The sequence below is a fragment of the Pinus tabuliformis genome, chromosome 2_1 (assembly GCF_031772625.1).
Source record: "Pinus tabuliformis cultivar Carrire ecotype Pingquan chromosome 2_1, CPIR1, whole genome shotgun sequence".
NCBI lineage: Eukaryota > Viridiplantae > Streptophyta > Pinopsida > Pinales > Pinaceae > Pinus > Pinus tabuliformis.
Genome location: NC_142299.1, coordinates 92,162,345 through 92,306,523, shown reverse-complemented (window position 1 = coordinate 92,306,523; position 144,179 = coordinate 92,162,345). Strand labels below are relative to the sequence as shown.

Sequence of the window (144,179 nt, the reverse complement as noted above, 5' to 3'; positions counted from 1 at the left end):
TAAGCTGCACAGTTCCTTTTCCTGGGAGGTGGATAGGGATGAATTGATTTTCAAGGTTCTTTTTGGGCCGAACTCTACATTTTTAACATGAAGAGAGGTCTAGTTGGCCACACAGAGATCAGTCAAGGGATTGTATTAGGTTTCTTTCACTAGATTCTCTAATAGCAAACTACTGGGGGGTGGATTCTGAATTAAACTTTCAATGATATCATCCTCATTTTGCAGTTCCCCCCCATGACAGTTTCTATTACGCATAGTGGTGCAGAATAGACTTCATCCTCATCCTCCTCCTCCAACTAGAGAGGTAGATCATGTTCTAGCAAGGGTTGGGTAGGAGGGTATAGGATTAGCTGCTTAGACATATGCCCATTCTTGATGGTCATGTTCCTAGCTTGACAGCTGATGTAGGCATTGGCAGTAGCCAACTGGGGTCTCCCCATGATGAGAGGGTACCCAGTGAGATTTTCCTTCGGCTGGAGAACTAAGAAATCAGCAGGGTACTCCTAGGAATCAATGGAGACCATCACATCTTCCACAATCCCTTCAGGGGTCACGGTGGAGTGATTTGTTAGCTACAGTACTGTCATGGTCTTCCTCAAGGAGCCTTGAAGGTTGAGTTTGAGCATGGTGTCCTTTGTCATCACATTAATAGCAGCTCCGAGATCAATCAAGGTATGTGGGATCATGGTGCCATTGATGTGGACATCAACTACTGGGCTTCCGGGGTCCAAATATTTTGGACAAATTACCTGCCCCAACATCAGGTCGAACAATTGTCCTATGACATTGATGGTTGGGGCATCTCTCTTGCACCTGCCTGGATGCCTAAAAAACTTCTCATTGATCATTCTATTGTGTATAGGCATATCCTTTATGGCTTGGAGAAGTGGTATCTTTACACATAACTGTTTCAATTCTCCCTGAAGTTAAGTTTCTTCTGGGGTGGGTTGTGTTGTCCCAGATAATCTCTCAGGAAAGGGTGGAATTTCTTTAGGTTCACTTTCCTCTTTTTATCCTCAACCTCTTGAGGGGGAGGCTGGCTATCTGGGAGAACCTTCCCAGATCACAAATTAATCTCCTGAATCTCCACAGCATAAGTTGGGCATGATATTTCCCCACTATATACTTTCTAGGCCTATCTGTTGTTCGGGTTCGGGTTCGACTGGGCAGGCATTTGGGGTTGCCTTGGTGGAGTAGGAGGCAATGGTTGTGGTTGAGTAGGTGGTGGAGGCAAAAGAGTGGGAGGAGAGCTTTACTAGGGCCTCCACCCCTGATGAGATGCATTCCATTAAGATTGTGGCTGAGCATAGGATTGAAATGAATGAGTGGTTGGTTGGGCATGATATTGAGATGGATAGGACCAAGGAGGAGGCATGGACTAGGAAGGATGAGCAGGGGGGCCCCAAGAAGGTATGGAAGTGGCTTGGTTGGGGTTGTAGTATGCCTGAGATGTCCCTTGCATCCCCTGTTGGTATGGTGTAGGTCCATGCGGTCTCCTTTGGTTCATGAAATAGAGTGGTTCAATGGCTCCTTCGTCCCCCTGGTATACAGCTTTAAGTTTGGGTAAGGAAGGGCACTTATCTGTAGAATGATCTTCTTCATAGATTGAACAAACATCTATAGAGTTCAATGGGAATTCATTCCTAGGATGCCTCCTGGTGCACCTAGGAAAAAAATGGCCAAAGCCCTTTTTGCTTCCTCTTGTTTCCTTTTGATATCCAAGGTATCCATTTGCATGGCAAGATTCTACAACATCTCACTCTTGAAGTCTTCCAGCATGCTTCCAAGTTCACCTTTGAGGGATGAACTAGATGAGGAGGCACTGGCTATGGGTTGACTCCCCCCTACCTCTTTTTCTGGTTGCTATAGAATGGTTTCTAAAAAAGGTCTTTATGTCTTCATAAGGTAGTTGGTAGATGTCTCCCCTAGCCAGTAGATGGAGGGTGTCTAGAAGGTCTTCCGAAATTCCCTTGAGCAGGACCAACTTCAGAGATTTGGGGTCAAGTGTGCACCTAGCCCTTTTATAACTGAGCTGGAACCTCTCTTGATCATCTTCCAAGGATTCATCACTTCCCATGGTCATTCATAAGATTTATTCCTTGGTGTCTTTTGAGCTACAATAGTCTCGATATTTTTTATTAAAGGCTTGCTGCATCTGAGCCCAAGTTGTGATGCTATTGCCAGGTAACCCCATGAACCAGCGCAATGTTTCTTCCTTGATAGTTGAAGGAAATAGTTTCAACTTTTGCTCATCTTCTTCATAGTCATAGGTTCGACAGATAATAGAAAAAGAAAACAAAAAGGTGTCAAGATCTTCTGTAGTCAATCCAAGGAAGTGAGGTAGGGCTGAAGGGCTTATGTTCTTCATTTTAGTGTCCCCATTGGTCTCTCGGATGGGAAAGGTACCCTCTACTCTTTCTCCATTCCCTCTATCATTTTTGTTTTCAGCCATTGTCTCAGGAGGGATGTTTTCTTCCTTTTCTTCCCCTATAGGTTCTTCAAATATCTCTGGTTGTTAACCTAGAGGTTCTTCTTGATCATTGCCACCGAAGAAGAGAGAAGGGTGGCTATGTGATGTGGTGGGGGTGTTGGGCAAGAATTTTCCTTAATTATCTTTGTTCCTACGAGGCATGAAAGTTAATATTTTTGGGTGGTTTTTGTTTTTTATGCTTGTACCTGCAAAACTAAAATTGATTGAACAAATGAATTACAAGTAACTGAAATGAACTTGCTGAAATGAAATTGAAAAACTAAAAAGTAAAGCAAATGAAATGCAGAAAGGAAAGCAACGAAATGACTAATCTACTTTTGCTGAAATGGAAATTGTAGAATTGAAAGGAAATCAAGGAAATGACTAATCTACTTTTGTTGAAATGGAAATTGTAGAATTTAAAGGAAAGCAAGGAAATGCATAAACTAAAAGAAAAAACTACTCCACTTTTTCTGAAATAAACTACTTAGCACAATGTTGCAGTAGAAAATAGAAGAAAGTAGTAATCACAAAATACTCTGACGCTTCCCTAGAAATGGCACCAAAAGGTGGTGGGCACCAATATTGCAGCAATAATGCTACAACTCCTGGGCTTCCTACTTTACTTTTATCAACCCGGTAGTTCGTAACAAACTTGGAAGTGACGGTGTTGTATGCACAAGTACTAGTTCTTACTGCACGATGTCACTTGGTCAGATGGTGCAAGATCACTAGGAGCTCAAGCCAACTTCTATGTATTTCAGAAGAAGCTTTATATGTGATGAAAGAAAGGAAAGCTTACTCTACAGAGGCTATTCTACTTGCAGAAAGAGAAAGAAGACTGAAACGTAAAGTAAACCTAGCAAACCCTACTTAACCAACTAATCCTAATTTTGCAGAAAGAGAGATGAAAAACCATGAAATGAATGTCATTACCTACTTAGGAAGTAAACAACATCTATTTAAGCTATTTCTAGAAGGAAATGAGAGAGAAACATCTTTTGGATTTTTATGTATTTTTAGGTGAAATTGTCATGCATGTAATTTATTTGTTTATGAATGTGGCAGCGATTAGGTGGAAATGGAGGGAAACTTTGGGATTTTCAGAGGTGTAGGAAGGTGTGGATGGGTCCTAGGAGGCCTTTGGTGGCCTTTTTGAGGCTTTCTCTGCAATCAAACTTCAAAAATTCACCTACAGGAAAATCTACAAGAGGCTGCAGAGGATCTATAGGAGGTCTACAGGAGGTCTATAGGAGGATGCCGAGAGAAGTTTTGGAGGTTTTGAAGGTGGGAAAGTGGGTGGAAAGGGTATTTAAAGGCTAGGATGAGTTGTTAAGGTGTCTAGGGTTCATCAAGAAAGATTATGAAAGAGAAAGATGGTTGGACTTGTTCAAGGAAAGAAAGGGAAGTTTATCAGAAAAGTGCAGAAAACTAAGTCAAATTTGTGAGGGACTTTGGGCGACCTATGGAACATAGATCCAAGAGAGATGGTGATGGCTAATTAGCTGACTTATTGTGAGAAGAGATTTGCTGCAAGAGAACTGAAACTCAAACAGTGAGATTAAGCAAGGAAACTAGCTACATCAAAAAACAAAACTTTGCATCAACCTAGTCTAAACTCTGATCTAGGAAAGTAAATGCTGGAAAACGCTACATGGAAAAAAAAGCATGGAAGGAAATTTACTACAGAGACAGAAATGAGCATGGTGAAAGAGATCTAAAGCAAAGCATTAACCTTTTAACAAACTACAACGCTAGAAATACTATGGAGAAGGAAAATCTGTGTTTTTGTGGCAGCAAGAGGATCTTGGCCTCAGTTCATGGTCCCAAGGGGAGGAAAGGAGGCCAAGGCTCTATTGATGGCCTTTTGTATCTTATTTCTATCACTATTCAACCTGCTGTAGAAAATCAAAATGGAAACAACCTTCTAAATCACCAAAAGCAACCTATTCTTAATCAAGAAAGAAATTTGTCTAACAACAACTAATTCATAAACTGAAATGAAACATAAAAGTACATGAAAAGAGGAGCTTGGCTGCTTGGATCAGGCTGTAACCCAAGAGCTTAAGCCCTCTGATAATACTCAGTGCTAGCTCAAAAAGGACCTCATCTTTATTATCAAAATAATAGTAGGATTACATGAAACTGTCAACAAAGTAAGCTCAAAGTTGAGCAAAGCAAAGCTGCAACAAAAGTTCAAAAATTTAACTAAATTCCAACAACTTAATGAGGCCCTAGGCCTCTCTACTTATAGAACTAAAGCTTCCAGCAGCTTCCTTAAAATCAGGGAGGCTTGGCTCCCAAAACTTGAGATAAACAGAAGTTATCCTTCACTTGCTCACTTGCCTCCTAGTGCATTGATTTGGTTGTTTGTGCTCCGAGCTTCCTGAAGGAGAATTCGAAGTGGGGAGTCATAAATGAGGAGGACATCTTCTTATAAATCCTCTCCCTTGTCTTCTTCGAATATTCGCTGCCAATTGTGCATTAAATCTTTGACTTTGTCTCCAAAATTCAACAACAATCTGCATTAAACACACATTAGACTCCATGCCATAATAACCAACCCAACTCACTTTAGAAGCATAAATATAGAAAAAACATGCAATAATCTAAGAGAATGGTGGATTAAGCTAAGTTAGGAGGCACAATGAGCCCATATAATTACCCATTTATGGGGCTCATCACTTTGGATTCTCTACAATGTAGAGCGAGTATTCTTCTTTGGAGAAGCAGGTGTCTATCACTGTAATGTTCCACTATTGGTGCTAGTGGTTGTCAATGGCATACGTATGGATGGAAATCTCACTTACAATATAATAATAACTGAGCCAACACACTTTCATGCACATGTTGTTATTCTAGTTGGATTATTATGGTTGCTTTAGCAATGTATGTTGTTTAACTTACACATTTTATTATGAACAACTTTGTATTCAATTGTATGAATCTTGTTGAATGTGTGTTGTTTAATTAACCCATCACGTTGATTTATGGACTATTCCACTTACATCTTGTGATGTTATTCTGCTCGTGTTTTCCTTCCAAGTTGGATACTATTACAAGATTCTAAGGGGCACACTTCCTATTCCCCTTCGTGTGTTAGAACCCCCATACATCTCACTTGACTCGTTGCAAGGTCACACACTTGCTTCCACCCAAAGTCATCATACTTATCTCTATGCATTATCGTGGTCAAGGCACTACATTACCACCCACTACTAGGAATCCTACTCCAAAGGGTCTTACAAGGGAGATCTACTTGAATGTTGGCAGGTCCAACACTATCAACGGAAAAAAAATTGTCTTTGCATCTAACAACATCCTTATTTATTTCTCAATAATTGGAAAGAGAATGGGATTAATTCTTTAGATTTTCTACTGAAATGGCTTAACTCCTGGTTTCAAAGGATTTTTACACTCAATAATAGTTGTATCATAAGTTACTAGTTATTCATATAACCATGAAAATACATCTTTATATTATTTGAAAAAATTGATAAATTTATCTTTGATATCCTGGGGCAAGATTGCTGAGATTTTAACATTTCTTACTTTTTTGGTGGTACCAATATTTCAATCCTCTAGGTTTTCTATTTATGCATTTGAAAAGGAAGATCTTTCTACATCATTTTGATCAATCAAGACGGACTAATCCTTTAGGAATATAATTGTTATGAAACTATTGTTGGAGATAATACTAAGGGTGGGGGGGTGAATCAGTATTAGAAAATCAGTAACTTTTCATTTCCATATTCAAATTCATATATGCTACTTCAGATAAGGGAACGAGCGTGTACATGCAACTGTGTTTAATGCAACTAGCATATATTCAGTAAACTTATGATTCAGTTAATTCATCTTATCAGAACTTCATTAACCATATAAACAGTAACTAGGTGCGGTAGAAATAGAACAGATCATCACACATAGACACCATGATATAAGGTGGAAACCCAATGCAGGACAAAAACCACCTACTGTTATTTTCTTTAAGATAAGAAAAACCTATTTACAATCTTGTACTGGCACAGACTCATACCAGTACGCAGGCACCCACCTACAGAAGGCTACAACCTTCTCTCGTTCTCCAGCTTCTACTGGAAGGGAGCTACAACCCCCTAGCTCTTGTACTAGCTGATATATTTACTAGTACATAGGTGCCAACCTACAGAAGGCTGCGACCTTCTCTTTTCTTCCAGGGACCATGTTTCATAAATTTTCAGACTGGATCCATCAATACAAAATCAATCACCACTGCAATATGACCATTAAATATATCTGCATCATCAATCTCTGAATCACCCAAATACTCAATCACTGAAACCTTGTTGTCAAAACACAGTTCCCAGAACACATAGCAGAACCGAGAACCCTAAAACAACCACTAGAACCAATAACAACCTCAAATAGTGAATCTCATAATGTATACACTACTTGGTTATGTCGAACCAACGTGTATGCACCCCTTCACCAAAGGGAACCAGCGTACAGATCTGAAAATAATTACTTATACCTTCGCTGCAATTTTCTACTTCAGATATACCCAGATCATCATATATAAAAGATAAGACATGCGTTAGTATTCAGATCTGAACTATTCATGATCATACCATATAATAATAATGCATTTTAGTCTTCATGATCCTGGTCCATCAACCTTCATTCGCCACATAGGTGCATCCTTATCAAAGAATCACATCCCCATAACTTGCATACTAGATCTCACACTTCATTAGATATTCATCACTTACACACTTGCACTTTGGCCTAATGATCTCCTTCTCCTTATATAGGTTTAGGCCTCTCTCAATACCATGGTCCAAAACCACGTAGGACCGATACCTTGGACCCAATACCTGGGGTCATTACCTCGGACCAAATACCATGGACCAATACCAAAATACCATGGACCAAAACTTAGTTTTCCAACATGTACATGCCTTTCCTTCTATGAAAGTGTGTGTGTACATTATATGCGCCTTTGTATATAGTGAAACTACGTGTATATGCGACTTGGTATGTAGTGAACCTGTGTACACCTTTTGGTATACGCGACTTGGTACACAGTGAACCTGCGTGTATACACGGCTTGGTATATAATGAACCTGCATATACCTTTATTTCTTCATTCTTATTATTTACCTGCTATACTGTGATCTTTCATCTGAGAGAGTTTCCATCAAGGACAATACTTGTGTCATACCTGTATCATAATGTCAACAACTATATAATGTCATGATCAACTATTTTCTATTTTAGATTTGTATCTAAATCAACAACATTTTATTTTATCACATCATTATTTTCTTCTTCAACACGTGAGAAAGAGAACTCCACAATGGTTTGCAAAAAATTATTCAAATTCTCATCATCCTCAAAAAATTTCTAGTGTTTTAAGTTATCATAAATAGAACGCATGTACTTAACTTGAATTTGATATTGTAGCTCTAAGGAATCTTGAATTTTGAAAGTGCTTGCAGGAAATTCCAAGGACATGCTACATGATGTTAATTCATTTATTATTGGAGAGTTGCCCCAAAATAATTAGAACAGATCTGAAAAGAATTCTTGAAGAACCATCCACCAGTCCAATGAATCACCAACATTAAAGACAAACAATAAAATCAAATTCCTATCAGATAAACTCAGCCTACTTCAACTAATTTTCGTTTGCCCTAGCCTCGAGAAAAATAAGAGAATTGCATAAGATTGGCATGTCAAGAATGATTCTTTTAGGGGAGATCTGAGCCCACTACTTGTAGTCAACGAAGGGGCACTAAATATGGGTTGACATGACCATAAACCTGAGGTGATCAGCCTATTATATCATTAATTAAAAACAATTCATTAATTTTGTTGACTGAGCCAACCTGTCCTTCAAACTAGAAAAAAATTCACAAATAAAATTCCCTTTTAGGGGCCAACTTGGTCCTTCATTTTAGACTGGTTTCATAACGAAAATCATCATATTTGGAGTGGCCGACTTGCACAGCTCAGAACCAATATAAATTATTCAAAATTCTCCTAGATTGGAAATAGTTGATTCAGAAATTTTGCCTTGTATTATGCAGTCACAAATCTCAGCAACACAGTTATAGAGTTGGCAAGACAAGAGTGGATGCCACTGTACAATGTACAGACATGTTTCAGGAATTACTCTTCTTCATATTCCGCCATTTATCCTTCAATTCAGTAGGTAAACGTGACTTGTCAAAAATCCCTTTCCCATGTTCCCATATGCGTTTCCACGGGATTCCATTGGTTTTGCCCATCGCAAATTTCTCCATACCTTCCTGTGTGAAAAAAAACTGCCCTCAAAATGAGCCAATGATCCACGAACATGCAATCAAAATGGTTACTAATAAAAACATGCAGAAAGAGAAAAGAAAAATTAAGTCTGCATGAAAGGAGGTCCACCTTCAAAGCCTCCTCTTCAGCCTTTGTCCAAACTAACTTATTCCTACGTGCACCAGGCAGACGACAGGTTCCTCTGCACATGACAACTAGTATAGTAAATTGTTCTAAAGCAAAAGATATTGAACGTTTTATCTTTTCATTCAATAAATCCTTAAATGATGGCTGCCAGGAATTTAGCTTCGAAACAAATCTTCAAATACAGAAAGTGGTGGATTAAAATTTAAATGCTGTGGAAGAATTCAAATTCCTTGTGTCCCAAGATTGTGTTCCTAAATACCTCATTGTGGATTTCCTATTACGTAAGTGGTATTTCCCATCATCAATATTACCATCTTCAAGATCTCCACCATGCATATCATCGTCAGCTTCATTCTGTTCACATGGTAGATCATTTTCAATTCCACCAGGTCTTTTATCTCCATGAACAGAAATTCCAGAACTTTTGCTAAACGCATGTTTTCTCTTGGAACCTGAACTAAAATCACTTGTATGACTAAAAATCTCTTCAGAAGTCTTCATTTTGTTGGCACATGCTTCCCCTCCTTTTTCACATTCCTTATGATTGTTGTTCCGTGCTCGCTGTTCTTTACCTTGGACTGACCTGATATTTAGGAATGCAAGTAATCTCTTTTTGGATTCTATAGCTAAGTTGCAGGAAACGCAGGGGTAGGGTCCGTTTCCGTACGGAAACGAAACGGAAACGCTTTCCGCGTACCGTACGGCCTAGAAACGCGTTTCCGGCCGTACGGGCACGTTTCCCGAAATGGAAACGTGCCCGTATGGCCGGAAACGCGTTTCCAGGCCGTACGGGCCCCGTTTCCTCCAAAAAATCACTTGTTTTTTTAATTTTTTAATTTTTTTTTTTTCTAATTAGTTTGTGAATTTTTTTAGGGTTTCTAAGCTGTTCTAGAAACCATTTAATCTTAATCTTAATGTTAAAATGTTTAAGTAAATGTATCATTAATGCTTTATGATTGCACATATATATATTAATAATTTTTAAATGTTTTTAATATATATATATATATATATATATATATTCGCGTTTCCCCGTTTCCAAAATTTGGGGAGGTCGCGTTTCGTTTCGCTTCCGCGTTTCGTTTCGCTTCCCCGTTTCCCCGTTTCGTGCAACTTAGTTCTATAGCGTCTTTCTTTGCTTTTTGGTAAGCTACAAGGGCTCTTTTGTAAGAACAGACAAGGCAATCAAAAGTTTCACCTGGAATAGTAGATGCATCTAATTGAAAACATTTTTCATGCACAGCAATAGAACACCCACTGCAACAAGACAATACTCCGCCTTCTCTACATTTGAAACAAGTCTGTTCCTGACCATCTTTAGATGGTATCAGTAAATCCAATTCTGGTAACTCCTCTGCCTCGAGTGAATTGCGTTCCCTAGTAGTTGTGGCTTCTGAATTGCTTTCCTCCTTGGGTTCATCTGTTTCTCCTTCCAAGCAACAAACCCCATCATCTCTCCTCTCACTACAATGTGAATGACCATTAGAAGTTGACTTGGTGCCACTTGATAACTGCTGTAATTTTTCATCTCCAGAAATGTGGATTTCTAGTTTAGATCCAATATCCCGCATACCATTTCCAGTAGTTGTTTGAGAATCTTTCTGAAAATTCTGTGTTGAAGTGCATAAAGAATTGTTCTGGCAACCATTTTCAGAAACACTATATGTTTTTTCAATAATGCATTCACTTCTCTTTTCAATATTAGACTGAGAGCTATCTTTTCCACCATGCTTTAACCTCTTTTCACCTTCTGAACATATAGATTTGTATGGCAAGTCTGCTTCTCTATACAATCGCTTCCGACCTCCACTATTGTTACATTCTTTTCCTGTTGGTGATGGATGTGTATAATGTAACAAAGAAGGAAAGTGTCGTCCCTTAGAGACATCATAAACCAGCTGTAAACCAATAAATTAGTATTGTAAGCCAGACTGACATGAATGTTTTACACACACAACCAGAAATATTATTCTCGAAATAATGTCAGTCATCCAATATCAAATTCATTCTGCACTTTACCTGATCAAGAACTGGTCTATTCAGAGAAGCTTTCTTCATACGAACAAATTGATGTAAATCATACTTCAATGTTTCAATAGGATACTTCTCTAGTGTAGAAAGACAAGCATTTTTATCCTGTGAATAACAACACAATTGCATGAAATTATAAAAATACCATACTCAGTACCTGCAAATTTCCTCAGAATGTTAGGAAACAAAATGAATCAAAGATAGAGCTCGCTGTAATTCATTTTTAGAATAACACGTTGAAAATGTAAAGCTGCTGATCACTTTTGGTAGTTATCACAATACCAAGGACAGACACTGATGAAATGCAAGCATACCAATGTGGGCTATGTTATCTATCTGTGGGTATCCCATTCCATCACTGTATGTTCCCTTGCAGAATGTCTCTGCCACTACTTTAAAGTTCAGACCACTGAACTACTCAACTGCTCTGTTTGCAGCTGGTACAAAAGACACAAGGTGAGCATATAATTGACTTTAGCAGAAGCAAGAATTTAATCTTGGGAGGAAAAATGGAGGTTGAGCAGGAGTATTGGAGAATTAGGGTTTTGCAGAACCTAAGGCCAGAAGAGGAGCAAGCCAATTCAAGTGCAGGATACCATGGAAGGTCCCCCCTATCTTCTCTAAAGAAGGTACCCAGCAGTGTCGGCAAGGTGGGGGTATTAAGGGATGTGTACTAGGCGAGAAAACCACATCAAAAACTTTGGCGAACAATGGATGGTCAGAGGTGTTTAGGCAAAATGACATTTCTGACAGAAGGACAGTATCAGAATGAAAAGCACTTTATGATGTTGTTGGTGACAAGACTAAGTGTCAAGTGGAAGCAGGTGTTTCTGTCCTGTGCTATGTCCTTGTACCAACAGAGCATTATTTGCATGGTTACAAGGAAGAAGTTGGATGGCCAGAAAGTATCCCCAAAGTTTTTACTGTTCATAATTTGGTAGAGGATGGCCAAGGCAACGAGGAGTTTATTTTGAAGGAGTGTATTCAAAAAACTGAACTTCTTTCAGATCCGAACTCTGATGAGGATATTTTGGGTGTCAATAAGGAATTTAGTCTGAAGGTGGGCACTTCAGAAGTAAGAGAGGAAAAAGGTGGTGGAGATAAGGATTTAAATGGTGCGGAGACGGTTGGTAGTAGACTTGTGGTTAATTCAGGTAAGAAAGGTGAGAATGCATAAAACTGCTAAAAACAAAGACAAAACTAGCCATAGCTGAAGATGTTACGATGAACCAGGTAGTCGAGACTCGAAATGTCAAATAAAACCTTGACAGGACAATTATATGGAAGGTATATATCTGAGAAGAACTTATCTCTCTGGCTGTAGAGGGTTTGGAAATCATCGCTAGGGTACATCCACACACTCATGAGGGATAGGTTGCCTTCCATTTCAGAATTAAAGCAAGCGCAGCAAATATTTTGATAACAAGAGGATTTTAGGGTTCCATGTCCTTAACCTTGAAGAAATGGTTTCCCTACTTTGATTCTAGGTCAAAGAGGTTTACATCACATCATTTTTGGGTTAAATTGTTAAGCTTGGCATTAGAGCTCTGGTCAGTCAAAGTTTTATGGCTATTAGAAATAACCAGTGTTGAAAAAGTCAGAATCAGCAAAAAATCAATGAGGGTCCTAAAAACATCATTTCAGAAAAATCAACAAAAAACTTGGAAAATTTTGGAAAACAGCAGCAAATATTAAAAAATGCAAAATATATTCATTTTTTTCAGATTTTTAAACATATAAAGCAACAACAGCATCAAATAAATACATTGGCACATAAATATGTAGAAAGCACTAATATATATGATGTAGTGGATGTCAAACAAATATGATACATCAAAGGCAATAGTAAATCCTGTTAATTCTTGATAATTGTCCAATCACGAACTCAAATGTGGAGAACCAATACAAAATAGCATCACATATATAAATGTATCTCATCATCATGAGTTATATGTACAATGGCAAAACAAAAAATCTAATAGCTAGCTATCTGATGTCAGTGTCCTCTCCCCCTTTTAGAAGAAAAGATGATGGGTTGTTTGCCAAACCTGCCCTTAGCAGTGGTGGGCCCTAGCCCTGCACCAAATGTCAAACAATGACTGATGGGTATGGAACTGTGCTCTCCTATATCTGTAGAAGCTGGTGTTGATGCTGCCATATTCTCCTCCTCCTCCTATTTGTCATGTCCCTTCTCAAACACATTTGTAACAGGGTGCTGCTACACAATTTTGCACAATTTTGGCTAAAGAAGAGAACCCATCATTTTCGACTTAGGGACTTAGAAGGCAATTTGACTTAATTTGGTTGCTAGTGGAATGTGGGGGCCACCCACATGGGAATTCGAATTGGCCCATTTGGATAGCTTGGAGGGAAAGTCGAATAGGTGGATGGAGGGGCCCATATGAGGCAAGGGAGGCCCAAGGAGTTATAAGGAAGGAGCAGCTCTCATTTTGGGATTCATTCATACATCTCGCAAACAAAATCACTTGATTGTTCACTCTGCTGTTTAGCTGAGTCAACCGGCTGTTTAGCCACGAATCTCTCAAGCAAGAGATTCAACCTCTACTTCGGGGGACCATCCGTGCCCGCTCTAGAGAAGCAATTCTACAAGGATTTCAGGAGTTTTGGGGCAATGACGTAGCACCACCAACTAGCGCAGAGCAGGAAGTGCATATTTCTGGGCAACTAGAGAATACGTAGAGGGATATAGAGGCCAGCAAAGATCAGGTTGTTTGCTGAAGAGTTAGAGAGCTGAGATAGCAGAAATAGACCAACATTCTTACTGAGTTTACAGCCAGCAGAGCCAGCATTCCAGCAGTTCGAATTGTTGGGCTAGGGGGCAGCGCAAAGGCCACTCAACAATTTTTCGTGGAGCTTAGGAGCAGGTGTCTTAGGCCAAGATCTCACCCAGGAAGTCAAGGATTGCATAGCAAGGGTCAGCCCAGCACTTTGGGGTCATTTCCAAGAGGATTTATAGGTAGCTTCCAACAGATCGAATTTTACAGTTGTAGCTGAGGTTGGGCTCCAAGGGGGTCGAATTTCAGAAGTCTAAACCAGCCAAAATCATTTATGGGTTTTTGACAAGGATCCTAAATATAAATTTTCATAATTTTCTTAGCAACGGACGTGGAGTTTTAAGCCGTATCTTTGCAGCAAACACTGTAGAATTATTGGGGATTGAATAGTGCCATTGGGTTTCGATTTTGGGAAGTTCAAATTGGGCCAAACCATTTCTGGGTTTTTGTGGGTTTTCGCCAAAGAGTTTGTGGTTGAAGTTTCATCATTTTCTACACCGGAGGAGGAGTTTCTTGCAGTCCCTTTCCAAGCAGTAGTGAAATTTTTTGGGCAGCGCAGAGCATTAGAGGAGCAACCATTTCCAGCATTTGAGATCATTGTATTATCACCTGGGTTTTGTCACGCTTGCCATTGAGGCAAGCCCAAGTGAATTCCTCCATACTACTGTACTTGCTCCATTGATTAATAAAATGGCTCAGATGGTTCTTAATTCAAGAGTTTTTATGAGCATTTGCCAATTGTTTAAAAATTTTGTGTTGTAAATCGTTTTTCCTTTGCATATCACTATTTATTTAAGTTTGGAACATTACAGTGGTATCAGAGCATGATCTTGGCCTAGCTATGGGAAATTAGCCAGAAGATCATGGAAGCTTTGGGTATGAGTGCACAGTGACGAGTGAAACTAGAGACAAACCCATGGCTCAAGGGAAATCCAATATGCAGAAATTCTGGGGTAGAATTCATTGGGACGATGAGAGGTTGGCTCAGTTGAGGAGGGTGACAGACCAAACCCATCCTCACCCTTACAACAAAAACGTTAGATGTGAGCAGGCCATGGAGGTGCAACCATCTACATCGTGTGGGGAAAGTCAACCAGATCAAGGCTCTCCTAAAAAGGAGTAGACAAGACAAAGACGGTTAGAGGGTGAGATCAGGGGGCGCTTTTGTTGGTGGAGACCTGTCTTTAGATATCAAGAGCCTAAAGAGGAGGTTGAGCATGATGCTGAGACCCCACAATTATTGAGGTATCTGGAGCCACGACAGTTCCATCAGTTTCAGGCCAACCTTTTAGCATTAAAAAGGAAGGTCGTGTTAATGCGAGAGGCAATTCTGTAGCAAAACGAGGAGTTGGAGGGTATGAGAGTGATTATTGACTCACGTTGGGGAGCAGTTGGATTCCCTGCTGGTGCAGCTAGAGTGCACATTGGAGCGTGAGAGCAACCCTCTTCGGGCATCCATAAACGGGGCTAGCAACACTGTTAGGTTACCTTGGCCCATTGGACAGAGGGAGATAGAGCTACCTAGTCAAATTGTATATATTGACCACGATAGCGAGATGAGAAGACCTGAGTTGCACAGGGTGCAACATCTGCATGTTGGGGTTGTTCTATGTGCAAGAGTTCATGCATTCGATCCCTCTCTTGGGGTTGGGTGGCGAGAGATTCTGAGTTGGTACCCGGTGGAGTGGACTATGGAGATGGTAGTGGACCTAAGTAGAGCTCAGCAGGAGTTTCCAGGGACTGGGGATGCTAGAAGCCCCCACTGGCATTGGGATCCAGGAGGGACTACCTATCACTTCCCATGTATGTCGGTTGACTACAACCGGGATGGTGCGGTTGACCTAGCAATTGAGCATGCACATTCGCTAGGGGAGTCTCGGTCAGCACCAGTGGTCGACCAGTTTATGGACAGACTCTTTTGGTTTTCTTGGTATGGCATTTTGACACGGGATCATTGGGTGATCAACATACTTTGGCATGAGTTTGTCAAAGGAGGTGGCATTGGCAGGCCACCAGACAGTCCCTTGCATGGAGCTGGTGGCTCTTCACTTTTGTGCGGGGCACAGAGAACACATAGGAGTGGAGCAGTGGTGGCATCATTGCTAATACATAGAGAGAATCGCTTCTCGGATCCCTCAGGGGGGATTTCGAGGGAAGATCCATTCATCAGTAGGGATAATGATGCAATGGTGGAGGTGATGATACTAATCGGATGTGGCCTAACACATAGAGACATAGCTCTAGGCCATCATATCCAAGGATGTGTGGGAGCATCTAGCGATGTGCAATGGTCTACAGGTGGGCATGGAGATGCATGGTGGTGTGTTGTAGTGTGTTGGACTGTGTTGCGGAGTGGGAGTGCCTCACATCGCAGTGAGTACATGCGGGGAGTGACAAGTGCAGTGACACAGGTAGGAAGTAGGACGGTATAGGATGGCATAACTGCTGCCGAGAGTATCCAGCAGTGTATAGGGGTAGGTCGCGATGTACAGTGGCATGTCCAGGAGTATTGGGTTGATCAGTGGTATGCAGGGGCGTATGGCGCTGCACAACGAGGTCTTGGAGTGTTGCCTCCAGGGACACACGGGGACGGAGATACCAAGCATACCTTTGGGTGTAGTTCACCCAGGATTGATGGGGACACAGATGAGTGATACTTGATGGTATCCACAAGGACTCACACTCCTGACCCTCTTCTACGTCACTTACAGGAATGGGCGATTTGGTTGTTGTCCTTTGACACTCTAGGCACGAGCAGTAGGGGACGCGAAGCTCACCCAAGATATTTATATGACACTTGGTGCGATAGAGGGGAGACTTCTTGTTGGGGGCATCGAGTCGGTGTGCAAGTTGACAACCACAGGTCGAGGGATGAGGTGATCACCGACAGGGATGGCATATCATTCATCATTGATCCTATGCCTAGGGAGCTGGTCATAGGGGAGACATGTTTCACTCTTTCCACAGGGCATGTCTGGACCATGCATGAGCAAAGGATACCGTGTGCGGCTGAGATAGTTGTCCAGTATGTATCTGAGTTCCCGACATTGTATCGACACATTCTCTAGGGGGAAGGTAGTCGAACCAGTGGCGATGGTTGGCAAGAGCAAGATGTATTCGCATACACTTAGTCAATTGCGCGTATCAGATACCCATCTATTGGTCACATTCAGGGGGTAGCTATTTGGCACACGTGGTTTCCAATGGTCATCAGTACTACACATTGGCAAGCACCGGACAATTTAGCATGCCTCGGATTAGTTCATGATGTATGAAGCATATATACGGGTGGCATGCATGGACTAGATAAGAGGGCCAAAGGGATTCCATCAGTTTTCAGGGCTATGCCACAACAGGGCTGCCTATGGGATGTCGGGATTCAGTTGATCGATAAATCACTCGTGGTGAGCGGAATTGTGGCAGAGAGTGATATAGTTCGCTCTTGGGATGACACATGGGGGTTCACAGAGGGTTTCGTCATATGGGGAGGCAGACATTCTTTATTGTTGCACAGGTTCAGAGTTAGATTTGGATGGGTAAGCCTTGGTGCCATGGAGATGCCCAGGCAAGATGTGTCTCACCTCTTTTAGTATTCCACCATTGAATTCCAAGAGAGGAGGATATTGTCTGTGCATGATGGGGAGTATGACATAGTCAGAGTAGCGCAACGTCAACATGGTGGCACCACTCTGGGACTAGCACGGAACTGGGGCGTCACAACTCTTCATAGCTCAATAACCTTTAGGGATGCACCGGCTACTGCATGGGGAGATCATACAGATCTTTCATCGGGATTTAGCAAGTCATTGATGGAGCAAGGGACTTTTGGTACTTGCACCGGGCAGGATAGTGAGTGGAGTGAGTGGAGCTTCATGTTGGACAGGATGGCTTGGCATCCTGGTATTAAAGGATTCTTTCATATCAGGACAGTGCTGAGGTCAGGGACGATTCAGTGGCACATCTTGGACCCTGGCATATGTTACAGTGACAGTGGGGAGCAACAGTTAGAGAGGATGCTCGTTCAGGCATTACTTGAGGACAAGAGATTTTTTGGAGCGTTGGAAGAACTTGCCGGATGAGGATGCCACGTGGGAGGGTGAGCACATATTGGAGCACCCAACTTTGAGGTTGCTTGAGGGAAAGCAACATTTGGGAGGGGAGGACTGTCATGTCCCTTTTCAAACACATTTGTAACAAGGTGTTGCTACACGGTTTTGCACGGTTTTGGCTAATGAAGAGAACCCATCATTTTCAACTTAGGGACTTAGGAGGCAATTCGACTTAATTTGGTTGCTAGTGGAATGTGGGGGCCACCCACATGGGAATTCGAATTGGCCCATTCAAATAGCTTGAAAGGAAAGTTGAATAAGTGGATGGAGGGGCCCACATGAGGCAAGGGAGGCCCAAGGAGTTATAAGGAGGGAGCAGCTCCCATTTTGGGATTCATTCATACATCTTGCAAACAAAATCACATGATTGTTCACTTTGTTGTTTAGCTGAGTCAACCGGTTGTTTAGCCACGAATCTCTCAAGCAAGAGATTCAGCCTCTACTTCGGGGGACCATCCGTGCCCACCCTAGAGAAGCAATTCTACAAGGATTTCAGGAGTTTTTGGGCAGTGACGTAGCACCACCAACCAACGCAGAGCAGGGAGTGTGTATTTATGGGCAGCTAGAGAATACAGATGGAGATAGAGGCCAACAGAGATCAGATTGTTTGTCGAAGAGTTAGAGAGCTGAGATAGCAGCAATAGACCAACATTCTTGTTGATTTTACAGCAAGCAGAGCCAACATTCCAGCAGTTTGAATTGATGGGCTAGGGGACAGTGCAGAGGCCACTCAACAGTTTTTCATGGAGCTTAGGAGCAGGTGTCTTAAGCCAAGAGCTCACCCGGGAAGTCAAGGATTGCATAGCAAGGGTCAACCCAACACTTGGGGGCATTTCCGAGAGGATTTACAGGCAGCTTCTAGCAGGTCAAATTTTGCAGTTGTAGTTGAGGTTAGGCTCCAAGGGGCTCAAATTTCAGAAGTCTAAACCAACCAAAATCATTTCTAGGTTTTTCTGGGTTTTTGACAAAGATCCTAAATATAATTTTCTGAGCAACAGAGGTGGGGTTTTAAGCCATATCTTTGCAGCAGACAGTGTATAATTGTTGGGGATTGAATAGTCCCTTTGGGGGTCGATTTTGGGAAGTCCGAATCGGGCCAAACCATTTTTGGGTTTTTGTGGGTTTTGGCCAAGGAGTTTGTGGCTGAAGTTTCATCATTTTCTAAGCACCAGAGGAGGAGTTTCTTGTAGCCCCTTTCCAGGCAGCAGTGAAATTTTTTGGGTAGTGCAGAGCATTAGAGAAGCAGCCATTTCCAGCATTTGAGATCATTGTATTATCACCTGGGTTCTGTCACGCTTGCCATTGAAGCAAGCCTAAGTGAATTCCTCCATACTATTGTACTTGCTCCATTGATTAATAAAATGGCTCAGCTAGTTCTTAATTCTAGAGTTTTTATGAGCATTTGTCGATTGTTTAAAATTTGTGTTGTAAATCGTTTTTGCTTTGCATATCACTATTTATTTAAGTTTGGAATATTACACTATTGCTCCTCCTCTGTGTCCTCTTGTTGCCCCCGTTGTCGTACTACTATTGGTCCCTCTTCTAACCATGCAAGTGACTCCTCCACGATGGGGAAGCTCAAACTCCACCATCCACTTAGACAATACATTAATATTGTCCAAGGAAATGGCATCCGCATCTAGTGTTTTCTCCATTTGCTTCACCCATAGTCGAAGATTGTAATCGACATACACCAAGTCATTAAGGCGTGAGGACTCCAACACGTAAGAGTGTCAAAACAAAAATTAATGAGTCCTGACTCTTGAGGGTCATAAATTACAATAAATGTAATTGCTCAGTTGAAATTCAAAGTTATAACATGTTGCACTTATTTGAGTGTATTTTCTCAAAGACACTCCAATTGCGCTCACACCTCGAACTGCTACAAGTCTTATTGAGGATTATGATGGTGAATTTCTGTAAATTTGGTACCCTTGAACCATAGCTTCAAAACCAAACATCTACGACAAAATAAAGAAAATTTAACATAATTAAACTTTCAAATAAAAAATAATTGAATTCAAAAAAATCTAGAATTCTAAATTAGTAAATTCTAAAGCCATGACTTGTCACTTACGTGGCATGAAGGTGGTCCTTTCACGAATCAATGTTTTAAAACTCTAACTCGGGTTCGGAAACGGCCGAGGGCCGGCTCCGATTCCGACTCTAACTCATTATCGACTTGGCCACTTTGATTTCAATGACTCGGTCGTTGTAAAACATACATCAAATATTAAATTTTTTTATGAAAAAACATAATTTTAAAGATTTTCATTCATGTTTCCAAACACAAAGCATTAGAATATCGAGAGAAGACAACATATGATCAAAGTAGGCTCATGAATATATCCATTCTATCAAAATGGTACCCAGTGCAATGTCTAATGCATACATGATATAGAGATCAAAACAAAAACACATAACCAAGGAGGCTCTAAATGGCCTCTACAACAAAAGTAAACAGTAAAACATCACTAGTCACCAATACTACTGGCTACTGCTAGAGAAGCTAACATCATCTAGCTCAGACTTTGAATCAGTGTTAGATAGGGAAACCCATGGCTCCTCCTCATCACCATCTCCAACTACAATTGTAGAAGTAGTAGCACTAGTAGGCGCAACAGCCGCACGCTGAGATAAACGAGATATGTGCTTCTGTCGTGGCTGAGTAGAGGAAGTGTTTGCAACTGGAGGACTTCGAATTATGCCTGGTACAAGTAGATCTGCATTCAACTAAACATTATGTTCAACAGCAACTTCAGCTAATGTCTTTGTCTATAAATCCAAATCAATACCAAAATCCTCATTAGAATCAAACTTTGTTGGATGACACTCCATTACCCAACCTGATGTTGGATCAATATCTTCCAACACAATGGGATCTGTATCAGGTCTTTTGTTCAGCAATTGGTTGTGTCTTAGTCGAAGATTGTATTGGACATAGACTAGATCATTTAACCGCTTTTGTTCCAAACGGTTTCTCTTCTTCATGTGAATCCTCTCAAAGATGGACCAATTGCACTCACACCCAGTAGCACTGCAAGTTTGACTCAAAATACAAATTGCAAACTTCTGCAATTGAGGACAATGTCTACCAAATGCCTCCCACCATTGTGCTACAAAAATCATAGTTGTGTAATGAGTTAGCTCAACAAATTATATCCAGCTTTCAAATTACAAACAATTTAACAAAATAAGGATTTGAAAATTGAAATTGCTTGTTTACTTGGCTCATCTGCTTCCCTTGCAATCCTTGCTAGGTTCTTGTCAAAGGTACCTATGGCTCTACTGAAACAAGTGATCTGTCGATGTATCTCCCGTTGATCACTCTCCTTAGCAATCATGCAATCAATACATTCAATCAAACCATCTCTAACCTCCCCAGTCAAAGCATCTGCCTCTAGAGCTTTATAATGATACCTTGGGTTCAGAAAAAACCCAGTTGCATGTATAGGGCGATGGAGTTGATTTTTCCATCTTTCATCAATGATTGCCCAAATGGGCCCATACTTAGCCACTCTATCATTGTTAAAATTGGCAACTAGGGCCAAACTCCATGTGGGTCATCTTATTAATGGCAGCTGATATTTTTCTTGGATCCCTCTCATCGAGAGGTGTAGGATTGATCTAAAGATCATCTGATTCCGATAAGTATTCATGGAGATATGAATTTATTTGTGTTATGGGACAATTCGTCAAGGTCGGCCAGCAACCAAATAAACCCCACTTGTGCTCAACGTTTTAGTATAAATAGAGGTGCCTTGAAAGTCATTTGGACACACATCCTCTTGGTGATCTCTTCCTCTCCACTTGTCTTTGGGTTTTGGTGGGAGGAGAGATCTAAAGAGGATACACTGCCCTAGAGGATGCCCTAGATCCTAACGCTATCATGGAGGAGATTTTAACGCAGTGAAGGAAGCCTACATAACGCAGCAAGGAGAGATCTAATTGCTGGTCTAAAAGAGAAGCCCTACGCTGCCCTATACACAGCTCTATTGGAGAGCCCTATGCTTCCCTATACACAGCTCTATTGGAGAGCCCTACGCTACCCTATACACAACTCTATGGAGAACCCTATGCTGCCTTATACATAGCTCTAGGAGAGCCCTATGCTACCCTATACAAAGCTCTAGTGGAGAGCCCTATGCTGCCCTATACACAGCGCTATTGGAGAGCCCTACGTTGCCCTATACACAGCTTTATGGAGAGCCCTACGGTGCCCTATACGTAGCTCTGTGAAGAGCCCTACGCTGCCCTATACACAGCCCTATGGAGAAGCTCTATGCTGCCCTAACTGTAGTCCTCCAGGTGATATAAACCAAGACTATTCAAGCATGCCCCAGTTACAGCCCTAGAGGAGAAGGTCTGAAAGAGGCTTGTATGACATGGAGAAGAGTGTTGAAGGATATACATTGAAGTCTGTCCAGCAACGCAGCAAATGTTAGGACTATGTTGATAATAGTACAATGACTTGGACGAAGAAAACAGTGATAATGCATTGAAGCAGCATGATGTTGCAAGTAGCAGATATATTGCAACAACATGTTGATGAATTTTGCAGCATGATGGGTACAGCGATGAAGTGTATCATAGCATAATGAGGTGCAGCACAATGGTGAGGTATAGCAATATGATATAGCAAGTTCATATTGCTGCTAGTATAACACATTGGGACAGTAACATGATACTCAGTGCAGCAAGTACAACTAGGATGCCAGGGATAGCAAGCATGCTAGGGACAACAAGCATGCTAGGGACAACAAGCATGCTAGGGACAACAAGCAAGCAAGGGACAGCAAGCTAGCTAGGTGCAGCAAACACATAGGTCAGTATGGCAACATGGTGCAGCAATGGCACATGACGCAGTACAGTGAGGGGTACTGTCATGATTGATGAAGCATGATGAGATGTAGCATTCTGATGATGGGTGCAACATGGTGCAGCACGGTGAGGCGCAGCATGATGATGAGATGCAACACGATGATAGGTGAAGGAGTCACCTTGGAGAATCAGTTGAAGCAGCATGTCTTCAATTGATCTCATGTATCATCTTCTTAGAGATGATCTATGTTCTCATCTAGATAAGTCAAAGTGTTGACTTCAGTTGTAAAGGTACTATCTCTCTCTCTTTCTCTCTCTCTCTCTCTCTCTCTCTGTTGAACTATTAAAGAACATATAAGTAGAAATGATCAAGGGTTTCCCCACATTGGGGTTTGTCCCTGGCTAGAGCCACATCTTGTGTCCTCGTCTTGGCTTGTCTTCTGCAATTTGTGTTTATGTTCTATCTGCAATTTATTTTAATGTTGATGCGATTGCTAATTTGAAAAAGATATTGAGCTAACTATGAAAATTGAAATAAATTGCTCTAAGCATAGAACATACCTAAACTTAACATGGTATCATAGCTAAGGTGAAGACAAAGCCCAAGCAAGAGTGAAAGAGCAATCTTCGAAGACAATTGGAAAAGGAAAAAAGGATCAGTGGATTCCTTATCCCTCTTCAAATTCACCAAGGGTGAAATCGAAGCAGAGAATATTATTAGAATAGCGCAGCGGAAGCTTCTGATGGCCTACCTAAAGATCACTTCAATGGGAAGTCTGAATCTAAGGGTGGAAGGAAAGGCGGATGCCTTGGTTGCAATAAGTTCAGCGATTATGCGAAGGAGTGTCCGAATGGAAAGGACACATCACTTGATGATGATAACAATCATTCCAGGGACATCTTCCATGATCAGAGGAATGACAGGTAATGCAGGTCATCAAGGAAACGGCCAACTCATCAGAGAAAGCAAGGAACCCCAGGTATGAGGAATCAAATGTTGTTTCTAATAAGATAAAGAAGCGTCATCTTGTATTGGCACTCTCCTTCAGATTCTTTGGGAATTTGGCTTATTGATTGTAGTGCTTCAAGGCACCTCATCTGATAGAAGGGTGCTCTCTCGAATTTGGTAGAGATGGAAACAACTGTGGGATTATACTTGGAGTCGATGCCACCTATCCCGAAAAGGGTGTAGGGAATGTTACCCCTCAATTGAATGTGGGTAACTCGATTCATTTACAAGAATCTCTTTTATGTACCTGATCGCAAGAAGAACTTGGTGTCCATTTCAGCAATGGAAGTCAAAAGGTTTCAAGGTGGCATTCATCGATGGAAAGGTATGTGTTTGGAAATAGAATTTTCAAAGATGCTTTTATCTTTGAGTTCAGGGTTGGCAGGAAGTCCATTGGGGACCATGTCAGTTGACACATAGCACCGGAGGTCTGTAAGTCAAATGATGACAGGGATGCCTGAATTCAAAAGGAGCATGAAGGTACATGTCTGAGATGTACCGAAGGGAAAATCTTACAAGGGGACCATTCCCCTCATGTAGCAGGTCCATAGGTTTGGAACAACCCGAGGGGTTTGAGATTCATGATCGGGAATCTCATGTGTGCCGATGGAAGAAATCCCTCTATGGCTTGAAGCAGATCACCCCGGGTTTGACATGAGAGGATTGATAACTGTCAGATGAAGCTGAGATTCACTAAGAGTGAAGTCGATCCAGACCATTGTTTGAAGGTTGTGGATGATAGACCTCTCATACCAACACCTTCTGAGGACGACCTATTTCAGACATGTGCAAACCCTCTCACTTGCAGAAGTAAGAGGGAGTTGGATTCCGAATGTGGAATGGTAAATTGCAAGCCCGTGACTACCTCGAAGATCTTAACTTTCAGAAGTTATATTGTGATGATGTTAAATAGAGAATCCATACAGGTGAGAATGGTTTTAGATAGAGGAGGAATGACCTGTTGTAGAGTTTTGTGAACCCAACGTTTCGGACTACGAAGTGAGTCCATCATCAGGGGATGCGGCAATAGATAATCTTTAAAATTAATGATGTATCACAGAGCTATGATCATTGATATATATAAGAGGCTTATTAAGGAATGAAGTGAGAAATTAGGTCGTCATTTGTTTATTATTCATTTTTATTATTATTATTATTATTATTATATATATATATCTATATATATATATATATTTGTTATTATTATTATTTTTATTATTTATTTTTTTATTATTATTATTATTATTATTAATTTTTACTTATTATTATTAATTGTGATGATGTCGGACCAGATTTGGGAAATGCCTCTAAGTTTCATAAACTCATTTGCATTGATGTTCTTAGTGAACTTCCGTCTGGACATATGTTTTGCAGTTAGCATGGTGAGCTCATATTTGGTTGAGCCTCACTGTATTGGTGCCAAGAATCTTCTGAGATATCTTCAGGGCACAATCTCTCATGGATTGAGATACACTGCCGGAAATATGAAGCTGCATGATTATTCAAATGCTGACTGGGCAAGCAGTGTGGAGGATCAATAGAGCACTTCTCAATGTTGGTTCTCTTTGGGTTATGCTTCAATATCGTGGATGAGCAGGAAGCAGAAGTCGGTTGCTATAAGCACCGCCAAGACCGAATACATAGCTACGAGTATGATCTCATATGAAGTTGCCTAGTTGTGGAAGCTCTTCAGTGAGTTGTTTGTACTTATGATGAATACCACCGTGATGCTCTGTGACAACCAGGGGGGATTCGATTGTTGAGGAATCTTGTATTCGATGATTGCTCCAATAGATAGACATCAAATACTACTTTATCTGGGATATGGTAAGTCGATGAGCGAGGAGGCTCCATTGCATTGAGACTGATGTACAGGTCGCAGACATTTTGTCAAAGCCCCGAGGAAAGGTCAAATTTGTGACTTTCCCGAACGACTTAGAGTCATTGAGAGACCTTCTTATAAGGGTCCTTCATGTTGCATGCATTGAGCTCTGGGACCTTTGGGGGGCTTGGGGTACTTACTGGAGCGACATACAACCACAGGGCCACTCACCCTCCCCTGGTGATGTGCTATGTACAGGGTGAAAGGTTCAACTGTCCCTTGTGATACCACGTGACGACTTTGGGACGGGATGATTAGTTCTCTTGTGGGCTAGGAAGATTAGTTCTCCTGTGGCGACTGTTTGACAGGATGATTCGTTCTCCTGTGGGGCAGGATGATTAGTTATCCTATCAAGGCATCCTACCCATGCAGTCTGGGACTCATGGGAAGTACCTCTCATCTTATCAATGAGCAAAGAAATGGGGTTAGGGACCATAGTAGTACTATCGATGGACTAATTGTTGTATCTATCGTACTACCTATGCTAGGATGACCTCCATTGATCTGGGATCAGTATGAGTGGTTTGAGACACTCTCATGTGATATTGATCTGGGACCAATAAAACTGACTTCAGGTCAGTAAGAGTGATATGACACACTCTCTTCAGATGAAACTAACTTCAGGTCAGTAGCGAATGGCATGAGACATTCTCGATCAATTCTTCTTCTTCATGGTTCAACAAAGCAGAGAAGAGCTCAGCAGAGTAGTGCAGGGCACTGATGGCAGAGATAGTACAGTCGGATATATTGATCAGCGAATGGAGTTCTCCCTAGTTGAGAGGGAGTGTTAAAATTGGCAACTAGGGCCAAACTCCATGTGGATCATCTTATTAATGGCAGCTGATATTTTTCTTGGATCCCTCTCATCGAGAGATGTAGGATTGATCTAAAGATCCTTCGATTCCGATAAGTATTGATGGAAATATGAATTTATTTTTGTTATGGGACAATTCATCAAGGTCGACCAGCGACCAAATAAACCCCACTTGTGCTCAACATTTTAGTATAAATAGAGGTGCCTTGAAAGTCATTTGCACACACATCCTCTTGGTGATCTCTTCCTCTCCACTCGTCTTTGGGTTTTGGTGGGAGGAGAGATCTAAAGAGGATACGCTACCCTAGAGGATGCCCTAGATCCTAACGCTATCATGGAAGAGATTTTAACGCAGTGAAGGAAGCCTACATAACGCAGCAAGGAGAGATCTAATTGCTGGTCTAAAAGAGAAGCCCTACACTGCCCTATACACAGCTCTATTGGAGAGCCCTATGCTGCCCTATACACAGTGCTATGGAGAACCCTACGCTGCCCTATACACAGCTCCAGGAGAGCCCTAGGTTGCCCGATACAAAGCTCTATTGGAGAGCCCTATGTTGCATTATACACAGCTCTATTGGAGAGCCCTACACTACCCTATACACATCTCTATGGAGAGCCCTATGTTGCCCTATATGCAACTCTGTGGAGAGCCCTACGCTGCCCTATACGTAGCCCTATGGAGAAGCTCTATGCTGCCCTAACTGCAGTCCTCCAGGTGATATAAAGGAAGACTATTCAAGCATGCCCCAATCACAGCCATGGAGGAGAAGGTCTGAAAGAGGCTTGTATGACATGGAGAAGAGTGTTGAAGGGTATACATTGAAGTCTGTCCAGCAACGCAGCGTATGTTAGGACTGCATTGATAATAGTACAGTCACTTGGATGAAGAAAACAGTGATGATACATTGAAGCAGCATGATGTTGCAAGCGGCAGATATATTGTAGCAGCATGTTCATGAATGTTGCAGCATAATGAGGGGCAACACAATGGTGAGGTACAAAAATATGATATAGCAAGTTCATAGTGCTGCTAGTATAACACATTGGGACAGCAGCATGATACTTAGTGCAGCAAGTAAAACTACCATGCTAGGGATAAGAAGCATGCTAGGGACAACAAGCATGCTCGGGACAACAAGCAAGCAAGGGATAGCAAGCTAGCTAGGTGCAGCAAACACATAGGTCAGTATGGCAACATGGTGCAGCAATGGCACATGATGCAGTACAGTGATGGGTACCATCATGATTGATGAAGCATGATGAGATGCAGCATTGTGATGATGGGTGCAACATGGTGCAGCACAGTGAGGCGCAGCATGATAACAAAATGCAGCACGATGATAGGTGAAGGAATCACCTTGGAGAATCAGTTGAAGCGGCATGTCTTCAACTAATCTCATGTATCATCTCCTTAGAGATGATCTATGCTCTCATCTAGATAAGTCAAAGTGTTGACTTCAGTTGTAAATGTACTATACCTCTCTCTCTCTGTTGAACTGTTGAAGAACATATATGAAGAAATGATCAAGGGTTTCCCCACATTGGGGTTTGTCCCTAGCTAGAGCCACATCTTGTGTCCTCTTGTCTTGACTTGTCTTCTACGATTTATGTTTATGTTCTATTTGCAGTTTACTTTAATGCTGATGTGATCGCTAATCTGGAAAAGTTATTGAGCTAACTATGAAAATTGAAATAAATTGCTCTAAGCATAGAACATACCTAAACTTAACAATCATTGTATGTTGTCTTTATTTGCTCCTTTGCTTGATCCACAACCTCATAAATGAAGCCCATAGCCAATCTTTCTGCATCCACAACCACAACACCTTAACCAGTGGCTCAGCGACCTTCACAATCTCTACTGCCTTTTTCCAAAATATTTCTTTATTAACTTTCTTTTTCACATATTTTCCATCATGTTTGCGAGACCATTGGCTTTCATTCCATTCATCACTAGAAAACAGCCTTTGCAAGTTTCTATGTTGGGAAAGCATAGATTGCAATGTCAGAAAATGAATTGCAAATCTAGCGATGGCAGGCCTAATAATATCCCAACTCTGACTGATAAATGGCAGTGACGAATCCTCCTCTGTAAATATGCGTTTTAAATCATCCTCAAAACCGTTCCAGTCCCTTTCTCCATTTTCATCAAGCTCTCTTACGTGCCCTAAAACGACCTAACTACACGGAATCCAAAATGGAATTAGAGCTCCTTCACTTTCTATCAAGTTACAGTCAACACAAGATCGCTAGCCACGTTAAGCAAATGCCAGATTCTTTTCGATTAATAAAGACATTTAGCCTAATCTTGGCAGATATTTTAGTTCAGAACGTGAAACCCTAAAAGCTTCATATCTGACACATTTCTAACCCAATTTACTTGATATTTAAATCTTGGAATGTCAGTTTCTGGAAAGCATCAGTTACCTCCGTGCAAACTCGGAGCAGCAAGCCCTGATCAGCGGCGGAACTTGAATTTGGTATAGATGAATTAACCAGAACCTTTACTAGAGGGATCGTGTGTGCTTCGACTCTGTCAAGTAAGAGAACTTCCTCCATATATCTTAGCGCAATTCTCTCTTGCAGATTACTGCAAGAAGAATTGTTGATGTCTGGAATGTGCATGAATACCATAGCTGTAAAAAGGAGCAAAGTCTCCTATATTAAATTTCTGCGTTAGAGAGCAAAGTCTCCTATATTGTACAAGCGATTTGCGGAGGTTGTAGAATTTAGGAGTACCTTTGAGCAGCTGTGTGCCGATGTCTTTATTGTCAACCAGCTTCTCGACGATCCATTCCCAGGGCAAGGCCGTTGAAGCTTTAGCCATGGCAGATTCCTCTATTCCGCCCATGAGCCGGTAATTTACACGACACACATGTATAGCATCGCAATTCGCGGTTCATTGACGGCAATCATCTCCTCAAATATGTTCGAAATGGAAAATGTACTTCGAGGGCCCATAAGGCAAAAATATCAACGTGATAGACCAAAAGCTTTTGAAACGTTAGAAAGAGATTGCTCCTTTGAACACTACCCAGTTAGAATATTTTCCCCTTATCTCCCCGCTTTTCCTCCACACTTGGCAGAGGACTAGTACGCAGTACGCACCAGCACTCAAGGGATACACTCAACCAGTCCAAGAGACAATGTTGCCACTTGACAGTGCTCTATGCATCGTCAATCTTTCCCTAGAGAATTTGTTGGGCTTCTTGGGATCTTCTCCCAAAACTCTATATTTGTAACCCATTTTCTCTTATTCTTAATTATGGAAGCTTGAGAGCTTGGGTAAACTCTGTTGTAATTTTGCTATATTATTGATAATACAAGAAGACTTTGGAGGTCAATGGTCCATTGCCTTGTGTGGTTTTTCATATGCTTAAGTTGAGGTAATATTATAGGTTTTTATGCTACTTGTTTCAAGTTGGTAATCTAAGCTTGATAGGGACATTGTTGTCCAAGGGAGAGAGTAGAAATTGCTTGTTATTCTTTTGAATTTTTGCATTCTAGATTTAACTATTATATGTATTTCAAGGTTGCATAACAAGCTTAGTTTATCACTATGCAAAATTTCACGTATGTTGTTAATCTTATGGGAAAGATCTTAATTGGTGTCTCAAGTACTTCAAGCTTGAAGTGGGGAAGTTCTTGGTTGAACCATCCACCTTCAAGCATCCTAAGGAGCATTAGTATCACTTGGACTAAGAACTCTCAAAGGGCTTCAAAAGGGCCTTCAAATAACCCTTCTCTGTCACTTCTTTCTCAAACAAAAAAAACTATATTATTATTCTTGGTTGTTATTTCATGATCTCCATTAAACATCTAGCAAACTAAGGGCTTTTGTTTGTTGTTGTTGTCCCAATAGTCATAAATCAATGAAGGAAAACTTATTGAAATCAACTCTTATTGGCTGCTCTAGAATAGGATTTCATTTATTTGATTTAGAATTTTCCTTATAATTTTTTTGATCAAGATTTTGTTTTAACATTGTAGATGTCCAAGGATTAGTTTTGGTATCTTTCACTTCACATGTTTGCTGATTTTGTTTGCTAGATCCATAAAAAGAGGATTGTTGGTGGATTGTGCCAAACTTTTTGAAGATTGGAGCACCAAAAAAACTACCATTGGATCATTGATTTTATAACCACCATTTGTGCCTTGTAACCCCCTTCAAAGGGGTTTTTTAACCCAAGGATCCTCCAAGGAAACCATTGTAATTTTGTAAAGAAGGTTATTTTTTGGGTTTTCCAAAAGGTCCATTGTAACTCCTCAAAATTTCTCTTAACTTGCAACATTTTTTGGGGGAAGAGCATTTGATCACTTTGAGGGAATCTTGTTGCAAGCTCTCTCCAAAACATATTTCAATCATTTTTCCACAGGGATCCATTGTAACTGCTACATAGTGACCCCCACAAAACCTACATGGAATTATGTTAGAAGTTTATTGGCCTCTACTTCATCAACACATCTAAGTATGAGACCTTCCCGATTCCTCTAACCTAATTCATCTTGAATGATGCAATACTTGGAAGCTATGAAACCGGATTCGTCCATTTTTGCGTAAGTGTTTGAATCCTACAAATCGGACACAATTCAAGGGAATTCGAATCCCAAATATGGGACACATCGTGTCCTAACAGGACATGAGCAAATCCCAGTCGTGTCCCATTAGGACACATCGTGTCCCGAATTTGGAATTCAAATCCCACAAAAGTGAAACTCGCGGGCTTTAAAATAGCGCATTCCTTTTTTTTAATACCATTTTCTCTCATTCCTTTTGCAAACAGTGAGTTGTGGGTTTGCTGTTAGAAGTTTGGAGCAATGAGCCAAGGGTTTGGAGCATTCGGCAAGGAGATTCAAGCACCAGGTAAGTTCATTTCATCTCTATTTTTTTGCATTTCTATTAGAGCAGTTTGTATATGCATTTCTTTTACAAATTTGTGCATATTTTGTTTATTTTTTTTATAGTATTCATGGCTCAATCAAGGACAGCAGGTAGGGGGAAAAAGAAAGGAAAGAATGTCCCCATTGGAGATGCCCCTCCTCCCCCAATATCATCAGAGTCTGCTACAAGTAATGCTGAGGGAAGACTTCCTCCTAAAGACAACATTGAAGCATATCCCTTGTGGAAATATGTCACAAGAGAGGATGGGCCAAGCACCAAGGGAAGGGAGGAGGCAATGTGCATTGGAGATGCAACTTTTGCACAATACTTTCACAAGCACATATTACCATGTGAAAGGCCATTTGTTCGCTTTACCAGGTTGTGGAGTTGGAGCTTGTAAAGTTGTTCCTTTGCAAAAGAGGAAAGAAATGGAAAAAGAGTTCACTGTTGGTATGGCAAATGTGGCTGCAAAATCAAGAAAAACCAAGAATGATGACCCCCTTCCATTTTTGAGGAAAGAGAAAAGGAACCACCAAATTTCCATTTGAGAGTTCTATTGGGGGACAAGCAGCAAAAAGAAAGGCAATTTCACTTGGTCCAATGGACAAGATTTTTCAAAAAAAGAAACGAAAAGAGCTTGATCTCACCATCGCCTCATTTTTCTATCAAAACTTCATATCCTTTAATGTTGCATGCTCACCTCTACTTATTGAGATGTGCCAAGCTCTAACTCACGGGTCTCCGTCATGGTATGTACCTCCTGGTTCAAAGAAGCTTAGAACCACATTGTTGACGAAGGCAAAAAAACAGGTGCAAAAAATGCTTGAGCCTATTGAAACATCATGGCTAACATCTGGGGTTAGCGTTGTTTCTAATGGATGGACAGATCCAGCACGACACCCACTCATCAACTTCATGGTGTCTTCCTTGAATGGTCCAGTTTTCTTGAAAGTGGTGGATACACTTGGAGAATACAAGGTTGCAGAATTTATGGGTGAGTTATTTATTAAAGTGATTAAAGATGTAGGTGTTTATGCTTGTGTGCAAATCATTACAGATAATGCACCTGTTTGCAAGGTTGCTGGCATGATTGTGGAAGCTAAATATCCACAAGTGTTTTGGACACCTTGCAATGTCCATTCATTGAACTTAGCACTGAAATCCATTGCTTCTGATGTGCTTTGGATTGGTAACATTATTGAGGATGCACGACATATCCGTAACTTTGTGCAAAATCATACAAATGCCCTCACTATCTACAAGGAGTACATCAATCTATCATTGTTGAAGATCGTTGATACACGGTTTGCCTCTTCATTCATCATGTTGAAGAGGTTGAGGGAGGTCAAGACCGCTCTTGGGGCCATGGTTATTTCTAAGTTTTGGTCTTTTTGGAGAAAGACATATCAAGTAGCCTCTAAAACACTGAAGGACACAATGCTAGATGATGTTTGGTGGGAGAGGGTAGATATAATTATTCAGATCATGAACCCTATCATTTCTTTGTTTCAATTCGCAGATACAGACAAACCCATCCTAGGAGAGGTTTATGAGGGATGGGATTCCATGATTAAGTCTGTGAGGAGCATTATTCTACAGAGTGAGCGCCCCGAGTATGAGACATCACCAGAGGCCTTTTGTGGTACTATACAAGATATTCTTGTCAACATATGGGACAAGAATTGCACACCTTTACATTGTTTGGCTCACTCATTGAACCCAAAATACTACAGCCATGAGTGGATGAATGGTGGACCTTCTTGCAGATTCCCTCCTCACATGGATGGTGAAATCTCACAGGGGAGGAAAGATGCATTCAAGCGGGTTTTTCAGGATAGAGCATTGCTTGATGAGGTGGAGGATGCCTTTGCAGAGTTTTCCACTAGCACTGGTCGATTTGCAAGATATGATGTGATTAGAGACAGGGGGCTAAGAAGCCCTATTCTTGCTGGGCAAATCATGGAGCAATAAGCCCTCCTCTTTAGTAGTTAGCCATGAGGCTCCTCTCTCAGGTGACTTCATCCTCTTGTTGCAAGAGGAATTGGAGCACATATAGGAATTTGTATAGTGTGAAGAAGAGCAGGCTTGAGCAGTACAGGGCAAAGACAATGGTGTATGTGCACACCAACTTTCGTCTTATTTACAGGCAGAGGGAAGAGTGGTTGAAGGGAAAGAAAAAGATGTGGGATGGATAGCAGTGTTGAGTTGGCATTGGCCAACATGGATCTCAATGATCCAGTGCTAGAGTCTGTTAGATTTGATGACAGTGATTGTAGAGGGGTCGTCCTCCACACCAGCAGATGCAGAGGCGACTATGGATATAGGGGAGGAGGAGGATGGAGAGGAGAGCAGTGGTGACCATGATGATGAGGACATTGATGCTGATTCTGATGATGTCTATGAAGATTGATGACTCATGAGTCATGGGCTACCTACTGCCTTGAGGCTTGTATATCTGTAGTTGTTTTATATTTTCTATTTCTATTTGCCATTGGCATTACACTACCTATGTAACACATTTTGATTTGATGACTTAATGAGAAAACTACAGTTGTTAGTGTCTTTATCTTACTATGTTGTCTTTCTCCTATTGGATCATTGATGAATTGAATATGTCTTATGATTTATCATTTATGAATTTAGAATTTATGATTCATTGATTTATCATTTATGATTTATGTGACAGTGACATGTATTTGAATTTTGTATGTACTATGCATGCTATAATGTTACTAACTTACTTTGAAAACAATAAAACTAACATCTAGATGAAAATCTATGTTTGAAATCAATGAATTTGTATAAATAACGAGAATGTGTCAGAGATATCTACTTTTTAATATATATATAACGAATCCTACATGTCCTATTACAGGGGGTCAACGTGTCTGAATCCGACACTCGAATCCCAGTATGCTACAAATCTCGAATCCCCGTGTCAAGTTACTGCTTGGAAGCATTTAACCTTAATGCCCTTCTTTTGTGCCCTTTAACTTCAATGTATCTAATTTCATTGTAGATGACTCATTATGATGAGATATATTCATTATACTTTTTGTTGATATTTTGAGGTCGAGTCTAGACTCGAGATTCAAGACGTGATTCAGAGTTGATGTGTGATGTAGCACTAACATCTTATACATCTTTTATTATTATATCAGTTTTGTTTACATATTTATGTGGAAAAGCATTTATTTGATGTTATTGTTACTTTAGATGTTAAAGAAATTGAAAAAATGAAGATTTTGTATTTTTTAATTTTGCCAATGTTTGTTAACATTTGCAAATATTTTCCCAATTTTTATGATTTATTGCTTTTCTAGACCCTTGCAAAAAAATTTCATGAACACTATGTTAGCAACAAGTCCAACATAACAATAACATTCCGCAATGCAACCTAAAGTCTAGGTTGTATTTCTCAAATATGTAACTCAACACCTCTCTCATTATTTAGAATTGGCACACTCTATTGTAGACTTGGACTCATGGAACCAATTGCCTTCTTTGCGACCAAAACAAATAGTATAGAAGATGAAATCGATTGATCCAATAAATACAAGAGATAATGTTACTTCACTCACTCGAATGCTTAATGATCTAAAAGCAAAACCAATCCCTCACTTCCAAGTTTCATATGTATAGGCTCAAGCTTCAACTCAGACATTTCAATGCAACTAGTACTCATAAATCTAATGCATTTCCCTAATGATTGGCATGCTAGATGCAAAGCGTTCACATACAAGTATTAAGTTGGGCATCTCTTTAATATTTCATTTGAGCCATCCTTTGGCAATCTTCAACCAAGGCAATCTAGGCATAGCCAAGCGAGAAAGATACCAGACCATTTCACAAGCAATGGACACCCCACACAAACCGTATGGCCTATGTATGGCTCTGAGATGCAAGCAAGCACCCATGAGTAGCATACTGCAAATGGTCCTCAAGGAAGCAAAAAAACACCCATATGGCTTGCATATGGGTTCAAGCAATAGCAAAAGACAACTTCTAACCTCTCTACAATGTCTTGGTAAGTGTAGTAGCTTAGCAAATAGCCACAGACTATAATTGATGAAGAAATAGTTTTAGCAAAATTAGTCCAACAAACTAATAGCCAGAAAAACAAATTAAAAACTACCTAAAGACTTGCAACAACTGTGTGGTCATAGCCTTAGATTTCTAATCTCAAAGAAGGAAATCCTCAAACTAGAGTTGGAAAAAATCTTTCAACCCATTAAAAAAACACATGCAACAATTTGAATAAAAAGAAGCTTCATTTTAAACTCAGAATAAAAATAACATGGAAAATAGAGAGAATCGTCCCAAAGGAACTTAGTGTTTACCATAAGAACCCAAATGGGAAAACCAACATTCAATGGTTGCTCAATTATCTAATTCAGCAATATTTGATAAAATGTAATTCATGACTTTGTGCACACTACCCTCTTTGGCCAAAAGGACCCTTTAAGAGTAAAGTCACAGACCATCTACGAGGGGTAGGGGGTATCGGAAAGGCCAAGAGACTGTCCTTTCAGTTCCTATTCCTCCCTCTCTTTTTCTCTCCTATTTTCATTTTTTTATCTTATTTAATTTGCTTTCCCTCTCTCTGGCTCATTCAAAAAAAATTTACACTTGCATTGTCCTTTATATTTTATATAACCTCATTAATTGCCAAATTGCACTTAGGTACTGAGTCTTACAACCGTTGACTTGCCCAAATCCATTTCAAATCTATTAATTCTCCAATCACTAGATTTTGTCCCCATCAATGAGACCAATTTGTTACCTCCAAAACTTACAATTCATTGCTTCGCGCACCTGAAACAAAGAACAGGCCTAGTGCAACTCAAGAATGTTGCTCAATGTCACCATATCAATATTGTTGGAAACACTGAAAGAAGGGGTGAATCAGTATGTCACTTAATTTTCATTTCTTCCACAACATTAAATATCATTACCACAAATCGAACAACACATCAGCAACACATCACATCACATCACATGAGCAATACACAAGAAATTTTTTAGGTGGAAACCCTTCCAAGATTCTCCAGCTATGACTGGAAGGAGGCTCCAACTCGTTGGTTTTACGAACTCCAACTAAAAGGATGCCCAAACACCTTGCTTTAACCAGCTCCAACTAGAAGGATGCTCTACCATCCTGCTTTTACCAGCTCCACCTAGAAAGATGCTCTAACACCCTACAAGTTCCACTTTGCCTTAGCACCACCCTGCCACCCTGAATATTGAAAAAGAAGATGAATGTGAGCTCCCATACCAGGGACAATGACCCACTTACAATTATATTCAATTAAAGCCTTATTGCTCTCTCTGCTAATATATGCCCAGATATACAACGGAATTCTTGCTAGACTATCAAGTTATTATCAAACTTCAAGATTGCTTCTTGGATTTATCAACACCTCCTCCAGTGTTCAATTCAAATACATACTTAACAGTTTACAAAAAAATTGTCTCATACCTGGAGAAAGATGCACCTTTTCTGCCACCAATTGCTTCAGACTTTGTCAAATATTTTGCCTTTGGCAATGCCCCTTAACAGCCCTTAACTTCTTGTAGTAGTACTTGTCAAGCTTATGCCTCTAAGAAGCCCTTCAATCTGTGTTAAGATTTTGTCTTGGACTTCCTTAGATCAGACCCTGACCAGGCTTCCTTGGCTGCCGTTAAATTCGGTCAGACTTTAGTTTGCAGATGAATCAACCCTTGAAACAGCCTCAGACATCAAATAAGCCTCTATTTAGTACTCAGGAGAGGGTTCAATATCATGCATGAAAGATCTACTTAAGGGTGGGTTGAAACAGAGCTTGAAACTACTTCAAATTCAGCCCTCCTCCAATATAACTGAAATTATGCCTCAAGGGGGACTGAAAACAATGCTCAAAATTGTCTCAATTCAAGCTTCATGAAGCCTCAGACAAGAGCTTCAGGAATGCCCGAAATTAGGCCTCACTAATAGGCCAAAACATGTGCCACAAATAGTCCGAAAGATGCCACAGAGATGGTTCAAATAGTGCCTCAGAATAGGTTCATATTATGCCTTAGAATAGACCTTCAAGTCTGTCACTGAACAGTCTCAAAAGGGGGTTGAATTAGGGCTTAGATAAGGCCTCGGACAGGCCAAATTGGAACCTCAAAGACTCTGCATCAAAAGGCCAAAAGGAGCCTCAAAACCAATTGCAAGAAGGGCACCATAGACAACCTCAAAACTTACACGAATTAAGCCACAGAACAGACCTAATTTTGCCCTAGATGAGGGCCAAATTATTGTGCAGAGTTGCCCCAAAATAATTAGAACAGATCTGAAAAGAATGCCTTGAAGAACCATCCACCAGTCCAATGAATCACCAACATTAAAGACAAACAATAAAATCAAATTCCTTCAGATAAACTCAGCCTACTTCAACTAATTTTCGTTCTGCCCTGGCCTCGAGAAAAATAAGAGAATTGCATAAGATTGGCATGTCAAGAATGATTCTTTTAGGGGAGATCTGAGCCCACTACTTGTAGTCAACGAAGGGGCACTAAAGATGGGTTGACATGACCATAAACCTGAGGTGATCAGCCTATTATATCATTAATTAAAAACAATTCATTAATTTTGTTGACTGAGCCAACCTGTCCTTCAAACTAGAAAAAAATTCACAAATAAAATTCCCTTTTAGGGGCCAACTTGGTCCTTCATTTTAGACTGGTTTCATAACGAAAATCATCATATTTGGAGGGGCCGACTTGCACAGCTCAGAACCAATATAAATTATTCAAAATTCTCCTAGATTGGAAATAGTTGATTCAGAAATTTTGCCTTGTATTATGCAGTCACAAATCTCAGCAACACAGTTATAGAGTTGGCAAGACAAGAGCGGATGCCACTGTACAATGTACAGACATGTTTCAGGAATTACTCTTCTTCATATTCCGCCATTTATCCTTCAAGTCAGTAGGTAAACGTGACTTGTCAAAAATCCCTTTCCCATGTTCCCATATGCGTTTCCACGGGATTCCATTGGTTTTGCCCATCGCAAATTTCTCCATACCTTCCTGTGTGAAAAAAAACTGCCCTCAAAATGAGCCAATGATCCACGAACATGCAATCAAAATGGTTACTAATAAAAACATGCAGAAAGAGAAAAGAAAAATTAAGTCTGCATGAAAGGAGGTCCACCTTCAAAGCCTCCTCTTCAGCCTTTGTCCAAACTAACTTATTCCTACGTGCACCAGGCAGACGACAGGTTCCTCTGCACATGACAACTAGTATAGTAAATTGTTCTAAAGCAAAAGATATTGAACGTTTTATCTTTTCATTCAATAAATCCTTAAATGATGGCTGCCAGGAATTTAGCTTCGAAACAAATCTTCAAATACAGAAAGTGATGGATTAAAATTTAAATGCTGTGGAAGAATTCAAATTCCTTGTGTCCCAAGATTGTGTTCCTAAATACCTCATTGTGGATTTCCTATTACGTAAGTGGTATTTCCCATCATCAATATTACCATCTTCAAGATCTCCACCATGCATATCATCGTCAGCTTCATTCTGTTCACATGGTAGATCATTTTCAATTCCACCAGGTCTTTTATCTCCATGAACAGAAATTCCAGAACTTTTGCTAAACGCATGTTTTCTCTTGGAACCTGAACTAAAATCACTTGTATGACTAAAAATCTCTTCAGAAGTCTTCATTTTGTTGGCACATGCTTCCCCTCCTTTTTCACATTCCTTATGATTGTTGTTCCGTGCTCGCTGTTCTTTACCTTGGACTGACCTGATATTTAGGAATGCAAGTAATCTTTTTGGATTCTATAGCGTCTTTCTTTGCTTTTTGGTAAGCTACAAGGGCTCTTTTGTAAGAACAGACAAGGCAATCAAAAGTTTCACCTGGAATAGTAGATGCATCTAATTGAAAACATTTTTCATGCACAGCAATAGAACACCCACTGCAACAAGACAATACTCCGCCTTCTCTACATTTGAAACAAGTCTGTTCCTGACCATCTTTAGATGGTATCAGTAAATCCAATTCTGGTAACTCCTCTGCCTCGAGTGAATTGCGTTCCCTAGTAGTTGTGGCTTCTGAATTGCTTTCCTCCTTGGGTTCATCTGTTTCTCCTTCCAAGCAACAAACCCCATCATCTCTCCTCTCACTACAATGTGAATGACCATTAGAAGTTGACTTGGTGCCACTTGATAACTGCTGTAATTTTTCATCTCCAGAAATGTGGATTTCTAGTTTAGATCCAATATCCCGCATACCATTTCCAGTAGTTGTTTGAGAATCTTTCTGAAAATTCTGTGTTGAAGTGCATAAAGAATTGTTCTGGCAACCATTTTCAGAAACACTATATGTTTTTTCAATAATGCATTCACTTCTCTTTTCAATATTAGACTGAGAGCTATCTTTTCCACCATGCTTTAACCTCTTTTCACCTTCTGAACATATAGATTTGTATGGCAAGTCTGCTTCTCTATACAATCGCTTCCGACCTCCACTATTGTTACATTCTTTTCCTGTTGGTGATGGATGTGTATAATGTAACAAAGAAGGAAAGTGTCGTCCCTTAGAGACATCATAAACCAGCTGTAAACCAATAAATTAGTATTGTAAGCCAGACTGACATGAATGTTTTACACACACAACCAGAAATATTATTCTCGAAATAATGTCAGTCATCCAATATCAAATTCATTCTGCACTTTACCTGATCAAGAACTGGTCTGTTCAGAGAAGCTTTCTTCATACGAACAAATTGATGTAAATCATACTTCAATGTTTCAATAGGATACTTCTCTAGTGTAGAAAGACAAGCGTTTTTATCCTGTGAATAACAACACAATTGCATGAAATTATAAAAAATACCATACTCAGTACCTGCAAATTTCCTCAGAATGTTAGGAAACAAAATGAATCAAAGATAGAGCTCGCTGTAATTCATTTTTAGAATAACACGTTGAAAATGTAAAGCTGCTGATCACTTTTGGTAGTTATCACAATACCAAGGACAGACACTGATGAAATGCAAGCATACCAATGTGGGCTATGTTATCTATCTGTGGGTATCCCATTCCATCACTGTATGTTCCCTTGCAGAATGTCTCTGCCACTACTTTAAAGTTCAGACCACTGAACTACTCAACTGCTCTGTTTGCAGCTGGTACAAAAGACACAAGGTGAGCATATAATTGACTTTAGCAGAAGCAAGAATTTAATCTTGGGAGGAAAAATGGAGGTTGAGCAGGAGTATTGGAGAATTAGGGTTTTGCAGAACCTAAGGCCAGAAGAGGAGCAAGCCAATTCAAGTGCAGGATCCCATGGAAGGTCCCCCCTATCTTCTCTAAAGAAGGTACCCAGCAGTGTCGGCAAGGTGGGGGTATTAAGGGATGTGTACTAGGCGAGAAAACCACATCAAAAACTTTGGCGAACAATGGATGGTCAGAGGTGTTTAGGCAAAATGACATTTCTGACAGAAGGACAGTATCAGAATGAAAAGCACTTTATGATGTTGCTGGTGACAAGACTAAGTGTCAAGTGGAAGCAGGTGTTTCTGTCCTGTGCTATGTCCTTGTACCAACAGAGCATTATTTGCATGGTTACAAGGAAGAAGTTGGATGGCCAGAAAGTATCCCCAAAGTTTTTACTGTTCATAATTTGGTAGAGGATGGCCAAGGCAACGAGGAGTTTATTTTGAAGGAGTGTATTCAAAAAACTGAACTTCTTTCAGATCCGAACTCTGATGAGGATATTTTGGGTGTCAATAAGGAATTTAGTCTGAAGGTGGGCACTTCAGAAGTAAGAGAGGAAAAAGGTGGTGGAGATAAGGATTTAAATGGTGCGGAGACGGTTGGTAGTAGACTTGTGGTTAATTCAGGTAAGAAAGGTGAGAATGCATAAAACTGCTAAAAACAAAGACAAAACTAGCCATAGCTGAAGATGTTACGATGAACCAGGTAGTCGAGACTCGAAATGTCCAATAAAACCTTGACAGGACAATTCTATGGAAGGTATATATCTGAGAAGAACTTATCTCTCTGGCTGTAGAGGGTTTGGAAATCATCGCTAGGGTACATCCACACACTCATGAGGGATAGGTTGCCTTCCATTTCAGAATTAAAGCAAGCGCAGCAAATATTTTGATAACAAGAGGATTTTAGGGTTCCATGTCCTTAACCTTGAAGAAATGGTTTCCCTACTTTGATTCTAGGTCAAAGAGGTTTACAGCACATCATTTTTGGGTTAAATTGTTAAGCTTGGCATTAGAGCTCTGGTCAGTCAAAGTTTTATGGCTATTAGAAATAACCAGTGTTGAAAAAGTCAGAATCAGCAAAAAATCAATGAGGGTCCTAAAAACATCATTTCAGAAAAATCAACAAAAAACTTGGAAAATTTTGGAAAACAGCAGCAAATATTAAAAAATGCAAAATATATTCATTTTTTTCAGATTTTTAAACATATAAAGCAACAACAGCATCAAATAAATACATTGGCACATAAATATGTAGAAAGCACTAATATATATGATGTAGTGGATGTCAAACAAATATGATACATCAAAGGCAATAGTAAATCCTGTTAATTCCTGATAATTGTCCAATCACGAACTCAAATGTGGAGAACCAATACAAAATAGCATCACATATATAAATGTATCTCATCATCATGAGTTATATGTACAATGGCAAAACAAAAAATCTAACAGCTAGCTATCTGATGTCAGTGTCCTCTCCCCCTTTTAGAAGAAAAGATGATGGGTTGTTTGCCAAGCCTGCCCTTAGCAGTGGTGGGCCCTAGCCCTGCACCAAATGTCAAACAATGACTGATGGGTATGGAACTGTGCTCTCCTATATCTGTAGAAGCTGGTGTTGATGCTGCCATATTCTCCTCCTCCTCCTATTTGTCATGTCCCTTCTCAAACACATTTGTAACAGGGTGCTGCTACACAATTTTGCACAATTTTGGCTAAAGAAGAGAACCCATCATTTTCGACTTAGGGACTTAGAAGGCAATTTGACTTAATTTGGTTGCTAGTGGAATGTGGGGGCCACCCACATGGGAATTCGAATTGGCCCATTTGGATAGCTTGGAGGGAAAGTCGAATAGGTGGATGGAGGGGCCCATATGAGGCAAGGGAGGCCCAAGGAGTTATAAGGAAGGAGCAGCTCTCATTTTGGGATTCATTCATACATCTCGCAAACAAAATCACTTGATTGTTCACTCTGCTGTTTAGCTGAGTCAACCGGCTGTTTAGCCACGAATCTCTCAAGCAAGAGATTCAACCTCTACTTCGGGGGACCATCCGTGCCCGCTCTAGAGAAGCAATTCTACAAGGATTTCAGGAGTTTTGGGGCAATGACGTAGCACCACCAACTAGCGCAGAGCAGGAAGTGCATATTTCTGGGCAGCTAGAGAATACGTAGAGGGATATAGAGGCCAGCAAAGATCAGGTTGTTTGCTGAAGAGTTAGAGAGCTGAGATAGCAGCAATAGACCAGCATTCTTACTGAGTTTACAGCCAGCAGAGCCAGCATTCCAGCAGTTCGAATTGTTGGGCTAGGGGGCAGCGCAAAGGCCACTCAACAATTTTTCGTGGAGCTTAGGAGCAGGTGTCTTAGGCCAAGAGCTCACCCAGGAAGTCAAGGATTGCATAGCAAGGGTCAGCCCAGCACTTTGGGGTCATTTCCAAGAGGATTTATAGGTAGCTTCCAACAGATCGAATTTTACAGTTGTAGCTGAGGTTGGGCTCCAAGGGGGTCGAATTTCAGAAGTCTAAACCAGCCAAAATCATTTATGGGTTTTTGACAAGGATCCTAAATATAAATTTTCATAATTTTCTTAGCAACGGACGTGGGGTTTTAAGCCGTATCTTTGCAGCAAACACTGTAGAATTATTGGGGATTGAATAGTGCCATTGGGTTTCGATTTTGGGAAGTTCAAATTGGGCCAAACCATTTCTGGGTTTTTGTGGGTTTTCGCCAAAGAGTTTGTGGTTGAAGTTTCATCATTTTCTACACCGGAGGAGGAGTTTCTTGCAGTCCCTTTCCAAGCAGTAGTGAAATTTTTTGGGCAGCGCAGAGCATTAGAGGAGCAACCATTTCCAGCATTTGAGATCATTGTATTATCACCTGGGTTTTGTCACGCTTGCCATTGAGGCAAGCCCAAGTGAATTCCTCCATACTACTGTACTTGCTCCATTGATTAATAAAATGGCTCAGCTGGTTCTTAATTCAAGAGTTTTTATGAGCATTTGCCAATTGTTTAAAAATTTTGTGTTGTAAATCGTTTTTCCTTTGCATATCACTATTTATTTAAGTTTGGAACATTACAGTGGTATCAGAGCATGATCTTGGCCTAGCTATGGGAAATTAGCCAGAAGATCATGGAAGCTTTGGGTATGAGTGCACAGTGACGAGTGAAACTAGAGACAAACCCATGGCTCAAGGGAAATCCAATATGCAGAAATTCTGGGGTAGAATTCATTGGGACGATGAGAGGTTGGCTCAGTTGAGGAGGGTGACAGACCAAACCCATCCTCACCCTTACAACAAAAACGTTAGATGTGAGCAGGCCATGGAGGTGCAACCATCTACATCGTGTGGGGAAAGTCAACCAGATCAAGGCTCTCCTAAAAAGGAGTAGACAAGACAAAGACGGTTAGAGGGTGAGACCAGGGGGCGCTTTTGTTGGTGGAGACCTGTCTTTAGATATCAAGAGCCTAAAGAGGAGGTTGAGCATGATGCTGAGACCCCACAATTATTGAGGTATCTGGAGCCACGACAGTTCCATCAGTTTCAGGCCAACCTTTTAGCATTAAAAAGGAAGGTCGTGTTAATGCGAGAGGCGATTCTGTAGCAAAACGAGGAGTTGGAGGGTATGAGAGTGATTATTGACTCACGTTGGGGAGCAGTTGGATTCCCTGCTGGTGCAGCTAGAGTGCACATTGGAGCGTGAGAGCAACCCTCTTCGGGCATCCATAAACGGGGCTAGCAACACTGTTAGGTTACCTTGGCCCATTGGACAGAGGGAGATAGAGCTACCTAGTCAAATTGTATATATTGACCACGATAGCGAGATGAGAAGACCTGAGTTGCACAGGGTGCAACATCTGCATGTTGGGGTTGTTCTATGTGCAAGAGTTCGTGCATTCGATCCCTCTCTTGGGGTTGGGTGGCGAGAGATTCTGAGTTGGTACCCGGTGGAGTGGACTATGGAGATGGTAGTGGACCTAAGTAGAGCTCAGCAGGAGTTTCCAGGGACTGGGGATGCTAGAAGCCCCCACTGGCATTGGGATCCAGGAGGGACTACCTATCACTTCCCATGTATGTCGGTTGACTACAACCGGGATGGTGCAGTTGACCTAGCAATTGAGCATGCACATTCGCTAGGGGAGTCTCGGTCAGCACCAGTGGTCGACCAGTTTATGGACAGACTCTTTTGGTTTTCTTGGTATGGCATTTTGACACGGGATCATTGGGTGATCAACATACTTTGGCATGAGTTTGTCAAAGGAGGTGGCATTGGCAGGCCACCAGACAGTCCCTTGCATGGAGCTGGTGGCTCTTCACTTTTGTGCGGGGCACAGAGAACGCATAGGAGTGGAGCAGTGGTGGCATCATTGCTAATACATAGAGAGAATCGCTTCTCGGATCCCTCAGGGGGGATTTGGAGGGAAGATCCATTCATCAGTAGGGATAATGATGCAATGGTGGAGGTGATGATACTAATCGGATGTGGCCTAACACGTAGAGACATAGCTCTAGGCCATCATATCCAAGGATGTGTGGGAGCATCTAGCGTTGCGCAATGGTCTACAGGTGGGCATGGAGATGCATGGTGGTGTGTTGTAGTGTGTTGGACTGTGTTGCGGAGTGGGAGTGCCTCACATCGCAGTGAGTACATGCGGGGAGTGACAAGTGCAGTGACACAGGTAGGAAGTAGGACGGTACAGGATGGCATAGCTGCTGCCGAGAGTATCCAGCAGTGTACAGGGGTAGGTCGCGATGTACAGTGGCATGTCCAGGAGTATTGGGTTGATCAGTGGTATGCAGGGGCGTATGGCGCTGCACAACGAGGTCTTGGAGTGTTGCCTCCAGGGACACACGGGGACGGAGATACCAAGCATACCTTTGGGTGTAGTTCACCCAGGATTGATGGGGACACAGATGAGTGATACTTGATGGTATCCACAAGGACTCACACTCCTGACCCTCTTCTACGTCACTTACAGGAATGGGCGATTTGGTTGTTGTCCTTTGACACTCTAGGCACGAGCAGTAGGGGACGCGAAGCTCACCCAAGATATTTATATGACACTTGGTGTGATAGAGGGGAGACTTCTTGTTGGGGGCATCGAGTCGGTGTGCAAGTTGACAGCCACAGGTCGAGGGATGAGGTGATCACCGACAGGGATGGCATATCATTCATCATTGATCCTATGCCTAGGGAGCTGGTCATAGGGGAGACATGTTTCACTCTTTCCACAGGGCATGTCTGGACCATGCATGAGCAAAGGATACCGTGTGCGGCTGAGATAGTTGTCCAGTATGTATCTGAGTTCCCGACATTGTATCGACACATTCTCTAGGGGGAAGGTAGTCGAACCAGTGGCGATGGTTGGCAAGAGCAAGATGTATTCGCATACACTGAGTCGATTGCGCGTATCAGATACCCATCTATTGGTCACATTCAGGGGGTAGCTATTTGGCACACGTGGTTTCCAATGGTCATCAGTACTACACATTGGCAAGCACCGGACAATTTAGCATGCCTCGGATTAGTTCATGATGTATGAAGCATATATACGGGTGGCATGCATGGACTAGATAAGAGGGCCAAAGGGATTCCATCAGTTGTCAGGGCTATGCCACAACAGGTCTGCCTATGGGATGTCGGGATTCAGTTGATCGATAAATCACTTGTGGTGAGCGGAATTGTGGCAGAGAGTGATATAGTTCGCTCTTGGGATGACACATGGGGGTTCACAGAGGGTTTCGTCATATGGGGAGGCAGACATTCTTTATTGTTGCACAGGTTCAGAGTTAGATTTGGATGGGTAAGCCTTGGTGCCATGGAGATGCCCAGGCAAGATGTGTCTCACCTCTTTTAGTATTCCACCATTGAATTCCAAGAGAGGAGGATATTGTCTGTGCATGATGGGGAGTATGACATAGTCAGAGTAGCGCAACGTCAACATGGTGGCACCACTCTGGGACTAGCACGGAACTGGGGCGTCACAACTCTTCATAGCTCAATAACCTTTAGGGATGCACCGGCTACTGCATGGGGAGATCATACAGATCTTTCATCGGGATTTAGCAAGTCATTGATGGAGCAAGGGACTTTTGGTACTTGCACCGGGCAGGATAGTGAGTGGAGTGAGTGGAGCTTCATGTTGGACAGGATGGCCTGGCATCCTGGTATTAAAGGATTCTTTCATATCAGGACAGTGCTGAGGTCAGGGACGATTCAGTGGCACATCTTGGACCCTGGCATATGTTACAGTGACAGTGGGGAGCAACAGTTAGAGAGGATGCTCGTTCAGGCATTACTTGAGGACAAGAGATTTTTTGGAGCGTTGGAAGAACTTGCCGGATGAGGATGCCACGTGGGAGGGTGAGCACATATTGGAGCACCCAACTTTGAGGTTGCTTGAGGGCAAGCAACATTTGGGAGGGGAGGACTGTCATGTCCCTTTTCAAACACATTTGTAACAAGGTGTTGCTACACGGTTTTGCACGGTTTTGGCTAATGAAGAGAACCCATCATTTTCAACTTAGGGACTTAGGAGGCAATTCGACTTAATTTGGTTGCTAGTGGAATGTGGGGGCCACCCACATGGGAATTCGAATTGGCCCATTCGAATAGCTTGAAAGGAAAGTCGAATAAGTGGATGGAGGGGCCCACATGAGGCAAGGGAGGCCCAAGGAGTTATAAGGAGGGAGCAGCTCCCATTTTGGGATTCATTCATACATCTTGCAAACAAAATCACATGATTGTTCACTTTGTTGTTTAGCTGAGTCAACCGGTTGTTTAGCCACGAATCTCTCAAGCAAGAGATTCAGCCTCTACTTCGGGGGACCATCCGTGCCCACCCTAGAGAAGCAGTTCTACAAGGATTTCAGGAGTTTTTGGGCAGTGACGTAGCACCACCAACCAACGCAGAGCAGGGAGTGTGTATTTATGGGCAGCTAGAGAATACAGAGGGAGATAGAGGCCAACAGAGATCAGATTGTTTGTCGAAGAGTTAGAGAGCTGAGATAGCAGCAATAGACCAACATTCTTGCTGAGTTTACAGCAAGCAGAGCCAACATTCCAGCAGTTTGAATTGATGGGCTAGGGGACAGTGCAGAGGCCACTCAACAGTTTTTCATGGAGCTTAGGAGCAGGTGTCTTAAGCCAAGAGCTCACCCGGGAAGTCAAGGATTGCATAGCAAGGGTCAACCCAACACTTGGGGGCATTTCCGAGAGGATTTACAGGCAGCTTCTAGCAGGTCAAATTTTGCAGTTGTAGTTGAGGTTAGGCTCCAAGGGGCTCAAATTTCAGAAGTCTAAACCAACCAAAATCATTTCTAGGTTTTTCTGGGTTTTTGACAAAGATCCTAAATATAAATTTTCTGAGCAACAGAGGTGGGGTTTTAAGCCATATCTTTGCAGCAGACAGTGTATAATTGTTGGGGATTGAATAGTCCCTTTGGGGGTCGATTTTGGGAAGTCCGAATCGGGCCAAACCATTTTTGGGTTTTTGTGGGTTTTGGCCAAGGAGTTTGTGGCTGAAGTTTCATCATTTTCTAAGCACCAGAGGAGGAGTTTCTTGCAGCCCCTTTCCAGGCAGCAGTGAAATTTTTTGGGTAGTGCAGAGCATTAGAGAAGCAGCCATTTCCAGCATTTGAGATCATTGTATTATCACCTGGGTTCTGTCACGCTTGCCATTGAAGCAAGCCTAAGTGAATTCCTCCATACTATTGTACTTGCTCCATTGATTAATAAAATGGCTCAGCTAGTTCTTAATTCTAGAGTTTTTATGAGCATTTGTCGATTGTTTAAAATTTGTGTTGTAAATCGTTTTTGCTTTGCATATCACTATTTATTTAAGTTTGGAATATTACACTATTGCTCCTCCTCCGTGTCCTCTTGTTGCCCCCGTTGTCGTACTACTATTGGTCCCTCTTCTAACCGTGCAAGTGACTCCTCCACGATGGGGAAGCTCAAACTCCACCATCCACTTAGACAATACATTAATATTGTCCAAGGAAATGGCATCCGCATCTAGTGTTTTCTCCATTTGCTTCACCCATAGTCGAAGATTGTAATCGACATACACCAAGTCATTAAGGCGTGAGGACTCCAACACGTAAGAGTGTCAAAACAAAAATTAATGAGTCCTGACTCTTGAGGGTCATAAATTACAATAAATGTAATTGCTCAGTTGAAATTCAAAGTTATAACATGTTGCACTTATTTGAGTGTATTTTCTCAAAGACACTCCAATTGCGCTCACACCTCGAACTGCTACAAGTCTTATTGAGGATTATGATGGTGAATTTCTGTAAATTTGGTACCCTTGAACCATAGCTTCAAAACCAAACATCTACGACAAAATAAAGAAAATTTAACATAATTAAACTTTCAAATAAAAAATAATTGAATTCAAAAAAATCTAGAATTCTAAATTAGTAAATTCTAAAGCCATGACTTGTCACTTACGTGGCATGAAGGTGGTCCTTTCACGAATCAATGTTTTAAAACTCCGACTCGGGTTCGGAAACGGCCGAGGGTCGGCTCCGATTCCGACTCTAACTCATTATCGACTTGGCCACTTTGATTTCAATGACTCGGTCGTTGTAAAACATACATCAAATATTAAATTTTTTTATGAAAAAACATAATTTTAAAGATTTTCATTCATGTTTCCAAACACAAAGCATTAGAATATCGAGAGAAGACAACATATGATCAAAGTAGGCTCATGAATATATCCATTCTATCAAAATGGTACCCAGTGCAATGTCTAATGCATACATGATATAGAGATCAAAACAAAAACACATAACCAAGGAGGCTCTAAATGGCCTCTACAACAAAAGTAAACAGTAAAACATCACTAGTCACCAATACTACTGGCTACTGCTAGAGAAGCTAACATCATCTAGCTCAGACTCTGAATCAGTGTTAGATAGGGAAACCCATGGCTCCTCCTCATCACCATCTCCAACTACAATTGTAGAAGTAGTAGCACTAGCAGGCGCAGCAGCTGCACGCTGAGATAAACGAGATATGTGCTTCTGTCGTGGCTGAGTAGAGGAAGTGTTTGCAACTGGAGGACTTCGAATTATGCCTGGTACAAGTAGATCTGCATTCAACTAAACATTATGTTCAACAGCAACTTCAGCTAATGTCTTTGTCTATAAATCCAAATCAATACCAAAATCCTCATCAGAATCAAACTTTGTTGGATGACACTCCATTACCCAATCTGATGTTGGATCAATATCTTCCAACACAATGGGATCTGTATCAGGTCTTTTGTTCAGCAATTGGTTGTGTCTTAGTCGAAGATTGTATTGGACATAGACTAGATCATTTAACCGCTTTTGTTCCAAACGGTTTCTCTTCTTCATGTGAATCCTCTCAAAGATGGACCAATTGCACTCACACCCAGTAGCACTGCAAGTTTGACTCAAAATACAGATTGCAAACTTCTGCAATTGAGGACAATGTCTACCAAATGCCTCCCACCATTGTGCTACAAAAATCATAGTTGTGTAATGAGTTAGCTCAACAAATTATATCCAACTTTCAAATTACAAACAATTTAACAAAATAAGGATTTGAAAATTGAAATTGTTTGTTTACTTGGCTCATCTGCTTCCCTTGCAATCCTTGCTAGGTTCTTGTCAAAGGTACCTATGGCTCTGCTGAAACAAGTGATCTGTTGATGTATCTCCCGTTGATCACTCTCCTTAGCAATCATGCAATCAATACATTCAATCAAACCATCTCTAACCTCCCCAGTCAAAGCATCTGCCTCTAGAGCTTTATAATGATACCTTGGGTTCAGAAAAAACCCAGTTGCATGTATAGGGCGATGGAGTTGATTTTTCCATCTTTCATCAATGATTGCCCAAATGGGCCCATACTTAGCCACTCTATCATTGTTAAAATTGGCAACTAGGGCCAAACTCCATGTGGGTCATCTTATTTATGGCAGCTGATATTTTTCTTGGATCCCTCTCATCGAGAGGTGTAGGATTGATCTAAAGATCATCTGATTCCGATAAGTATTCATGGAGATATGAATTTATTTGTGTTATGGGACAATTCGTCAAGGTCGGCCAGCGACCAAAAAAACCCCACTTGTGCTCAACGTTTTAGTATAAATAGAGGTGCCTTGAAAGTCATTTGGACACACATCCTCTTGGTGATCTCTTCCTCTCCACTTGTCTTTGGGTTTTGGTGGGAGGAGAGATCTAAAGAGGATACGCTGCCATAGAGGATGCCCTAGATCCTAACGCTATCATGGAGGAGATTTTAACGCAGTGAAGGAAGCCTACATAACGTAGCAAGGAGAGATCTAATTGCTGGTCTAAAAGAGAAACCATACGCTGCCCTATACACAGCTCTATTGGAGAGCCCTATGCTTCCCTGTACACAGCTCTATTGGAAAGCCCTACGCTGCCCTATACACAACTCTATGGAGAACCCTATGCTGCCTTATACATAGCTCTAGGAGAGCCCTACGCTGCCCTATACAAAGCTCTATTGGAGAGCCCTATGCTGCCCTATACACAGCGCTATTGGAGAGCCCTACGTTGCCCTATACACAGCTCTATGGAGAGCCCTACGGTGCCCTATACGTAGCTCTGTGAAGAGCCCTACGCTGCCCTATACGCAGCCCTATGGAGAAGCTCTATGCTGCCCTAATTGCAGTCCTCCAGGTGATATAAACCAAGACTATTCAAGCATGCCCCAGTTACAGCCCTAGAGGAGAAGGTCTGAAAGAGGCTTGTATGACATGGAGAAGAGTGTTGAAGGATATACATTGAAGTCTGTCCAGCAACGCAGCAAATGTTAGGACTATGTTGATAATAGTACAATGACTTGGACGAAGAAAACAGTGATAATGCATTGAAGCAGCATGATGTTGCAAGCAGCAGATATATTGCAACAACATGTTGATGAATTTTGCAGCATGATGGGTACAGCGATGAAGTGTATCATAGCATAATGAGGCGCAGCACAATGGTGAGGTATAGCAATATGATATAGCAAGTTCATATTGCTGCTAGTATAACACATTGGGACAGCAACATGATACTCAGTGCAGCAAGTACAACTAGGATGCCAGGGATAGCAAGCATGCTAGGGACAACAAGCATGCTAGGGACAACAAGCAAGCAAGGGACAGCAAGCTAGCTAGGTGCAGCAAACACATAGGTCAGTATGGCAACATGGTGCAGCAATGGCACATGACGCAGTACAGTGATGGGTACTGTCATGATTGATGAAGCATGATGAGATGTAGCATTCTGATGATGGGTGCAACATGGTGCAGCACGGTGAGGCGCAGCATGATGATGAGATGCAGCACGATGATAGGTGAAGGAGTCACCTTGGAGAATCAGTTGAAGCAGCATGTCTTCAATTGATCTCATGTATCATCTTCTTAGAGATGATCTATGTTCTCATCTAGATAAGTCAAAGTGTTGACTTCAGTTGTAAAGGTACTATCTCTCTCTCTCTCTCTCTCTCTCTGTTGAACTATTGAAGAACATATAAGTAGAAATGATCAAGGGTTTCCCCACATTGGGGTTTGTCCCTGGCTAGAGCCACATCTTGTGTCCTCGTCTTGGCTTGTCTTCTGCGATTTGTGTTTATGTTCTATCTGCAATTTATTTTAATGTTGATGCGATTGCTAATCTGAAAAAGATATTGAGCTAACTATGAAAATTGAAATAAATTGCTCTAAGCATAGAACATACCTAAACTTAACATGGTATCAGAGCTAAGGTGAAGACAAAGCCCAAGCAAGAGTGAAAGAGCAATCTTCGAAGACAATTGGAAAAGGAAAAAAGGATCAGTGGATTCCTTATCCCTCTTCAAATTCACCAAGGGTGAAATCGAAGCAGAGAATATTATTAGAATAGCGCAGCGGAAGCTTCTGATGGCCTACCTAAAGATCACTTCAATGGGAAGTCTGAATCTAAGGGTGGAAGGAAAGGCGGATGCCTTGGTTGCAATAAGTTCAGCGATTATGCGAAGGAGTGTCCGAATGGAAAGGACACATCACTTGATGATGATAACAATCATTCCAGGGACATCTTCCATGATCAGAGGAATGACAGGTAATGCAGGTCATCAAGGAAACGGCCAACTCATCAGAGAAAGCAAGGAACCCCAGGTATGAGGAATCAAATGTTGTTTCTAATAAGATAAAGAAGCGTCATCTTGTATTGGCACTCTCCTTCAGATTCTTTGGGAATTTGGCTTATTGATTGTAGTGCTTCAAGGCACCTCATCGGATAGAAGGGTGCTCTCTCGAATTTGGTAGAGATGGAAACAACTGTGGGATTATACTTGGAGTCGATGCCACCTATCCCGAAAAGGGTGTAGGGAATGTTACCCCTCAATTGAATGTGGGTAACTCGATTCATTTACAAGAATCTCTTTTATGTACCTGACCGCAAGAAGAACCTGGCGTCCATTTCAGCAATGGAAGTCAAAAGGTTTCAAGGTGGCATTCATCGATGGAAAGGTATGTGTTTGGAAATAGAATTTTCAAAGATGCTTTTATCTTTGAGTTCAGGGTTGGCAGAAAGTCCATAGGGGACCATGTCAATTGACACATAGCACCGGAGGTCTGTAAGTCAAATGATGACAGGGATGCCTGAATTCAAAAGGAGCATGAAGGTACATGTCTGAGATGTACCGAAGGGAAAATCTTACAAGGGGACCATTCCCCTCGTGTAGCAGGTCCATAGGTTTGGAACAACCCGAGGGGTTTGAGATTCATGATAGGGAATCTCATGTGTGCCGATGGAAGAAATCCCTCTATGGCTTGAAGCAGATCACCCCGGGTTTGACATGAGAGGATTGATAACTGTCAGATGAAGCTGAGATTCACTAAGAGTGAAGTCGATCCAAACCATTGTTTGAAGGTTGTGGATGATAGACCTCTCATACCAACACCTTCTGAGGACGACCTATTTCAGACATGTGCAAACCCTCTCACTTGCAGAAGTAAGAGGGAGTTGGATTCCGAATGTGGAATGGTAAATTGCAAGCCCGTGACTACCTCGAAGATCTTAACTTTCAGAAGTTATATTGTGATGATGTTAAATAGAGAATCCATACAGGTGAGAATGGTTTTAGATAGAGGAGGAATGACCTGTTGTAGAGTTTTGTGAACCCAACGTTTCGGACTACGAAGTGAGTCCATCATCAGGGGATGCGGCAATAGATAATCTTTAAAATTAATGATGTATCACAGAGCTATGATCATTGATATATATAAGAGGGTTATTAAGGAATGAAGTGAGAAATTAGGTCGTCATTTGTTTATTATTCATTTTTATTATTATTATATATATATATATATATTTTTGTTATTATTATTATTTTTATTATTTTTTTTATTATTATTATTATTATTATTATTATTATTATTAATTTTTACTTATTATTATTAATTGTGATGATGCCGGACCAGATTTGGGAAATGCCTCTAAGTTTCATAAACTCATTTGCATTGATGTTCTTAGTGAACTTCCGTCTGGACATATGTTTTGCAGTTAGCATGGTGAGCTCATATTTGGTTGAGCCTCACTGTATTGGTGCCAAGAATCTTCTGAGATATCTTCAGGGCACAATCTCTCATGGATTGAGATACACTGCCGGAAATATGAAGCTGCATGATTATTCAAATGCTGACTGGGCAAGCAGTGTGGAGGATCAATAGAGCACTTCTCAGTGTTGGTTCTCTTTGGGTTCTGCTTCAATATCATGGATGAGCAGGAAGCAGAAGTCGGTTGCTATAAGCACCGCCAAGACCGAATACATAGCTACGAGTATGATCTCGTATGAAGTTGCCTGGTTGTGGAAGCTCTTCAGTGAGTTGTTTGTACATATGATGAATACCACCGTGATGCTCTGTGACAACCAGGGGGGATTCGATTGTTGAGGAATCTTGTATTCGATGATTGCTCCAACAGATAGACATCAAATACTACCTTATCTGGGATATGGTAAGTCGATGAGCGAGGAGGCTCCATTGCATTGAGACTGATGTACAGGTCGCAGACATTTTGTCAAAGCCCCGAGGAAAGGTCAAATTTGTGACTTTCCCGAACGACTTGGAGTCGTTGAGAGACCTTCTTATAAGGGTCCTTCATGTTGCATGCATTGAGCTCTGGGAGCTTTGGGGGGCTTGGGGTACTTACTGGAGCGACATACGACCACAGGGCCACTCACCCTCCCCTGGTGATGTGCTATGTACAGGGTGAAAGGTTCAACTGTCCCTTGTGATACCACGTGACGACTTTGGGACGGGATGATTAGTTCTCTTGTGGGCTAGGAAGATTAGTTCTCCTGTGGCGACTGTTTGACAGGATGATTCGTTCTCCTGTGGGGCAGGATGATTAGTTCTCCTATCAAGGCATCCTACCCATGCAGTCTGGGACTCATGGGAAGTACCTCTCATCTTATCAATGAGCAAAGAAATGGGGTTAGGGACCATAGTAGTACTATCGATGGACTAATTGTTGTATCTATCGTACTACCTATGCTAGGATGACCTCCATTGATCTGGGATCAGTATGAGTGGTTTGAGACACTCTCATGTGATATTGATCTGGGACCAATAAAACTGACTTCAGGTCAGTAAGAGTGATATGACACACTCTCTTCAGATGAAACTAACTTCAGGTCAGTAGCGAATGGCATGAGACATTCTCGATCAATTCTTCTTCTTCATGGTTCAACAAAGCAGAGCAGAGCTCAGCAGAGTAGTGCAGGGCACTGATGGCAGAGATAGTACAGTCGGATATATTGATCAGCGAATGGAGTTCTCCCTAGTTGAGAGGGAGTGTTAAAATTGGCAACTAGGGCCAAACTCCATGTGGGTCATCTTATTAATGGCAGCTGATATTTTTCTTGGATCCCTCTCATCGAGAGATGTAGGATTGATCTAAAGATCCTTCGATTCCGATAAGTATTGATGGAAATATGAATTTATTTTTGTTATGGGACAATTCATCAAGGTCGACCAGCGACCAAATAAACCCCACTTGTGCTCAACATTTTAGTATAAATAGAGGTGCCTTGAAAGTCATTTGCACACACATCCTCTTGGTGATCTCTTCCTCTCCACTCGTCTTTGGGTTTTGGTGGGAGGAGAGATCTAAAGAGGATACGCTACCCTAGAGGATGCCCTAGATCCTAACGCTATCATGGAAGAGATTTTAACGCAGTGAAGGAAGCCTACATAACGCAGCAAGGAGAGATCTAATTGCTGGTCTAAAAGAGAAGCCCTACACTGCCCTATACACAGCTCTATTGGAGAGCCCTATGCTGCCCTATACACAGTGCTATGGAGAACCCTACGCTGCCCTATACACAGCTCCAGGAGAGCCCTAGGTTGCCCGATACAAAGCTCTATTGGAGAGCCCTATGTTGCACTATACGCAGCTCTATTGGAGAGCCCTACACTACCCTATACACATCTCTATGGAGAGCCCTAAGTTGCCCTATATGCAACTCTGTGGAGAGCCCTACGCTGCCCTATACGTAGCCCTATGGAGAAGCTCTATGCTGCCCTAACTGCAGTCCTCCAGGTGATATAAAGGAAGACTATTCAAGCATGCCCCAATCACAGCCATGGAGGAGAAGGTCTGAAAGAGGCTTGTATGACATGGAGAAGAGTGTTGAAGGGTATACATTGAAGTCTGTCCAGCAACGCAGCGTATGTTAGGACTGCGTTGATAATAGTACAGTCACTTGGATGAAGAAAACAGTGATGATACATTGAAGCAGCATGATGTTGCAAGCGGCAGATATATTGTAGCAGCATGTTCATGAATGTTGCAGCATAATGAGGGGCAACACAATGGTGAGGTACAACAATATGATATAGCAAGTTCATAGTGCTGCTAGTATAACACATTGGGACAGCAGCATGATACTTAGTGCAGCAAGTACAACTACCATGCTAGGGACAGGAAGCATGCTAGGGACAACAAGCATGCTCGGGACAACAAGCAAGCAAGGGACAGCAAGCTAGCTAGGTGCAGCAAACACATAGGTCAGTATGGCAACATGTGCAGCAATGGCACATGATGCAGTACAGTGATGGGTACCATCATGATTGATGAAGCATGATGAGATGCAGCATTGTGATGATGGGTGCAACATGGTGCAGCACAGTGAGGCGCAGCATGATAACAAAATGCAGCACGATGATAGGTGAAGGAATCACCTTGGAGAATCAGTTGAAGCGGCATGTCTTCAACTAATCTCATGTATCATCTCCTTAGAGATGATCTATGCTCTCATCTAGATAAGTCAAAGTGTTGACTTCAGTTGTAAATGTACTATACCTCTCTCTCTCTGTTGAACTGTTGAAGAACATATAAGAAGAAATGATCAAGGGTTTCCCCACATTGGGGTTTGTCCCTAGCTAGAGCCACATCTTGTGTCCTCTTGTCTTGGCTTGTCTTCTACGATTTATGTTTATGTTCTATCTGCAGTTTACTTTAATGCTGATGTGATCGCTAATCTGGAAAAGTTATTGAGCTAACTATGAAAATTGAAATAAATTGCTCTAAGCATAGAACATACCTAAACTTAACAATCATTGTATGTTGTCTTTATTTGCTCCTTTGCTTGATCCACAGCCTCATAAATGAAGCCCATAGCCAATCTTTCTGCATCCACAACCACAACACCTTAACCAGTGGCTCAGCGACCTTCACAATCTCTACTGCCTTTTTCCAAAATATTTCTTTATTAACTTTCTTTTTCACATATTTTCCATCATGTTTGCGAGACCATTGGCTTTCATTCCATTCATCACTAGAAAACAGCCTTTGCAAGTTTCTATGTTGGGAAAGCATAGATTGCAATGTCAGAAAATGAATTGCAAATCTAGCGATGGCAGGCCTAATAATATCCCTGCCCCCTATGTGTTTCCTCATTAAGCTCAAAATCCATGAGTGATTGTAGATATATTTTGTTATGCTTTTGGCATGCTCTACAGTGTTCTTGACCCAATCTATTTTTCTAATATCCTCAAGCATGAGGTCTATGCAATGTGCAGCACATGGGGTCCAAAAGATGGTTTTGTGTTTTTCCTCGAACATTTTACTAGCAAGAACATAGTTAGAGGCATTATCTGTGATGATTTGAACAACATTAGCCACCCCCACCTCTTCAACAACCTCATCCAAAAGCTGAAATAACAAGTGTGCATCTTTCACCCTATCAGATGCATTAACTGATTTTGGAAACATGTTTCCCTGTGGGCAAAAGATAAGAAAGTTTATGATGGTATGGTTCCTTTGATCCGTCCATCCATCTGACATGATGGTACATCATGTTTTTGCCCATGAGCTTTTGAAATATTTCAAATATTCATCAATGGAGGAAACTTCTTTTCGCAAAAGAGATCCCCTTAACTCATGCATAGTAAGGCTTGACGTTCAACTATCACCACGGGCCTGATCATCATGTTATAATGTAAACCCTTTCTGTATGTGTAAATTGTAAATAATCTCAGCAGATCCGTGTCGTGTATGTAATTGCCTAGGTAAACCTAATTTTCTGGTGACGATCTAAATTCCGAGAGGTTTTTTGTCTCACCAATCCATTCTCGGATGGTCAGCAGAGTTTTCCTTCAGCCTTACCCAAAGCCGAAGTGGATTTTGTCACTGGGATCTTAGGGGAGTCCTAGTGTTCTAGATCGAATCTATGTAAAAGTGATTTGGGAATAATCCTAACTATTTGGTTAGGTTACAAATTGCTTGGTCAGCTGAATTATATTTGTGTCGCAGAATTGGGTAGTCTGTGAAGGTCTTTTGCAAATGGGTTTTCCCCCTTGAGATGTAAAAAATGTGAAAATCATGATGTAAAGTGTCCTGAGGGTTGGAAAAATAATTTATCCCCTCATAGGTTAATTAATTAAATTTTCTGGCCAAAATTAATTAAACTCCTAAGCCAGAAATTTAATTAATTCTAGGTCCTAGGTAAATTTAAATTCCCTGAAGGCAAAATTCGTTGGTCCTTAAAAAATTAAATTTTAAGAGGTCCAGGGACTAAGGTAAATTAATTATTTTGCTAAATTTTAAGCCCTTGGTCCTTAGGGTTAAGTCCAAGTCAAAATTTTGAGGAAATTAATTCAAAACTTTAATTTTTAAATTAATTAAAACACATTTAATTGAAATTTTCGAATTTCCTCAATAATTTAAAATTTCGATGGATGAGATTAAAAGAAATTTTGATCCTCATCAACGGTCGAGATTGTTTTGACGTGGATCACTCAAACTAGCCATTGGAGGATTTATCTTTAAATAGAAGGTCATTTTGTCTGTCAGGATCATCCGATCTCTAGATCGTGTACTAAGCGAAAAGCTCTTTTGTAATCTTTTTATGAGCAATAAAGAAAGACTTTGGGGTTAATTTTTGTTGGTGTTACTCTTCGTGGAAACACTGTAAGATGTGTCATTTGCATGCATAGATTTCTTTTTAGCCATTGATGATAGTTTTCTGAAGAGTGATTTGAGTACAGGTATCTTGCTCAATCGTTGCGGTTTGAATGATAATTTAAGTTTTGAATATAATAACAGGTATCCCTATTAAATCTGAATTTTATTATCGTTTTTTCACTCTATGTTGATGGTTGAATTGAGTTTTGTACGAAAGTCTTGATTTTTAGATCATCGGGCATTCGAGGAAGTTCTCGGTTGAACCAGCCAACTTTCAATCCATGGTTTCTAAAGAGCCCAACTTAAATCTGATCCCGGGCTTATCATAAGATACTTTTTATGGGTGATGCATGAAGGGTTTTGAGCTCAGTACCTCCTTTAAAATTTGAAAATTTTAAATTTTTCTGTGCTAAATCGATAGATCGGGATGTTGAGAGTCTCAGATTATCAGATCTGGGAGCGGAGTTGGACTCACACTCCTTAGATCTAATAGATTTGCCATTCATGTATATAGATCTATAATTATTTTCAGTTTTCTAACTTGGGTTTTCGGAGTTTTAGTTTTTTGGGTCATTGTTTATATCGTTTGGGTGTTTCTTGTTGTCTTGTAGCTGTAGATCTGAAGCTGAAAGCTGTGCAGAGTCCAGATCTAGGCCCTGGAGGGTAAGATCTGGATCTTTAGGGGTCCATCAGCATCATTTTGGCAGGGATCATATCCAGATTTCACAGTCCAAGGGTTTGAATTTATTTATTTTCAGATCTGGAAATTTTCATGAAGGTTTCATTAAGAAATCTGAAGTAGAAGGATTTAAAATTTTAAATTAAGATTGTTGGAATTTTTTTGAGGTTCTGGTGATTTAAAGAATTTCTGGGCCACCATTTTGCAGATCGATTTGTTGCCTGGTCTCAGGGTTCACTGTGCAATTTCGAATTATTTTTTTACAGGACCCTTGCTGCCACCAAACCCTGTATTTTCTCATCCTCTGACATCAAATTTGTTGTTGCCATTCTGCCTGCAATCCCAGTTTTATTTCCCTCACCTGTTGTCCTCATCTGGCTCCCCATTGCTCTATCCTTCACGCAATCTTGTCCAGCCCTCACGCAAATCTCTCCTTACGCTGCCCGTCCAAGCATCCGTCCCACAAACACAAGATCAAAACCTGCATATTACCTCCTTTACGCAGCCTTATTCTCCATCTTGCTACCTAAACCGCAGTCACTCTTCCCTTCCCTCGCTGCACCTTCTCTGTGGCTACCTTCAGTTGCTCATTCACGCTGCCAGAGAAACCCGCAATTTTTCTCCTGTCCGTTGCTACCCATCGCTTCCCCTTCTTTTTGATCCGCAACATCTCCGCATTCCTATCCTCCTTCGTTGCTGACCTCTCTGTGTGCCTCTTCTTCCAACTTCGAACTCCTTCCGCCATCAGAACCTGCACACAACAGCTGCAAAACAATAAAACATTTAAAAAAATTTATTTCATGTATGTGTGTGTTAGTTTAATTTTTAGGTTTTATTTTCATTAGTTTCTTTTTCATTTAGTTTAGGTTTGTATATAGTTGCACCACTGTCATGCTGCATTATGTTGCACCATTCATCATCACTATGTTGCATCATGCTGCACTTTGATGCACCATTCATCATCATTATGCTGCACCACTGTCATGTTGCACTATGTCGCACCACTGTCATGCTGCACTATGCTGCACCATTCATCATCATTATGTTGCACCACAGTCATGCTACACTATGTTGCACCATTCAAGCCATTACTACAGTATCACTGAGGTCTTCATTGTTGCTTCTTTACCATGTCAACATGATCCATTGAGATCTTCACTATGATCTCTATGTTTTCATAGATGCACTAAGATCTCCTATTATGACAGTCATTTCATTATGTCAACGAAGTCTACATTGAAGTCTTCATCGTGATGACTATATATTATATCCTTATCATTACTAAGACAGTGATTACTATTGAATAGACCTAGTTACATTCCTTCATTATCAGATTGTTGGAACTTTGGTACTGCTTTTTCCTTATAGAAAAAGATGTGATCTATAGAACAGATGCATGACTGCTCATCCTCGTACCTAGTACTCTACAGGAATATCATCACTGCATACTTGTCATGCCTTATCCATGTAATGCGAAGACTGTCATACTAAGGGTTAGGTCTCCATGAAGTTTAGACGTTACTGCTGTAACCCCATCCGAAATCTATACTTGCTTGTCCATCCGAGCATTGATTCATAGGCAGTATATCGATCTGATCTGCGTCTTCATTATGCTTATGAGTTCTGGTCATGACTGCACCTAATACCCTAGCCGAGGTGCAGTCAGACCCTGCCTTTCCATGTGTGGTCTTGAATGTGTGCTCTCTGCCTTCTTGACTGTGGCTCCCTTATCCGAGTACTTGACTACCTGCAGTGGCATGTGATCATGTTGTCTACACCTAATACAAAGCCCTCCTTCCTATACGAAGCACTCCTTCCAGCACCCTATACTTGTCATCTCAAAAATGCGATTAGGGCTTGCTTCATTGACTGTAAATTAGGATAGTGTATATCCTAGGGCACTCCCTCTATGCTCTTCTTCATCAAACCCAAAACAGAATGAAGATAGATTACAAGTGTGTGTCAAAGTGACTTGAAGGCCACCTCTATTTATACTAAAACGTGGAGGACAAGTGGGGGTAATTTGGTTGTTGGCCGACCTTGACGAATTGTCACATAACACAAGTAAATTCATATCTCCATGAATACATGTAGGAATCGAATGATCTTTAGATCAATCCTACAGAGGAATCCAAGAAAAATATCAGCTGCCATAAATAAAAAGACCCTCATGGAGTTTGGCCCTAGTTTCCAATTTTAACACTCCCTCTCAACTAGGGAGAACTCCATCTGCTAATCCATCTGCCAGTCCGTACTATCTCAGGTATCAGTGCCCTGCACTGCTCTGTTCTGCTCTGCTTTGCTGAACTATGAAGAAGAAGAAGTGATCGATAATGTATCATACCATCCTCTATTGACCCGTAGTCAGTCCTATATAAAAGAGAGTGTCTCATACCACTCTTACTGATCTGAAGTCAGTTCCAAATAAAGAGAGTGTATCATACCACACTTACTGATCCAAAATCAATTCCAAATAAAGAGAGTGTATCATACCACTCTCACTAATTCGAAATCAATTCCAAAAGAGAGTGAGTTATATCATTCTTACTAATCTGAAATCAGTTCCAAATAAAGAGAGTGTCAAAACACTCTTACTGACCCGAAGTCAGTTCCAATTGACCCCAGATCAATATCATCCTAGCATAGGGAGTACAATAGTTACATGATGCATCAATCGGTACTACTATGGTCCCTATCCTCATTTCCCTACTCATTGGCCAGATGCGAGGTACTTCCCATGCGTCCCAAACTGCATGGGTAGGATGTCTCAGCAAGAGAAGGATGAACCACTCATCCTGCCTACATGTCGCCACGGGGTATCCCAGGGGAAGGTTGAACCACTCACTACACAAAAAATCACTAGGGGAAGGCTGAACCACTCACCCTATGATTGTATCTTGATGGGAGAAGGATGAGCCACTCATCCTGCCTACATAGCAGACCACTAGGGGAAGGCTGAACCACTCACCCTATGGTTGCTCATCACTCCAAGAAGTACCCCCAAGCCCCCGGAGCTCCCAGAGCTCAATGTCCATATCATATAGGACCTTCAGGAGAAAGTCTCTCCACGACTCCTCGTCGTTCTCAGAAAGTCAAGAATTTGACCTTTCCCAGGGGCTTTATCTAAATAACGGTGACCTGCACATCAGTCCCAGAGTGATGGAGCCTTCCTGCTCCTCGTTGTACCATATCCCAGATAAAGTGGTACCTGATGTTTGTATGCTTGGAGCGATTATAGAACACGAGATTCCTTAACAATCGAATCCCCCTCTGGTTGTCACAGAAGATCACGATGGTATCCAGCACGAGTCCAACCAACTCACAGAAGAGCTTCCACAACCAGACAGCTTCACAGGAGGCCATACTCACAGCTATGTATCCGACCTCATTGGTGCTCAAAACAACCGACTTCTGCGTCCTGCTCATCCAAGATCTTGAAGCATAACCCAAAGAGAATCAGCACCCAAAAGTGCTCTTGCGATCCTCCACACTGCCTACCCAGTCAGCAACAGAATAATCATGCAGCGTCATATTTCTGGCAGTGTATCTCAATCCATGAGAGATTGTGCCCTGAAGATATCTCAAATGATTCTGGGCACCAATCCAGTGAGGCTCAACCATATATGAGCTCAATATGCTAACTGCAAAACATATATCCAGGCGGGAGTTCACCAAGAACATCAATGCTAGTGTGAGTTTATGAAACTCAGAGGCATTTCCCAAATCAAGTCCAGCATCACTATCGCATAACTTCTTAAAGTTAGGCTTCATCGAGGTAGTCACGGGCTTGCAGTTCATCATTCCAAATCCGGAATCCAACTCCCTCTCACTTTTGCAAATGAGAGGGTCTACACCTGTCAAAAAGAGGTAGTCCTCATAAGGTGCCAGTATGAGAGGTCTATCATCCACAACCTTCAAGCAATGGTTTGGATTGGCGTCACTCCTAGTGAGTCTCAGCTTCATCAAATAGTTGTCTATCCTTTCATACCAGGCCCGGGGTGCTTGCTTCAAGCCATAGAGGGCTTTCTTCTACCTGCATACGTGAGATTTCCCGATCATGAATCTCAAACCCCTCTGGTTGTTCCACATCCATGGTCTTGCTATTACATGAGGGGAATGGTCCCCTTGTAAATTTTCCTTCGGTACATCTTGGACATGTACCTTCATGCTCTTCTTTGGATTCAGGCATCCCTATCACCATCTGTCTCACATCGGGTAGGGTCTTACGACGAAGATGAGCAGACCTCCGGTGTCATTGAAGAGATGTGTCACATGACATGGTCCCTAATGGACTTCCTGCAACTTGATACAAATTGCCAACCCTGAACCCATGAGTAAAAGCATCTTGAATATTCCATTTTCAAACACGTACCTTTCCATCGATCAATGCCACCTTGAAACCTTTGACTTCCACTGCCGAAATGGACACCAGGTTCTTCTTGAGATCAGGTACACAAAGAACTTCTTGTAAATGAATCGTGCTACTCTCATTCAATTGAAGGGTAGCATTCCCTACACCCTTTCCGAGATAGGTGGCATCCTCTCCAAGAATAATCTCCACGATTGTCTCCTTCTCTATCAAATCAGAGAGAGCTTCCTTGTATCCGATGAAGTGCCTTGATGCACCACTATCAATATACCACCTTTTCAAAGTGTCCAAAGGAGAGGTAGTGAAGAGAGCTGATCTCCTCTTGCTTATTTGAAACAACATTATATTCTTCATACCTGGAGATCCTTTCTTTCTTGAAGAGACGGCCATTTCCTTGATGACCTGCATTCCCTTTTCCTTTGCCATTGTACCTGTCATTCCTCTGATCATTGAAGATACCCATGGAATGATTGTTATCATCATCAAGTGATTTGTCCCTTCTATTTGGACACTTCCTTGCATAATGGCCAAACTTATTGCAAGCAAGGCATCTGCCTTTCCTTCCATTCTCAGATCCGGACTTCCCATTGAAGTGACCTATAGGAAGGCCACCAGATGCTTTCGCTGTGCCACTTTGATAATCTTCTTTGCTACGACTTCACCCTTGGTGAATTTGAAGTGGGATGAGGAACCCATTGAGTCTTTTGACCTTATCCAACTATCTTTGGTGATTACTCTTTCACTCTTGCTTGGGCTTTGTCTTCACCTTAGCTCTGAAACCATGTTAAATTTTAGGTATGTTTTATGCTGAGAGCAAATTTACTTCAATTTTCCATATTAGTTCAATATCAATTCCAGATTAGCAATCACATTAAGCATGATAGTAAAATGCAGATAGAAAATAAACATAAATCGCAAAAGACAAACCAAGACAAGAGGACACAAGATGTGGTGCCAGCCAAGGACAAACCCCAATGTGGGGAACCCTTGATCAATTCTTCTTATGTTCTTTAATAGTTCAGCAGAGAGAGAGAGATAGTACATATACATCAGAAGTCAACATTTTGACTTGTCATAATACGAGCAGAGATCTTCTCTAGGAAGATGACACATGAGGTAGCAGATCTGAACACAGGTGATTCCATCACCATATTGTACCCATCACTGTGTTGCACCCATCACTGTGTTGCACCATTCATGTCGCACTACGTTGTACCATTCATCATCATTATGTTGCACACATTGTCATGAGGCACTGTGTTGCACCATTCATCATCACTATGTTGCACCATGTTGCACTTTGTTGCACCATTCATCATCATTATGTTGCACCACTCTCATGTTGCACTATGTTGCACCATTCATCATCACTATGCTACACCATTCATCATCATTATGTTGCACCACTGTCATGTTGCACATTCAAGCCATTACTACAATATCACAGAGGTCTTCACTGTTGCTTCTTTACCATGTCAACCTGATCCATTCAGACCTTCACTGTGATCTCTATGTTTTCATAGATGCACTGAGATCTCTATTATGACAGTCATTTCATTATGTCAACGAAGTTACATTGAAGTCTTCATCATGATGACTGTATCTTATATCCTTATCATTACTGAGACAGTGATTACTATTGAATAGACCTAGTTACATTCCTTCATTATCAGATTGCTGGAGCTTTGGTACTGCTTTTTCCTTATAGACAGAGATGTGATCTATAAAACAAATCCATGATTGCTCATCCTCGTACCTAGTACTCTATAGGAATATCATGACTACATACATTTCATGCCTTATCCATGTAATGCAAAGACTGTCATACTAAGGGTTAGCTCTCCATGAAGTTTAGACCTTACTGCAATAACCCCATCCGAAATCTATACTTCCTTGTCCATTTGAGCATTGATTCATAGGCAGTATATCGATTTGATCTGCGTCTATATTATGCTTATGAGTTCTGGTCATGACTGCACCTAATACCCTAGCCGAGGTGCAATCAGACCCTGCCTTTCCATGCGTGGTCTTGAATGTGTGCTCTCTGCCTTCTTGACTGCAACTCCCTTACCCGAGTCCTTGACTGCTTGTGGGGCACGTGATCATGTTGTTTGCACCCAATACGAAGCCCTCCTTCCTATACGAAGCACTGCTTCCTGCACCCTATACTTGTCATCTCAGAAAATGCAATTAGGGCTTGCTTCATTGACTGTAAATTAGGATAGTGTACATCCTAGGGCACTCCCTCTATGCTCTTCTTCATCAAACCCAAAACAGAATGAAGAGAGATTACAAGAGTGTGTGTGTCAAAGTGACTTGAAGGCCACCTCTATTTATACTAAAACTTGGAGGACAAGTGGGGGTAATTTGGTTGCTGGCCGACCTTGACGAGTTGTCACATAACACAAATAAATTCATATCTCCATGAATACATGTCGGAATCGAATGATTTTTAGATCAATCCTACACCTCTCGACGAGAGGAATCCAAGAAAAATATCAGCGGCCATAAATAAGAAGACCCTCATGGAGTTTGGCCCTAGTTCCAATTTTAACAGAAAGGCTTGAAAGAGGAAGATTACAAGAAGGTTGTTGATCTCTCTTAGAAGGAGATCTATTTAAAAGGCTCATTGAAAGGCATCTTTGAAGAAAGCATCAAAGGATCTTGATATCATTCATCACTCTTGAAAGTTGTTGTTGAAGGAACCATATTTCAAGGATATCACTGAAGTCTCTTTGAAGATCTTGAAAGCATCAAGATAGTTGGAGACATTATCAAAGAAGAAGACTCTTGATTGACAAGTATCATATTATTTCTCTATGTCTGAATCTACGGGATCATATGGGTTCTTTCTGCAAGGAAAGCAATAAGCTCATTGGATCAACAAATTTCCTAGCATGGAAGAAAATGATTGACCTGGCACTTGTGGAACATGAAGTAATGGAATATGTTCTTGGTGAAGTTGTTGAACCCAGCAAAGATAAAACTCAAGAACTAGCAAAATAGTTCCCTTTGTTGTTGATTTAAAGACTTCTAAGGTTGTGTATGATAAGCTAGTAAAGTTGTACTCTATAAGCACATCAGGTCAAAAGATTTACTTGAGAAACCAACTATATTGTATAAGGAAATCAAAGGATGAAGACACAGCCTCCCATCTGATGAAGATTTCTAAAATAAGAGATCAATTGCATGGGCTTGGGGAGACAATTATTTACTGTGAGATGACCATTTGTGTATTGAATGCTTTGCCACCAGAATGGAGCAATTTTGCAACTAACATTTACTCTAAGAAAGATACAACTCCTTTTGATGAGTTGTGGACTCAATGCATCTTGGAAGAGAGTAGGATCAAGGCAAAGGATGACATTGAATCAAATGAACAATCTCAAGCCTTTATTGCAAGAACCAAGGATTTGAAGAAGGGAAAGTTTGGAAAGTCCAAGAAGAAGCCAGATATGTCGAGGGTTCAATGCTTTGGATGCAATGAATATGGACACTTTAAAAGGGATTGTCCAATCAAGTAGAACAACAAAAGAAAGGAAATAAGTGAAGCTCTCACAATTGAAGATAAGGGAGAACCAGAGAAGAAGCCAAAAATAGAGATGTCAAAGATCTCTACTATTGAAGAAGGCATCCTCTCTAACAGGTTCTTTATGAATTTAATCTTTCCTTCATTTAGAATAGCATGCATTGTTGTTTACTCTAGAAGGGTTTTGATTTTGTATGGCATCATAGGTAGATGCATGTGATAATAGAAGAATTGGAGTCTACTTAATTAAGTTGCTTCAATAAGAGTCATCTAGTTTATGAATTAGAAGATTAGGACCATTTTGCGTATTATTGTTCATCCAAGCATTATCTAACATTATGTCAGAGGTAGTCATTTTGCTAAGATGGATCATCAAGATCCTATAAGAACCATCATTTTGGAAGGTTAAGCATTATGACAAGGTTAGTATATATTCCATATAGTGTGGAAACAATACTCTTGAAGGATGAAAGAATCCAGTTGGTCAAATTGAAGGCTCATTTAAGGTCAAATAACTAGATGATTATATGGATGCATAGGGATGCATATTAGAAGTAACTCTTCTCTTGGGTAGGATTCATATGTACAGAATCCTGTAGAAAAAGTTGACCATAAAATATGCTTACTATGGTTATACGATGCTTAAAAGAAGAATTTGACTTACTCTAGAATGAATAAAGGATCAAGACTTTCTCACTAGATTATATAGAAAAGTGATCAACATCCAGTATAGTCTCCAAAAAAATTATAACTTGTAATCAAGTTCGATCCTTGGGCACTCTGATGCATGAAGGAAGATTCTTGTGGAGATGGACCATGAGGATGTCGATGTTTTGATGAGAAAGCCATCACAATGAGGTAAGTCTAATATTTTGTTATTGGTTATATGGTTAACATATTGCCTTGCTACCTAGAAAGATATTGCAAGAATATATGATGAATGTTAAGGCAAGCTCAACATATGATCTTGGTAATTATGAAGTCAAGATGTTTTCATCTTGGGATTAAAAGGTAGCAGTGCAAGAAGATAACCTGCAGTTCAAGCTCATATAAAGGAGATCACTGCCATGAGGAAGTTATGATTAGCTTGAAGTTTGGTAAGGCTCAATATAATGCCTTCATTAATGATGAAAAGATGAAAGTGATGTACAAGATTGATGACATGAACCCTGTAACAAGATTGAAGGAAGAAGATGGCTCCAAGATACCTAGAAAAGAAGAAAGCTCAACATAATGAGATACGAAGGAAAGAGGGAGCCATGCATCTATCTTCATAAAAAAACAGGTAGTTGATACTCTTATGAAGACAAGCTAGAAAGCTTGTGGCTGTGACCTTCTAATAATAAAAAGTTGTGAATCTCCTTTATGCTTTAGAGGGAGTATGAAGTCTACAAGATATTAGTGATGGAGCAAGAATCTATTCCAAGTAAGAATAGGGATCTCCTCTCTGGTTGAGAGGGAGTGATGATGAACATCACATGTGCATTCTCTTCTTCATGTGTCATGCACTTGACCGGGACTAACAGCCATAAGTCTAAGTGAAAGACATGGAGAGAGAATGGTGGAGGATTGGATAAGCATTTGTGGTTTCCTTAAGGATAGACAATCCAAGAAAGGAAAGGTATCAACACTCTTTGAGGATAAGACAAGTATCCAAGATAAGATTGGTCGAAGAGGACTGATATTATTTAAGGATTAAGGGATAAAAATCCAAGATAAGAATAGTCCTAAAAGGACATACCTTGTGAACATTAGGATGAGGTATGTGCCTTAGAGGTAATGTGATGTCTCATGTAAAGCCTCCCAACATAATGCTCTTAAATGAAATTGAGCTTGTCTAGTTAGGCCTCAAAGACAGTGCTGGTTATAATGTCGATGCTTGCAATTGCCTTATCAATCTGAATCTTCTTATGAGAACTCTTCAATTTGAGAATGATGTTGTACTCTTCAGGGAGTGTTGAAAATGTAACTAGTTTCGGTTTTCATAGTTGTTATTGTACTCATTTCAATATGTATATCTTAAGTAACAAACAAAAGAAAAAAGAAAATTGTTATTTTAAAGGCATGGGTTTCATGCTTCTTGTTGATGGTCTTCTAGGTAAAAGCATGTTCTTCATGCTTCTAGGGTTTGTTAGGTCACGGGATTTATTGTTATGAGTCAAGAGAGTCAACATCATGATTATAAGACCCTTCTGGGCAAAATGTACCTTGTAAAAGAATTGATTTTGTCTAGAAAGTCCTAGAAACCTCCAAAGTACAAGTTAGCCCTGGCAGCTACAAGTCAACCTAAAGGAGGGAATTCGACCCCCTAGAAAGGCTATAAATAGGAGCAATTTCGACCTCATTTGGCACATTCACACACACAAGTTCGATCTCTCAAGAAGAAGTTCGACTTGAAACTGGGAGAAGCAAAACAAGAAGAGTGAAGGTCTAGAAGACAATGAGAATCCAAAAAGAAAAAGAAAGGCTTGTTTTTGGGCTCCATCTTTCTCACACGTGCGAAATCTAGGGTTTCTATAGCTTCCAGGAAGGCTGAAACTGCAAGTCCGAATTGCAGGAGATCAAGTTGCAGGATCAAGCTGTTGGAAGGGCGAGTATTCTAATTTGACTTTATTGACCTTGGGAGACATTGTCTTGCTCAAAGAAGGATCTCTTGAAAGATTTCCATGTGCCTGAATTAGGGTTTCTACTGCCTTTACTATTCTGCTCTTGATAATTGTTTGATGAAGAAGATCTAATTAAAAAACCAAAAATATAAATAAAGTTCACAAGCAATTATTAAAGTTAAGGAAAATCTAAATTAATAACTGCCATATTGCATTTTCCAACACTCCTATGCCCTGAAAAACAGTTGGTGTATTCCCCTTAACATTGGGCTAACATAGAGCTAATGCTTTGTATGCATTTCGTAATGGTTAGAAACAACCTTTATTGTCACATAGAACATGAGTTTGACGTTTTTTAGGCTTTTCTTGCATTTTTGCTTTTAAATGAGCAAGAAAAATACAATAACAGGAAAGGCGTACATACTTCCAAGAGCCGGAGGAGCTCGCTTCTCCGATTGATAAATGGCAGTGACGAATCCTCCTCTGTAAATATGCGTTTTAAATCATCCTCAAAACCGTTCCAGTCCCTTTCTCCATTTTCATCAAGCTCTCTTACGTGCCCTAAAACGACCTAACTACACGGAATCCAAAATGGAATTAGAGCTCCTTCACTTTCTATCAAGTTATAGTCAACACAAGATCGCTAGCCACGTTAAGCAAATGCCAGATTCTTTTCGATTAATAAAGACATTTAGCCTAATCTTGGCAGATATTTTAGTTCAGAACGTGAAACCCTAAAAGCTTCATATCTGACACATTTCTAACCCAATTTACTTGATATTTAAATCTTGGAATGTCAGTTTCTGTAAAGCATCAGTTACCTCCGTGCAAACTCGGAGCAGCAAGCCCTGATCAGCGGCGGAACTTGAATTTGGTATAGATGAATTAACCAGAACCTTTACTAGAGGGATCGTGTGTGCTTCGACTCTGTCAAGTAAGAGAACTTCCTCCATATATCTTAGCGCAATTCTCTCTTGCAGATTACTGCAAGAAGAATTGTTGATGTCTGGAATGTGCATGAATACCATAGCTGTAAAAAGGAGCAAAGTCTCCTATATTAAATTTCTGCGTTAGAGAGCAAAGTCTCCTATATTGTACAAGCGATTTGCGGAGGTTGTAGAATTTAGGAGTACCTTTGAGCAGCTGTGTGCCGATGTCTTTATTGTCAACCAGCTTCTCGACGATCCATTCCCAGGGCAAGGCCGCTGAAGCTTTAGCCATGGGGGATTCCTCTATTCTGCCCATGAGCCGGTAATTTACACGACACGCATGTATAGCATCGCAATTCGCGGTTCATTGACGGCAATCATCTCCTCAAATATGTTCGAAATGGAAAATGTACTTCGAGGGCCCATAAGGCAAAAATATCAACGTGATAAACCAAAAGCTTTTGAAACGTTAGAAAGAGATTGCTCCTTTGAACACTACCCAGTATATTTTTGAAGTGGGTAAAGGGAAGGATAGAAGTGTTATTTAGTTTAATTATAGTTAAATTAGAGTAAACATATTGAATTCAAGCTAGTTTTAAGATTTAGAATTTAATTTTTGTTGTTTGGTAATTTGTACAATTTAAAAGTAAGGTGTTGATTTCAATGTTTGTGTGAATTTGTAGAATTTAAAAGCAGGGTTTTGATTTCAATGTTTGTGCAAATTTAGTTTTTAAAAACTATAATCTATTCATTCTAGTCAGGAGATTTTGTTTTGGTGTATTTGGGCAATTTCTACATATTTTCTGCACCTCATCATTGTTGAATTAACTCTGTTGGGTTGAACGAATGGTTGGAATCAAAGTAGCTAAAAAAGCTTGAACAGGTGCAAATCGTTGGATGGGATGATCACAGACTAATTAAAGTTGCAAAGGTTTTGAAATATTTGATAGGATGTTCTTCATCTCCCCTTAATTATATCTAAGTTATATTAACAAAATAGAGTTTATAATAATTGGTATATTTTTCAATTGGTGTTTATAATAATTGGTATTTTTTTAATTGAAAAATAGTAATTTAAAATAAATTTAAGATTAACAATGGAAATTGATATTAGCAACCCATGACCATATATCAACTAATTACCATATATTATAGGATGTTTGCAATGATTTCAAATTGCAACAGAGCTGTTGTTTCTCACTGTGATGCGTATTCTCTTACTCATACCTTACCATACTTTACCATGAAGTATTCGAAGGCTCTTCTCTCCAATATGTCCAAGCCTTTGATGCCATACATGGTCTTCTCTCAGAGACACTAGATTTTTGCTCCAATTTGAACACACTGTTGCACATCAACAACAGTGCTACCTTGTAACTTATAGATTCCAGTCCAAACTCTGTCAATACTAGTGCTCTGAAATCTTGCAATTATCCTTCTCGAACATTTTTACAATCATCCAATTGCTTATAGAAATCAGATTGGCTAATGTAGGATATGCAAAACACAGTGTTCTACTTAAATTGCAACTTAATTTCCGCAACCAACAATTTAGTCTTATCATATAAGAAGACATCAATCGTATTTCTCATATGCAGAAACTCTCTATGTGAAGTGAAAGGATGCACTTGAGTCAATCAACCATGCCTCATGATCTACATGTGTACTTGAAGAAGCCAAATACACATATCTTATAGTGTTTACCTCTGCAAAGGATTATCAGATCCTTTATTAGGAGCTTTAGATTTACAGTACCTTTTGTAGTGTTTGATTTTAGGTTACATGGAGATTTAGATTCCCACTCAATGACTTATTGGGTGTCCTCGTACAAGGATCACCATTCTCATATTTTTCTATCCTTAGCAAGGATTGAGACTATTCATCAAATGCAAGGCAGTTGCATTGCTTATTGCGATTGAATTGGTAGAGAACAACAAACTGATGCACTTTTCTTATTTGATTTTTATATCAAAGATGCTAATTGACTTACCAATATTAAATGCATTAGATGCTCTGTCACTGAATCTCCATCTTTCATTCAGGTTATACAACTTTTTTTGCAGGAAGTTTATTCACAGAGACTTAGATTGTACAATTTAACTTGTCAAAGCCTTCGTCGTAGCTTCCCTGATCATTCAGCAATATTAGACACACAATCGTATTGTGCTCTTTGCCTTCCGATCCAATTCCAGACCTTAGAACATTAGTAATGGACCTTTTAATTATTTTTGCAACCTCTCTTACCTTAAAAAAAATAATCTATCAAAAGCCATAATGGTTAGACACCGTGAGAGGACATTTATGATGGCCCATTTAATTATTCTTGTGGCTTCAGTCCTCCCTCCTGAACCTAATGCAATGAAATGACATATAATAGTTCTAGAATGAGAGGCCAAATGGAGTAGCATTTCAGTTTAGGTCGTGATGTATCAGTGACATACAATTCACAGTCCGGTAAGAAATATGGAAGGCAGTACCAAAATGGAAATGGTAGCATAAATATGGGAGAGATAAAACTAAGATTTAGTTAATGCAAATTTTAACAAGATTATCTCTGAAAAGCATTATTAGGTTTTATGTTATATACCTAGGGGGGATAATATGGGGTACAAAGGGAGGTACCCAAGGGAATAATGTAATAATGGGATGGGCCATAGTAATAAATAAGGTGGTTAACCCGTATCATGTAAGGGACCACAAGTAGTTAGTAATAATGTAATGGGCCCATGGTATTAGATAGATGGTATTGAGGGAACCATGGTAATGACCCATGGTATTGTATGTATGAGGCCTATATAGAGGCTAAAGACTCCACATTGAGAGATGTCCAAAATATAGTTTGCAGCACCAATATCTTTCATGTCGAATTTGGAGGACAATTGGGTCTTCAAATCCTGGATAATTTCTTTGTCATTTCCAATCAGCAACATATCATCCACATACAAGACCAGATAAATAACACGGTCACCAATTAATTTAAAATACACACAGTGATCTGCTTTGCTTCTAGTGAAGCCAAGTCCCCATATAAATGTATCAAATTTCTGATACCACATCCTTGGTGACTGTTTTAACCCATACAGAGACTTCTTTAACTTGCATACCAGTTCTTTCTTACCCTTCTCCTCCTTTCTTGGGAGCGATAACTGTCGGAACTGCGTAGGGGCTCAAACTCTCCCTTATCAGCCCTTTATCCAGCAATTCCTGCACCTTTTTTCTGATTTCCTCGTTATCTTTGGGGCTCATCCGGTATGTTGCTTTCTTCGGTAGACTTTCTCCAGGTATAAAGTCAATGTGATGACTAATACTTCTCTTAAGAGGCAATTTATCTGGTAAATCGTCCACTACGATATCGCTGAAGTCCTGCAGCATTTTTTGAATTTCTGCAGGTAAATCAGACATTTATGTGTGCAATAGCACTGTTTTTTCCCTTCTCACCACAACATAGTTCACTTCACTATCTTCAATCTGCTTCAAAAACTGTTTTCCACCCATTAGTAACACTTTCTTCCCGCTTGTTTCTATTGTCTCCTCCTCTTTGATGGGCACAAGTGTGTGCTTAATCCCATCTTTGACAAACTTGTAACATTTGTCTTCCCATCATGCACTACCTTCCAGTCATACTGCCATGGCCTTCCTAGCAATATATGACATATGTCCATTGGAATAATATCACAAACAACCTTGTCCTTATACCTGCTAATATGGAACTCAAATTCACAATGTTCGTCAACCAACAGTTGATGGCCTTTCTGCAACCACGATACCTTGTAGGGAGTGGGGTGCTTCAGCCACTTCAAACCCAACTTCTCTACCATCTCTATGGCAACCAAATTATTTGTTCTCCCATTTTCGATAATCAACTTGCAGCATTTTCCGTGCGACTTACAAACTGTCCGGAATAATGCCTTCCTTTGAGTTTGTTCAGTTGTCTCCTTGGCTGGTTTCAACAGCACTTTATTCAAAACTAAGGCTTCCCTTGTTTCTGGCACATTTTTTGCTTCTTGGGGTGGTGCCTCTGCTTCCTCTAGCTGTGCAACATACACTCCCCTTTGACTAGATTGTTCTGCTTCAAGACACTCAAAAGATCTGTGCCCCCCCTTGTGGCACCTGTAGCACTGATAGGCAACTCCTCTGCCTCAGCCATTTCCTCTTCCTCTCTGATATGGCCTTCTGCCTCTAGTGTTTTCTCCTTTTTATACTGTCCCTGAAGTTTTGGAACTGCTACCCTCTTCATTATTATTGGCAGTTCATCCTCTGCCATAGGACTGTCCTCTTCCTCTGCCAGTTCCTCATCCTCTCCTATCATTTTGTTTTCTGGTGATCTCCTCCTCTACCTTCATGGCACTATGGTAAGCTTCCTCTATATTTTTGGGGGAAAGAATGCTTATCTCATCTAATATTTCCAATCTTAGCCATTTACATACCTTGTTGTTTTTTCCGGGGTGTCCTCCGTGAAACCAGCTCTTAAATTTACCATGTAGAATTCTTCAGTATATTCTCTCACTGTCATCCCTTTTTGCCTCAGATTCTGCACTTGCCGATGCAATGCAATCTGGTAATCTTTGGGAAAAGATCTGCCCTTCAGCTTGGCCACCATTCTTGGCCATTTCTTTATTGGCAACTTGTTCATCTTTCTTCTTTCCACTTGGACACTGTCCCTCCACAGGGCTGCGTGTCCTTTCAGATTTGTTGCTGTGAAATTAACTCTCTGATCTTCACTGACCTCTTCACACTCGAAGTATTTGTCCAATTCGTTGATCCAGTCCAACATAACTTCTGTGGACAAGCTGCCATCGTAATTTGGAATCTCTAGCTTACGCTTGCTACTAGCCAATAGGACCGACCTCAACAATCTAATTTTTGGCCCTTCTTCGTCCGATCCATCTGTCGCAACTATGGCTTCTTCTTCAATGTCATCTCCTACCTCTAGATCCCTTCTCCTTCCTACTTCAACTGCCTCTAAACAGGCAGTAAGGATCCTAATTTCCTCCCGTAATCCTTCCTCTGCTACTCTCCAAGCACCCCTTCCACGACCTCGTCTTCCAACTTCCATTTCTCAGGAAAACTCCAAATCCTGCTTTGATACCACAATATGATGGGACCATCCCGTTAACTTATGGATTACAGTTAATTAAACAATGATTAATATATGGATCAGGTCAAACACGTATGATTAGTCTTAAGTAGTTGATTAACAAAGATATTTGTCTATTGGCATTGATTATGGAGTTATTGCTACTACGCTGGCTTTTGTACTCGCCTCGATTTTCTCATTCCGTCTCCTTGGTTATGCTAAACCCTCGTTTCACTTCAATTTGGCATTTTTCGTCTTCTCTCTGTCGCGGTGAGGGTTTGTGGTCTTTCGTTGGCTTGCTTGCGACTGTGTCAAGCTCGGCAGTAATGGTCTGTATGCACCCGGCTATGCGTTCCTCCACCTGGTGGTGAGGTAACTCCACCCACACTTGTTGTTTCGTTACCCAGTTGCCTGGGCACTGTATTGGAGGCTTCGTTGACTTCGTGAGAGGGTTTACTTCGTTCCTCTGTTGGCTCTTTAACCTTCTTCGTGGTTACTATTCCTTCCACTGTTCCCTTATATGGCTCTGCTTCAGTTTTCTGGTTAAGCTTTCGGTTACTGGTTCTCTGGTTGATGTATGAACTTTTTATGTTCTGGCAGGTCTCAGTCACAGTGGACTTCCTCGGCTTCGCTTGGTCCTGACAAGGTAAGCTTTCTTTTCCATGCTTTAGCTAGTCTTCATTGTTTTTCTTCGACACTAATGGTAGTCGCTCCTTCGTATGCAGGGTTTTCACTTGTGACTGTGACTTAGTTGGGGTTTCGTTCCTCCAACGCCATAACTCTTCAGGTAAGCCGACTCTTCTTGCTTTGCTTGTCAACTTTCACTTCCAGGGTTTTCTTGACATACATTTAACTGATATGGTTTTGTTGGTGTTCTGTGGTAGGTTGGGGTTTGTTCTAGGCTCAGTCTCCGAAACGATTACAACCCAATGACTCTGGTCATAATGGACCGCAATCAATGGTAGAAAGATGCATTTTAACATTCTCCAACATCTCGCACTGGCATAAATTATTGTAATTGACCACAGTCAACAAACCCGATCGGTACTCTTGTACAATTGCCTCAATGTATCCTCCATGGATTTTGAATGTGAGTCCCTCAAACCCATACATGATTGCAATTTGTCCTGAAAAAAATGGTTATTTAAGCAACATGAACAAGCAATGGATTCATAAAAAAGTAATTTATTTTGTACATTTTTCCCTAAAGTAGTGGCTTGAGGGTCAAACATTTCAAATGAGGTGGATCCTTCATATTTAATATAAAAATAGTAAAAACTTTTGAGGTACTCACCGTAAAATTTTCCAAACAAGTAATGGGCTTGTACGAAATAATACATTGTACTATTTTCTTAATTTTTAAAATTAAGATGCAAATTTTTCAAACAAGTAAATGATCCATGAACAAGTAATGTTTCATCACATTTTAATTCAAATAAGTAGTGAATCCATCAAACAAGTGGTTGACCAATCATATTTCTTTCAAAAATTGTGCTAATATTAATTTACATTTTAAATTATAATTTTTGAAACTCTGAAATGGATTGAAACTTATATTTTCAATCCATGTCCCAAAGATACATTTACAAAGCATAGTAACTAATTCTTTTAATATATAACAACCATGATCAGATAGTTTTACTATTTTTTTATTAAGCGGCAGGGGCAAGCTATCATGTAGTTACACTTGTTTTAAGAAGTGTTTAGTTTTAATTCCTTGTTTAAAATTGGTTGTGTTAAGAGGTGTTTTACAATTTAGTATAGGGAAATGTTCATGTTAAATCGTTAGATTTAAAATTAAACCATCATAGATCCATCCTAGCCCTAGATCTATCAAGTGTCGAGAGGGATCAAATCTCTTAAGGTGTAAACATTTCCTCAAGTTTTGCACTCAAAGAATAGGTTTGCACCTCAAGAGATTTGATCCCTCTCGACGCTTGCTAGGTCTGGGGTTAAGATGGATCTATGCCAATATAATCAATATGGTTTGAAATTTTAATAATGTTAGTTAAATTTTGATAATGTAGGTGATGTTCTGAGTGTAATTTTATTTTTATTTTGTTTATAAAAATTAGAATATTTTTTAAATAGATAAATGGGAATGTTGAAGTGATTGAAAAAAAAGAAGTGCAGGATAATAATAATGAAATATTATTATCAAATAATTAGTAAAGATAACAAACATATTATATTGATAATACAAATGCTATTTAACTACACATACTGTGGAATAAGTTTTAAATAAATATTAGGTGTAAGAAATATAAATATAGCTTTAACCAAATATTTAATGAAATGTTATTTGAATAAAGATCTTGTGCTAATGAGATTGTCTTTCAGATTAATCACATCAATAAGACTTGTTGATGTTTCGAACCATCTAATGTGGTTCATCTTTGGGGCAAAGGTAAAAAAATCAATCTATCCAAAAGTTTAAATAGCAAAGATGCATCTGGGTCTAGAGTTAGTTGTGTGGTAATTAGCCGTTAGGAATTAGTTGTTAGAAAATTTGAAATAATAAAAATTATAATTATTTTGGTATTAAATTAGATTAAATAAAATTAATATTTAATTATAAAATAAGAATTATCAGTTATGAAATAGTTGTTAGCCGTTAGGATTTAGTTGTTAGAAGAATTGAAATAATTATTTTTATTTTTATTTTAATATTAAATTATATTAATAAAATTGAATTAAATTAACATTTAATTATAGATTAAGAATTTATATATGTAGGGGGAGGTTGGAGCAGGGGGTAATTCTATGCCCCAATGAAAAATTCTAGGAAAAGTATGCATGGGGTTTGGGAGTATCCACAAACAATAGAGCGGAAGAACTTGGCTTATGGCAAGGATTGAAACAAGTTCTTGACGATGGCATCGCTCACTTAACTATTTTTGGTGACTCCCTTATAACTATTCAAAAATGTATCAAGTGGTCCAAACACCAAGAATTTGAGCGAAGTCCAACTATGCAAATAACAATTCTTATGTTGAACAAATTCAAATTTATTGAATTTTTCCATATAAAAATGGAGTTTAACAAAATGGCCGATGAACAATCCAATAAGGCTGCCACCCTTAAGTAAGCCAAATTGACGATAGATGAAGGTCCCACAATTATGTGTCAAGTTCCATGATACGAAATAAATGCATCTCCTCCATATGCAAGAGTGGCCTAGAGAAGGGTGAAACAAATGTCAGATGGAATAATTGTTGTTTTAAGTACCTAGTTCAGATAACATGCGGAAGAAGGAATGGAGAAAGGACTGATAAATCATCCCCCAGTTGGATAATTATGGTAATGATTGATAGGAGCCTAGACAGCTGGAAGGCAGGTGACCTTGATTTAATGCGAAGGGGATACGAAGGACATTAACATACGAAATTCGAGGAGGGTTGTTATCGGTCAATCGTGTGGGAATTTTTTTTTTGGAGAAGGAAGCAATGGAAAAGAATTTGTTTGCATGAAGAGCATTAACAAGAGGCATTGATTCTGAAGCAACCCTTGGGACCATCAAATTGGAGTTGATCTCAGCTATAAGGAGATGGATGACGAGGTCCTTTGCTTTATGGTTAGCTACTCATCCTATTAAAAACAAAGAAATGGCTTCCTCGTAAGGAAATGTTGCGAGAGATTCAACTAAGAATGCTTCGGGGGGCATTCAAGCATGAAATAGAACAAATGATATCACGCATAGGAGGGAAAATCATTTCTGAAGCTAGATCCCATTTCTGTATTGTAATGAGTCAAATAGAAAGTCTGAGTAAAGATATGAAAATTGCGTAGACCGGCTCGAATGTAATTATGACCAAAATCAAGAACCTAGATCGAGGGGTATAAAACTCAGAGGAAAAGGTGGAAACAACAGTCGTCTCCGTCTTGAAGGAGGAATTTGGGCGTGGGGAGGATGGTGATAATAAGCACAACAATGGTGCTTAGGACGCTCCTGCTCAGGAGAATACAGTTCACCTGGACATTCAACAATTGATTACGCAACTAGAAGCAGAGGATGTAGGAACGTCAACAGAATATAAGGCAACAGAGATGGACAAAGTAAGACAACCAGTTTCAGAAGATGTAGACTAGTAAGTTATCTCATTTTGTTTTTTAATGCAATGCAAGTATGTAATGTTTAATGGGAACTTTTGGCGACTATATAAGAATAATGTAGTAGAAGGAATAGGCAAGAAATCTTTGAATATATTTTGCCTATGGCCAGAGCAATTTTGCGGGGAGATGACCCTGATGTTGCTTATGCATGTACTGGTTCTGGCCAAAATCCAAAAAATTTATATATGTATACTAATTATAAAATAAGTTTAATATTACTCTACCATTACTTTTAAACATTATTATTTCATATTAAAATAGCGGGGAATAATTAATTAAGAAAGTTAAAAGGGACTTTAAGAAAAAAGAGGGGGCAATCAAGAAGAGAGGGCAAGAATCCAGCTCCTACTTAATTTCCAACCATCGTCCATGTTGAGATTGATTGCATGCTTCTCAATCTCAATGGCCTCTCTTCGCTTCCTATAATGGAAGTGATCAAACCTTGTGATGACCCAGGAATCCTCAATGCATACATGGTACCTAGATTTCTCTACATGTTCAGCTAAAGCTAGGAGCGGGAATGATTGTGCTTAATGTCTACTGCATGTTCTTGGATTCTTTGGTTAATGGAGCGACTAGTTTCCCCAATGTAGGGAATCCCACAAGAATAAGGGATTGAGTAAACCCTTGTTAAAATAAAACATGGAGAGACCATTCACTCTAAGTAGTTAATTAACTCTAGTTCATTTATGTAAGTTTAAGCCTTTTACATATCTCATTGGTGCAACTTGAGTAGTTACAAAGAAAATTGTTACCCTCATCCAAGTTCATATTACTCTTAATAAATTGACCATTGATAAATTATATATAGTATATTCACGAGTTAAGATTTCCCACGAGTATCCAACATTTTTTCCTCTTCTAAATAATATATAAATCATATAATTATATATTACTATTATATTGTGTATTAGTTAATATAAATACAATTCAAAGATCATTATATTTTTCTAGGGAAAAAAAACCATCCTTTTCTATTACCAGAAGAAAAAAGGAGTATAGTAGCATGAGATTTACACATATAAAAAACATCTCAGAGTATTACATGCCAGCATTTATTGCCAATGTTGAAAAAACATAAAAAAGAACAAGCATATACATCGTGAAGAAAAATATTCATACATCGTAAGAACATATAACTAAATAGTAAGAGACATTAGATATCTAAGGCAACTTCTATCCATACAAATACAAAAAAAAACTAAAATCAAAATACTGCAGTGCTCTCTGAAGATAAAAAAAAGTCACACAAACCCTTCAAAGTGCAACAAAAATGGAATAGAGGTAAAAGTACCAGAGTTATTCTAGCCAAACTAGGTGACCATCTGAGAGATTGGTTTTCCCTTGACAAAGCACCTGATCTCCCTATCTTTTCTCTAAAAATATGTGCCCCATTGCCACAGTGATACCCTTATTAGATCGCTGAAAGGCTTGATGGTTTCACCCTAAAAATGTGTTGAAAAACAAGAGGTGCTACAACAAATGATATCTATAAAACTATCGCAATTTCCAAAAGCATACCCCTCTTTGAAAATTTCATAGAACATTTCGTGTCAATTAAACTATCATTGAAACTTGTGTCTAGAGTTTCGTGCGGAAAGCTTTTGTTTTATGGAGAGCTTTGTGTGGACAATTTTCATTGTGAGGAGAGAATTTGAGTTGTCTCGCACTCCACACAATCATTAATCAATCAAATAGTTATAACGATAGGTAGAGACAGGACTATGCTACATGGAAGGTATTAATCTTTGTTTAATTTGTGTCAAATCTCTTTTTTGAGAAAAAATATATTTCCTTATTTTAAAAATTATCTTAAAAACCAAAAATCGAATAATTATGAGTAATATTATTTTTCATTTTTCATTAAAACATTATAGCATATTTTTCATTTTTTCAATAAACAATTAATATATTATATCATATATTATGTCATATATTATAGCATATTTTATCATAGTCCCTTTTTAGCAAATGTACATTAGTATGGATGAAAATGTGTATTAAAATATCTATGAAAATATAGTATTCAGTTTTTGGTCAAACCCATATTAGTTTGGGTTTGGCCAAAAAAAACTGAAAATTTGTTATAGTCTAACATTAGAGATTAGAATTTATTATTTTTAAATAATATTTTGAGCTATTTATCTTGAAATTGATTGGATAGACTCTTATTATACCTGTATCATACTCTGAAATACATATTATGCTCTGATGCAATATGTACCATGCTCTAAAATGATTACCATAACTTAATGGAGTTTGTATTATGGTAAATTGCGGATCCTGTCCGATTTTCAGAAAGAATACAGTTGCCGAGGCAAGGGTATATTTTACGACCCACAAATAATTTATTTTTTTGACATTATCGTCCGGTAGTTTCCAGTGGCGATCCTTGACATCATTTGTTTAATTATACCAGCGGCTCTTGTATTTTGATTTGCAGAATAAAGAAAATTAAATGATCAGTCAACTCGGAAATTATTATGGAATGTTGAAACTGTCTCCATCACAACCTGAGATCCATGGGTCCCTCAAATTATAATTACGCCTTATGAACATAAAACACTTTCCTTTTTGCCTACTTGCCATCTTTGTGCATCATTGGATTAAAATTTAGACGATTAGAAGAAGTTTAGCCATTTGATCGTCTTAAAATAGTTGGAAAAAATAGTTATTAAACCTAACCCCTTAGGCAGTACGGCTAATGGGTAACGACCCGCTTCCCTCGGAGGCAATGTTGGCTCAATTGCAACCTGTTCTCTTCGGTGCCAGCTCTGCTATTGCGATTTCGAAGATGACGGTATCAGTTATAGTTATTAAACCTAACCCCTTAGGCAGTACGGCTAATGGGTAACGACCCGCTTCCCTCGGAGGCAATGTTGGCTCAATTGCAACCTGTTCTCTTCGGTGCCAGCTCTGCTATTGCGATTTCGAAGATGACGGTAACAACTGATAGGAAGTTGCTAGAAATGGCCCTCCGCGGAGAGTATGTGTGGGAAGACGGTGGCCTTGGAGAAAACACTACGGCTAATCGCAGAAGAGTGCAATCTCAATAATTGCGAGCTCCTGGGTGGCCTTCGCCCTATTTTTGTTGGTGTCAGTGGCTTCAAGGCGGAGGGTGATAGTGAAATATATGTGTCCCCAGAGTGTTAAGTCTTTTCTCTGCAAGTCCAGAAATCTTCTTGAAAGTCTTGAAGATGTTTATGGGAGTCAATGCGTGATCTGGATAGTCAGTCTGTAACAGACTTATTCTGTTCTAATTACCCAAATTTGTAACATACAAAATTATGAAAATATGTTGAGAAATTAAAATTAAAATTATGAAAATATGTTGAGAAATTAAAATTTCAATTTCAATGTAATCCAACTTTAAATGATTGATTGTAGCATATCTTTTGATTATGTTTCTGCGTGCTGATTTTGAACATCTGAAACAAAGGCCAACATCTGAAACGAAGTCCACAAACGAAGATGCTCAACAGCATAATACAACGCCTCGCCTGGTCGTATGGTTACCCTAATTAGCACAAAAATTGTGGATCTTGACTTATCTCTGCATCTTTGAGGCATTCAAGTCTTATATTCTTTTATTGCAATTTGGAGCATTCTCACAAGTTTGTTTCCTTTATAAATTTTAGGTATCATTTCATTACCAGACTAGCCATGAAATTTGTGCGGTGCACTTAAACATATTTTTTGCTATGCTATGATATTATCAGTTTCTTCATAACCGTATTCTTTGACCTTTGTGCTATATTCGTAAGCCTATGTGACATCTGAATATGTGAGAGCACTTCATGTCACACACATAAATGTAGGGGCACCCTCGCATAGATTTATCTCAGCTTTTACCTTGGGCTTTTGTCGCATAGATTTATCTCAGCTTTTACCTTGGGCTTTTGGGCATCCTCCGATAGATTTATGAAAGCTTTGTGTCCATTTCAAATGCAAGTTTATTGCGTATATTCAAGATGCATACTTTTGAAAATTACATTTGTATGTTGGATTTCTTGGTATATTAAAATAATAAAAAAAATTGTTTTTATAAATTACTTTTATATATTAGATTAATTAATTTCTAAGGAAAAGAGAATTTACACATCATCATATCTAAATATTGAGTACAATGTTGCACTTAGAGGGTGCTAAGTATAAATTAAAAGGAATGTTATCAAGATAATTGATTGGAAAAATAAATTTGTGAATATAATAAAATTGAAATCTAAACAAAAAACAAAGAAAATATAACAAATTTATAGATTTTATAGTCATATATAAGAAATATCTCCTTAAGTTTCATCATGTTAGACACTATAACTAATTTTTAATAGAATCTATAACTAATTTGAAATATGAAAAAGTTTTAACATTATTGAAATTCATATACAAATTTATACTATACACTATACTTACCTAGAGTTACTGCCCACCATTAAGTCATTGAACCATATACTATAGTTATCGCCCACCATTATTTATGCAAGTCTTTGCACCTTAGTAAGCAATTATGCAAGTCTTTGCACCTTAGTAAGAAATTAACCATTAAGTCATTGAACCATATACTATAGTTATCGCCCACCATTATTTATGCAAGTCTTTGCACCTTAGTAAGCAATTATGCAAGTCTTTGCACCTTAGTAAGAAATTAACCATTAAGTCATTGAACCATATACTATAGTTATCGCCCACCATTATTTATGCAAGTCTTTGCACCTTAGTAAGCAATTATGCAAGTCTTTGCACCTTAGTAAGAAATTAATTTTTTCGCTGCTGCATATTGATTTGCACCCCAAAGCATAATTTGCACCTTGAGTGGAAAGGACTAAGCTGCCTTAATTATTAGAAATCTAAATGGTGAAATAAGCAAAGAAAATATGTTGAAAAATAATTAACTTATAAAATTTGGGAAAATTATATATAATGAGTTTTATGTAAACTTATTCATTATAATTTTTTTGCATGATTTATCTATTAATTTTATTCTATGATGATATTCATTGATTTGAATATACTCATTTTTGTTGTTAGAAAATGATTAAATAAATTACAATATAGAAAAAAGTCATAAAAATAAGTCCATTAGGGTAGCTAAATTGGCAACCACCATATTATGAAGTATTATGTAAATCATAAGATTCAAGGTTCAAATTTCTAGTAGGTCAAGTCGTGTGTGTGTGAATATTAAGCATTATATGTGAATTGACTTTGTTGAAACTAAGTAATTTCTAAAGAAAAGAGAATTTACACATCATCATATCCAAATATAGGGTACATTGTTTCACTTGGAAGGTGCTAAGTACAAAGTAGAAGGAATGTTATCAAGATAATTGATTGGAAAAATAAAATTGTGAATGATAATAAAAATGAAATCTAAATTAAAAAATAAAGAAAATATAATAAATTTATAGATCTTATAGTCATATATAAGGAATATCCCCTTAAGTTTCATCATCTTAGACACTATAACTAATTTGCAATAGAATTTATAACTAATTTAAAATATGAAACTTTTAACATCACAAAAATATGCTTCATGAGATAAGGGATAAGGGATGTAAAAGAACTATCATTGTTAGAGAAAGAAATAGAGTATCTCACTTCACTTGTAAATTCCTTCAAGAAAGTCGTAAGGGAACTCATACACAATGAAAGAAATGAATATCATGTTAGCTGAATAACAATTCTGTAATGCAGAATAAACACTTAAAAGAATTCTAAACTTGAATACCCAAGAAATCATACCTCCGGCCATTGATACTTGCTCACACTCTAAGACTGTTTATTCTTAGCTTCAACTCCGACTTAAAACAACAATTACAGAAGAAGATCGTTCCCAATGCTGAAGCAACCGAGTTCAAACTGAAGGAAATGAAATAAAGCCGCTTGGACTTGAACCAGAGACCTTCCTGATGCTGAAGCAACAGAGTTTCAAAGGTCGATCCTAGAGAAAACAGCACGGAAAGATCTGCAACAAGAACATAAATTGGAAAGATCTATCACTGTTTCTTTCACTCGTGGCACTTCCAAACTTTGCTTGCTCTGATCTGATGGTGTAAGGCTGAAGGGGATTGAGCAATGAGCTTGGGGACCAAACAACAGTCTTTATAGCCAAGCTTCCATCAAGCTTGTTGTGGCCACGTGTCAAGTTTTCCACAGAACATGGTAGAGAACCGTAGAAGTAGTAATGGACCACTCCGGGAGCTCCCAACAAGAAAAGGAATCCCGCAAGATGGTTTCCGTGAGAACTGGATACAGGGAGCTAACATTCTCCCACTTGGTCCATACTTCTAATCTAACGTCTCATCTTAAAACCCATTGATAATCTGTATTAAGTAATAGATACATGAATCATGGCGATGAGTCCTCTAGTGACGAGTATTATCTTCCATGTATTACTATGTATTTATTTCTATTATAATTTATGTGGCAACAATTTATTAATGAATAAACCTTATGTTTATTCTTGGTCCTACACAGATGAATTCTCTCAAATCAAATTAAGGTGCACATAAATATCAGGAAAACATCACAATAATTAAAAATTTCATAAAAATAACATTTTCCATACAATGAGAAACTACATAATGGAACCAAGTCCCATATTCATTACATGATCCTTGAATTTTAACGGTGGCATGCCCTTAGTCAAAAGATTAGCGATCATCAACTCAATGATGATGTGCTCAATGACCACTTTCTTTTCTTTAACACATTCCCTTATAGCTAAATACTTAATGTCGATGTGTTTACATCGACTCCCACTTTTGTTGTTTTTAGCCATAAAAACAGCAGCTGAATTGTCGCAATACATTCTCAATGGCTTAGAGATAGAATCCATAATTCTAAGCCCAAAAATGAAACTCTTAAGCCATACACCATGTAAAGTAGCCTCAAAACAGGAGACGAACTCGGCTTCCATAGTGGAAGTGGCAGTCAAGGTCTGCTTGGCACTGCTCCATGATACAGCTCCACTGGCCATCATAAAAATGTATCATGATGTTGATTTGCGTGAATCAACACATCCAGCAAAGTCAAAGTCTGAGTAGCCAATTACTTCCAAATTGTTCGTCCGTCTATACATAAGCATGTAGTCTTTGGTTCCTTGAAGGTACCTCATTATTTTCTTTGTATCTCTCCAGTGGTCTAAACCTAGATTACTCTGATATCATCCCAACATTCCCACAACAAGTGCAATGTCAAGTCTTGTGCAGACCTGAGCATACATTAGGCTTCCGAGAGCAGAAGCAGATGGAATGTTCTTCATTTGTTCCCTTTCAAAGTCGTTCTTCAGGCATTGGTTCAAATTGAACCTATCACCCTTCACAATGGGAGCTACACTTGGTGAACAATCCTTGATCCGAAATCTCTCTAAAATTTTATTAATATAGGTCTCCTGAGACAGACCCAAGATGCCTCGGAATCTGTCTCTATGGATCTTAATGCCAATGACATAAGATGCCTCACCCATATCCTTCATATCGAAATTTTTAGAGAGTAATTGTTTCACCTCATGTAGCAAACCCTTATCATTGGTTGCTAGCAAAATGTCATCCACATATTAAACAAGAAAACAAATTTTACTCCCACTGACTTTCAGGTATATACATTGATCCATAATGTTTTCTACAAAACCGAATGAAGAAATTACATTATGGAATTTCAAATACCATTGGCGGGATGCTTGTTTTAAACTGTATAAGGATTTCTTGAGCTTGCAAACCAATTGCTCACCATCACTAGAGGGGAATCCTTCAGGTTGTTTCATGTGAACCTCCTCCTCTAGATTTCCATTGATAAATGTCGTTTTCACATCCATTTTTTGCAACTCCAAGTCAAAATGGGCTGCTAATGCCGAAATAACGCGCAAGGAATCTTTCTTAGATACAGGAGAGAAAGTCTCTGTGTAATTGATTCCTTCTTTCTGAGTGAATCCCTTAGCAACGAGTCTTGCCTTATATCTCTCAATGTTGCCCAATGAGTATTTCTTTGTCTTAAAGACCCATTTACATCCAATGGCTTTTACACCATTAGGAAACTCAAAAAGATCTCAGACTCCATTACTCTTTATAGAATTCATCTCTTCCTTCATGGCATCGTACCATAATTCTGATTCTTTGCAACTTATGGCTTGTGAAAAGGACTCGGGATCATTTTCGGCTACAATGTTGTAGTCAGATTCTTGCAGATACACAACATAATCATTAGGAATTACTGATCTCTTTGGTCTAATAGATCTTCTTAATGTTGTACCATCATCTTCCTAAGAAGTATGTGGTTCAACTCATTGTTCAAAAGTTCTTGGCAACTCTTGAACTACCTGATCTACTGGAATGTTGTCAGTAGCTTGTGGAACTTCAACAATTGGTTGTTCAACACCAGTTTGTACTTGAGGGGTGCTGTGAACTATAACCAATATATCACTTGAGGTGGAAGGTTGAGATTCTGAAAGATCCTTCTCAGAAACTATGTTCCTAGTTTGATCGCTCCCACTGATCAAGTCATTTTCAAGAAACTTTTCATTTCTTGATTCCACAATCCTAGTGTTGTGAGATGGACAATAAAATCTGTAACCTTTAGACCTTTCAGCATACCCAATTAAATACCCCCTAATGGTCCTTGGGTCCAGCTTCTTCTCTTGTGGATTATATATTCTCACTTCAGACGGGCATCCCCAAACGCACATATGTCGCAAACTCGGTTTCCAACCTTCCCATAATTCAAATGGTGTTTTAGGAACAACCTTGGTTGGAACTCAGTTTAATATATACACTGTCGTCTTAAGTGCTTCAATCCATAAGGATTTAGGAAGATTGGAGCTGCTAAGCATACTCCGCACCATGTCCAATAATGTGCGGTTTCTTCTTTCTGCTACACCATTATGGTAGGTTGAACCATGCATGGTGTATTGGGCAACAATCCCATGCTCTTGAAGAAATTTTGCGAATGGCCCAGGTGCTTGTCCATCTTCTGTGTATCTACCATAATATTCTCCACCTCTATCTGATCTCATGATCTTAATTTACTTGTCGCATTGTTTCTCTACTTCTTCCTTAAAGATTTTAAAGGCATCTAATGCTTCGTTCTTTTTATGACACATGTAAAGATACATATATCGTGAGTAATCATCTATAAAAGAGATGAAGTATCTCTCACCATGTGAGTCCATGTTTGGACTACATATATCAGTATGTATGATCTCTAATATGTCAGAACTCCTATTTTCACCTTTGAACTTGTTGGTATGCTTTCCCTTTATGCAGTCCACACAAGTCTCAAAATCAGTAAAATCCAGAGTATTAAGTACCCCTTCATTTACTAATCTTTTAATTCTTTCTATGGAGATATGACCTAATCTCTGGTGCCATAATTTAGAGGAATCCTCATTAATAACACATATTTTAGTGCCAGTGTGAACATGCATTGAATCATAAGTGACATTGTTTTGTCAATTAATGCAGTAAAGACTATCAGATAAAGTACCATTCCCAACACAATCAAATTTATAAAACACACTGAAAGATGTTTCTGAAAAGTTAAAGGAATATCCAAAATGTACAAGCCTTGAAATTGAAATCAACTTTCTAGAAAAACTTGGAACATAAAAGGTCTTTTCTAATTCTAAAACAAAGCCACTACTTAAAGTTAAATAGCATGTTCCTATAGCTTCCACATGCAAGCCCATCTTGTTTCCTGATAATATGCTTTGCTCACTTCCCACTGGCTTCCTTAGGTTTTGCAAACCCTGCAAGGAATTTGAAATGTGAATTGTTGATCCAGAATTAATCCACCAGGTGTTAATATTGACATTAACCATATTAGATTCATAACAAACAAATGAGATTGCATTGCCTTTGTCCACAAGCCATTTCTGAAATTTGGCGCATTCCTTCTTCATGTGTCCCTTATTTTTATAGAAGAAGCACTTGGAATCCTTCTTGATATCGGCTTGTGGAGGTACTTTACCTTTCCCTTTCTGATTGGCTTGAGATTTTCCCTTTCCACGCGATGCCAGCATTGCACTTTGTCCCAGTTCCATCACCAGTCTCCCTTCCTCTTGAACACACATGGTCATGAGTTCATTAATTGACCATTTATCCTTATGTGTGTTGTATGAGATTTTGAAGGGTTCGTATTGGTGCGGAAGGGTGTTCAGGATGTAGTGCACCAGGAAGGACTCTGATATTTAAACCTTGAGTTTCTTCAATTGAGCCACAGTGTCCCTCATTTGCATGATGTGCTCACGTACACCTTTCACACTGGTGAGCCTTAGGGATGAGAACTTCATGATTAGGGTACTTGCTAGTGCCTTGTCTGAAGTGACGAATTGATCGTCAATGGCTTTCAGCAAGTCTCGGACCTTTTCATGCTGATCAACAGAACCACGAATACCAGCAGAAATTTTAGTCTTAATGAACATCATGCTTAGGTGATTAGATCACTCCCATCGTTCATAAAGCGTGATGTTCGTTGTAGTGTTGGTATCAGTGAGTTCCGGTGGTTCATCTTTCCTAATAGCATAGTCTATGTCCATCCACCCTAAATGAAGGAGAACTCTCTCCTTCCAGACCTTATAGTTATCGCCCTTAAGTTCAGGGATATCACAACGAATTTCAGAGAAATTTGCAGGTTGTACAACTGCATAAAATTAAAGATCACATGCTTATGTTAAATTTGAGGCCTAAATAAAATTTCATGCTTAAAATTGAATCTAATGACATAAAAATTGTCTGTGGACTAAATTTTCAATTCAAGCAGATTTAATTATTCTTTATGATAGAATTTACCAAATTATTCATTTAATTCATAATTCTAAAGGGTATATTATGATTATAATATGATATAAATTCTATCTTAGATTTGAACTTTATGATAAAACTATTAATTCATAATTCCTGTGGGTAAGTTATGAATAATTTGATATTTTATCCTAATTAATTATATAAATATAATAAAAATTCATGTGGGATAAAATTTATTATATTTAGTATAACTAATTACAATTAATGTCTAAATATTCTTTATGTGATCCTAATCAATCATAATATATAATATTATTTAATTAGAGATGTTGTGGCTATTCTCTAATCAATTAAAAACTATATGGATCACTAGACATTATTTCTTTTATGCATAAAAATTAACTTGATATGAGAATAATTATAAATTGCATAAGTAAAACTATAACATTCATGCATAACATTCAACGATGGGTCTCGTATACTCATCCAAAATAGCATGTATTAATTAGAGCAGAAATAATCAATTCATGCAAATTAAATATGAGCATAGTTATAAATTTGCACAACAATTATCCAAATTGCATATAATTAAACCAAATAAATATTATAAGCATAAAAATTGAGAAAAAATTAGACATATTTCCAAATAAATGCCTTAATTTAGAAAATTCTCAAAATATGGCATTGAGCCAAACCGATGGCTCAATGGCTTGCCTTCATATCCTGATCTTATGGGGCTTTCTTCTCTGGTTTGGGAAAGTAGAATACAATGGTGAACATGAGCTTATGGATGGCTGGATTCTTAGTTTCCCATTGGAAAAGTGTGTGGACTGCCAATATAATACTTTCACTATTGTTTTTACATGCTGGTGTTATTTCTCAGAATTCAGTCAACACTTGCTTTGAATTATTGAAAGTCTCTGGAGGTTTTATAGCACTTTCCTCTTCTGGTTTCTCTAAAGGATTTGGTTTTCTATAGCAATGCATCAACTACACACAGAAATCCATCAATCTTCTCTCTTTCTTAACATTACCAGGAGGAAAATGCAAGGGAAAGAAAGAGGGTTGGGCCGCATGCATAAAACCTCCGAAAATAGTTTCTACATGATTTCTAATTCAAAACTTAATGAAACAGAGCATAATAACTCGGAAACAAACAGAGACAAAACGTCGTTCATAAACACCAAGGCAAAGATAAAACTTGGCTCTGATACCAACTGTTAGCTGAATAACAATTCTGTAATGCGAAATAAACACTTAAATGAATCGTAAACTTGAATACCCAAGAAATCATACCTCCAACCATTGATACTTTCTCACACTCTGAGGCTGTTTATTCTTAGCTTCAACTCCAAATGAAAACAACAATTACAGAAGAAGATCGTTCCCAATGCTGAAGCAACAGAGTTTCAAACTGAAGGAAATGAAATAAAGCCACCTGGATTTGAACCGGAGACCTTCCCAACGCTGAATCAACAGAGTTTCAAAGGTCGATCCTGTAGAAAACGGCACGGAAAGATCTGCAACAACAACATAAATCGGAAAGATCTGTCACTATTTCTTTCACCCGTTTGGCACTTCCAAACTCTGCTCACTCTGATATGATGGTGTAAGGCTGAAGGGGATTAAGCGATGAGCTTGGGGACCAAACAACAGTCTTTATAGCCAAGCTTCCATTAAGCTTACTATGGCCACATGTCAAGTTTTCCACAGAACATGGTAGAGAATTGTAGGAGTAATGGACCACTCTGGGAGCTCCCAACAAGAAAAGGAATCCCACGAGACGATTTCCATGAGAACTGGATACAGGGAGCTAACATATCACATTACAGTTACACAATGAAAGAAATGAATATCACATACATTACAACGATGAAAGTGAATACAAAACATAGTAAATAGCAAAATTCTCGATTATCTTTTCTTAAATAAATTTGTATTTCTCTTGAACCTTATACATTCACAAAGAGAATTCTTACACACTTTGGTTCCCTCCTACTCACTATCATAAAAAATAACAAAAGAAATTTTATTGAGACCAATATCCACATTGTTTCTTTCTTGGATCTTTCATATATGTCCAATTGTTGTAGAAAATTTTTATTGTATATAAGAACTATTCTTTTATCTAATGAGATCAGAGACAAAGAGGATGATAGATCACTACACAAAATCCCTCTAGATCTATTGTAATCAATATAATTCCTTTCTATGAGAAGAGGAGCCATGGAACATAGCGTTTTCTTAAAGGTCATTCTCTAGAGATTTAATGCTCCTGCTCCTATCACTTGCTACCTACACACATGGAAAATAAATGTCATTCTTAACCTTTTCAAGCAAGTAGGAATGTTGATTACAACTAAATCTAACCTAATATATTGAAGAAAAATTAGATATAGTATATGGAATTGAATACAACATATGATGGAGGGAGAAATCATGTAGATCCACATTAATATCATGTGAATAGAATTATAAGAACCATATTATACCTTGAGCCTTGGTCGAAGACAATAATGTAGATCCATATTAATATAACGTGAATAGCATTATAAGAACCATATTATACCTTGAGCCTTGGTTGAAGACCCTCTTGTTCCTTTTCGCTTAAGACACATTCCTTAGCTAGTGACTTTATTGCAACAAAATTTCCACTCTTAAATTTTAGGTTTTCCTATCTTCCAATTTGACATCTTCTTGAAGGAATTTACAAGAGATTGAATATATGCTTCATGGGATGTGAATTAGGTGGATACAAGTCATGGCATGTGAACCAAGAAATCACAATTCATAGATATCTTCCATGCTCAATTATCATATTTTGTCTAAGTTGCAATGGATCTTTTCCCTATTATGATATTTTTGCTCACGTTCCACACTCAATTATCAACGAATGTTTTTTCAATTATGAGTTTTTCTAATTATGATTTTTTTTTAATTTCATATGAAATTCAATTATGAGTTTTTCTAATTATAATTTTCTTTTTTTTTTTAATTTCATAAGAAATTGTGACTGAATAATTACTCCATTCTAAAATAATTATGAGAAATTACTTAATTATCTAATTTTAGCCTCATGTAGTAAATTCCTTGCAATACCTATGGTGGAAAATATAATTATAACATATGTATGCTAATGTATAAGGTCATAAAAGGAACTGATGGCTAAAATATATTAAGAAATTTATAAATTCATGGTGAGTAGAGTGGCATATGTAAACGTTTATTAGATCAAAGACCCAGAAGTACCTACAACTAGTCATCAACCAATTAGATATATATAGATTAAGAAATTCATGGTGAGTAGAGTGGCATATGTAAACATTTATTGGATCAAAGACCTATAAGTGCCTACAACTAGTCATCAAATAATTAGATATATAAATCGTCTTTGAGGCAGGCATACCCATTCTCATTAAAAGAGAGAAAAATCCATGAAGACTCGCAAAATATGTTGTGGTTCCATGTAATAATATGGAATACCATGGCCATTAGAAAGTACATGGGGGATCCATGTCATAAAACAGATCATAGTGATGACCAGATATAATGTGGATCTATGTCATAGTATCTAGCACCAGATCTATGTCACAGTATCTAGCACCATTAACAGTGCCAAAATAGTATTCAAGGTTTTCAAACAGTAATGATATACCCCACCATAACATGGGAGAGGTAGAAAAAATGAGTAATTTCCTCCTAGGCCCAATGTCTCCAAACCTATCAATGATATGATTCTATAATTTATGAATCTGAGAGGTAATGTTAAGCATATAAGAAGCTACTTTAGTACCATTTAATGAGGAAAACTATTAATGGACACAATGGGACCCACCAATGATAAAAATGGACCTCAGAATACCTAGTATAATCTATTAAGTGTGAATAGATGAGATGAATTTGAACACTCCTAGAATCAAGTGATAAGGACCAATGTCAAACCCACTATTGATGATTAGCGTAAATGCTTAAGAGATTTCATCTTATACATGTCTTCATTAATACATTAATACATATGTTCATTTTTACACCAGACAAATACTCCATGGAGTTAAGTGCATCTCCATTTGAAAAAAAGGGTGCTTTGACATGGATGGAGACTTGCTTGCAAGGAATGCGGTTTAATTTGAGACAGTAAAAACATGACTTGAATTTCATATTCCATTCTCCATCAATACCCGATGAATCAAAAGCTTCATAAATAACCACATAATGTTGCCTCAAATTGGGGTAATCTCCGATGATGTCTTTCTCTTTAGGTACTGTTATCATCCCTTAAACATATTTGATTATTGTGTAGCCACAATTTATCTGCATTTATATATTGCAACTTTCCCATTGTCCATAACGTTGGAATATGTGCACAAACTACATGCAATGTTCATCTCATCGCTTTCAAGGAAAAACTCAATTTCTTATTGGTCATTGATCTTTTGGAATTCTTCATCATAATAAAAAACATTTGCATACTTGATCTTTCATATTTGCAAACTCAACACAAAACATATTAGAAGAATAAAAAATTTCCACACGCACCTTCTACAATGGTGCTTTATCTTCAATCCACTTTTCTAGAAAGTATCCCCTTCCTAATTTCTTCTAGCACGCACCCAACCACATGCCCTCTTTACTCATAATTGGCTTTCTCCACAACAATATGGGAATACTCTTTCTAGATATTATTACATGCATCCTGGTGGCTAAAGGTGGACATAATGGGACCCACCAATGATAAAAATGGACCTCATAATACCTAGTATAATCTATTAAGTGTGAATAGATGAGATGAATTTGAACACTCCTAGAATCAAGTGATAAGGGACCAATGACTTAAACCCACTATTGATGATTAGGATAAATGATTATGAGATTTCATCTTATACATGTCTTCGTTAATACATATGTTCATTTTTACACCGGACAAATACTCCATGGAGTTAAACGCATCTCCATTTGAAAAAAAAGGTGATTTGACAAGGATGGAGACTTGCTTGCAAGGAATGTGGTTTAATTTGAGACAGTAAAAACATGACTTGACTTTCATATTCCATTCTCCATCAATACTCGATGAATCAAAAGCCTCATAAATAACCACCCAATGTTGCCTCAAGTTGGGATACTCTCCTATGATATCTTTCTCTTTAGGTACTATTATCATCTCTTAAACATATTTGATTATTGCGTAGCCACAATTTATAACAACTTTCCCATTGTTCATAACGTTGGAATCTATGCACAAACTACATGCAATGTTCAGCTCATCGCTTTCAAGGAAAAACTCAATTTCTTATTGGTCACTGATCTTTTGGAATTCTTCCTCATAACAAAAAACATTTGCATACTTGATCTTTCATATTTGCAAACTCAACACAAAACATATTAGAAGAATAAAAATTTTCCACATGCACCTTCTACAATGGTGTTTTATCTTCAATCCACTTTTCTAGAAAGTAGCCCCTTCCTAATTTCTTCTAGCGTGCACCCAATCACATGCCCTCTCAGAATTGGATTTCTCCACAACAATATGGGAATACTCTTTCTAGATATTATTACATGCATCCTGGTGGCTAAAGGTGGAGACAAAGGATGATCTAGCAGGGATATTAACTACAATAATCTAGGTGGTAGGTGGCCAAAGTTGGAGGCAAAGGAAGATCTAGCAAGGATCTTAACTACAATAATATGGGTGGCATCAGGGGCAACATGTTGCTTTGAATTTTGGACAATACCCATATGGAGGGTATGTACCCAACAAACCCTATACTATGAGAAAGTTCATACCCAATGAAACATATCGAGAGTATAAAAGCTTTCTTTCAAATCTCAAATTTTCTTCCTATCGTCAATGCCAACTCAACTCCAAGCCACCAAAACCATGGTTGCCATGGACACTTTTTCAATGCATTCACCAAATGAAGAGTGCTTGGGAGAGAGAGATGAGACTAAATGGACTAATCATGGAATAGCACTAGATGTCTTTTAAAGGTTTTCTACAATTTTTTTCTCACAGAAATGTCGGTAGATAAAAAAGATTGCCTAATTTTTTTGCTTCTATCTTCTATGTTATTCTTTCCTATGCTCCCGCCTTACGGCATTTCCTTTGCAACATGTGGTGCAAATTCTAGTTTTATTTTAAATTGTAGTTAAATATGCATATAAAAATCGTTCAACACAAGAGGAATTCAGTGCTGAATTTCCTTGGGAGATTCCTTAATTCCCAATAGTTTTTTTAACGCATATCGTGTAATTTCTGTGAGGTTTTGGATTGTGATTCAACGAGAAGGGATATACAACTAGGGCAATTATACATACTATATACTATAATGTCATAGTTAAAATCTATTATTTCAAGTTATTATTTTTTAGGTATTAACTTATCAATAATAAGACTATTTGAAATCCTTTAGAAGTGACTAACATGACACCATATTCATTGATGAATAACTTTATTTTAAACATCAATTAAAATATAAATATGGTTACAGTAATACTTTTTGAATTATATTATTTAAAAATGAGTATATTAAATAATGTCTATGAATTATGATTTTCGGCAAATTGTTGATGTAATGATTTTTTTATGCATTATTGATAATGTATTTTGATTGATTTTTATAATGAATGATTTTGTTTTTGGTCCATGTTTTCCTAACTTCATGGTATTAAAGTTTTGATGCGTATAATTTATAGCTAGATTCTTATTGTTATTCAAGTTATATTATTTATTATTCCTGCCGCGGGCACGTAAGGTTTTTGGTCAAACCCATATTAGTTTGGGTTTGACCAAACTAATTTAGAGTACCACGCTTGTGCTTTGTCATGAATAATGACTATATATAAACATTCACACTTTGATTTGTCATCCAATCCATTATTTTATTTTATTATGAATGGAATTATCTCATTAAATATTAGATGCAACATTCTTTTATGTGAAAGGATGTGTGCCACTTTTGTTTTTCATTTAAGAGTTAGTAATGTGATAATGTAACCGATTATCATGCAATCTTACTAAATTGCTATTGAGTAGCCACTTAACATAAGTGCATAAATAGCACGATCGTAAGAGTAAAGGCACAAAAGTAAGAAGGTCTCACTCAATAGCAATAGTGGTAGTGGTACCTAAGGTAATAATATGTTGGCAAGTGCGTGTGTCGGACGCTGGTCAATGTATTAGTGGTAGTCCCCTAAGCCCTAGCCGCTGTGAGTTCCGTCCAAGAGAAGGTAGCCATCTATAGAGCTAGAGGGTGGAGGATTATAATATAAGACCTCCAAGTTACGGTACAACGATGAAGAAGGGCATTTTACAACGTTTCACACGGCTAGGAAGGATGACTGGTTACCTTGACTCGTGCTTCCCCACTTCAATTGTCATTTGCGTGCGTTTGATCACCACTTTTTCCCCCCTTTAAGGTGGGCGATGGTAGGCAATAGCACAAGAGAGCCTTCATTCACACACTAGTCAGTAAGTAAGCACGCAAGAGACACTGGATGGAATGACTGGCTTTACAATATACACTGGACTATAGAAACTGGATTTAAGCCAATACTAACTTCCAAAAGGTGTTGGCGGTTTGGGTCAAGGGCCTTCGATGGGTGATTCGATTTCGAAGGTCCCGGAGGGGCTTGCGCTTCCTAGTGCAAGGAAGCATGAAAGGTCTTGTCGGAGGGAAGGTTCAATCAGCAGTCAAGGGAGAGTCAGCCGTAAAGTGATTCGTCGGAGAGAAGCAGGAAGGCAGTCAATATAGAAGCATGAAAGTTCTAAGTGGGAAGGTGGTTCCTAAAATACCCTTATTCATCGCTGGAACGGGGAAGAGGTGGTAGCCCCTGACTCTCTGGGGTGCGGGATGCTTGGCTGAGCACTACTTACCTTGGATTCCAGCCAGACCATCTAAACCATAGCTCCGGTACTAGGTAGTTCGCGTACCCCTTACCTCGTTATACTCTTGGGTTGAGGAATACATATCCTGCTGCCAAGCTTGGTTAGCCAATAAATAGAGCTACTATACACATGCTTGCATAGAGAAAGTAGATAGACTGGATCAACTGGGTTAGCCAAAGACTATTACCGGTACTCGGTTTGCTTTCTGGTTCAATAGACTGGATCTATATGGATCAATCCGACAAAAAAGATTCGGATGTATATTCAGTCTTCACTATATCCCATGAAATTCTACCCGTATCCAGATATACTTCCAATTAAAAAAAAAAAAGGATAAGGAAGAGGTACTTTGATACTTTCTTCCAACCACGTGAAATGGAGCTATGAACGAATGAATCAAACCATTCTTAAATGTTAATCTCACTTAGAAACCAAGACCAGGATCTTTACTAATGAGAGGATCGGGATTAGGAACGGAACCTGAACCATCTTCTCAATCTGTAGTCGTTTGGTCTGAACCTCTATTATTGTCTGGTGGGTGAGGCTGTTATCGTCTGTCCGATGGGCCGCCCTACCCCAAACTATGTGATCTGTAGTCCGTCTCACGATGATGTTGGTACGTATCACCGACTGTCTAGTCGTACGTAGCACTGCTTTGTGGGTCATATCCCTTTCTTAGTAGCTAGTCAACCCCTCTTGTCTCTTGCCGACCGCGCTTCTCGCACCATTAGCTCCAAAGGAGTGGTAGTTAATTAAAATTTTAGAAAATTTGAGAAGTTGCTAAGTAATCTCTATATTATGGTTTAATATATAATTATAGGTAAGTTATGTAATTCTCAAATTTGGAACTCTGATTTTATCTAAAAGAATCTTATGTAATCAATCAACTACGTTATGATTATAAGTATGACTTATATGTGATCCACTTTTTAAAGTAGTGATGCTACTATTAATATATTAATATTGTTATTACATGACAATTTGAAATTTTTTATTGAGATTTTTTAAATAAATTTATTTAATAATTAATTTTAAAATAAAATAAATAAAATAAAATTTAATTTAATTATTAAAAAGTTTAATAAATTAATTAATTTAAAATTTGTAAATAATTTTATGGTTAATATGTAAGAATACATATATATATATAACATTGGATTTTGCAATTTTAATATTAAATTTAAATTTAGTAAATGTATTTTTGTAATTAAATATAATTAAATTAAATTTATGTGTTTTTATGTAAAAATGTTCAACAACAACTATTTTTTATATAATCTAATTTTCTAAGGGAAAAAAATGAATGTAGTTTTTTTTTTTTGGTTAATCATGGAGTTTTCTTCAAACTCAACGATCATCTTCCATAGTTACTAATAGTAACAATGTACAATCTAAATGAAAATTTTCTAACCATATGTAAATTAATAATTTATCAATGGATTACCTTATTAACTAGCTTTAGGAAAGCAAATGCCAAGACATGAGCTCCATAAACATAAATAAAATCAAACAAATACAAAATCAATGTCTTGAAGAAAAAGAATAATAAGTTGTTAAAGATGATAAAGTGATGAATGCATAATGACATGGATCATACAATTAGAGATAAATAAAAATTAATTTATGTTTTATTTTATATATATATATATAGAATTACACTATAGAATATACATGAAATTAAATTTCATAAAGACAAAATTATCATTTCACTCATGTATTATAACATGAATGCACATGCATATATCCACACACAACCTATAATATTATTAGAATACCACATGATTTATTTAGTCGTAGGGTTATTGAAATCACGACACAAACCAACAAATTTGAGTATTTCCAAAATCATATGTTTATATAAGATTATATCATAAGGAACTTATTAATTGAGAGAAAATTCAAAATCAAAATAGCTCAATATTATCCAAATACTTCCTCACTCAAATTTAAAAAAAAAAATAATAATAATATATATATATTATTATTATATAGCTAGCTATTAAAGTGAGTAAAATTGTTGCAGTCATTGTCAACAGGCCCTAAAAGTCTTCTTCAACTGGACCTGCCCTGCATCACAAAACTATTAGTTGCCTCGGAAATTTCAATACCTGTGGGGACCGGTTACAACAGGCTTGACCCCTCATCATGCTTGTTGTCTTCGTGCCCTTTTGGTCTTATCGAGGATGGAATCGAGGGTATAAATGTGAATGATGAAGCATAAGAATGGACTGTGTGTAATCCCCCTTCATTGTGTTTGATTCAACTTTCATGCAGAAAAGATGGAGGTTACGTTGGTTGTGTAGGTTGGATGTTAAGTAGTAGTTTCAAGGTACGTACAGTAGTAATGAGAACTTGATAGGTGGTTAAAACATGAATTGAGGAAGAGATGGGCTCTTGGTAATGGAGTTCCCACATAAAAAAAATTATGCTTGCTATCCTTGGCTTGTTCTATTCTTCCAATTAGGCATGGATTATATTCCTTGCTTGGTTACCTGTATTAATCCCTGTTTGGTTTAATATTTTTTTCAATCCTCTGTTATATACTGATTTCTGTCTTTATCAGTATCAATTGTGATAGGTTATTTTGGACCTGTCAATTTTATCTATTGAATTTCGTATGGATAAAGTACAATTAAGAGCATTACTTTTGAACCAACATTCAATTTGATTTCCCAACAACATGCAATAGCTTCTGCTATGATTTCTTTCTCCGGAGTAAATAAAAATAAACGACCATAAATGAAGACTGTTTCAGAGTAGCAAATTTATCAAATGAATTTATTATAGAGAAGGTATAATCAAGAACATTGCTTTTAGAGTAATATTCAACTTGATTTTCCAACACCATGCAATAGCTTTTGCTGTGATTCTTTCGTCTAAACTAAATAACAAAGAAACAAACATAAACGAAGACTGGGCAGTATCTGTCATGCAGCTAAAAGCATTCTACTTCCATTATTTGTGAATTCGTAAAAGAACAAAGTCCATGCGTTGGCTTGTTATCAGCCTCACTAAGTGTGTCCATTGCTTTCACGTTAGTGCCTTTTCCGTAGCGATGCCAACATATAAAGTAGCTAGTCATCTTAGTTGCTGACATGGATCCTTAACCACAAGACCAAAGTGGGGTCAGGTTAAGTATCCATTGAACCATGGAGGCCTGAAACTTAGAAGCCTATTAGCTTGCTGGTTTCCATTGTATTTGTAAAAATCTCTGCAATGGAAATTGCTATCTCAGATTTTAATGCAAAACAGAAATTTCACCTCTCTAAATAGAGGTTTCTTGGATCTTAAAACCTTCTACATTTTCAGCCTTAGCTGTGAAATAGTGTATAAAACGGCAGAGGAAGGAAAACAATATTTGACTTCCAAACAGTCCAAACTTCTAGGCAATCCAAGTAGAAAAGATACCAAACAACTTGGACAAACGCAATCCAATAGAAAAAATACCAAACAACTTGGACAAATTGCATCCTTCTAGGGCAACTTATTCTACATAAACCAGTTATAACAGCAGTACAACAGTAGGTATATCAGCAGAAAAACAGAAAAACAGCCCTTTTGATTCGTCAATGGCGATGTTGAGTGTCCTCTTACTTATGTCAAATAAACAAGACATATATAGCTGTAAATAAAAATACATGAGCATATATGGCTGAAAAACAAATCTGAACATGCACAAGTTTTGGACTGCTGAAAACTCCATTCACATGCTAATAACGAAGTGCACACACATATCATAGCCTTCTCTCAAAGATAGTACAAGTCCACTAGTAAAACCATACAACAAACTCAAACAAGAAAGAATAATTTCAACACATCCTCCAAGGCAACACATTCTCTTCTCTTCCTTTTATTTAACAAAAGTACCCTGTGATTTTATCACAACACGCTAATCTCTAATCTCCAAGGAATAAAGCCTAACCCTAGACGTCCAAGGTTCTCCAAAAAGACCAAGAAACCCTAGTGGCTCAAGAGAGGGGGAGAGAGAGTGGGCTAGTATGCACTTCTCTCTAGGTCACATCTCATCACAGCAATGAGTGAATGAACAATTAAGTGAGAACTCTCTCCTTCTTCTATTTATATGAGTTAAGGGAAACCAACAAAACAATGTGGGCCCTGTTACTTGCTAAGTTCCACCTAGTAGGATGTGACGACCCCATGGCCTAATGCACAAAGGCACTTGACAAATTTTCAGATGATCAGAAGTCTAGCAAGGCATTTTTGCCTCTTCTTCTCTCTCCTCTCTCTCTCTCTTCTCTCAAATTTCATACCCATGATAAATGAACACTAGCATGATAAACTTATATAATAGACTTAAGCAACTTGGGACCTAATTACTTAGTGAGTCCACTCTAGAGTTTTTTTTCACTTAACTAATTATTTTCACTCTTTAGTGACAAATAACTGGTCGAGTTTCTTCACTCGTATACCTTCAAAGCTGGAGTGTGGCTTAATAATTGGGCCTTGAGTGTATCCTAATGTCTAGGGCCAATTTATATTACCATGCTAGGTCACATTGAGAGTCTTACAGAATTTGACTAGGTCTTTCTAGGAGCTTTTAAATAATTAAAAAATTCATAGGATGAGATTTTTAATTTTAGATTTCATATTTCTGCGATATTAATATTGTTTCAAATGGTTTTCAAGATCCATTGCATAACTTTAGTTAGATCATCGACGTTTCAAACCCCCAATTGTGGTTCATTTTCAGGATAATATGAGATTTTTAATTAATTTTCTATGTAATAATGTAAAAAAATGGTGCTAGGAAATGTTGGTGGCATGTGGGTGCTCAAAATTCAAGCTCGAATCACCAACATTATCCTAGTACCCACTTTGGCGGTCCAAAAAATATTCTCTTCCCATGAAAACCCCCCACTTTTACTCATAAAAGTGGAGACAAGGACAAAAAAATTGCAAAAATTAATAAGTGGGGACACATTTAAGTCATGTTCCAAGTCAAACGAAGTTAAGAGGTGATTTGGCAAAGTAAAGTTGAGTTTGAGGCTAACTTGGAATGCCACCTAAGAGGATTGACCCCACTGCTAGCATGTTAGAGTGAAGATCAACAACTGATTAGGGGGACGAGTTGCCCAACTAGCAGGTCGAATTAGCAGTGGTAGTGGACCATGAGTTCACTGCAAAGTTGATTCAAATCTGTTTAAGAGTTGAGTGGGAGATAACTCCCCCTTAACACCTATCCCCTCTACTTGTTAGGCAGCTAGCAAAGGGGATGACATGTTGCCAACTACAAGACTTGCGTTAGCAATAGAGGAAAGTCTCCATGCAACAAGAAAATCACCATTTGTTTTGATGAAGTTTTTTGTAGGATTTGTTGTGAGTTAAGTGGGGAATATTTTCCCCTTATCTCCCCGCTTTTCCTCCACACTTGGCAGAGGACTAGTACGCAGTACGCACCAGCACTCAAGGGATACACTCAACCAGTCCAAGAGACAATGTTGCCACTTGACAGTGCTCTATGCATCGTCAATCTTTCCCTAGAGAATTTGTTGGGCTTCTTGGGATCTTCTCCCAAAACTCTACATTTGTAACCCATTTTCTCGTATTCTTAATTATGGAAGCTTGAGAGCTTGGGTAAACTCTGTTGTAATTTTGCTATATTATTGATAATACAAGAAGACTTTGGAGGTCAATGGTCCATTGCCTTGTGTGGTTTTTCATATGCTTAAGTTGAGGTAATCTTATAGGTTTTTATGCTACTTGTTTCAAGTTGGTAATCTAAGCTTGATAGGGACATTGTTGTCCAAGGGAGAGAGTAGAAATTGCTTGTTATTCTTTTGAATTTTTGCATTCTAGATTTAACTATTATATGTATTTCAAGGTTGCATAACAAGCTTAGTTTATCACTATGCAAAATTTCACGTATGTTGTTAATCTTATGGGAAAGATCTTAATTGGTGTCTCAAGTACTTCAAGCTTGAAGTGGGGAAGTTCTTGGTTGAACCATCCACCTTCAAGCATCCTAAGGAGCATTAGTATCACTTGGACTAAGAACTCTCAAAGGGCTTCAAAAGGGCCTTCAAATAGCCCTTCTCTGTCACTTCTTTCTCAAACAAAAAAAACTATATTATTATTCTTGGTTCTTATTTCATGATCTCCATTAAACATCTAGCAAACTAAGGGCTTTTGTTTGTTGTTGTTGTCCCAATAGTCATAAATCAACGAAGGAAAACTTATTGAAATCAACTCTTATTGGCTGCTCTAGAATAGGATTTCATTTATTTGATTTAGAATTTTCCTTATAATTTTTTTGATCAAGATTTTGTTTTAACATTGTAGATGTCCAAGGATTAGTTTTGGCATCTTTCACTTCACATGTTTGCTGATTTTGTTTGCTAGATCCATAAAAAGAGGATTGTTGGTGGATTGTGCCAAACTTTTTGAAGATTGGAGCACCAAAAAAACTACCATTGGATCATTGATTTTATAACCACCATTTGTGCCTTGTAACCCCCTTCAAAGGGGTTTTTTAACCCAAGGATCCTCCAAGGAAACCATTGTAATTTTGTAAAGAAGGTTATTTTTTGGGTTTTCCAAAAGGTCCATTGTAACTCCTCAAAATTTCTCTTAACTTGCAACATTTTTTGGGGGAAGAGCATTTGATCACTTTGAGGGAATCTTGTTGCAAGCTCTCTCCAAAACATATTTCAATCATTTTTCCACAGGGATCCATTGTAACTGCTACATAGTGACCCCCACAAAACCTACATGGAATTATGTTAGAAGTTTATTGGCCTCTACTTCATCAACACATCTAAGTATGAGACCTTCCCGATTCCTCTAACCTAATTCATCTTGAATGATGCAATACTTGGAAGCTATGAAACCGGATTCGTCCATTTTTGCGTAAGTGTTTGAATCCTACAAATCGGACACAATTCAAGGGAATTCGAATCCCAAATATGGGACACATCGTGTCCTAACAGGACATGAGCAAATCCCAGTCGTGTCCCGTTAGGACACATCGTGTCCCGAATTTGGAATTCAAATCCCACAAAAGTGAAACTCGCGGGCTTTAAAATAGCGCATTCCTTTTTTTTAATACCATTTTCTCTCATTCCTTTTGCAAACAGTGAGTTGTGGGTTTGCTGTTAGAAGTTTGGAGCAAGGAGCCAAGGGTTTGGAGCGTTCGGCAAGGAGATTCAAGCACCAGGTAAGTGCATTTCATCTCTATTTTTTTGCATTTCTATTAGAGCAGTTTGTATATGCATTTCTTTTACAAATTTGTGCATATTTTGTTTATTTTTTTTATAGTATTCATGGCTCAATCAAGGACAGCAGGTAATTCATTTTTAGAATAACACGTTGAAAATGTAAAGTTGCTGATCACTTTTGGTAGTTATCACAATACCAAGGACAGACACTGATGAAATGCAAGCATACCAATGTGGGCTATGTTATCTATCTGTGGGTATCCCATTCCATCACTGTATGTTCCCTTGCAGAATGTCTCTGCCACTACTTTAAAGTTCAGACCACTGAACTACTCAACTGCTCTGTTTGCAGCTGGTACAAAAGACACAAGGTGAGCATATAATTGACTTTAGCAGAAGCAAGAATTTAATCTTGGGAGGAAAAATGGAGGTTGAGCAGGAGTATTGGAGAATTAGGGTTTTGCAGAACCTAAGGCTAGAAGAGGAGCAAGCCAATTCAAGTGCAGGATCCCATGGAAGGTCCCCCCTATCTTCTCTAAAGAAGGTACCCAGCAGTGTCGGCAAGGTGGGGGTATTAAGGGATGTGTACTAGGCGAGAAAACCACATCAAAAACTTTGGCGAACAATGGATGGTCAGAGGTGTTTAGGCAAAATGACATTTCTGACAGAAGGACAGTATCAGAATGAAAAGCACTTTATGATGTTGCTGGTGACAAGACTAAGTGTCAAGTGGAAGCAGGTGTTTCTGTCCTGTGCTATGTCCTTGTACCAACAGAGCATTATTTGCATGGTTACAAGGAAGAAGTTGGATGGCCAGAAAGTATCCCCAAAGTTTTTACTGTTCATAATTTGGTAGAGGATGGCCAAGGCAACGAGGAGTTTATTTTGAAGGAGTGTATTCAAAAAACTGAACTTCTTTCAGATCCGAACTCTGATGAGGATATTTTGGGTGTCAATAAGGAATTTAGTCTGAAGGTGGGCACTTCAGAAGTAAGAGAGGAAAAAGGTGGTGGAGATAAGGATTTAAATGGTGCGGAGACGGTTGGTAGTAGACTTGTGGTTAATTCAGGTAAGAAAGGTGAGAATGCATAAAACTGCTAAAAACAAAGACAAAACTAGCCATAGCTGAAGATGTTACGATGAACCAGGTAGTCGAGACTCGAAATGTCCAATAAAACCTTGACAGGACAATTCTATGGAAGGTATATATCTGAGAAGAACTTATCTCTCTGGCTGTAGAGGGTTTGGAAATCATCGCTAGGGTACATCCACACACTCATGAGGGATAGGTTGCCTTCCATTTCAGAATTAAAGCAAGCGCAACAAATATTTTGATAACAAGAGGATTTTAGGGTTCCATGTCCTTAACCTTGAAGAAATGGTTTCCCTACTTTGATTCTAGGTCAAAGAGGTTTACAGCACATCATTTTTGGGTTAAATTGTTAAGCTTGGCATTAGAGCTCTGGTCAGTCAAAGTTTTATGGCTATTAGAAATAACCAGTGTTGAAAAAGTCAGAATCAGCAAAAAATCAATGAGGGTCCTAAAAACATCATTTCAGAAAAATCAACAAAAAACTTGGAAAATTTTGGAAAACAGCAGCAAATATTAAAAAATGCAAAATATATTCATTTTTTTTCAGATTTTTAAACATATAAAGCAACAACAGCATCAAATAAATACATTGGCACATAAATATGTAGAAAGCACTAATATATATGATGTAGTGGATGTCAAACAAATATGATACATCAAAGGCAATAATAAATCCTGTTAATTCCTGATAATTGTCCAATCACGAACTCAAATGTGGAGAACCAATACAAAATAGCATCACATATATAAATGTATCTCATCATCATGAGTTATATGTACAATGGCAAAACAAAAAATCTAACAGCTAGCTATCTGATGTCAGTGTCCTCTCCCCCTTTTAGAAGAAAAGATGATGGGTTGTTTTCCAAGCCTGCCCTTAGCAGTGGTGGGCCCTAGCCCTGCACCAAATGTCAAACAATGACTGATGGGTATGGAACTGTGCTCTCCTATATCTGTAGAAGCTGGTGTTGATGCTGCCATATTCTCCTCCTCCTCCTATTTGTCATGTCCCTTCTCAAACACATTTGTAACAGGGTGCTGCTACACAATTTTGCACAATTTTGGCTAAAGAAGAGAACCCATCATTTTCGACTTAGGGACTTAGAAGGCAATTTGACTTAATTTGGTTGCTAGTGGAATGTGGGGGCCACCCACATGGGAATTCGAATTGGCCCATTTGGATAGCTTGGAGGGAAAGTCGAATAGGTGGATGGAGGGGCCCATATGAGGCAAGGGAGGCCCAAGGAGTTATAAGGAAGGAGCAGCTCTCATTTTGGGATTCATTCATACATCTCGCAAACAAAATCACTTGATTGTTCACTCTGCTGTTTAGCTGAGTCAACCGGCTGTTTAGCCACGAATCTCTCAAGCAAGAGATTCAACCTCTACTTCGGGGGACCATCCGTGCCCGCTCTAGAGAAGCAATTCTACAAGGATTTCAGGAGTTTTGGGGCAATGACGTAGAACCACCAACTAGCGCAGAGCAGGAAGTGCATATTTCTGGGCAGCTAGAGAATACGTAGAGGGATATAGAGGCCAGCAAAGATCAGGTTGTTTGTTGAAGAGTTAGAGAGCTGAGATAGCAGAAATAGACCAACATTCTTACTGAGTTTACAGCCAGCAGAGCCAGCATTCCAGCAGTTCGAATTGTTGGGCTAGGGGGCAGCGCAAAGGCCACTCAACAATTTTTCGTGGAGCTTAGGAGCAGGTGTCTTAGGCCAAGAGCTCACCCAGGAAGTCAAGGATTGCATAGCAAGGGTCAGCCCAGCACTTTGGGGTCATTTCCAAGAGGATTTATAGGTAGCTTCCAACAGATCGAATTTTACAGTTGTAGCTGAAGTTGGGCTCCAAGGGGGTCGAATTTCAGAAGTCTAAACCAGCCAAAATCATTTATGGGTTTTTGACAAGGATCCTAAATATAAATTTTCATAATTTTCTTAGCAACGGACGTGGGGTTTTAAGCCGTATCTTTGCAGCAAACACTGTAGAATTATTGGGGATTGAATAGTGCCATTGGGTTTCGATTTTGGGAAGTTCAAATTGGGCCAAACCATTTCTGGGTTTTTGTGGGTTTTCGCCAAAGAGTTTGTGGTTGAAGTTTCATCATTTTCTACACCGGAGGAGGAGTTTCTTGCAGTCCCTTTCCAAGCAGTAGTGAAATTTTTTGGGCAGCGCAGAGCATTAGAGGAGCAACCATTTCCAGCATTTGAGATCATTGTATTATCACCTGGGTTTTGTCACGCTTGCCATTGAGGCAAGCCCAAGTGAATTCCTCCATACTACTGTACTTGCTCCATTGATTAATAAAATGGCTCAGATGGTTCTTAATTCAAGAGTTTTTATGAGCATTTGCCAATTGTTTAAAAATTTTGTGTTGTAAATCGTTTTTCCTTTGCATATCACTATTTATTTAAGTTTGGAACATTACAGTGGTATCAGAGCATGATCTTGGCCTAGCTATGGGAAATTAGCCAGAAGATCATGGAAGCTTTGGGTATGAGTGCACAGTGACGAGTGAAACTAGAGACAAACCCATGGCTCAAGGGAAATCCAATATGCAGAAATTCTGGGGTAGAATTCATTGGGACGATGAGAGGTTGGCTCAGTTGAGGAGGGTGACAGACCAAACCCATCCTCACCCTTACAACAAAAACGTTAGATGTGAGCAGGCCATGGAGGTGCAACCATCTACATCGTGTGGGGAAAGTCAACCAGATCAAGGCTCTCCTAAAAAGGAGTAGACAAGACAAAGACGGTTAGAGGGTGAGACCAGGGGGCGCTTTTGTTGGTGGAGACCTGTCTTTAGATATCAAGAGCCTAAAGAGGAGGTTGAGCATGATGCTGAGACCCCACAATTATTGAGGTATCTGGAGCCACGACAGTTCCATCAGTTTCAGGCCAACCTTTTAGCATTAAAAAGGAAGGTCGTGTTAATGCGAGAGGCAATTCTGTAGCAAAACGAGGAGTTGGAGGGTATGAGAGTGATTATTGACTCACGTTGGGGAGCAGTTGGATTCCCTGCTGGTGCAGCTAGAGTGCACATTGGAGCGTGAGAGCAACCCTCTTCGGGCATCCATAAACGGGGCTAGCAACACTGTTAAGTTACCTTGGCCCATTGGACAGAGGGAGATAGAGCTACCTAGTCAAATTGTATATATTGACCACGATAGCGAGATGAGAAGACCTGAGTTGCACAGGGTGCAACATCTGCATGTTGGGGTTGTTCTATGTGCAAGAGTTCTTGCATTCGATCCCTCTCTTGGGGTTGGGTGGCGAGAGATTCTGAGTTGGTACCCGGTGGAGTGGACTATGGAGATGGTAGTGGACCTAAGTAGAGCTCAGCAGGAGTTTCCAGGGACTGGGGATGCTAGAAGCCCCCACTGGCATTGGGATCCAGGAGGGACTACCTATCACTTCCCATGTATGTCGGTTGACTACAACCGGGATGGTGCAGTTGACCTAGCAATTGAGCATGCACATTCGCTAGGGGAGTCTCGGTCAGCACCAGTGATCGACCAGTTTATGGACAGACTCTTTTGGTTTTCTTGGTATGGCATTTTGACACGGGATCATTGGGTGATCAACATACTTTGGCATGAGTTTGTCAAAGGAGGTGGCATTGGCAGGCCACCAGACAATCCCTTGCATGGAGCTGGTGGCTCTTCACTTTTGTGCGGGGCACAGAGAACGCATAGGAGTGGAGCAGTGGTGGCATCATTGCTAATACATAGAGAGAATCGCTTCTCGGATCCCTCAGGGGGGATTTCGAGGGAAGATCCATTCATCAGTAGGGATAATGATGCAATGGTGGAGGTGATGATACTAATCGGATGTGGCCTAACACGTAGAGACATAGCTCTAGGCCATCATATCCAAAGATGTGTGGGAGCATCTAGCGTTGCGCAATGGTCTACAGGTGGGCATGGAGATGCATGGTGGTGTGTTGTAGTGTGTTGGACTGTGTTGCGGAGTGGGAGTGCCTCACATCGCAGTGAGTACATGCGGGGAGTGACAAGTGCAGTGACACAGGTAGGAAGTAGGACGGTACAGGATGGCATAGCTGCTGCCGAGAGTATCCAGCAGTGTACAGGGGTAGGTCGCGATGTACAGTGGCATGTCCACGAGTATTGGGTTGATCAGTGGTATGCAGGGGCGTATGGCGCTGCACAACGAGGTCTTGGAGTGTTGCCTCCAGGGACACACGGGGACGGAGATACCAAGCATACCTTTGGGTGTAGTTCACCCAGGATTGATGGGGACACAGATGAGTGATACTTGATGGTATCCACAAGGACTTACACTCCTGACCCTCTTCTACGTCACTTACAGGAATGGGCGATTTGGTTGTTGTCCTTTGACACTCTAGGCACGAGCAGTAGGGGACGCGAAGCTCACCCAAGATATTTATATGACACTTGGTGCGATAGAGGGGAGACTTCTTGTTGGGGGCATCGAGTCGGTGTGCAAGTTGACAGCCACAGGTCGAGGGATGAGGTGATCACCGACAGGGATGGCATATCATTCATCATTGATCCTATGCCTAGGGATCTGGTCATAGGGGAGACATGTTTCACTCTTTCCACAGGGCATGTCTGGACCATGCATGAGCAAAGGATACCGTGTGCGGCTGAGATAGTTGTCCAGTATGTATCTGAGTTCCCGACATTGTATCGACACATTCTCTAGGGGGAAGGTAGTCGAACCAGTGGCGATGGTTGGCAAGAGCAAGATGTATTCGCATACACTGAGTCGATTGCGCGTATCAGATACCCATCTATTGGTCACATTCAGGGGGTAGCTATTTGGCACACGTGGTTTCCAATGGTCATCAGTACTACACATTGGCAAGCACCGGACAATTTTGCATGCCTCGGATTAGTTCATGATGTATGAAGCATATATACGGGTGGCATGCATGGACTAGATAAGAGGGCCAAAGGGATTCCATCAGTTTTCAGGGCTATGCCACAACAGGTCTGCCTATGGGATGTCGGGATTCAGTTGATCGATAAATCACTCGTGGTGAGCGGAATTGTGGCAGAGAGTGATATAGTTCGCTCTTGGGATGACACATGGGGGTTCACAGAGGGTTTCGTCATATGGGGAGGCAGACATTCTTTATTGTTGCACAGGTTCAGAGTTAGATTTGGATGGGTAAGCCTTGGTGCCATGGAGATGCCCAGGCAAGATGTGTCTCACCTCTTTTAGTATTCCACCATTGAATTCCAAGAGAGGAGGATATTGTCTGTGCATGATGGGGAGTATGACATAGTCAGAGTAGCGCAACGTCAACATGGTGGCACCACTCTGGGACTAGCACGGAACTGGGGCGTCACAACTCTTCATAGCTCAATAACCTTTAGGGATGCACCGGCTACTGCATGGGGAGATCATACAGATCTTTCATCGGGATTTAGCAAGTCATTGATGGAGCAAGGGACTTTTGGTACTTGCACCGGGCAGGATAGTGAGTGGAGTGAGTGGAGCTTCATGTTGGACAGGATGGCCTGGCATCCTGGTATTAAAGGATTCTTTCATATCAGGACAGTGCTGAGGTCAGGGACGATTCAGTGGCACATCTTGGACCCTGGCATATGTTACAGTGACAGTGGGGAGCAACAGTTAGAGAGGATGCTCGTTCAGGCATTACTTGAGGACAAGAGATTTTTTGGAGCGTTGGAAGAACTTGCCGGATGAGGATGCCACGTGGGAGGGTGAGCACATATTGGAGCACCCAACTTTGAGGTTGCTTGAGGGCAAGCAACATTTGGGAGGGGAGGACTGTCATGTCCCTTTTCAAACACATTTGTAACAAGGTGTTGCTACACGGTTTTGCACGGTTTTGGCTAATGAAGAGAACCCATCATTTTCAACTTAGGGACTTAGGAGGCAATTCGACTTAATTTGGTTGCTAGTGGAATGTGGGGGCCACCCACATGGGAATTCGAATTGGCCCATTCGAATAGCTTGAAAGGAAAGTTGAATAAGTGGATGGAGGGGCCCACATGAGGCAAGGGAGGCCCAAGGAGTTATAAGGAGGGAGCAGCTCCCATTTTGGGATTCATTCATACATCTTGCAAACAAAATCACATGATTGTTCACTTTGTTGTTTAGCTGAGTCAACCGGTTGTTTAGCCACGAATCTCTCAAGCAAGAGATTCAGCCTCTACTTCGGGGGACCATCCGTGCCCACCCTAGAGAAGCAGTTCTACAAGGATTTCAGGAGTTTTTGGGCAGTGACGTAGCACCACCAACCAACGCAGAGCAGGGAGTGTGTATTTATGGGCAGCTAGAGAATACAGAGGGAGATAGAGGCCAACAGAGATCAGATTGTTTGTCGAAGAGTTAGAGAGCTGAGATAGCAGCAATAGACCAACATTCTTGCTGAGTTTACAGCAAGCAGAGCCAACATTCCAGCAGTTTGAATTGATGGGCTAGGGGACAGTGCAGAGGCCACTCAACAGTTTTTCATGGAGCTTAGGAGCAGGTGTCTTAAGCCAAGAGCTCACCCGGGAAGTCAAGGATTGCATAGCAAGGGTCAACCCAACACTTGGGGGCATTTCCGAGAGGATTTACAGGAAGCTTCTAGCAGGTCAAATTTTGCAGTTGTAGTTGAGGTTAGGCTCCAAGGGGCTCAAATTTCAGAAGTCTAAACCAACCAAAATCATTTCTAGGTTTTTCTGGGTTTTTGACAAAGATCCTAAATATAAATTTTCTGAGCAACAGAGGTGGGGTTTTAAGCCATATCTTTGCAGCAGACAGTGTATAATTGTTGGGGATTGAATAGTCCCTTTGGGGGTCGATTTTGGGAAGTCCGAATCGGGCCAAACCATTTTTGGGTTTTTGTGGGTTTTGGCCAAGGAGTTTGTGGCTGAAGTTTCATCATTTTCTAAGCACCAGAGGAGGAGTTTCTTGCAGCCCCTTTCCAGGCAGCAGTGAAATTTTTTGGGTAGTGCAGAGCATTAGAGAAGCAGCCATTTCCAGCATTTGAGATCATTGTATTATCACCTGGGTTCTGTCACGCTTGCCATTGAAGCAAGCCTAAGTGAATTCCTCCATACTATTGTACTTGCTCCATTGATTAATAAAATGGCTCAGCTAGTTCTTAATTCTAGAGTTTTTATGAGCATTTGTCGATTGTTTAAAATTTGTGTTGTAAATCGTTTTTGCTTTGCATATCACTATTTATTTAAGTTTGGAATATTACACTATTGCTCCTCCTCTGTGTCCTCTTGTTGCCCCCGTTGTCGTACTACTATTGGTCCCTCTTCTAACCGTGCAAGTGACTCCTCCACGATGGGGAAGCTCAAACTCCACCATCCACTTAGACAATACATTAATATTGTCCAAGGAAATGGCATCCGCATCTAGTGTTTTCTCCATTTGCTTCACCCATAGTCGAAGATTGTAATCGACATACACCAAGTCATTAAGGCGTGAGGACTCCAACACGTAAGAGTGTCAAAACAAAAATTAATGAGTCCTGACTCTTGAGGGTCATAAATTACAATAAATGTAATTGCTCAGTTGAAATTCAAAGTTATAACATGTTGCACTTATTTGAGTGTATTTTCTCAAAGACACTCCAATTGCGCTCACACCTCGAACTGCTACAAGTCTTATTGAGGATTATGATGGTGAATTTCTGTAAATTTGGTACCCTTGAACCATAGCTTCAAATCAAACATCTACGACAAAATAAAGAAAATTTAACATAATTAAACTTTCAAATAAAAAATAATTGAATTCAAAAAAATCTAGAATTCTAAATTAGTAAATTCCAAAGCCATGACTTGTCACTTACGTGGCATGAAGGTGGTCCTTTCACGAATCAATGTTTTAAAACTCTGACTCGGGTTCGGAAACGGCCGAGGGTCGGCTCCGATTCCGACTCTAACTCATTATCGACTTGGCCACTTTGATTTCAATGACTCGGTCGTTGTAAAACATACATCAAATATTAATTTTTTTTATGAAAAAACATAATTTTAAAGATTTTCATTCATGTTTCCAAACACAAAGCATTAGAATATCGAGAGAAGACAACATATGATCAAAGTAGGCTCATGAATATATCCATTCTATCAAAATGGTACCCAGTGCAATGTCTAATGCATACATGATATATAGATCAAAACAAAAACACATAACCAAGGAGGCTCTAAATGGCCTCTACAACAAAAGTAAACAGTAAAACATCACTAGTCACCAATACTACTAGCTACTGCTAGAGAAGCTAACATCATCTAGCTCAGACTTTGAATCAGTGTTAGATAGGGAAACCCATGGCTCCTCCTCATCACCATCTCCAACTACAATTGTAGAAGTAGTAGCACTAGCAGGCGCAACAGCTGCACGCTGAGATAAACGAGATATGTGCTTCTGTCGTGGCTGAGTAGAGGAAGTGTTTGCAACTGGAGGACTTCGAATTATGCCTGGTACAAGTAGATCTGCATTCAACTAAAAATTATGTTCAACAGCAACTTCAGCTAATGTCTTTGTCTATAAATCCAAATCAATACCAAAATCCTCATCAGAATCAAACTTTGTTGGATGACACTCCATTACCCAATCTGATGTTGGATCAATATCTTCCAACACAATGGGATCTGTATTAGGTCTTTTGTTCAGCAATTGGTTGTGTCTTAGTCGAAGATTGTATTGGACATAGACTAGATCATTTAACCGCTTTTGTTCCAAACGGTTTCTCTTCTTCATGTGAATCCTCTCAAAGATGGACCAATTGCACTCACACCCAGTAGCACTGCAAGTTTGACTCAAAATACAGATTGCAAACTTCTGCAATTGAGGACAATGTCTACCAAATGCCTCCCACCATTGTGCTACAAAAATCATAGTTGTGTAATGAGTTAGCTCAACAAATTATATCCAACTTTCAAATTACAAACAATTTAACAAAATAAGGATTTGAAAATTGAAATTGTTTGTTTACTTGGCTCATCTGCTTCCCTTGCAATCCTTGCTAGGTTCTTGTCAAAGGTACCTATGGCTCTGCTGAAACAAGTGATCTGTCGATGTATCTCCCGTTGATCACTCTCCTTAGCAATCATGCAATCAATACATTCAATCAAACCATCTCTAACCTCCCCAGTCAAAGCATCTGCCTCTAGAGCTTTATAATGATACCTTGGGTTCAGAAAAAACCCAGTTGCATGTATAGGGCGATGGAGTTGATTTTTCCATCTTTCATCAATGATTGCCCAAATGGGCCCATACTTAGCCACTCTATCATTGTTAAAATTGGCAACTAGGGCCAAACTCCATGTGGGTCATCTTATTTATGGCAGCTGATATTTTTCTTGGATCCCTCTCATCGAGAGGTGTAGGATTGATCTAAAGATCATCTGATTCCGATAAGTATTCATGGAGATATGAATTTATTTGTGTTATGGGACAATTCGTCAAGGTCGGCCAGCGACCAAAAAAACCCCACTTGTGCTCAACGTTTTAGTATAAATAGAGGTGCCTTGAAAGTCATTTGGACACACATCCTCTTGGTGATCTCTTCCTCTCCACTTGTCTTTGGGTTTTGGTGGGAGGAGAGATCTAAAGAGGATACGCTGCCATAGAGGATGCCCTAGATCCTAACGCTATCATGGAGGAGATTTTAACGCAGTGAAGGAAGCCTACATAACGCAGCAAGGAGAGATCTAATTGCTGGTCTAAAAGAGAAACCATACGCTGCCCTATACACAGCTCTATTGGAGAGCCCTATGCTTCCCTGTACACAGCTCTATTGGAAAGCCCTACGCTGCCCTATACACAACTCTATGGAGAACCCTATGCTGCCTTATACATAGCTCTAGGAGAGCCCTACGCTGCCCTATACAAAGCTCTATTGGAGAGCCCTATGCTGCCCTATACACAGCGCTATTGGAGAGCCCTACGTTGCCCTATACACAGCTCTATGGAGAGCCCTACGGTGCCCTATACGTAGCTTTGTGAAGAGCCCTACGCTGCCCTATACGCAGCCCTATGGAGAAGCTCTATGCTGCCCTAATTGCAGTCCTCCAGGTGATATAAACCAAGACTATTCAAGCATGCCCCAGTTACAGCCCTAGAGGAGAAGGTCTGAAAGAGGCTTGTATGACATGGAGAAGAGTGTTGAAGGATATACATTGAAGTCTGTCCAGCAACGCAGCAAATGTTAGGACTATGTTGATAATAGTACAATGACTTGGACGAAGAAAACAGTGATAATGTATTGAAGCAGCATGATGTTGCAAGCAGCAGATATATTGCAACAACATGTTGATGAATTTTGCAGCATGATGGGTACAACGATGAAGTGTATCATAGCATAATGAGGTGCAGCACAATGGTGAGGTATAGCAATATGATATAGCAAGTTCATATTGCTGCTAGTATAACACATTGGGACAGCAACATGATACTCAGTGCAGCAAGTACAACTAGGATGCCAGGGATAGCAAGCATGCTAGGGACAACAAGCATGCTAGGGACAACAAGCAAGCAAGGGACAGCAAGCTAGCTAGGTGCAGTAAACACATAGGTCAGTATGGCAACATGGTGCAGCAATGGCACATGACGCAGTACAGTGATGGGTACTGTCATGATTGATGAAGCATGATGAGATGTAGCATTCTGATGATGGGTGCAACATGGTGCAGCACGGTGAGGCGCAACATGATGATGAGATGCAGCACGATGATAGGTGAAGGAGTCACCTTGGAGAATCAGTTGAAGCAGCATGTCTTCAATTGATCTCATGTATCATCTTCTTAGAGATGATCTATGTTCTCATCTAGATAAGTCAAAGTGTTGACTTCAGTTGTAAAGGTACTATCTCTCTCTCTCTCTCTCTCTCTCTGTTGAACTATTGAAGAACATATAAGTAGAAATGATCAAGGGTTTCCCCACATTGGGGTTTGTCCCTGGCTAGAGCCACATCTTGTGTCCTCGTCTTGGCTTGTCTTCTGCGATTTGTGTTTATGTTCTATCTGCAATTTATTTTAATGTTGATGCGATTGCTAATCTGAAAAAGATATTGAGCTAACTATGAAAATTGAAATAAATTGCTCTAAGCATAGAACATACCTAAACTTAACATGGTATCAGAGCTAAGGTGAAGACAAAGCCCAAGCAAGAGTGAAAGAGCAATCTTCGAAGACAATTGGAAAAGGAAAAAAGGATCAGTGGATTCCTTATCCCTCTTCAAATTCACCAAGGGTGAAATCGAAGCAGAGAATATTATTAGAATAGCGCAGCGGAAGCTTCTGATGGCCTACCTAAAGATCACTTCAATGGGAAGTCTGAATCTAAGGGTGGAAGGAAAGGCGGATGCCTTGGTTGCAATAAGTTCAGCGATTATGCGAAGGAGTGTCCGAATGGAAAGGACACATCACTTGATGATGATAACAATCATTCCAGGGACATCTTCCATGATCAGAGGAATGACAGGTAATGCAGGTCATCAAGGAAACGGCCAACTCATCAGAGAAAGCAAGGAACCCCAGGTATGAGGAATCAAATGTTGTTTCTAATAAGATAAAGAAGCGTCATCTTGTATTGGCACTCTCCTTCAGATTCTTTGGGAATTTGGCTTATTGATTGTAGTGCTTCAAGGCACCTCATCGGATAGAAGGGTGCTCTCTCGAATTTGGTAGAGATGGAAACAACTGTGGGATTATACTTGGAGTCGATGCCACCTATCCCGAAAAGGGTGTAGGGAATGTTACCCCTCAATTGAATGTGGGTAACTCGATTCATTTACAAGAATCTCTTTTATGTACCTGACCGCAAGAAGAACCTGGCGTCCATTTCAGCAATGGAAGTCAAAAGGTTTCAAGGTGGCATTCATCGATGGAAAGGTATGTGTTTGGAAATAGAATTTTCAAAGATGCTTTTATCTTTGAGTTCAGGGTTGGCAGAAAGTCCATAGGGGACCATGTCAATTGACACATAGCACCGGAGGTCTGTAAGTCAAATGATGACAGGGATGCCTGAATTCAAAAGGAGCATGAAGGTACATGTCTGAGATGTACCGAAGGGAAAATCTTACAAGGGGACCATTCCCCTCGTGTAGCAGGTCCATAGGTTTGGAACAACCCGAGGGGTTTGAGATTCATGATAGGGAATCTCATGTGTGCCGATGGAAGAAATCCCTCTATGGCTTGAAGCAGATCACCCCGGGTTTGACATGAGAGGATTGATAACTGTCAGATGAAGCTGAGATTCACTAAGAGTGAAGTCGATCCAAACCATTGTTTGAAGGTTGTGGATGATAGACCTCTCATACCAACACCTTCTGAGGACGACCTATTTCAGACATGTGCAAACCCTCTCACTTGCAGAAGTAAGAGGGAGTTGGATTCCGAATGTGGAATGGTAAATTGCAAGCCCGTGACTACCTCGAAGATCTTAACTTTCAGAAGTTATATTGTGATGATGTTAAATAGAGAATCCATACAGGTGAGAATGGTTTTAGATAGAGGAGGAATGACCTGTTGTAGAGTTTTGTGAACCCAACGTTTCGGACTACGAAGTGAGTCCATCATCAGGGGATGCGGCAATAGATAATCTTTAAAATTAATGATGTATCACAGAGCTATGATCATTGATATATATAAGAGGGTTATTAAGGAATGAAGTGAGAAATTAGGTCGTCATTTGTTTATTATTCATTTTTATTATTATATATATATATATATATATTTTTATTATTATTATTATTATTTTTATTATTATTATTATTATTATTATTAATTTTTACTTATTATTATTAATTGTGATGATGTCGGACCAGATTTGGGAAATGCCTCTAAGTTTCATAAACTCATTTGCATTGATGTTCTTAGTGAACTTCCGTCTGGACATATGTTTTGCAGTTAGCATGGTGAGCTCATATTTGGTTGAGCCTCACTGTATTGGTGCCAAGAATCTTCTGAGATATCTTCAGGGCACAATCTCTCATGGATTGAGATACACTGCCGGAAATATGAAGCTGCATGATTATTCAAATGCTGACTGGGCAAGCAGTGTGGAGGATCAATAGAGCACTTCTCAGTGTTGGTTCTCTTTGGGTTCTGCTTCAATATCATGGATGAGCAGGAAGCAGAAGTCGGTTGCTATAAGCACCGCCAAGACCGAATACATAGCTACGAGTATGATCTCGTGTGAAGTTGCCTGGTTGTGGAAGCTCTTCAGTGAGTTGTTTGTACATATGATGAATACCACCGTGATGCTCTGTGACAACCAGGGGGGATTCGATTGTTGAGGAATCTTGTATTCGATGATTGCTCCAACAGATAGACATCAAATACTACCTTATCTGGGATATGGTAAGTCGATGAGCGAGGAGGCTCCATTGCATTGAGACTGATGTACAGGTCGCAGACATTTTGTCAAAGCCCCGAGGAAAGGTCAAATTTGTGACTTTCCCGAACGACTTGGAGTCGTTGAGAGACCTTCTTATAAGGGTCCTTCATGTTGCATGCATTGAGCTCTGGGACCTTTGGGGGGCTTGGGGTACTTACTGGAGCGACATACAACCACAGGGCCACTCACCCTCCCCTGGTGATGTGCTATGTACAGGGTGAAAGGTTCAACTGTCCCTTGTGATACCACGTGACGACTTTGGGACGGGATGATTAGTTCTCTTGTGGGCTAGGAAGATTAGTTCTCCTGTGGCGACTGTTTGACAGGATGATTCGTTCTCCTGTTGGGCAGGATGATTAGTTCTCCTATCAAGGCATCCTACCCATGCAGTCTGGGACTCATGGGAAGTACCTCTCATCTTATCAATGAGCAAAGAAATGGGGTTAGGGACCATAGTAGTACTATCGATGGACTAATTGTTGTATCTATCGTACTACCTATGCTAGGATGACCTCCATTGATCTGGGATCAGTATGAGTGGTTTGAGACACTCTCATGTGATATTGATCTGGGACCAATAAAACTGACTTCAGGTCAGTAAGAGTGATATGACACACTCTCTTCAGATGAAACTAACTTCAGGTCAGTAGCGAATGGCATGAGACATTCTCGATCAATTCTTCTTCTTCATGGTTCAACAAAGCAGAGCAGAGCTCAGCAGAGTAGTGCAGGGCACTGATGGCAGAGATAGTACAGTTGGATATATTGATCAGCGAATGGAGTTCTCCCTAGTTGAGAGGGAGTGTTAAAATTGGCAACTAGGGCCAAACTCCATGTGGGTCATCTTATTAATGGCAGCTGATATTTTTCTTGGATCCCTCTCATCGAGAGATGTAGGATTGATCTAAAGATCCTTCGATTCCGATAAGTATTGATGGAAATATGAATTTATTTTTGTTATGGGACAATTCATCAAGGTTGACCAGCGACCAAATAAACCCCACTTGTGCTCAACATTTTAGTATAAATAGAGGTGCCTTGAAAGTCATTTGCACACACATCCTCTTGGTGATCTCTTCCTCTCCACTCGTCTTTGGGTTTTGGTGGGAGGAGAGATCTAAAGAGGATACGCTACCCTAGAGGATGCCCTAGATCCTAACGCTATCATGGAAGAGATTTTAACGCAGTGAAGGAAGCCTACATAACGCAGCAAGGAGAGATCTAATTGCTGGTCTAAAAGAGAAGCCCTACACTGCCCTATACACAGCTCTATTGGAGAGCCCTATGCTGCCCTATACACAGTGCTATGGAGAACCCTACGCTGCCCTATACACAGCTCGAGGAGAGCCCTAGGTTGCCCGATACAAAGCTCTATTGGAGAGCCCTATGTTGCATTATACGCAGCTCTATTGGAGAGCCCTACACTACCCTATACACATCTCTATGGAGAGCCCTATGTTGCCCTATATGCAACTCTGTGGAGAGCCCTACGCTGCCCTATACGTAGCCCTATGGAGAAGCTCTATGCTGCCCTAACTGCAGTCCTCCAGGTGATATAAAGGAAGACTATTCAAGCATGCCCCAATCACAGCCATGGAGGAGAAGGTCTGAAAGAGGCTTGTATGACATGGAGAAGAGTGTTGAAGGGTATACATTGAAGTCTGTCCAGCAACGCAGCGTATGTTAGGACTGCGTTGATAATAGTACAGTCACTTGGATGAAGAAAACAGTGATGATACATTGAAGCAGCATGATGTTGCAAGCGGCAGATATATTGTAGCAGCATGTTCATGAATGTTGCAGCATAATGAGGGGCAACACAATGGTGAGGTACAACAATATGATATAGCAAGTTCATAGTGCTGCTAGTATAACACATTGGGACAGCAGCATGATACTTAGTGCAGCAAGTACAACTACCATGCTAGGGACAGGAAGCATGCTAGGGACAACAAGCATGCTCAGGACAACAAGCAAGCAAGGGACAGCAAGCTAGCTAGGTGCAGCAAACACATAGGTCAGTATGGCAACATGGTGCAGCAATGGCACATGATGCAGTACAGTGATGGGTACCATCATGATTGATGAAGCATGATGAGATGCAGCATTGTGATGATGGGTGCAACATGGTGCAGCACAGTGAGGCGCAACATGATAACAAAATGCAGCACGATGATAGGTGAAGGAATCACCTTGGAGAATCAGTTGAAGCGGCATGTCTTCAACTAATCTCATGTATCATCTCCTTAGAGATGATCTATGCTCTCATCTAGATAAGTCAAAGTGTTGACTTCAGTTGTAAATGTACTATACCTCTCTCTCTCTGTTGAACTGTTGAAGAACATATAAGAAGAAATGATCAAGGGTTTCCCCACATTGGGGTTTGTCCCTAGCTAGAGCCACATCTTGTGTCCTCTTGTCTTGGCTTGTCTTCTACGATTTATGTTTATGTTCTATCTGCAGTTTACTTTAATGCTGATGTGATCGCTAATCTGGAAAAGTTATTGAGCTAACTATGAAAATTGAAATAAATTGCTCTAAGCATAGAACATACCTAAACTTAACAATCATTGTATGTTGTCTTTATTTGCTCCTTTGCTTGATCCACAGCCTCATAAATGAAGCCCATAGTCAATCTTTCTGCATCCACAACCACAACACCTTAACCAGTGGCTCAGCGACCTTCACAATCTCTACTGCCTTTTTCCAAAATATTTCTTTATTAACTTTCTTTTTCACATATTTTCCATCATGTTTGCGAGACCATTGGCTTTCATTCCATTCATCACTAGAAAACAGCCTTTGCAAGTTTCTATGTTGGGAAAGCATAGATTGCAATGTCAGAAAATGAATTGCAAATCTAGCGATGGCAGGCCTAATAATATCCCTGCCCCCTATGTGTTTCCTCATTAAGCTCAAAATCCATGAGTGATTGTAGATATATTTTGTTATGCTTTTGGCATGCTCTACAGTGTTCTTGACCCAATCTATTTTTCTAATATCCTCAAGCATGAGGTCTATGCAATGTGCAGCACATGGGGTCCAAAAGATGGTTTTGTGTTTTTCCTCGAACATTTTACTAGCAAGAACATAGTTAGAGGCATTATCTGTGATGATTTGAACAACATTAGCCACCCCCACCTCTTCAACAACCTCATCCAAAAGCTGAAATAACAAGTGTGCATCTTTCACCCTATCAGATGCATTAACTGATTTTGGAAACATGTTTCCCTGTGGGCAAAAGATAAGAAAGTTTATGATGGTATGGTTCCTTTGATCCGTCCATCCATCTGACATGATGGTACATCATGTTTTTGCCCATGAGCTTTTGAAATATTTCAAATATTCATCAATGGAGGAAACTTCTTTTCGCAAAAGAGATCCCCTTAACTCATGCATAGTAAGGCTTGACGTTCAACTATCACCACGGGCCTGATCATCATGTTATAATGTAAACCCTTTCTGTATGTGTAAATTGTAAATAATCTCAGCAGATCCGTGTCGTGTATGTAATTGCCTAGGTAAACCTAATTTTCTGGTGACGATCTAAATTCCGAGAGGTTTTTTGTCTCACCAATCCATTCTCGGATGGTCAGCAGAGTTTTCCTTCAGCCTTACCCAAAGCCGAAGTGGATTTTGTCACTGGGATCTTAGGGGAGTCCTAGTGTTCTAGATCGAATCTATGTAAAAGTGATTTGGGAATAATCCTAACTATTTGGTTAGGTTACAAATTGCTTGGTCAGCTTAATTATATTTGTGTCGCAGAATTGGGTAGTCTGTGAAGGTCTTTTGCAAATGGGTTTTCCCCCTTGAGATGTAAAAAATGTGAAAATCATGATGTAAAGTGTCCTGAGGGTTGGAAAAATAATTTATCCCCTCATAGGTTAATTAATTAAATTTTCTGGCCAAAATTAATTAAAATCCTAAGCCAGAAATTTAATTAATTCTAGGTCCTAGGTAAATTTAAATTCCCTGAAGGCAAAATTCGTTGGTCCTTAAAAAATTAAATTTTAAGAGGTCCAGGGACTAAGGTAAATTAATTATTTTGCTAAATTTTAAGCCCTTGGTCCTTAGGGTTAAGTCCAAGTCAAAATTTTGAGGAAATTAATTCAAAACTTTAATTTTTAAATTAATTAAAACACATTTAATTGAAATTTTCGAATTTCCTCAATAATTTAAAATTTCGATGGATGAGATTAAAAGAAATTTTGATCCTCATCAACGGTCGAGATTGTTTTGACGTGGATCACTCAAACTAGCCATTGGAGGATTTATCTTTAAATAGAAGGTCATTTTGTCTGTCAGGATCATCCGATCTCTAGATCGTGTACTAAGCGAAAAGCTCTTTTGTAATCTTTTTATGAGCAATAAAGAAAGACTTTGGGGTTAATTTTTGTTGGTGTTACTCTTCGTGGAAACACTGTAAGATGTGTCATTTGCATGCATAGATTTCTTTTTAGCCATTGATGATAGTTTTCTGAAGAGTGATTTGAGTACAGGTATCTTGCTCAATCGTTGCGGTTTGAATGATAATTTAAGTTTTGAATATAATAACAGGTATCCCTATTAAATCTGAATTTTATTATCGTTTTTTCACTCTATGTTGATGGTTGAATTGAGTTTTGTACGAAAGTCTTGATTTTTAGATCATCGGGCATTCGAGGAAGTTCTCGGTTGAACCAGCCAACTTTCAATCCATGGTTTCTAAAGAGCCCAACTTAAATCTGATCCCGGGCTTATCATAAGATACTTTTTATGGGTGATGCATGAAGGGTTTTGAGCTCAGTACCTCCTTTAAAATTTGAAAATTTTAAATTTTTCTGTGCTAAATCGATAGATCGGGATGTTGAGAGTCTCAGATTATCAGATCTGGGAGCGGAGTTGGACTCACACTCCTTAGATCTAATAGATTTGCCATTCATGTATATAGATCTATAATTATTTTCAGTTTTCTAACTTGGGTTTTCGGAGTTTTAGTTTTTTGGGTCATTTTTTATATCGTTTGGGTGTTTCTTGTTGTCTTGTAGCTGTAGATCTGAAGCTGAAAGCTGTGCAGAGTCCAGATCTAGGCCCTGGAGGGTAAGATCTGGATCTTTAGGGGTCCATCAGCATCATTTTGGCAGGGATCATATCCATATTTCACAGTCCAAGGGTTTGAATTTATTTATTTTCAGATCTGGAAATTTTCATGAAGGTTTCATTAAGAAATCTGAAGTAGAAGGATTTAAAATTTTAAATTAAGATTGTTGGAATTTTTTTGAGGTTCTGGTGATTTAAAGAATTTCTGGGCCACCATTTTGCAGATCGATTTGTTGCCTGGTCTCAGGGTTCACTGTGCAATTTCGAATTATTTTTTTACAGGACCCTTGCTGCCACCAAACCCTGTATTTTCTCATCCTCTGACATCAAATTTGTTGTTGCCATTCTGCTTGCAATCCCAGTTTTATTTCCCTCACCTGTTGTCCTCATCTGGCTCCCCATTGCTCTATCCTTCACGCAATCTTGTCCAGCCCTCACGCAAATCTCTCCTTACGCTGCCCGTCCAAGCATCCGTCCCACAAACACAAGATCAAAACCTGCATATTGCCTCCTTTACGCAGCCTTATTCTCCATCTTGCTACCTAAACCGCAGTCACTCTTCCCTTCCCTCGCTGCACCTTCTCTGTGGCTACCTTCAGTTGCTCATTCACGCTGCCAGAGAAACCCGCAATTTTTCTCCTGTCCGTTGCTACCCATCGCTTCCCCTTCTTTTTGATCCGCAACAGCTCCGCATTCCTATCCTCCTTCGTTGCTGACCTCTCTGTGTGCCTCTTCTTCCAACTTCGAACTCCTTCCGCCATCAGAACCTGCACACAACAGCTGCAAAACAATAAAACATTTAAAAAAATTTATTTCATGTATGTGTGTGTTAGTTTAGTTTTTAGGTTTTATTTTCATTAGTTTCTTTTTCATTTAGTTTAGGTTTGTATATAGTTGCACCACTGTCATGCTGCATTATGTTGCACCATTCATCATCACTATGTTGCATCATGCTGCACTTTGCTGCACCATTCATCATCATTATGCTGCACCACTGTCATGTTGCACTATGTCGCACCACTGTCATGCTGCACTATGCTGCACCATTCATCATCATTATGTTGCACCACAGTCATGCTACACTATGTTGCACCATTCAAGCCATTACTACAGTATCACTGAGGTCTTCATTGTTGCTTCTTTACCATGTCAACATGATCCATTGAGATCTTCACTATGATCTCTATGTTTTCATAGATGCACTAAGATCTCCTATTATGACAGTCATTTCATTATGTCAACGAAGTCTACATTGAAGTCTTCATCGTGATGACTATATATTATATCCTTATCATTACTAAGACAGTGATTACTATTGAATAGACCTAGTTACATTCCTTCATTATCAGATTGTTGGAACTTTGGTACTGCTTTTTCCTTATAGAAAAAGATGTGATCTATAGAACAGATGCATGACTGCTCATCCTCGTACCTAGTACTCTACAGGAATATCATCACTACATACTTGTCATGCCTTATCCATGTAATGCGAAGACTGTCATACTAAGGGTTAGGTCTCCATGAAGTTTAGACGTTACTGCTGTAACCCCATCCGAAATCTATACTTGCTTGTCCATCCGAGCATTGATTCATAGGCAGTATATCGATCTGATCTGCGTCTTCATTATGCTTATGAGTTCTGGTCATGACTGCACCTAATACCCTAGCCGAGGTGCAGTCAGACCCTGCCTTTCCATGTGTGGTCTTGAATGTGTGCTCTCTGCCTTCTTGACTGTGGCTCCCTTATCCGAGTACTTGACTACCTGCAGTGGCATGTGATCATGTTGTCTACACCTAATACAAAGCCCTCCTTCCTATACGAAGCACTCCTTCCAGCACCCTATACTTGTCATCTCAGAAAATGCGATTAGGGCTTGCTTCATTGACTGTAAATTAGGATAGTGTATATCCTAGGGCACTCCCTCTATGCTCTTCTTCATCAAACCCAAAACAGAATGAAGATAGATTACAAGTGTGTGTCAAAGTGACTTGAAGGCCACCTCTATTTATACTAAAACGTGGAGGACAAGTGGGGGTAATTTGGTTGTTGGCCGACCTTGACGAATTGTCACATAACACAAGTAAATTCATATCTCCATGAATACATGTAGGAATCGAATGATCTTTAGATCAATCCTACAGAGGAATCCAAGAAAAATATCAGCTGCCATAAATAAAAAGACCCTCATGGAGTTTGGCCCTAGTTTCCAATTTTAACACTCCCTCTCAACTAGGGAGAATTCCATCTGCTAATCCATCTGCCAATCCGTACTATCTCAGGTATCAGTGCCCTGCACTGCTCTGTTCTGCTCTGCTTTGCTTAACTATGAAGAAGAAGAAGTGATCGATAATGTATCATACCATCCTCTATTGACCCGTAGTCAGTCCTATATAAAAGAGAGTGTCTCATACCACTCTTACTGATCTGAAGTCAGTTCCAAATAAAGAGAGTGTATCATACCACACTTACTGATCCAAAATCAATTCCAAATAAAGAGAGTGTATCATACCACTCTCACTAATTCGAAATCAATTCCAAAAGAGAGTGAGTTATATCATTCTTACTAATCTGAAATCAGTTCCAAATAAAGAGAGTGTCAAAACACTCTTACTGACCCGAAGTCAGTTCCAATTGACCCCAGATCAATATCATCCTAGCATAGGGAGTACAATAGTTACATGATGCATCAATCGGTACTACTATGGTCCCTATCCTCATTTCCCTACTCATTGGCCAGATGCGAGGTACTTCCCATGCGTCCCAAACTGCATGGGTAGGATGTCTCAGCAAGAGAAGGATGAACCACTCATCCTGCCTACATGTCGCCACGGGGTATCCCAGGGGAAGGTTGAACCACTCACTACACAAAAAATCACTAGGGGAAGGCTGAACCACTCACCCTATGATTGTATCTTGATGGGAGAAGGATGAGCCACTCATCCTGCCTACATAGCAGACCACTAGGGGAAGGCTGAACCACTCACCCTATGGTTGCTCATCACTCCAAGAAGTACCCCCAAGCCCTCGGAGCTCCCAGAGCTCAATGTCCATATCATATAGGACCTTCAGGAGAAAGTCTCTCCACGACTCCTCGTCGTTCTCAGAAAGTCAAGAATTTGACCTTTCCCAGGGGCTTTATCTGAATAACGGTGACCTGCACATCAGTCCCAGAGTGATGGAGCCTTCCTGCTCCTCGTTGTACCATATCCCAGATAAAGTGGTACCTGATGTTTGTATGCTTGGAGCGATTATAGAACACGAGATTCCTTAACAATCGAATCCCCCTCTGGTTGTCACAGAAGATCACGATGGTATCCAGCACGAGTCCAACCAACTCACAGAAGAGCTTCCACAACCAGACAGCTTCACAGGAGGCCATACTCACAGCTATGTATCCGACCTCATTGGTGCTCAAAACAACCGACTTCTGCGTCCTGCTCATCCAAGATCTTGAAGCATAACCCAAAGAGAATCAGCACCCAAAAGTGCTCTTGCGATCCTCCACACTGCCTACCCAGTCAGCAACAGAATAATCATGCAGCGTCATATTTCTGGCAGTGTATCTCAATCCATGAGAGATTGTGCCCTGAAGATATCTCAAATGATTCTGGGCACCAATCCAGTGAGGCTCAACCATATATGAGCTCAATATGCTAACTGCAAAACATATATCCAGGCGGGAGTTCACCAAGAACATCAATGCTAGTGTGAGTTTATGAAACTCAGAGGCATTTCCCAAATCAAGTCCAGCATCACTATCGCATAACTTCTTAAAGTTAGGCTTCATCGAGGTAGTCACGGGCTTGCAGTTCATCATTCCAAATCCGGAATCCAACTCCCTCTCACTTTTGCAAATGAGAGGGTCTACACCTGTCAAAAAGAGGTAGTCCTCATAAGGTGCCAGTATGAGAGGTCTATCATCCACAACCTTCAAGCAATGGTTTGGATTGGCGTCACTCCTAGTGAGTCTCAGCTTCATCAAATAGTTGTCTATCCTTTCATACCAGGCCCGGGGTGCTTGCTTCAAGCCATAGAGGGCTTTCTTCTACCTGCATACGTGAGATTTCCCGATCATGAATCTCAAACCCCTCTGGTTGTTCCACATCCATGGTCTTGCTATTACATGAGGGGAATGGTCCCCTTGTAAATTTTCCTTCGGTACATCTTGGACATGTACCTTCATGCTCTTCTTTGGATTCAGGCATCCCTATCACCATCTGTCTCACATCGGGTAGGGTCTTACGACGAAGATGAGCAGACCTCCGGTGTCATTGAAGAGATGTGTCACATGACATGGTCCCTAATGGACTTCCTGCAACTTGATACAAATTGCCAACCCTGAACCCATGAGTAAAAGCATCTTGAATATTCCATTTTCAAACACGTACCTTTCCATCGATCAATGCCACCTTGAAACCTTTGACTTCCACTGCCGAAATGGACACCAGGTTCTTCTTGAGATCAGGTACACAAAGAACTTCTTGTAAATGAATCGTGCTACTCTCATTCAATTGAAGGGTAGCATTCCCTACACCCTTTCCGAGATAGGTGGCATCCTCTCCAAGAATAATCTCCACGATTGTCTCCTTCTCTATCAAATTAGAGAGAGCTTCCTTGTATCCGATGAAGTGCCTTGATGCACCACTATAAATATACCACTTTTTCAAAGTGTCCAGAGGGGAGGTAGTGAAGAGAGCTGATCTCCTCTTGCTTATTTGAAACAACATTATATTCTTCATACCTGGAGATCCTTTCTTTCTTGAAGAGACGACCATTTCCTTGATGACCTGCATTCCCTTTTCCTTTGCCATTGTACCTGTCATTTCTCTGATCATTGAAGATACCCATGGAATGATTGTTATCATCATCAAGTGATGTGTCCCTTCTATTTGGACACTTCCTTGCATAATGGCCAAACTTATTGCAAGCAAGGCATCTGCCTTTCCTTCCATTCTCAGATCCGGACTTCCCATTGAAGTGACCTATAGGTAGGCCACCAGATGCTTTCGCTGTGCCACTTTGATAATCTTCTTTGCTACGACTTCACCCTTGGTGAATTTGAAGTGGGATGAGGAACCCATTGAGTCTTTTGACCTTATCCAACTGTCTTTGGTGATTACTCTTTCACTCTTGCTTGGGCTTTGTCTTCACCTTAGCTCTGAAACCATGTTAAATTTTAGGTATGTTTTATGCTGAGAGCAAATTTACTTCAATTTTCCATATTAGTTCAATATCAATTCCAGATTAGCAATCACATTAAGCATGATAGTAAAATGCAGATAGAAAATAAACATAAATCGCAAAAGACAAACCAAGACAAGAGGACACAAGATGTGGTGCCAGCCAAGGACAAACCCCAATGTGGGGAACCCTTGATCAATTCTTCTTATGTTCTTTAATAGTTCAGCAGAGAGAGAGAGATAGTACATATACATCAGAAGTCAACATTTTGACTTGTCATAATACGAGCAGAGATCTTCTCTAGGAAGATGACACATGAGGTAGCAGATCTGAACACAGGTGATTCCATCACCATATTGTACCCATCACTGTGTTGCACCCATCACTGTGTTGCACCATTCATGTCGCACTACGTTGTACCATTCATCATCATTATGTTGCACACATTGTCATGAGGCACTGTGTTGCACCATTCATCATCACTATGTTGCACCATGTTGCACTTTGTTGCACCATTCATCATCATTATGTTGCACCACTCTCATGTTGCACTATGTTGCACCATTCATCATCACTATGCTACACCATTCATCATCATTATGTTGCACCACTGTCATGTTGCACTATGTTGCACATTCAAGCCATTACTACAATATCACAGAGGTCTTCACTGTTGCTTCTTTACCATGTCAACCTGATCCATTCAGACCTTCACTGTGATCTCTATGTTTTCATAGATGCACTGAGATCTCTATTATGACAGTCATTTCATTATGTCAACGAAGTTACATTGAAGTCTTCATCATGATGACTGTATCTTATATCCTTATCATGACTGAGACAGTGATTACTATTGAATAGACCTAGTTACATTCCTTCATTATCAGATTGCTGGAGCTTTGGTACTGCTTTTTCCTTATAGACAGAGATGTGATCTATAAAACAAATCCATGATTGCTCATCCTCGTACCTAGTACTCTACAGGAATATCATGACAACATACATTTCATGCCTTATCCATGTAATGCAAAGACTGTCATACTAAGGGTTAGCTCTCCATGAAGTTTGGACCTTACTGCAATAACCCCATCCGAAATCTATAGTTCCTTGTCCATTTGAGCATTGATTCATAGGCAGTATATCGATTTGATCTGCGTCTATATTATGCTTATGAGTTCTGGTCATGACTGCACCTAATACCCTAGTTGAGGTGCAATCAGACCCTGCCTTTCCATGCGTGGTCTTGAATGTGTGCTCTCTGCCTTCTTGACTGCAACTCCCTTACCCGAGTCCTTGACTACTTGTGGGGCATGTGATCATGTTGTCTGCACCCAATATGAAGCCCTCCTTCCTATACGAAGCACTGCTTCCTGCACCCTATACTTGTCATCTCAGAAAATGCAATTAGGGCTTGCTTCATTGACTGTAAATTAGGATAGTGTACATCCTAGGGCACTCCCTCTATGCTCTTCTTCATCAAACCCAAAACAGAATGAAGAGAGATTACAAGAGTGTGTGTGTCAAAGTGACTTGAAGGCCACCTCTATTTATACTAAAACTTGGAGGACAAGTGGGGGTAATTTGGTTGCTGGCCGACCTTGACGAGTTGTCACATAACACAAATAAATTCATATCTCCATGAATACATGTCGGAATCGAATGATTTTTAGATCAATCCTACACCTCTCGACGAGAGGAATCCAAGAAAAATATCAGCGGCCATAAATAAGAAGACACTCATGGAGTTTTGCCCTAGTTTCCAATTTTAACAGAAAGGCTTGAAAGAGGAAGATTACAAGAAGGTTGTTGATCTCTCTTAGAAGGAGATCTATTTAAAAGGCTCATTGAAAGGCATCTTTGAAGAAAGCATCAAAGGATCTTGATATCATTCATCACTCTTGAAAGTTGTTGTTGAAGGAACCATATTTCAAGGATATCACTGAAGTCTCTTTGAAGATCTTGAAAGCATCAAGATAGTTGGAGACATTATCAAAGAAGAAGACTCTTGATTGACAAGTATCATATTATTTCTCTATGTCTGAATCTACGGGATCATATGGGTTCTTTCTGCAAGGAAAGCAATAAGCTCATTGGATCAACAAATTTCCTAGCATGGAAGAAAATGATTGACCTGGCACTTGTGGAACATGAAGTAATGGAATATGTTCTTGGTGAAGTTGTTGAACCCAGCAAAGATAAAACTCAAGAACTAGCAAAATAGTTCCCTTTGTTGTTGATTTAAAGACTTCTAAGGTTGTGTATGATAAGCTAGTAAAGTTGTACTCTATAAGCACATCAGGTCAAAAGATTTACTTGAGAAACCAACTATATTGTATAAGGAAATCAAAGGATGAAGACACAGCCTCCCATCTGATGAAGATTTCTAAAATAAGAGATCAATTGCATGGGCTTGGGGAGACAATTATTTACTGTGAGATGACCATTTGTGTATTGAATGCTTTGCCACCAGAATGGAGCAATTTTGCAACTAACATTTACTCTACGAAAGATACAAGTCCTTTTGATGAGTTGTGGACTCAATGCATCTTGGAAGAGAGTAGGATCAAGGCAAAGGATGACATTGAATCAAATGAACAATCTCAAGCCTTTATTGCAAGAACCAAGGATTTGAAGAAGGGAAAGTTTGGAAAGTCCAAGAAGAAGCCAGATATGTCGAGGGTTCAATGCTTTGGATGCAATGAATATGGACACTTTAAAAGGGATTGTCCAATCAAGTAGAACAACAAAAGAAAGGAAATAAGTGAAGCTCTCACAATTGAAGATAAGGGAGAACCAGAGAAGAAGCCAAAAATAGAGATGTCAAAGATCTCTACTATTGAAGAAGGCATCCTCTCTAACAGGTTCTTTATGAATTTAATCTTTCCTTCATTTAGAATAGCATGCATTGTTGTTTACTCTAGAAGGGTTTTGATTTTGTATGGCATCATAGGTAGATGCATGTGATAATAGAAGAATTGGAGTCTACTTAATTAAGTTGCTTCAATAAGAGTCATCTAGTTTATGAATTAGAAGATTAGGACCATTTTGCGTATTATTGTTCATCCAAGCATTATCTAACATTATGTCAGAGGTAGTCATTTTGCTAAGATGGATCATCAAGATCCTATAAGAACCATCATTTTGGAAGGTTAAGCATTATGACAAGGTTAGTGTATATTCCATATAGTGTGGAAACAATACTCTTGAAGGATGAAAGAATCCAGTTGGTCAAATTGAAGGCTCATTTAAGGTCAAATAACTAGATGATTATATGGATGCATGCATATTAGAAGTAACTCTTCTCTTGGGTAGGATTCATATGTAAAGAATCCTGTAGAAAAAGTTGACCATAAAATATGCTTACTATGGTTATACGATGCTTAAAAGAAGAATTTGACTTACTCTAGAATGAATAAAGGATCAAGACTTTCTCACTAGATTATATAGAAAAGTGATCAACATCCAGTATAGTCTCCAAAACAAAATTATAACTTGTAATCAAGTTCGATCCTTGGGCACTCTGATGCATGAAGGAAGATTCTTGTGGAGATGGACCATGAGGATGTCGATGTTTTGATGAGAAAGCCATCACAATGAGGTAAGTCTAATATTTTGTTATTGGTTATATGGTTAACATATTGCCTTGCTACCTAGAAAGATATTGCAAGAATATATGATGAATGTTAAGGCAAGCTCAACATATGATCTTGGTAATTATGAAGTCAAGATGTTTTCATCTTGGGATTAAAAGATAGCAGTGCAAGAAGATAACCTGCAGTTCAAGCTCATATAAAGGAGATCACTGCCATGAGGAAGTTATGATTAGCTTGAAGTTTGGTAAGGCTCAATATAATGCCTTCATTAATGATGAAAAGATGAAAGTGATGTACAAGATTGATGACATGAACCCTGTAACAAGATTGAAGGAAGAAGATGGCTCCAAGATACCTAGAAAAGAAGAAAGCTCAACATAATGAGATACGAAGGAAAGAGGGAGCCATGCATCTATCTTCATAAAAAAACAGGTAGTTGATACTCTTATGAAGACAAGCTAGAAAGCTTGTGGCTGTGACTTTCTAATAATAAAAAGTTGTGAATCTCCTTTATGCTTTAGAGGGAGTATGAAGTCTACAAGATATTAGTGATGGAGCAAGAATCTATTCCAAGTAAGAATAGGGATCTCCTCTCTGTTTGAGAGGGAGTGATGATGAACATCACATGTGCATTCTCTTCTTCATGTGTCATGCACTTGACCGGGACTAACAGCCATAAGTCTAAGTGAAAGACATGGAGAGAGAATGGTGGAGGATTGGATAAGCATTTGTGGTTTCCTTAAGGATAGACAATCCAAGAAAGGAAAGGTATCAAACACTCTTTGAGGATAAGACAAGTATGCAAGATAAGATTGGTCGAAGAGGACTGATATTCTTTAAGGATTAAGGGATAAAAATCCAAGATAAGAATAGTCCTAAAAGGACATACCTTGTGAACATTAGGATGAGGTATGTGCCTTAGAGGTAATGTGATATCTCATGTAAAGCCTCCCAACATAATGCTCTTAAATGAAATTGAGCTTGTCTAGTTAGGCCTCAATGACAGTGCTGGTTATAATGTCGATGCTTGCAATTGCCTTATCAATCTGAATCTTCTTATGAGAACTCTTCAATTTGAGAATGATGTTGTACTCTTCAGGGAGTGTTGAAAATGTAACTAGTTTCGGTTTTCATAGTTGTTATTGTACTCATTTCAATATGTATATCTTAAGTAACAAACAAAAGAAAAAAGAAAATTGTTATTTTAAAGGCATGGGTTTCATGCTTCTTGTTGATGGTCTTCTAGGTAAAAGCATGTTCTTCATGCTTCTAGGGTTTGTTAGGTCACGGGATTTATCGTTATGAGTCAAGAGAGTCAACATCATGATTATAAGACCCTTCTGGGCAAAATGTACCTTGTAAAAGAATTGATTTTGTCTAGAAAGTCCTAGAAACCTCCAAAGTACAAGTCAGCCCTGGTAGCGACAAGTCAACCTAAAGGAGGGAATTCGACCCCCCAGAAAGGCTATAAATAGGAGCAATTTCGACCTCATTTGGCACATTCACACACACAAGTTCGATCTCTCAAGAAGAAGTTCGACTTGAAACTGGGAGAAGCAAAACAAGAAGAGTGAAGGTCTAGAAGACAATGAGAATCCAAAAAGAAAAAGAAAGGCTTGTTTTTGGGCTCCATCTTTCTCACACGTGCGAAATCTAGGGTTTCTATAGCTTCCAGGAAGGCTGAAACTGCAAGTCCGAATTGCAGGAGATCAAGTTGCAGGATCAAGCTGTTGGAAGGGCGAGTATTCTAATTTGACTTTATTGACCTTGGGAGACATTGTCTTGCTCAAAGAAGGATCTCTTGAAAGATTTCCATGTGCCTGAATTAGGGTTTCTGCAACAATTACAAAGCTGAAGTTGCAGGGTCGAAGTTGGGGGACGAAACTAAAGTTAGAAGCAAGTTGAAGCAGGATCAAACCTTGCCAATCTGATTTACTTGGAAGAGCTTCTTGGAGGGCTGACTTGGTACTTGGAGGAGGACTTGGTCTAGGGTTTGAGTGTTGGTTGTCTCATTTGAAGCAGATTCTATAAGAAGAAAAGAGATTTTATGGGTTTTCACTTTAGAGTGGTTTTGCCCTGACTTGGAGGCTAATTTAGGTTTCTACTGCCTTTACTAATCTGCTCTTGATAATTGTTTGATGAACAAGATCTAATTAAAAAAACAAAAAGATAAATAAAGTTCACAAGCAATTATTAAAGTGAAGGAAAATCTAAATTAATAACTGCCATATTGCATTTTCCAACACTCCTATGCCCTGAAAAACAGTTGGTGTATTCCCCTTAACATTGGGGTAACATAGAGCTAATGCTTTGTATGCATTTCGTAATGGTTAGAAACAACCTTTATTGTCACATAGAACATGAGTTTGACGTTTTTTAGGCTTTTCTTGCATTTTTGCTTTTAAATGAGCAAGAAAAATACAATAACAGGAAAGGCGTACATACTTCCAAGAGCCGGAGGAGCTCGCTTCTCCGATTGATAAATGGCAGTGACGAATCCTCCTCTGTAAATATGCGTATTAAATCATTCTCAAAACCGTTCCAGTCCCTTTCTCCATTTTCATCAAGCTCTCTTACGTGCCCTAAAACGACCTAACTACACGAAATCCAAAATGGAATTAGAGCTCCTTCACTTTCTATCAAGTTACAGTCAACACAAGATCGCTAGCCACGTTAAGCAAATGCCAGATTCTTTTCATTAATAAAGACATTTAGCCTAATCTTGGCAGATATTTTAGTTCAGAACGTGAAACCCTAAAAGCTTCATATCTGACACACTTCTAACCCAAGTTACTTGATATTTAAATCTTGGAATGTCAGTTTCTGTAAAGCATCAGTTACCTCCGTGCAAACTCGGAGCAGCAAGCCCTGATCAGCGGCAGAACTTGAGTTTGGTATAGATGAATTAACCAGAACCTTTCTAGAGTTAATGGCAGAGAAAGAAAGAACACAAGAAGAAAATGAGAGAGAGGACCAAGAAAAATAAACTGAATATGAATCTGTTTTATTCGATGATCAATATCCTCTACATGACATTCGATATATTCATGTATTTACCGTTACATAACCAAAACTATTCGTTACAAAGAAAACTGTACATAACTAAAAACTAAACTACGGTTGAAGTTCGTTGTCAAACTAACAAACTCCACCTTGACAACAACTTTCCCATTCATCATCTTTCCTGCAAGCCAAGAGAAGCTAAACACCACCGCAACTTCTCTACTGTAACTGGCTTTGTGAATATGTCTGCACAATTTTCTCGTGTGTGGACCTTTTTAAGAGCTACTTTTCCACCATCGATTACATGTCTCAGAAAATGATATCTCACATCAATGTGCTTGGTTCTGCTGTGATAGGCAGGGTTTGTGGCCAAGTGAATAGCACTTTGACTGTCACAAAGTACACTCACTTTCTCCTGCGTCCTTCCGATTTCATCGAGGAAACCCTTTAACCAGATTGCTTCTTTACTGGCATCTGAAGCAGCTATATATTCAGCTTCGGTAGTGGACAATGCAACCGTGTCTTGAAGCTTTGACATCCAACTAATTGCTCCACCTGCAAGAGTAAAGACGTAACCTGTAGTAGATCTTCTTTTGTCCAAATCACCTGCATAGTCAGCATCTACATATCCGCAGACTGATCCTTCACTACCATCAAAGACGATGCAATGATCTCTTGTGCCTCTTAGATGTCGAAGCACCCATTTCACTGCTTGCCAATGTTCTTTACCTGGATTTGCCATGAACCTGCTGACAACTCCAACTGCATGTGAAATGTCAGGTCTTGTAGATACCATCGCATACATTAAGTTGCCTACCGCATTTGCATATGGTACATGAGACATATACTGCTTTTCTTCATCATCTCTAGGACTCAAAACCGAAGAAAGCTTAAAATGGGAAGCTAAAGGAACATTAACAGGTTTCACATTATTCATAGAGAACTTTTCAAGTACCTTCTCCACATACTTCTGCTGTGATAACCAAAGCTTACCATTTTTCCTGTCTCTGTGTATCTCCATGCCCAAGATATGTTTTGCTGCTCCAAGATCCTTCATATCAAACGCCCTAGAGAGTTGAGCCTTTAACCTGTTGATCTCTTCCATGCTTTTGCTTGCAATAAGCATATCGTCAACATACAAAGCTAAGATAATGAATATGCCATTGAAACTTTTGAAGTACACACAATGATCATACTCACTTCTTATAAAGTTCTGGCTCACCATGAAGGAATCAAACTTCTTGTACCATTGTCTGGGAGACTGCCTCAGACCATACAATGATTTCCTGAGCTTGCAAACTAATCTTCTGCTGCGACCTCGTACAAAACCTTCTGGTTGTTCCATATATATCTCTTCGTTCAAATCACCATGTAGAAAAGCTGTTTTAACATCTAACTGTTCTAACTCAAGATTAAGCAACGCAGTTAGTGCCAACACAGTACGTATAGAAACAAGTTTTACAACTGGAGAAAAAATCTCATGAAAGTCTATACCTTCAACCTGAGAATACCCTTTTGCTACCAGTCTCGCCTTATATCTCTCAATACTACCATCAACTTTCCGTTTCAGCTTGAAGACCCATTTACATCCAACAACACTTCTCCCTTCAAGAAGCTCTACAAGATCCCAGGTATTGTTCTTGGCTAAGGAGTCCATTTCTTCTTCCATAGCCTTTTTCCATTTCTCGCTATCTGTATCATCTATCGCTTCCTGATAACAATACGGTTCCCCATCTTCAGTAACCAAAGCAAAAGATGAAGCAGCAGAATCTTCATACCTTTTGGGAGTTTTCCTTTCCCTTGTAGACCTTCTCAGAGCGACTGGTTGCTGAACTGGTTCAGAAACTTGCTCTGGTTCAGAAGCTTCAACGGCTTCCTTTGTGTCTTCAACACCTTTGTCTCCAGAAGCCTCTCCTTCCTTTCGACTGCCACCGAAAGATCTGGCCTCCAACTGAACTCGTTGACTCGGCGATACCTGTTCCTGTTCAATTCTTTCAACATTTGATTTTAACAAAGATGATTCATCAAATGTTACATCTCTACTAATAACTATCTTCCGCAATGTAGGATCCCACAACCTATATCCTTTCACTGCATAGTCATACCCAACAAAGACATAACATTTCGACTTTGGATCTAACTTTGAACGCTGATTTTTCGGAATCAGAGAATAAGCATCACAGCCAAATATCCTCAAATGAGAATAGTCACAAGACTGACCTGTCCAGACTTCTTCAGGAATTTTACAATCAATTGCTACTGAGGGTGATCTGTTAACTAAATAACAAGCAGTAGATACTGCTTCCGCCCACAACTCCTTTTGCAAGTTAGCATTGCTGATCATGCTTCTGGCTCTTTCCATAAGAGTCCGATTCATACGCTCAGCAACACCATTTTGCTGAGGAGTATAAACAGCAGTTTTGTGCCTAACAATGCCCTCATCCTTACAGTATTGTTCAAACTCAACAGAAGTGAACTCACCACCATTGTCAGTTCTTAGACATTTAATACATTTGCCTGTTCTTTTCTCTACCATTACTTTAAATTGTTTAAACACATTGAATACATCAGCTTTCCTTTTTAGCAGATAGACCCAAACTTTACGAGAATAATCATCAATGAACGTTAAAAAATACAATGCACCTCCATATGACATAACAGGGGAAGGCCCCCACAGATAAGAATGAATGTAGTCTAAAACATCTTTACTATTATGATTGCCAACTTTAAATCTCTGTTTACACTGTTTCCCATACACACAATGTTTACAGAAATCTAAATTCAAGGATTTCAGACCGGGAAGAGATTTACGTTTCATCAGTATGTGAAGACCTTTCTCGCTCATATGACCCAAACGCTGATGCCACAGACGAGTACCTGCTTCTTCCTTTTCTGACGCAACCGCTGCTTCACCGACCTGAGTACTTCCTTTTAACCTGTAAAGATTCCCAACCTTCTCTGCCTTCATAACCACAAGGGCACCTTTGAAGACCTTCAAGACGCCATCCTGACCTGTAAACTTATAACCATCTGAATCCAACACTCCCAAAGAGATTAAATTTTTCTTCAAATCAGGTACATGTCTAACACTAGTTAATGTCCTAACTGTGTTATCATACATTTTAATCCTGATATCTCCCATCCCAACAGTCTGACATGACATATTGTTACCCATAAACACAGAACTACCGTTTACATTTTCATACGAAGTAAACCAGTTTCTATGTGGGCACATATGATGCGAAGCACCAGAGTCTAACAGCCAGCTATCAAAACTCTGAGAGACATTACACTCAGGTGAAGTTTCATCTATCATACACAAATCTTCAGCAGATAAAACTTCGTCTACAATACCTGAATCAGCCTGATTCGCTTTGTTCTTCAGGTTTTCGGATTCCTTCCGTTTCCAACAGTCCTTCCTCAAGTGTCCAACCTTACCGCAGCTCCAACATTTTGCCTTACACTTTTTGCCCTTCGATTTCGACCTGGAAGACCCTCTTGGTTTGTCTCCTCTTTCCTTTGAGCGTCCTCTAGCAACCATGGCTTCTGATGCAGTTGTATCAGTGCTGGATTTCCTTCGTACCTCTTCAGACAGAAGAGCTCCCACGACTGATTCAAACTTCAAAGAATCAGCAGAGCTGAAGCTGATCGAGGTTACGAAGTGATCCCATGATTCAGGCAGAGAACACAGCAAGGTTATGGCTTTATCTTCTTCTTGTATTTTTACTTCCATATCTGTTAATTGACAAATTAGTGTATTAAAGACATTCAAATGTTCTGCAACGCTTGAACCTTCTTTCATTCGAAGACTGTATAATTGTCGTTTCAGATAAATTCTGTTAGTTAATGATTTTGTCATATAAAGGTTTTCAAGTTTTTCCCACAAACCTGACGCCGTAGTCTCTTCAACGATGTTGAAGCGAACTTCATCCGCTAGACATAGCCGGATGGTACTGAGAGCACGGGCATCCAAGTCCTCCCACTCTGTAGTAGTCATGGTTGTGGGTTTCTTAGTAACCCCATCCAATGCCTTGTGCAACCCTTGTTGCACAAGCAGATCCTTGACCTTCAGTTTCCAAAGAGCAAAATTGCTCTTTCCGGTGAATTTCTCCACCTCGAATCTTGCATTCGACATCTTGGCCATTTTCCCTCCTTCCTAGAAAAAAAAAATAACTTTCCCCTTGCAAACCCTTTTGTTTTTCGTGCTTGTTCTTCAAAAAAAACAACTACAACACCCTTTCCAATCTCTGCTGCTATCTTAAAAAACTGAATTTCTGCTATCTTTAAAGAATTTCTGCAAACCCTTCCGTTTTTCTTTAAAAAAAAATTCTGAACAAATTGCTGAACAACCTCGTATTTTTCAAGCCGTGGGATTCTGCCTTCAACGCTGTCCACAATTCTATGCTCACAGGTTCGCACTGCAGGGGACAATTCGCACTGCAGGGTTTTTTGTCTAGCTCTGATACCACTTCTAGAGTTAATGGCAGAGAAAGAAAGAACACTAGAAGAAAATGAGAGAGAGGACCAAGAAAAACAAACTGAATATGAATCTGTTTTATTCGATGATCAATATCCTCTACATGACATTCGATATATTCATGTATTTACCGTTACATAACCAAAACTATTCGTTACAAAGAAAACTGTACATAACTAAAAACTAAACTACGGTTGAAGTTCGTTGTCAAACTAACAACCTTTACTAGAGGGATCGCGTGTGCTTCGACTCTGTCAAGTAAGAGAACTTCCTCCATATATCTTAGCGCAATTCTCTCTTGCAGATTACTGCAAGAAGAATTGTTGATGTCTGGAATGTGCATGAATACCATAGCTGTACAAAGGAGCAAAGTCTCCTATATTAAATTTCTGCGTTAGAGAGCAAAGTCTCATATATTGTACAAGCGATTTGCGGAGGTTGTAGAATTTAGGAGTACCTTTGAGCAGCTGTGTGCCGATGTCTTTATTGTCAACCAGCTTCTCGACGATCCATTCCCAGGGCAAGGCCGCTGAAGCTTTGGCCATGGCGGATTCCTCTATTCCGCCCATGAGCCGATAATTTACACGACACGCATGTATAGCATCGCAATTCGCGGTTCATTGACGGCAATCATCTCCTCAAATATGTTCGAAATGGAAATGTACTTCGACGGCCCATAAGGCAAAAATATCAACGTGATAAACCAAAAGCTTTTGAAACGTTAGGAAAGAGATTGCTCCTTTGAACACTACATAGTATATTTTTGAAGTGGGTAAAGGGAAGGATAGAAGTGTTCTTTCGTTTAATTATAGTTAAATTAGAGTAAACATAGTGAATTCAAGCTAGTTTTAAGATTTAGAATTTAATTTTTGTTGTTTGGTAATTTGTACAATTTAAAAATAAGGTGTTGATTTGAATGTTTGTGTAAATTTGTAGAATTTAAAAGCAGGGTTTTGATTTCAATGTTTGTGCAAATTTAGTTTTTAAAAACTATAATCTATTCATTCTAGTCAGGAGATTTTGTTTACTCTAGAAGGGTTTTGATTTTGTATGGCATCATAGGTAGAAGCATGTGATAGTAGAAGAATTGGAGTCTACTTAATTAAGTTGCTTCAATAAGAGTCATCTAGTTTATGAATTAGAAGATTAGGACCATTTTGCGTATTATTGTTCATCCAAGCATTATCTAACATTATGTCAGAGGTAGTCATTTTGCTAAGATGGATCATCAAGATCCTATAAAAACCATCATTTTGGAAGGTTAAGCATTATGACAAGGTTAGTATATATTCCATATAGTGTGGAAACAATACTCTTGAAGGATGAGAGAATCCAGTTGGTCAAATTGAAGGCTCATTTAAGGTCAAATAACTAGATGATTATATGGATGCATAGGGATGCATATTAGAAGTAACTCTTCTCTTGGGTAGGATTCATATGTACAGAATCCTGTAGAAAAAGTTGACCATAAAATATGCTTACTATGGTTATACGATGCTTAAAAGAAGAATTTGACTTACTCTAGAATGAATAAAGGATCAAGACTTTCTCACTAGATTATATAGAAAAGTGATCAACATCCAGTATAGTCTCCAAAACAAAATTATAACTTGTAATCAAGTTCGATCCTTGGGCACTATGATGCATGAAGGAAGATTCTTGTGGAGATGGACCATGAGGATGTCGATGTTTTGATGAGAAAGCCATCACAATGAGGTAAGTCTAATATTTTGTTATTGGTTATATGGTTAACATATTACCTTGCTACCTAGAAAGATATTGCAAGAATATATGATGAATGTTAAGGCAAGCTCAACATATGATCTTGGTAATTATGAAGTCAAGATGTTTTCATCTTGGGATTAAAAGGTAGCAGTGCAAGAAGATAACCTGCAGTTCAAGCTCATATAAAGGAGATCACTGCCATGAGGAAGTTATGATTAGCTTGAAGTTTGGTAAGGCTCAATATAATGCCTTCATTAATGATGAAAAGATGAAAGTGATGTACAAGATTGATGACATGAACCCTGTAACAAGATTGAAGGAAGAAGATGGCTCCAAGATACCTAGAAAAGAAGAAAGCTCAACATAATGAGATACGAAGGAAAGAGGGAGCCATGCATCTATCTTCATAAAAAAACAAGTAGTTGATACTCTTATGAAGACAAGCTAGAAAGCTTGTGGCTATGACTTTCTAATAATAAAAAGTTTTGAATCTCCTTTATGCTTTAGAGGGAGTATGATGTCTACAAGATATTAGTGAAGGAGCAAGAATCTATTCCAAGTAAGAATAGGGATCTCCTCTCTGGTTGAGAGGGAGTGATGATGAACATCACATGTGCATT

The 144,179-nt window shown here is 39.5% G+C and overlaps 4 protein-coding genes and 1 long non-coding RNA gene across 8 annotated transcripts; all 5 read right to left on the bottom strand.

The window, feature by feature from the left end:
• Positions 1-8,270: 8,270 nt before the first annotated feature.
• On the bottom strand, positions 8,271-9,593 carry LOC149198936 (uncharacterized). 2 transcript variants are annotated; one of them, XM_089399330.1, is made up of 3 exons: positions 9,165-9,593; positions 8,888-8,960; positions 8,271-8,763 (listed from the first exon to the last, which is right to left on the bottom strand). In XM_089399330.1, exons 1-3 carry the CDS (start codon positions 9,404-9,406, stop codon positions 8,617-8,619), a joined length of 462 nt encoding a protein of 153 aa, XP_089255456.1. In that variant the 5' UTR covers positions 9,407-9,593; the 3' UTR covers positions 8,271-8,616. The 2 variants fall into 2 exon arrangements, with proteins under 2 accessions (XP_089255456.1, XP_089255457.1); XM_089399331.1 differs by having other exon boundaries at positions 8,271-8,759; positions 9,165-9,591.
• LOC149198935 (uncharacterized) lies at positions 9,474-11,287 on the bottom strand. Its single transcript, XM_089400414.1, has 4 exons — positions 11,219-11,287; positions 10,925-11,041; positions 9,976-10,803; positions 9,474-9,488 (listed from the first exon to the last, which is right to left on the bottom strand). Exons 1-4 carry the CDS (start codon positions 11,285-11,287, stop codon positions 9,474-9,476), a joined length of 1,029 nt encoding a protein of 342 aa, XP_089256540.1.
• A 17,180-nt stretch (positions 11,288-28,467) lies between these two features.
• Positions 28,468-29,045, bottom strand: LOC149198934 (uncharacterized). Its single transcript, XR_016253232.1, has 2 exons — positions 28,797-29,045; positions 28,468-28,546 (listed from the first exon to the last, which is right to left on the bottom strand). It is a non-coding gene; the product is annotated as an uncharacterized LOC149198934 (long non-coding RNA).
• Positions 29,046-37,807: 8,762 nt separating this feature from the next.
• LOC149198933 (uncharacterized) lies at positions 37,808-39,022 on the bottom strand. Its single transcript, XM_089402229.1, has 3 exons — positions 38,709-39,022; positions 38,432-38,504; positions 37,808-38,307 (listed from the first exon to the last, which is right to left on the bottom strand). The coding sequence occupies exons 1-3, from the start codon at positions 38,948-38,950 to the stop codon at positions 38,161-38,163; spliced, it is 462 nt and encodes a 153-aa protein (XP_089258355.1). The 5' UTR covers positions 38,951-39,022; the 3' UTR covers positions 37,808-38,160.
• LOC149198932 (uncharacterized) lies at positions 38,709-142,126 on the bottom strand. 3 transcript variants are annotated; one of them, XM_089402223.1, is made up of 5 exons: positions 142,055-142,126; positions 70,955-71,029; positions 70,558-70,704; positions 39,967-40,083; positions 38,709-39,845 (listed from the first exon to the last, which is right to left on the bottom strand). In XM_089402223.1, exons 1-5 carry the CDS (start codon positions 142,109-142,111, stop codon positions 39,018-39,020), a joined length of 1,224 nt encoding a protein of 407 aa, XP_089258349.1. In that variant the 5' UTR covers positions 142,112-142,126; the 3' UTR covers positions 38,709-39,017. The 3 variants fall into 3 exon arrangements, with proteins under 3 accessions (XP_089258349.1, XP_089258348.1, XP_089258350.1); XM_089402222.1 differs by lacking the exon at positions 142,055-142,126 and adding an exon at positions 71,267-71,393 and having other exon boundaries at positions 70,955-71,163; XM_089402224.1 differs by lacking the exons at positions 70,558-70,704; positions 142,055-142,126 and adding an exon at positions 71,267-71,393 and having other exon boundaries at positions 70,955-71,163.
• Between the last annotated feature and the right edge of the window lie 2,053 nt (positions 142,127-144,179).

Coding starts and splice junctions, on each gene's coding strand:
- LOC149198936 (XM_089399330.1), bottom strand. CDS start 9,406: ATGAAGACTTCTGAAGAGATTTTTAGTCATACAAGTGATTTTAGTTCA. Junction 8,961..9,164: donor AATAGGAAATCCACAATGAG/GTATTTAGGAAC, acceptor TGTCATGTGCAG/AGGAACCTGTCGTCTGCCTG. Junction 8,764..8,887: donor CTGAAGAGGAGGCTTTGAAG/GTGGACCTCCTT, acceptor TTTTTCACACAG/GAAGGTATGGAGAAATTTGC.
- LOC149198933 (XM_089402229.1), bottom strand. CDS start 38,950: ATGAAGACTTCTGAAGAGATTTTTAGTCATACAAGTGATTTTAGTTCA. Junction 38,505..38,708: donor AATAGGAAATCCACAATGAG/GTATTTAGGAAC, acceptor TGTCATGTGCAG/AGGAACCTGTCGTCTGCCTG. Junction 38,308..38,431: donor CTGAAGAGGAGGCTTTGAAG/GTGGACCTCCTT, acceptor TTTTTCACACAG/GAAGGTATGGAGAAATTTGC.
- LOC149198935 (XM_089400414.1), bottom strand. CDS start 11,287: ATGGGATACCCACAGATAGATAACATAGCCCACATTGGTATGCTTGCA. Junction 11,042..11,218: donor TTCATCAGTGTCTGTCCTTG/GTATTGTGATAA, acceptor TGTTATTCACAG/GATAAAAATGCTTGTCTTTC. Junction 10,804..10,924: donor ATAGACCAGTTCTTGATCAG/GTAAAGTGCAGA, acceptor ATTGGTTTACAG/CTGGTTTATGATGTCTCTAA.
- LOC149198932 (XM_089402222.1), bottom strand. CDS start 71,378: ATGGGCAGAATAGAGGAATCCCCCATGGCTAAAGCTTCAGCGGCCTTG. Junction 70,705..70,954: donor TGCTCCGAGTTTGCACGGAG/GTAACTGATGCT, acceptor CCGTGTAGTTAG/GTCGTTTTAGGGCACGTAAG. Junction 39,846..39,966: donor ACAGACCAGTTCTTGATCAG/GTAAAGTGCAGA, acceptor ATTGGTTTACAG/CTGGTTTATGATGTCTCTAA.